Source organism: Gymnoscopelus braueri (assembly GCF_963280865.1).
Source record: "Gymnoscopelus braueri genome assembly, chromosome: 24".
Taxonomy (NCBI): domain Eukaryota; kingdom Metazoa; phylum Chordata; class Actinopteri; order Myctophiformes; family Myctophidae; genus Gymnoscopelus; species Gymnoscopelus braueri.
The window spans coordinates 7005716-7149894 of record NC_137626.1 but is presented as its reverse complement, the minus strand read 5'-3'; the positions used below and the strand labels follow the sequence as shown (position 1 = coordinate 7149894).

The following is a 144179-nucleotide window of genomic DNA, read 5'->3' as shown; positions in this document are numbered from 1 at the left end:
AACATGGTTAGAATGGAGTTTGAAGTTACAATGGGTTTGTATAGGAGGGGGGGGGGTGTCTGATAAAATGAATATCAAATATCTAAATACTTAATCAAGCAACTTCAAAACTGTCCGGGTTGCTCCCAAAAGCTTGGGTAGACGATAAAATGACAATTTTTTAAAAAGTGAAAGACTGCTTTAATACATTGTACTTGTGGAATTCAAAATCAGGTGTTTACAAAAATAATTAAAACAAACAAAAATCCTAGAGAGAATTAGTTTTAGTCTTTGTCAATATCCAACATTGTTCTTACAAAATATTGTTAAAAAAAAGCTGATATACAAACCCGCTACGACGCATTGTGAGTTTGTAGGGCTATTTTCAAAACATTTCTGTGCTTTCTGAATCGCCCCTGACAAGCGATACAAAACTAAAAAGAACACTACAACTAATAAACTAAAATATATGGTAAAGAAAGTTCAAATGTCTTTTGTAAGTCCATAAATGAGATACAGTACTTTATAGGTTGTATCAGCCAAAGGCATATTAACATGGTGAGGAGAAAGTTGTTGAAATAACCCTGTCACACCAACAGGCCCCTGGACACAAAGACTGACTGACTGACTGACTGACTGACTGACTGACTGACTGACTGACTGACTGACTGACTGACTGACTGACTGACTGACACCCAGAGACAGTAGCAACCATCACTGTGACTTCCACTCTTCCACAAATGACATGGACTGGAACAGCAGGGAGCACAGAAGCACCAATAATACACAATACAATCATCAGTGAGAGGGAAAGGAAATGTAAAATGACTGTTTTACATGACTAATGCAAAGCTCACTTTAAAACAAAGTATTGGCTGAGGCAATTACAACAGCTCACACACTTTGAACAAGGAAGAGACACATTCATATGTCGTGTGTAAATTCAGGTACAGTAAGTGGTACAGTATTTAGGGGGGGGGGGGGGTTGGTCAGGTACATGCTAGCAAAGCGAGTAAACAGATAATAATCTCTGTGGTGGCCACTGAGAGTTGTCCAGTGCCTTATAGCCTGGAGCTGTTGGTCTGTGAATGTCTCCACTGAATGTCTGACTATAAATTAGTGTTCATCATTTGTTAACAGCTCATGCACGTCTGTTATATATATGGTCACTGTCGGGTGGAAACCTTTTATGTCCAATACTGTTCAGTTACAGCACTTTAACCATATATAGGGAGAACGGGGTAAGCCATGTTTCACTAAAGTTGTCCTTGACGCAACATGAGATAGCAGTTAAATCTAAACATCTACCCTTATTTCAGGATGTGAAATCATATGTAAGCATCTATGACAAGGGGCCATTAAAATATGACTTCTTAAAAAAAAGAAAGTGGTCCTGTGGCTCAAATTGCCCCAGGTTAGGTGTAAGTTGTTCTAAGTCAAGGAGTTTTTCAAGTTTAAATTTTAAGAAATGATGTAGTCACTTATCAAACATACATTTCACCCTCTTGCTAATCTTCTTAATGGTGATTTAAACAATACAAAACCAACCAAATAAGGTTTGTTATTCTGAACCTTTTAATATTTGCAACTGGGAAAACTGAGAGAACTTCTCTTAACCCATTAAGACCTGAGGCTGATTCTACAAATGTCTTCTAAAATCAGTGGTTCTCAAACTTTTTCGTGCCAAGGACCGACAAAAAAATATATTTATATGGTCACGGACCCCCATAATGAAAATGTTTTGTAACAGGAACCAGTTAAAAAACTTTCAAAATCTCTCAAATGTTCAAAAATAGCAGATGTACAAGCTCCTAGATCTGAGCTTGTAGATCTGCTATTTTTTTAATAGCCAGCCCTAAAATCTAAAATGACCCAGATGCTTTCCTGGTTTTAATGGGTGGCTTCAGTATCATTTGACCAAAACATTTGAAAGTGTTGATAATATAGACAAGAAATACATTTTAGATTTTATCTAAATAGATTTTTCTGACTCACCAGCAAAATAGAGTGACATGCTAGTTCACACACACACACACACACACACACACACACACACACACACACACACACACACACACACACACACACACACACACACACACACACACACACACACACACACACACACACACACACACACACACATTCTCTAGCTGGTTGAGGCATGTCACCACTGGTGGTGCAGAGAAATCAGAAGTCTAACTGTGACCCAAACTAGTGAAAATATCAGATCTACAAGCTCACAAGGTGTCGCTTCGCACCGCGTTGCGAGCTTGCAGATCTGCTATTTTCTTAAACATTCGTTTTCTGATTTAGGGATATTCTTTGATATTATTGTTTTATTTTATTCATGAAATAGTTTTTGAAAAATGTGTTTTTCAACTCATGAAAATGTGTGACTTTTTGTGGAAATCTTTAGAAAATCTTTTAAAATTATAATAATTAATGACAAAATTTAGGGGGAAAAAATTAAGGGATATTCACTCAGTCTAGACCCACGAAAATAGACCGCGACCCCCAAATGGGTCCCGACCCACTGTTTGGGAAACGTTGCTGTAGACTGTCATGCTGGGGTCCTTTAAGTTACTGACACATTAAAGAGATATTTCACTTCACTTCATTTTATCGTCTCATGCTTTTGTGATCCCCCCCGGACGTTTTTTAAGTTGCTTGATTCAGTATTTAGATATTATTTTTTTATCAGACACGCCCCCTTCCTATAAAACCCATTGTAACTTCAAACTCCATTTTTAACATGTTAGATTCATCAAAAACACCCGTCCTTGGTTCTGGTGACTCACCCTGCCCTCCTACTACGTGAAGGGCCTGTGTTTTTTGATTACCTTTTTCATTTATTATTTTATTTTATTGTATTGTATTTAATGTTTATCTTTTTCCAAAATTATTAAAAATAAATGAAAAAAGTAATTGAAAAAACACGGTCTCCTCACATATTGGAAGGACAATGTCAGTCACTAGAACCAAGGACGAGTGTTTCTGATGAATCTAACATGGTTAGAATGGAGTTTGAAGTTACAATGGGTTTGTATAGGAGGGGGGGGGGGGTGTCTGATAAAATGAATATCAAATATCTAAATACTTAATCAAGCAACTTCAAAACTGTCCGGGTTGCTCCCAAAAGCTTGGGTAGACGATAAAATGACAATTTTTTAAAAAGTGAAAGACTGCTTTAATACATTGTACTTGTGGAATTCAAAATCAGGTGTTTACAAAAATAATTAAAACAAACAAAAATCCTAGAGAGAATTAGTTTTAGTCTTTGTCAATATCCAACATTGTTCTTACAAAATATTGTTAAAAAAAAGCTGATATACAAACCCGCTACGACGCATTGTGAGTTTGTAGGGCTATTTTCAAAACATTTCTGTGCTTTCTGAATCGCCCCTGACAAGAAATACAAAACTAAAAAGAACACTACAACTAATAAACTAAAATATATGGTAAAGAAAGTTCAAATGTCTTTTGTAAGTCCATAAATGAGATACAGTACTTTATAGGTTGTATCAGCCAAAGGCATATTAACATGGTGAGGAGAAAGTTGTTGAAATAACCCTGTCACACCAACAGGCCCCTGGACACAAAGACTGACTGACTGACTGCAGTGGCGTCAGTTCAGTAAAAGCTAGGGTATGGCAGGGTTAACTATCTGGGGCGCGCGGCGAAGCCGCACGGCCCCTTTTTCGGCCGCACGGCGAAGCCGTGCGGCCGAAAAAAAATTTGGGGGGCCCTTTTTTGGGGGGGCCCTTTTTCGGCCGCACGGCTTGTCTGCTGCGGGGGTTGCTGTGTCAGTCTTTTTACCAAAAAATGCATGCAGAGAGGTCTGCTTCCTTTTCATTTTAACTCACTGTTCACAAGTAAATAAAACAGCCTGTCTGCTATTGAAAAAACGCGCCTCTGCTGCTTGCTAATTAACAATAATGCATTGCACCTGTGTTGAACCTGGGATTCCCAGGCTGGGCCTGGGAATATACCATTTGACAAGATAGGGGAGAGAATAGGGGAGATACAAGCAGTTGTGAAGAATGAAATACCCTGTGAAAGCAATCATTTTGCATTGGTAGTTATTTTACTGAAATTTAATAACAGAATAATCAACGCAGATAGACATTCATGGATTTATTTTTTATTAAAAAAAAAAAAAAAAAAAAAAAATATATAATTTTCTTTTTTTTTTTTTTTTTTTCCTGGAGCCAGGGTATGGCAGCTGCCATAGCCTGCCATACCCAATTGACGCCTCTGACTGACTGACTGACTGACTGACTGACTGACTGACTGACTGACTGACTGACTGACACCCAGAGACAGTAGCAACCATCACTGTGACTTCCACTCTTCCACAAATGACATGGACTGGAACAGCAGGGAGCACAGAAGCACCAATAATACACAATACAATCATCAGTGAGAGGGAAAGGAAATGTAAAATGACTGTTTTACATGACTAATGCAAAGCTCACTTTAAAACAAAGTATTGGCTGAGGCAATTACAACAGCTCACACACTTTGAACAAGGAAGAGACACATTCATATGTCATGTGTAAATTCAGGTAAGTGGTACAGTATTTAGGCGGGGGGGGTTGGTCAGGTACATGCTAGCAAAGCGAGTAAACAGATAATATTCTCTGTGGTGGCCACTGAGAGTTGTCCAGTGCCTTATAGCCTGGAGCTGTTGGTCTGTGAATGTCTCCACTGAATGTCTGACTATAAATTAGTGTTCATCATTTGTTAACAGCTCATGCACGTCTGTTATATATATGGTCACTGTCGGGTGGAAACCTTTTATGTCCAATACTGTTCAGTTACACCACTTTAACCATATATAGGGAGAACGGGGTAAGCCATGTTTCACTTAAGTTATCCTTGACATAAGGCAACATGAGATAGAAGTACAATCTAAACATCTACCCTTATTTCAGGATGTGAAATCATGTGTATAAGTATCTATGACGAGGGGCCATTAAAATATGACTTCTTAAAAAAAATGTTGATCAAGGTCGAGGGGTTTTTCAAGTTTAAACTTAAAGAAATGATGTAGTCACTTATCAAACATACATTTCACCCTTTTGCTAATCTTCTTAATGGTGATTTAAACTATACAAAACCAACCAAATAAGGTTTGTTATTCTGAGCCTTTTAATATTTGCAACTGGTAAAACTGCAGGGAAATCATCTCTTAGCCCCAAAAAAAACAGTGGTTCTCAAACTTTTTCGTGCCAAGGACCCCCAAATTAATATATTTATATGGTCGTGAACCCCCATAATGAAAATGTTTTGTGCCAGGGACCCCCCCCCAGTAAAAACAATTTCAAAATCTCTAAAAAAAAAATAGCAGATGTACAAGCTCGTAGATCTGAGCTTGTAGATCTGCTATTTTTTGAATAGCCAGCCCTAAAATCTAAAATGACACAGATCCTTTCCCGGTTTTAATGGGTGTTAAGGTGGCTTCAGTATCATTTGACAAAAACATTTGAAAATGTTGATAATATAGACAAGAAATACATTTTAGATTTTAGAGATGGCTATTAAAAAAAACGTCAGATCTACAAGCTCACAGATCTGCAAGCTTGTACATCTGCTATTTTTTTGTTCGAAAAACGTTGAATCATTTAGAATTTTTAAACACCTCTTCTCTTGTGGGGGGGGGGGGGGGGGGTCGCTGGCACAAAACATTTTCCGTGGCCAAATACATATCATGTTGGGGGTCCTTTGCACAAAATAGTCTGAGAACTGCTGATTTAGAAGGCATTTGTTGTAGAATTGGCCTCAGGTCTTAATTGGTTAAATGAGTGTTTTCTGACTTACATGAGTGTAAAACCTCACTCACACACACACACACACACACACACACACACACACACACACACACACACACACACACACACACACACACACACACACACACACACACACAGCAGTTTTAATTACTGCCTGCCTCAACATAATGGACGACCCACATTCTCTAGCAGCTTGTTGAGTCATGTCACCACTCCCCCCCCCCCCCCCCCCCGCCAGAACAGAGAATTCTTATCATTCAACCCATCTATGGTTCAGATGATGAATGCCTCCAAGATGCTCCCACATGAACTGAAAGCAGCCAGAAAGTCCACAAAGTAACTAATAATACTAACAAACTGTTTTCATGTCATTTATCCGCAGACCCCCATCTGAAAACATGTTGTGCCCTTTTGCCGGTCAAAATAACAGTTTGTCAGGTATAATGACTGTTATATGAACGCTAACTCATTTAGGTCTAAAAATACTATCATACATGTTGGTGATTTGCCAATGAATAAGACAATGTGAACAGTTATAATTAAGTATTATTTTAGCCAATTTGACTGTGGGGCATAATGAACCAAATACTCTGGGTTATATTGAGCCATTTATCCAAATACGAATCACTGTATGTTTTATTATTTATTTCCTACTCAAATTATGCTGTATGACCTTTAATTTGGATGAATGACAGTTCTTTACCAACTGTCACCAAAACGCAGGACTTTATTTTGGTGATGACATACTGGAGGCACACATGGTTCTATAATCCATTGGAACTTTTTCTGTCATCCTTATAGCAGAGTTTATTTGACTGTACTGCTGTACTGTTAACATGTGAATAACGGATTCAATCAATCAATCAATCAGTCAATCAATCAATCGACCGATCAATCAATCAATGGTTCATAACAGGTCACATTCAGTGCCACACATTAAATTATCAGTAGACTATGCATATCACTCAAGTGTCTTGCATTCTGATGATCCGAGCTAATCATTGGTCACTCATACTGCCCAGGACTAGTGGTGGACAAAGTACTGAACTCTACTAGTCAACCTATAGGTACTCCTGGTCCAATAGTACTCCACTATCTGCTCCACTACAAGTGGAAGTTGCATTCAAAGTATTCAATATGCTTTAAGAGGCATTAAACCCTAGGCTGATTTTGTAGTTTATTTTCCAGTTCAGGTTAGAAACTACAGCAGATTAAAAACATGACTGTAAGCAACACAGCTTCCCCAAACACATTAATGAGTGTGTTAGATATTCATAGGTGTGTCCATAGAGCCACGGGCATGCCAATGTGTAAGCATGATAAAAACTAAAGAAAGGAAGCGCTGCCTGGGTTCAATCACAGTGGCTCAAAACAGGTGTTCTTCAGTGGAACAGCTATAGGCATAAAAGCAAAGGAACCCAGAGTTCTGCTTTTGGTGAGGCAGACTATAGGGAAAGAATACTGAGGCACTACGTCTTCAGGTGAAAACATGTAATCATTTATTTTACTGATGAGCAGCTGACCGACATGTTTCAACACTTGGGTCTTCAACGGGGTCTAACAATCACAGAGATTAGTCACTCTTAAGTAAAGGCTGTGGGTGACAATCAAGTGATTCTGACCAACATCACACATCAGAGGATGCCTTAGCATCCACAGCTGACTGCATCGTATGCAGATAAATAAATACATAATACATAATGCGCACCATAAGTGACAAAACCAACACCAATACAAACAGTTAACTGGGGAGTTAACTGTTTGTAGTCAGTTTTTTTTTATATATCACCACCTCTAATGTCTTTAGTCTTAGGGCCGTTTCACACTGGATCCGTTTTCATTCAAAACGTTTCCCAGATCGAATGCTGGCCTGCATTCACATTGGCCAAGATCCAATCGCACCAGAGAACACATGCATATATACCCCCGATCCTACAGGTGGCGGCATGCACATAGTGTTTCCCCTGTGGACACAGACGTCATCAACTATGCGACAATGTTTTTGCTGGTCGCGCATAAATATAGGGTTGCGGCTGGAGAGCTATGCTGGGGAGGGGAGGCGATCTATGTAAGTGCACGGTCTTTGGGGAGCCTCGCCCCGAAGCGGGGAGAACGCACTGAGCGCTCAACGCAGTGTTGTTGACGGACAATGGATGTACGCTTATGAGAAACAACACAAATAAAACCTGGTGAAACACTTGTGTGCATTAGCGCAAGATGAGGATACAGGAAACATTCAGTATAAATGTCCAGTTTGCTAACCTTCACAACTACTACTACTTTTGCATTTGAAACTTTACATTTCTCTAAATATTATAAACTTTCACGACAGCTTAAGTACAAAAAAATATCATTTATGAAAAGGCAACTATAGTAGCCTATACAGTGAAGTCGGACTGAATGATATATATATATATATATATATATATATATATATATATATATATATATATATATATATATATGCGCCCTGTGCTCTCCTTTTTCTCTATGAAGAAAAGTACAAGTACAGTTGACACAAACGCATTCCGCAACGCTGCCTGTCTGTTGTTTAATCTGCGCATCCGCGCATTACGTGCAGATCTCATCCTCTGGACTGCAAAGCCATAGCTGGTCATGTAGGAAGGTGTGCGATAGGATCGCGCTTGCCATAGTCTCCAAAGTAATAATAATAATAAGAGAAAGTTCACTTTTGGTTATTTAAAAAGAGTCTCCTTATTTTATGTATTAATTTATGATTTGTAGGTCCAGCACTGTGTGTAAAAAAGAACTGTGGGGACGTGCATCTCCTGCCTTTTTTTTCATATTTAAAATAAAAATGTTATTTTCCAATGCAAGATCTGTGTGGTTATCTGCTCTATATTGTAATATAAAAAATAGCAGATCAACAAGCTCAATGTGTCGCATTGCACCGCATTTTCAGCTTGTAGCTTGGCTATTTTTGCTACTTTTGTGTGACACTGTATGACAATAGGGCATTCATTTATGATGAAAAAGCATTAAAAGTTGCAATATGGGATACAGGGTTTCTTCCTAACAGCAAAGATATGTAGTAGAGATGCGCGGATGGCCTCTCATGGTCATCTGAATCCGCATGTACAAATTAATTATCCACCCGTTATCCAACCGCAATAATTATTTTATCCAATTTAAATATCCGCACCAACCGTTTCTCCCGTATGTCAAAATATTATTATTTTCTGGTATTCCCCGTTAGTTTTAGTAGGCTATTAGTTGTGCGATGCGATCACAAAATGCATTGATTTAGCCTATGGAATGTCGGTGTGTCTTTTTTCTTTTTTTCAAACCGGTGCTGCGCTGACAGACGGCATCCAACATACAGGCGTCCAACACATGCAGCATCCAACGGTTGGATGCCGCAACGGTTGGATTCCAGCCTACAGAGAGCACTGCTCTGCTGTGCTACTGCTTGGTGTGGATATGTTACGGCCATGGTTGAACCCCTGTGGATTGATCTGCGACGTGTTTTTGTTGGCTGTTTTTGTCGAGTTTATATACCGTCACCTATTCCAAATAGCGGGCCACTTCCGTCTAATGGTACGCTTGCTTTCACATTGCAGCGTACCGTACCCGAAAACGCATGATCCGGATCCGAAACTGCCTCCGGAGGTGGTTTCGGGAACGGAACGGTTACCCGTTTCGGGGGACGATTCGCAAAATTCACACTAGCCAAGCGGTCTGGAGTGCGCACCCGGGACCCGAGTGTGAAACGGCTCTTAGAAGTCATCTCTAATGACATTAAAGGTGGTGATACATTTGGCTTTAAATGATCCAAAGGGAGACTTCTTGGATTGTCACTCTACAAGCTACATTTCCAGGCCTTAATGATGAGGTTGACTTGTTGCCGTTCTTATAGCTGATTCTCTGATATTGTGATGATTGGTCATTTTTTATTGGTGTTGGTTTTGTCACTTATGGTGTGCATTATGTATCGTGTATTAATTGATCTGCATACGATGCAGTCAGCTGTGGATGATGTGTGATGTTGGTCAGGATCACTTGATTGTCACCCACAGCCTTTACTTAAGAGTGACTAATCACCTGATTGTTAGACCCTGTTGAAGACCCAAGTGTTGAAAAATGTCGGTCAGCTGTTGCCTTGCTCATCTGTAAAATAAATTATTAAATGTTTTCACCTGAAGACGGAGTGCCTCAGTATTGTTTCCCTACAGTCTGCCTCACCACAAGCAGAACTTTGGCTTCCTTTGCTTCTGTGCAAGCATGATAGTCAGTATTGACAGACCTATATTCTAACACATGCCATGTTTTTCCCCTGCAGTATTTTTTAAGTGGAAAACAAACTACAAGCTACAAAATCAGAAATGCCCCCTTAAACAGCAAAAAGAACACTAAAACTATACTAAACTAAAATATATGAGATACAGTACTTTATAGGTTGTATCAGCCAAAGGCATTTTAACATGTTGAGGAGAAAGTTGTTGAAATAACCCTGTCACACCAACAGGCCCCTGGACACACTGACTGACTGACTGACTGACTGACTGACTGACTGACTGACTGACTGACTGACACCCAGAGACAGTAGCAACCATCACTGTGCCTTCCACTCTGGACTTTACAAATGACATGGACAGGAACAGCAGGGAGCACAGAAGCACCAATAATACACATTACAATCATACAATCATCAGTGAGAGGGAAAGGAAATGTAAAATGACTGTTTTACATGACTAATGCAAATTATTGCACTTTTCAAAAGCAAAGCTTTTTAAAAAATAAAGTATTGGCTGAGGCAATTACAACAGCTCACACACTTTGAACAAGGAATAGACACATTCACATGTCATGTGTAAATTCTGGTAATTGGTACAGTATTTAGGGAGGGGGGGGTCAGGTACATGCTAGCAAAGCGAGTAAACAGATAATAATCTCTGTGGTGGCCACTGAGAGTTGTCCAGTGCCTTATAGCCTTGAGCTGTTGGTCTGTGAATGTCTCCACTGAATGTCTGACTATAAATTAGTGTTCATCATTTGTTAACAGCTCATGCACGTCTGTTATATATATGGTCACTGTCGGGTGGAAACCTTTTATGTCCAATACTGTTCAGTTACACCACTTTAACCATATATAGGGAGAACGGGGTAAGCCATGTTTCACTTCAGTTGTCCTTGACGTAAGGCAACATGAGATAGAAGTAAAATCTAAACATCTACCCTTATTTCAGGATGTGAAATCATGTGTATAAGCATCTATGACAAGGGTCCATAAAAATATCACTTCTTTAAAAAAAAAGTTCATCAAGGTCGAGGGCTTTTTCAAGTTTAAACTTAAAGAAATGATGTAGTCACTTATCAAACATACATTTCACCCTTTTGCTAATCTTCTTAATGGTGATTTAAACAATACAAAACCAACCAAATAAGGTTTGTTATTCTGAACCTTTTAATTTAATATTTGCGATTGGTAAAACTGCAGGGAAAACTTCTCTCAGACCTGAGGCTGATTCTACAAATGTCTTCTAAAATCAGTGGTTCTCAAACTTTTTCGTGCCAAGGACCCCCAAATTAACATATTTATATGGTCGCGCACCCCCATAATGAAATGTTTTTGTGCCAGGGACCCCCCCCCCCCCTCCTCTCAAAAAGATTCAAAAATAGCAGATGTACAAGCTCGTACATCGGAGCTTGTAGATCTGCTATTTTTGGAATAGCCAATAAAAAAATCAGTGGCTGGAGCAATTGATCTGAATTTGCACACAGACATTGACCATTACCATGTGCACGGAACTGCGACGCACGTTTTTCGATTTCCAAATCTCAGCTGTTTATTAGCGTTTTTGTGTAAAAGAATGTCGCCATGGTTATGGCTGCCCAGCTGTGGGATGGCCCCGCGAGCTATGGGATGAACTGCCTCCCGGGTTGCCAGATCATGTGCGCATCTCCCCCCAGAGGTATGGACTAGTAGGCATAGAAGCAAAGGAACCCAGAGTTCTGCTTGTGGTGAGGCAGACTGTAGGGAAAGAATACTGAGGCACTCCATCTTCAGCTGAAAACATGTTGTAATGTATTCTACAGATGAGCAAGGCAACAGCTGACAAACGCGTTTCGACACTTGGGTTTTCAACAGGGTCTAACAATCAGGGAGATTAGTCACTCTTAAGTAAAGGCTGTGGGTGGCAATCAAGTGATTCTGACCAACAGCATGTGCTGGTCACTAATAAACATGTGCATTATGTATTATGTATTAATTGATCTGCATACGATGACATCAGCTGTGGATGCTCTGATGTGTGATGTTGGTCAGAATAACTTGATTGCCACCCACAGCCTTTACTTAAGAGTGACTAATCACCCTGATTGTTAAACCCTGTTGAAGACCCAAGTGTCGAAACGTGTCGGTCAGCTGTTGCCTTGCTCATCAGTAAAATAAATTATGAAAACATTTCACCTGAAGACGGAGTGCCTCAGTATTGTTTCCCTACAGTCTGCCTCACCACAAGCAGAACTTTGGCTTCCTTTGCTTCTGTGTAATCATGATAGTCAGTATTGACACACCTACATTCTAACACATGCCATGTTTTTCCCCTGCAGTATTTTTTAAGTGGAAACCAAACTACAAAATCAGTCATGCCCCTTATGTATTCAAAGTATTCAACAACAGCAAAAACTGTTTGAAACAATCTGGCACAAAATATGTTCAAATGGGGGTCCACGGCCAAATAGATATTAATTTGGGGGTCCCTGACATGAAAAGGTTTGAGAACCTCTGCTGTAGACCAGTGGTGCCCGGGACCCAAACTAGTGAAAATAGCAGATCTACAAGCTCACAAGTTGTCGCGTTGCAAGCTTGCAGATCTGCTATTTTCTTAAACATTGGTTTTCAGATTTAGGGATATTCTTTGCTTATTGTTTTATTTTATTAATTAAATTTTTTTTTTTTTAATGTTTGAATTTGTTTTCAACTCAAGAAAATGTGACTTTTTGTGGAAATCCCTAGAAAATCTTTTAAAATTATAACAACTAATGAAAACATTTAGGGGAAAAATGAAGGGATATTCACTCAGTCTAGAGTCGACCCACGAAAATAGACCCGCGACCCCCAAATGGGTCCCGACCCACTGTTTGGGAAACGGTGCTGTAGACTGTCATGCTGGGGTCCTTTAAGTTACTGACACATTAAAGGGATATTTCACTTCATTTTATCGTCTCATGCTTTTGTGATCCCCCCGGACGGTTTTTAAGTTGCTTGATTCAGTATTTAGATCTTAATTTTATCAGACACGCCCCCTTCCTATAAAACCCATTGTCCTTGGTTCTGGTGACTCACCCTGCCCTCCTAATACGTGAGGGGCCTGTGTTTTTTGATTAATTTTTTCATTTATTTAATTTTATTTTATTGTATTGTATTTAATGTTTATCTTTTTCCAAAATAATTATCAAAAATAAATGAAAAAAGTAATTGAAAAAACACGGTCTCCTCACGTATTAGAAGGACAATGTCAGTCACTAGAACCAAGGACGGGTGTTTCTGATGAATCTAACATGGTTAGAATGGAGTTTGAAGTTACAATGGGTTTGTATAGGAGGGGGGGGTGTCTGATAAAATGAATATCAAATATCTAAATACTGAACTCAACCTAACAACCTCAAAGTTGTTCTTTCATCAGAAGGGATGAAACCCATCACCTAAATTCTATCCTCCTTTTAAAATGGTAAAGAAAGTTCACATGTCTTTTGTAAGTCCATTAATGAGATACACCATTCTGTTCCAAGAACATCAAGGGCCTACCTGTTGTTGTTCTGTAGCTGCTGTCTAAGAAGTCGTGGATCAGCGCAGGTTGGCAGGTTTGAACTGGACCAAATGGAGCCTCTTTATAGACAGCCGGTGGCGTGGTGTAGTAGTAACTGTTGGTGGAGTGTAGAGAGGTTCAGAGTGTGTGACTCAAAAGATGTGGAATAATGCATTGTACTTGTGGAATTCAAAATCAGGTTTATTATAGTTAACTAAAAACTAACAAAACAAACGAAAACTAGAATTGGAAAAACATTTTAATTAACTGAAATGACAATAAAATGTGGCTTTACAAAAAAATATATATACTGGAGCTGAAACTGTATTTTGTGTTTACAAAACTAATTAAAACAAAACTAAAATCATAGGGAGAATCACTGAATCGCCCCTGACAAGCGATACAAAACTAAAAAGAACACTAAAACTAAAAAACTAAATGATATGGTTAAGAAAGTTCACATGTTTTTTGTAAGTCCATTAATGAGATACAGTACTTTATAGGTTGTATCAGCCAAAGGCATATTAACATTGTGAGGAGAAAGTTGTTGAACTAACTCTGTCACACCAACAGGCCCCTGGACACAAACGCAGACTGACTGACTGACTGACTGACTGACTGACTGACTGACTGACTGACTGACTGACATCATGTAAAATGACTGTTTTACATGACTAATGCACAAAGTATTGGCTGAGGCAATTATAACAGCTCACACACTTTGAACAAGGAATAGACACATTCATATGTTATGTGTAAATTCAGGTCATTTGTACAGTATTTAGGGGGGGGGGGGGGTCAGGTACATGCTAGCAAAGCGAGTAAACAGATAATATTCTCTTTGGTGGCCACTGAGAGTTGTCCAGTGCCTTATAGCCTTGAGCTGTTGGTCTGTGAACGTCTCCACTGAATGTGTGACTATAAATGAGTGTTCATCATTTGTTAACAGCTCATGCACGTCTGTTATATATATGGTCACTGTCGGGTGGAAACCTTTTATGTCCAATACTGTTCAGTTACACCACTTTAACCATATATAGGGAGAACGGGGTAAGCCATGTTTCACTTAAGTTGTCCTTGACGTAAGGCAACATGAAATAGAAGTACAATCTAAACATCTACCCTTATTTCAGGATGTGAAATCATATGTAAGCATCTATGACAAGGGGCCATTAAAATATGACTTCTTAAAAAAAAAAAAGTGGTCCTGTGGCTCAAATTGCCCCAGGTTAGGTGTAAGTCGTTCTAAGTCAAGGAGTTTTTTTTTTTTTTTTTTTTAAGTTAACATTTTAAGAAATGATGTAGTCACTTATCAAACATACATTTCACCCTTTTGCTAATCTTCTTAATGGTGATTTAAACAATATAAAACCAACCAAATAAGGTTTGTTATTCTGAACCTTTTAATATTTGCAACTGGGAAAACTGGAGAACTTCTCTTAACCCATTAAGACCTGAGGCATTCTACAAATGTCTTCTAAAATCAGTGGTTCTCAAACTTTTTCGTGCCAAGGACCCCCAAATTAATATATTTATATGGTCGAGGACCCCCATAATGAAATTGTTTTGTGCCAGGAACCAGTTAAAACACTTTCAAAATCTCTCAAAAATGTTCAAAAATAGCAGATGTACAAGATCGTAGATCTGAGCTTGTAGATCTGCTATTTTTTGAATAGCCAGCCCTAAAATCTAAAATGACACAGATGCTTTCCCGGTTTTAATGGGTGTTAAGGTGGCTTCAGTATCATTTGACCAAAACATTTGAAAATGTTGATAATATAGACAAGAAATACATTTTAGAGATGGCTATTAAAAAAAACATCAGATCTACAAGCTCACAGATCTGCAAGCTTGTACATCTGCTATTTTTGTGTTCGAAAAACGTTGAATCATTTAGAAATTTTAAACACCTCTTCACTTGTGGGGGGGGGGGTCGCTGACACAAAACATTTTCAGATGGGGGTCCGTGGCCAAATACATATTATGGGTCCTTGGCACAAAATAGTCTGAGAACTGCTGATTTAGAAGGCATTTGTTGTAGAATTGGCCTCAGGTCTTAATGGGTTAAATGAGTGTTTTCTGACTCACCAGCAAAATAGAGTGACATGCTAGTACACACACCCCCACCCACACCCACCCACCCACCCCCACACACACACACACACACACACACACACACACACACACACACACACACACACACACACACACACACACACACACACACACACACACACACACACACACACACACACACACACACACACACACACACATTCTCTAGCTGGTTGAGGCATGTCACCACTGGTGGTTCAGAGAAATCAGATGTCTGCCTGGGACCCAAACTAGTGAAAATATCAGATCTACAAGCTCACAAGGTGTCGCTTCGCACCGCGTTGCGAGCTTGCAGATCTGCTATTTTCTTAAACATTCGTTTTCTGATTTAGGGATATTCTTTGATATTATTGTTTTATTTTATTCATGAAATAGTTTTTGAAAAATGTGTTTTTCAACTCATGAAAATGTGTGACTTTTTGTGGAAATCTTTAGAAAATTATAATAACTAATGACAAAATTTAGGGGGAAAAAATAAAGGGATATTCACTCAGTCTAGACCCACGAAAATAGACAGCGACCCCCAAATGGGTCCCGACCCACTGTTTGGGAAACGGTGCTGTAGACTGTCATGCTGGGGTCCTTTAAGTCAGTGGTTTTCAACCTTTTTCATGCCAAGGACCCCTAAATTGATATACATTTGGCCGCGGACCCCCATTGGAAAATGTTTTGTGCCAGGGACTGCCAGAAGCAAAGATATCAGTTAATTCTCGCTTTAAAAAAATATAAATATTCAAAGATATGTACACTTTTTCAAGGTTTTTCAAAAATAACAGATCTACAAGCTCATAGCGCGGCATTCGGTGCCGCGCTATGAGCTTGTATATCTGCTATTTTTGAATAGCCAAAGCTAAGTGGTTAAAAATGATTGTGACGCTATGTTAACTCATTTAGCTGGGGACCCCCTGGTACCCCCCCAAGGACCACTGGTGGTCCCCGGACCACTGGTTGAAAACCACTGCTTTAAGTTACTGACACATGAAAGGGATATTTCACTTCACTTCATTTTATCGTCTCATGCTTTTGTGATCCTCCCCCGGACGGTTTTTAAGTTGCTTGATTCAGTATTTAGATATTATTTTTTTATCAGACACGCCCCCTTCCTATAAAACCCATTGTAACTTCAAACTCCATTTTTAACATGTGAGATTCATCAAAAACACCCGTCCTTGGTTCTGGTGACTCAACCTGCCCTCCTAATACGTGAGGGGCCCGTGTTTTTTGATTACTTTTTTCATTTATTATTTTATTTTATTGTATTGTATTTAATGTTTATATTTTTCCAAAATTATTAAAAATAAATGAAAAAAGTAATTGAAAAAACACGGTCTCCTCACGTATTAGAAGGACAATGTCAGTCACTAGAACCAAGGACGAGTGTTTCTGATGAATCTAACATGATTAGAATGGAGTTTGAAGTTACAATGGGTTTGTATAGGAGGGGGGGTGTCTGATAAAATGAATATCAAATATCTAAATACTGAATCAAGCAACTTCAAAACTGTCCGGGTTGCTCCCAAAAGCTTGGGTAGACGATAAAATGACCATTTTTTAAAAAGTGAAAGCCTGTTTAATACATTGTACTTGTGGAATTCAAAATCAGGTGTTTACAAAAATAATTAAAACAAACAAAAATCCTAGAGAGAATTAGTTTTAGTCTTTGTCAATATCCAACATTGTTCTTACAAAATATTGTTAAAAAAAAGCTGATATACACACCCGCTACGACGCATTGTGAGTTTGTAGGGCTATTTTCAAAACATTTCTGTGCTTTCTGAATCGCCCCTGACAAGCGATACAAAACTAAAAAGAACACTACAACTAATAAACTAAAATATATGGTAAAGAAAGTTCAAATGTCTTTTGTAAGTCCATAAATGAGATACAGTACTTTATAGGTTGTATCAGCCAAAGGCATATTAACATGGTGAGGAGAAAGTTGTTGAAATAACCCTGTCACACCAACAGGCCCCTGGACACAAAGACTGACTGACTGACTGACTGACTGACTGACTGACTGACACCCAGAGACAGTAGCAACCATCACTGTGACTTCCACTCTGGACTTTACAAATGACATGGACAGGAACAGCAGGGAGCACAGAAGCACCAATAATACAAATTACAATCATACAATCATCAGTGAGAGAGGGAAAGGAAAAGTAAAATGACTGTTTTACATGACTAATGCAAATTATTGCACTTTTCAAAAGCAAAGCTCACTTTAAAACAAAGTTTTGGCTGAGGCAATTACAACAGCTCACACACTTTGAACAAGGAATAGACACATTCATATGTCATGTGTAAATTCAGGTAATTGGTACAGTATTTAGGGAGGGGGGGGTCAGGTACATGATGCTAGCAAAGAGAGTAAACAGATAATATTCTCTGTGGTGGCCACTGAGAGTTGTCCAGTGCCTTATAGCCTTGAGCTGTTGGTCTGTGAATGTCTCCACTGAATGTCTGACTATAAATTAGTGTTCATCATTTGTTAACAGCTCATGCACGTCTGTTATATATATGGTCACTGTCGGGTGGAAACCTTTTATGTCCAATACTGTTCAGTTACAGCACTTTAACCATATATAGGGAGAAGGGGGTAAGCCATGTTTCACTTCAGTTGTCCTTGACCCTTATTTCAGGATGTGAAATCATAGGTAAGCATCTATGACAAGGGGCCATAAAAATATGACTTCTTAAAACAACTAAAAATTAGTCCTGTGGCTCAAATTGCCCCAGGTTAGGGGTAAGTTTATCCAAGTCAAGGGTTTTTTCAAGTTTAAACTTAAAGAAATGATGTAGTCACTTATCAAACATACATTTCACCCGTTGGCTAATTTTCTTAATGGTGATTTAAACAATCCGAAAGCAACCAAATAAGGTTTGTTATTCTGAACCTTTTAATATTTGCAATTGGGAAAACTGGGAAAACTTCTCTTAACCCATTAAGACCTGAAGCTGATTGTACAAATGCCTTCTAAAATCAGTGGTTCTCAAAAATCAAAAAAAAAAAGTTCAAATATAGCAGATGTACAAGCTCGTAGATCTGAGCTTGTAGATCTGCTATTTTTTGAATAGCCAGCCCTAAAATCTAAAATGACCCAGATGCTTTCCCGGTGTTAAGGTGGCTTCAGTATCATTTGACAAAAACAATTGAAAATGTTGATAATATAGACAAGAAATTCATTTTAGATTTTAGAGTTGGCTATTCAAAAAACATCAGATCTACAAGCTCACAGATCTGCAAGCTTGTACATCTGCTATGTTTCAAAGCTGATCTAGAAGCTCACAATGCATCACAATGCAACGTGTTAATAGCCTACTTTGTCTTACAGTGTGACACAAAAACAACAAAAGTAGCCGATCTATAAGCTCAAAGTGTGTCTCTCTGCTGTGACTGTGACACATTATAGTTATGTTTTAAACCTGCACCTGAACCCACTTTGGGGTGGATGTACTGAACACACCAGTTTACCTTTTTCTCTATGTCTCAGTACCACTGAAGACTGACCACTAGATGCTCTGTGCTCATCACCAGTGGCCAAGCAAAGAGGAACCTTATTATGTTGTTTGACTCAAGGACAAGCTGCAAAAAGCTGAAGCCATTGTTGCCATAGTTCCTCACAGCCTCTTTAGAAATCAAATGAGGAAGAAACATTGACACTTTCACCTTCTTCACACACAAACACACAGTTTCCATTCTTTGCACTTGTGATGAGGGAATTGCATTACTTAAAAAGTATAAATGTAGATTATGTAGAATTTCCATGTCTGATGTAAAACACAGTTTGCGGTTGACTGGAGACAGTTCTGAACCCTTTGTGTGGACATCATTTTTAACATGAAGAAATTGCAGCATTTTCTTTATACTCTGCATCACTTAACATATTTATGAGAGTAGAACATTAGAAATGGTTTGTTACATAATGTGTTCTATAATGCATGGCCAGTATCCAGTCTATTCTGACATTTTGGTACAACTTATGAACATAGTGTGTTATAATGGATGGTGGTGGTTAATGAGCAGAGAAGGAATAATGTGTGTTGGTGAGAGCCCTGAGCCCCTGCCCTCCAACCCTCAGTGTAACCGCCTTAACCCTATACATCGCCTATTTGAAAATAGCCAATCTACAAGCTCACAACGTGTCACAATGTGATACGTTGTGAGCTTGTAGATCTGCTATTTTCACTATATTTGATATAGGGCTTAAGGGTACGGACACACCAAACTTTGTGTCTGCCTATGAGGCCGTCTTTTTGCAATGGTTTTCAATGGGAACGGAGCGCTTTGTTGCCATTGCGTGGCTTTCCGTGTGAAAGCGCTCCGTTCCCATTGAAAACCATTGCAAAAAAACGGCCACATAGGCAGACACAAAGTTTGGTGTGTCCGTACTCTAAGTGGTTAATTTATAATGTACTTTTTCCCTTCCTAAAAAATGCAGGGGAGTCAAAAGAACAATATTTGTCTCTGAAAAGTTTAGGCAGAAACATTGACACTTTCTTCACACACTTGTTTTAGTGACATTAAGCTGAAGTCAGTGAAGGTCCTCCAATTTTGATATTTCAACAATGATTTCCAACTCCATGTCTGATGTAAAACACAGTTTGTGGTTGACTGGAGACAGTTCTGAGCCCTTTGTGTGGACATCTTTTTTTTTTACATGAAGAAATTGTGGCATTGTCTTTATACTCTGCACCACTTAACATATTTATGAGAGTAGAACATTAGAAATGGTTTGTTACAATGTATGTGGAGTCATGTTCTATAATGCATGGCCAGTATGATTATAATAAAACTCTATTCAGACATGTTGGTACAATATGAACACACTGTGTGTTGTAATGGATGTTGGTGGGATGAGCAGAGTAGGAATACAGTATTTATTCATTAATTAATGCATCTATTTCTTTTTTGCTTGAGCACCTGCCCCCCAACACACCAGTACACGGCACAGTAGACCAGTGGTTCTGAAAGTCGGGTCCGGGGACCCCCAGGAGTCCTTGAGGGGGTTCCAGGGGTCCCGGGCCCAGCCAAATAAGTGAATAAAGCAGTATATCATTATAGCCACTTTAACACTCTATGCATCGGCTATTTAAAAATAACCGATCTACAAGCTCACGACGCATTGTGATGCGATGCGTTCTGAGCTTGTAGCTCTGCTATTTTCAACAGCAACAAAAACTGTGAAATCCTTTGAATATTTTTCAAACAATCTACAGTAGCCACAAAAATCTTGTATGGGATCTCTGGCACAAAATATGTTCAGATGGGGGTCCATGGCCAAATAGATATTAATTTGGGGGTCCCTGACATGAAAAGGTTTGAGAACCTCTGCTGTAGACCAGTGGTTCAGAGAAATCAGATGTCTGCCCGGAACCTAAACTAGTGAAAATATCAGATCTACAAGCTCACAAGGTGTCGCTTTGCACCGCGTTGCGAGCTTGCAGATCTGCTATTTTCTTAAACATTCGTTTTCTGATTTAGGGATATTCTTTGATATTATTGTTTTATTTAAAAAATAAAGGGATAATCACTCTAGACCCACGAAAATGGATCCGCGACCCACACATGGGTCCCGACCCACTGTTTGGGAAACAGTGCTGTAGACTGCCATGCTGGGGTCCTTTAGTTTGTATTGATTTGACTGACTGATAAGCTGCTCGTCTTTTACTACTTTATTATTTTTATATATAACAGATTTGTTGATTTTCTGATTTGTTTCTAGTCAACCCGTGTACATTCATGTGTTCTGCTCTGTACTTTGTAATTCATCCACTTTTCTCAATTTGCACAGATGGGGCTCACCGGTGTAGGACCTCAGCAATGCATGTGATAACACATTACTGACACATTAAAGGGATATTTCACTTCACTTCATTTTATCGTCTCAGGCTTTTGTGAGCCCCCCGGACGGTTTTTAAGTTGCTTGATTCAGTATTTAGATATTAATTTTATCAGACACGCCCCCTTCCTATACAAACCCATTGTAACTTGTATTATTTTATTTTATTTTATTGTATTTAATGTTTATCTTTTTCCAAAATAATTATTAAAAATAAATGAAAAAAGTGATTTAAAAAACATGGTCTCCTCACTTATTAGAAGGACAATGTCAGTCAACAGAACCAAGGACGGTGTTTCTGATGAATCTAACATGGTTAAAATGGAGTTTGAAGTTACAATGGGTTTGTATAGGAAGGGGGTGTGTCTGATAAAATGAATATCAAATATCTAAATACTGAATCAAGCAACTTAAAAACTGTCCAGGTTTTGGGTAGACAATAAAATTATCAATTTTGTTTTAAAGTGAAATATCCCTTTAATACAGTAACAATATCAACAATATCATCAAATATATCAATCAACATTAAATATATCAACCTATTAGGTAAGCCATTGTATTATCCACAGTATGTGACATATATACAATATCAAATCAGGTGTTTACAAAACTAATTAGAACAAACTAAAATCATAGATAGAATTACTTTTAGTCTTTGTCAATATCCAACATTGTTCTTACAAAATATTGTAAAAAAAAAAAGCTGATATACAAGCCCACTACAAGCTCACTTGTCACATCAAGACGCATTGTGAGTTTCTATGGCCAAAATTTTCTGAGCTTTCTGAATCACTAAATCGCCCCTGACAAGTGATACAAAACTAAACAAAACACTAAGACTAATAAATTAAATAAAATGGTAAAGAAAGTTCACATGTCTTTTTTAAGTCCATTAATGAGATATAGTACTGTAGGTTGTATCAGCCAATTGCATTTTAACATGGTGAGGAGAAAGTTGTTGAAACAACCCTGTCACACCAACAGAACGCACGCATGCACGCACGCACACACGCACGCACGCAAACACACACGCACGCACGCACGCGACAGACAGACAGACAGACAGACAGACAGACAGCTGAATGTTTTACTCCCTAATATCGGTATACTGTAGTTGGTATATCAAATATCAGAATGTTTTAATCTAGATCAAAGTAACACCCAGAGACAATAGCAACCCTAACTGTGACTTCCACTCTGGACTTTACAAATGACATGGACAGGAACAGCAGGGAGCACAGAAGCACCAATGATACACAATACTATCATAAAATCATCAGTGAGAGGGAAAGTAAATTTAAAATGACTGTTTTACATGACTAATGCAAATTACTGCACTTTTTAAAAGCAAAGCTCACTTTAAAACAAAGTATTGGCTGAGGCAATTACAACAGCTCACACACTTTGAACAAGGAATAGACACATTCATATGTCATGTGTAAATGCAGGTAATTTGTACAGTATTTAGGGAGGGGGGGTCAGGTACATGCTAGCGAAGCCAGTAAACAGATAATAATCTCTGTGGTGGCCACTGAGAGTTGTCCAGTGCCTTATAGCCTTGAGCTGTTGTCTGTGAATGTCTCCACTGAATGTCTGACTATAAATGAGTGTTCATCATTTGTTAACAGCTCATGCACGTCTGTTATATATATGGTCACTGTCGGGTGGAAACCTTTTATGTCCAATACTGTTCAGTTACACCACTTTAACCATATATAGGGAGAACGGGGTAAGCCATGTTTCACTTAAGTTGTCCTTGACGTAAGTCAACATGAGATAGAAGTACAATCTAAACATCTACCCTTATTTCAGGATGTGAAATCATGTGTATAAGTATCTATGACAAGGGGCCATTAAAATATGAGTGTAAAACCTCACACACACACACACACACACACACACACACACACACACACACACACACACACACACACACACACACACACACACACACACACACACACACACACACACACACACACACACACACACACACACACAAACAGCTGTAATTACTGCCTGCCTCAATGTTATGGATGACCCACATTCTCCAGCTGGTTGAGGCATGTCACCATCCCCCCCCCCCCCCCCAGCCAGAAAGTCCACAAAGTAACTAATAATACTAACAAACTGTTTTCATGTCATTTATCCTCAGACCCCCATCTGAAAATATGTTGTGCCCTTTTGCCGGTCAAAATAACAGTTTGTCAGGTATAATGACTGTTATATGAAAGCTAATTAATTTAGGTCTAAAAATACATATCATACATGTTGGTGATTTGCCAATGAATAAGACAATGTGAACAATTATAATTAAGTATTATTTTAGCCAATTTGACTGTGGGGCATAATGAACCAAATACTCTGGGTTAAAATGAGCTATTTATCCAAATACGAATCACTGTATGTTTTATTATTTATTTCCTACTCAAATTATGCTGAATGACCTTTAATTTGGATGAATGACAGTTCTTTACCAACTGTCACCAAAACGCAGGACTTTATTTTGGTGATGACATACTGGAGGCAATTGGTTCTATAATCCATTGGAACTTTTTCTGTCATCCAGCAGAGTTTATTTGACTGTACTGCTGTACTGTTAACAAACATGTTAATAACAGATTAAATTAATCAATCAATTAATCAACCAATTAATCAACCAACGTGACTGTAAGCAACACAGCTGCCCCAAACACATTAATGAGTGTGTTAGATGTTCATAGGTGTGTCCATAGAGCCACGGACATACCAATGTGTAAGCATGATACAAGCTAAAGAAAGGAAGCGCTGCCTATGGGTTCAATCACAGTGGCTCAAAACAGGTGTTCTTCAGTGGAACAGGTATAGACATAGAAGCAAAGGAACCCAGAGTTCTGCTTGTGGTGAGGCATACTGTAGGGAAAGAAAACTGAGGCACTACGTCTTCATGCGAAAACATGTAATAATTTATTTTACTGATGAGCAAGGCAACAGCTGACCGACACGTTTCAACACTTGGGTCTTCAACAGGGTCTAACCAAGTGATAAGTCACTCTTAAGTAAAGGCTGTGGGTGGCAATCAAGTGATTCTGACCAACATCACACATCAGAGGATGCCTTAGCATCCACAGCTGACTGCATCGTATGCAGATCAATTAATACATAATACATAATGCGCACCATAAGTGACAAAACCAACACCAATACAAACAGTTAACTGGGGAGACAAAAAAATGCACAATCATCACAATATCATTCAGAAATCAGCTATAAGAACGTCAAAAAGTCAACATCATCATTTAGGCCTGCATGTAGTAGCTTGTAGAGTGACAATCCAGAAAGTCTCCCTTTGGAGCAGTTTTTAAAAAAAAGTATCACCACCTCTAATGTCATTAGTCTTAGAAGTCATCTCAAATGACATTAGAGGTGGTGATACAAAAAAACAGCTTTTGTCACTCTACAAGCTACATTTCCAGGCCTGTGCATTATGTATTATGTATTTATTTATCTGCATACGATGCAGTCAGCTGTGGATGCTAAGGCATCCTCTGATGTGTGATGTTGGTCAGAATCACTTGATTGCCACCCACAGCCTTTACTTAAGAGTGACTAATCACCCTGATTGTTAGACCCTGTTGAAGACCCAAGTGTTGAAACGTGTCGGTCAGCTGTTGCCTTGCTCATCTGTAAAATAAATTATTAAATGTTTTCACCTGAAGACGGAGTGCCTCAGTATTGTTTCCCTACAGTCTGCCTCACCACAAGCAGAACTTTGGCTTCCTTTGCTTCTGTGCAAGCATGATAGTCAGTATGGACACACACCTACATTCTAACACATGCCATGTTTTTCCTGTGCAGTATATTCTAAGTGTAAAACAAACTACAAAATCAGAAATTCCCCTTTAAGTATTCAAAGTATTCAACAACAACAAAAACTGTTTGAAACAATCTAACCAGACAAATCTTGTATGGGATCTCTGGCACAAGATCTGCGACCCACACATGGGTCCCGACCCACTGTTTGGGAAACAGTGCTGTAGACTGCCATGCTGGGGTCCTTTAGTTTGTATTGATTTGACTGACTGATCAGCTGCTCGTCTTTTACTACTTTATTATTTTTATATATAACTGATTTGTTGATTTTCTGATTTGTTTCTAGTCAACCCGTGTACATTCATGTGTTCTGCTCTGTACTTTGTAATTCATCCACTTTTCTCAATTTGCACAGATGGGGCTCACCGGTGTAGGACCTCAGCAATGCATGTGATAACACATTACTGACACATTAAAGGGATAGTTCACTTCATTTTATCGTCTCAGGCTTTTTTGAGCCCCCCGGACGTTTTTTAAGTTGCTTTTTCAGTATTTAGATATTCATTTTATCAGACACGCCCCCTTCCTATAAAACCCATTGTAAATTCAAACTCAAAAATCAAAAATCAATAAATCAAAAACACCCGTCCTTGGTTCTGGTGACTCACCCTGCCCTCCTAATACGTGAGGGGCCCGTGTTTTTTGATAACATTTTTCATTTATTATTTTATTTTATTGTATTATTAAGATATATATTTAATGTTTATCTTTTTCCAAAATAATTATTAAAAATAAATGATGAAAACACGGTCTCTTCACGTATTAGAAGGACAATGTCAGTCACTAGAACCAAGGACGGGTGTTTCTGATGAATTTAACATGGTTAGAATGGAGTTTGAAGTTCCAATGGGTTTGTATAGGAGGGGGGGGGTGTCTGATAAAATGAATATCAAATATCTAAATACTGAATCAAGCTACTTCAAAACTGTCCGGGTTGCTCCCAAAAGCTTGGGTAGACGATAAAATGACATTTTTTTTAAAAGTGAAAGACTTTAATACACTGACTTGAGGAATTCAAAATCAGGTGTTTACAAAAAGAATTAAAACAAACAAAAATCCTAGAGAGAATTAGTTTTAGTCTTTGTCAATATCCAACATTGTTCTACAAAATATTGTTAAAAAAAGGCTGATATACTGTTCATTTTTATGGCATATCGTACTCCTGCTTTGTGCAGTGAAGCTACGGTTTACCAAACCCATGAAAAAGGGGGTCAAAAGAAGAAGGTGTTTTAAGCTAATCACTCAAACTTGTGTCTTTTAGATGGTTTTATTACTAATCACACATAATACATAAATCTAATACATTTAAGTCACAGTTAGTCACAGTTAGGTTATTAAACCTGAAAGAAAACAAAACACATAGAACAACAATATTAAATGACATGAATATTCACCCCATTTTGAATACATCAGAAATATCATCGTTACAGCGTTAATTCTTACTCACTTTAGCCCATTCCTCTTTCGCCATGATGTTAGCAAGTGGTGCCAGCTCCCATACTCTGGCCCTCTTCAATCGAATCTGAGTCTCTGTTCTGAGACCTTCCTAATTTATAAACTTCTCATACAAGGCCCGCCTTCAGCAAACAGGAAGTTCTGATTACCCACAAGCCTTGCGATTCCTTGCCATTTCCTGTCACAGTGGAGCAGGCCCCCTGGTAGGGGCTTGCTACTTCTATCTAGTTATCTAGAACCCGACCCCCGCCGGTATGCGTGACCTCTTTGTTTAGAACCCCCAACTGGTAGTGGGGGTAGGAATTTATGACCTACAGAGACAGTGGCCTGCAACAGTCTACTTGGTTCCATCTAGACTTGACTTAAATAGAACATTTCGGTAACTTCCTGCAGGAACAATAACAGCACCTTATTTTAGCACCAATAATAATACACAGTTATCTTTCATAATCATGGATTATTCCACATATACAAGCCCGCTACGACGCATTGTGAGTTTGTATGGCTATTTTCAAAACATTTCTGAGCTTTCTGAATCGCCCCTGACAAGCGATACAAAACTAAAAAGAACACTACAACTAATAAACTAAAATATATGGTCAAGAAAGTCCATAAATGAGATACAGTACTTTAAGTTGTATCAGCCAAAGGCATATTAACATGGTGAGGAGAAAGTTGTTGAAATAACCCTGTCACACCAACAGGCCCCTGGACACAAAGACTGACTGACTGACTGACTGACTGACACCCAGAGACAGTAGCAACCATCACTGTGACTTCCACTCTTCCACAAATGACATGGACTGGAACAGCAGGGAGCACAGAAGCACCAATAATACACAATACAATCATACAATCATCAGTGAGAGAGGGAAAGGAAATGTAAAATGACTGTTTTACATGACTAATGAAAATTATTGCACTTTTCAAAAGCATGAAAGCTCACTTTAAAACAAAGTATTGGCTGAGGCAATTACAACAGCTCACACACTTTGAACAAGGAATAGACACATTCATATGTCATGTGTAAATTCAGGTAATTTGTACAGTATTTAGGGGGGGGGGGGTCAGGTACATGTTAGTGAAGCGAGTAAACAGATAATAATCTCTGTGGTAGCCACTGAGAGTTGTCCAGTGCCTTATAGCCTTGAGCCGTTGGTCTGTGAATGTCTCCACTGAATGTCTGACTATAAATGAGTGTTCATCATTTGTTAACAGCTCATGCACGTCTGTTATATATATCGTCACTGTCGGGTGGAAACCTTTTATGTCCAATACTGTTCAGTTACACCACTTTAACCATATATAGGGAGAACGGGGTAAGCCATGTTTCACTTCAGTTATCCTTGACGTAAGGCAACATGAGATAGAAGTAAAATCTAAACATCTACCCTTATTTCAGGATGTGAAATCATGTGTATAAGCATCTATGACAAGGGGCCATAAAAATATGACTTTTTAAAAAAAAATGTTGATCAAGGTCGATTATTTTATTTTATTGTATTGTATTTAATGTTAATCTTTTTCCAAAATAATTATTAAAAATAAATGAAAAAAGTAATTGAAAAAACACGATCTCCTAGATCGTAGATCTGAGCTTGTAGATCTGCTATTTTTTGAATAGCCAGCCCTAAAATCTAAAATGACACAGATGCTTTCCCGGTTTTAATGGGTGTTAAGGTGGCTTCAGCATCATTTGACCAAAACATTTGAAAATGTTGATAATATAGACAAGAAATACATTTTAGGTTTTAGAGATGGCTATTAAAAAAGACATCAGATCTACAAGCTCACAGATCTGCAAGCTTGTACATCTGCTATTTTTGTGTTCGAAAAACGTTGAATCATTTAGAATTTTTAAACACATCTTCTCTTGTAGGAGGGGGGGGGGGGTCGCTGGCACAAAACATTTTCATATGTTATAAATATATATAAATATATGTTTTAAACCTGCACCTGAATCCACTTTGGGGTGGATGTACTGAACACACCAGTTCACCTTTGTCTCTATGTCTCAGTACCACTGAAGACTGACCACTAGATGCTCTGTGCTCATCACCAGTGGCCAAGCAAAGAGGAACCTTATTATGTTGTTTGACTCAAGGACAAGCTGCAAAAAGCTGAAGTCATTGTTGCCATAGTTCCTCATATTTCAACAGAGCCTCTTTAGAAATCAAATGAGGAAGAAACATTGACACTTTCACCTTCTTCACACACAAACACACAGTTTCCATTCTTTGCACTCGTGATGAGGGAATTGCATTACTTAAAAAGTATAAATGTAGAGTATATAGAATTTCCATCTCCATGTCTGATCTGAACACAGTTTGTGGTTGACTGGAGACAGTTCTGAACCCTTTGTGTGGACATCATTTTTAACACATTACAGTAGTTCTATATAATATATACTCTGCATCACTTAACATATTTATGAGAGTAGAACATTAGAAATGGTTTGTTACATAATGTGTTCTATAATGCATGGCCATTATCCAGTCTATTCTGACATTTTGGTACACCTTATGTACTTGTATACACAAATCTTATAAGGGGTCTCTAGCACGAAATATGTTCAGATGGGGGTCCACGGCCAAATAAATGTTACTTAGGGGTCCCTGACTTGAAAAAGTTTGAGAACCCCTACTGTCCTTTAGTTTGTATTGATTTGACTGACCGATCAGCTGTTATGTTATTTTTACTACTGACTAAGCAACTCATTAAAATAGGCATGTATGGATACAACTTGTGTAGATGTCCTATGGATCATTATATAACAATAAAAATAAAACATATATCTGTCTCAGTATGTATTGCACAGTATTGGAACAATACATCAATTTGTTTATACCTGAGATGCTGATGCATATTACCCAAGTTAATAACCTCAACTCAAACCTCATATATAAAACACATTGATAAAGATCAAAGGTCGACCAAAGTGCTAGACAAAGTGAAAATAAAGAACAAGACAGACATAGGAAAAAAACACTAAAGTCCCCCACATTCACTCCACATATGTTGTTCCAAGGATATCGGGGCTTACCTGTTGTTGTTCTGTAGCTGCTGTTTAAGAGGTCTGTTGTGTGTCAGTGCAGGGTTTGAACTGGACCAATGAGCCTCTTTATAGGCAGAACTTGAAACAGAACCTGTATTCTCAGTTGAGATTCTGGTTGGTTGGTTTGTTTGTGACATACAATAAGATGTAGTCTAAAGCCTTAGGGGGAGGGGAGGAGTCGTGTTGTAGTTGTAACTGATAGTGGAGTGAAGAGAAGAGAAGAAGAACTAAAACCAGAAAATGTGCTTAGTTTTAGTCTTTGTCAAATAAAACCGTTCTACAAGCTCGTAACGTGAGCATGTAGATCTTTTGCTTTTGCTATTTTTCTGACCTTGTTGAATCTTGCCCTTGTCTAAAACATATTACAAATAAAAAAAAATTATTTTTAAAACTAAAACTAACACTACAACTACTAAACATGGAACAAAAACTAAGCCAACTAGAAAATCTACTTTCAAAACCAATCAAAACTAAACTCTAAACGAAATAAAACATTAAAACCAATTACAAATGCTAAACTATAATAGTGTGTGTTTAGTTAATAGTTTCTACTCCCTCATGTTATGACTGACTGACAGTGTGGCTGAGTGATTGATTGATTGATTGATTGATTGATTGATTGATTGATTGATTGATTGATTGATTGATTGATTGATTGATTGATTGATTGATTGATTGATGTACTTTATTTAGTAAGACATGAGAACATCAGTACATGGAAGTACAAATTCACAATACAAGGTCTACTAAACTGGAAGACTCATTAAGCACTGAGCTTAATTGTTTAAGATGAGATCCCCATGCACACAAATCATGATGACATATAAGAGACAGATATACACACCACTATACAGAATGTCATACAATCAGCTTACAGGTTACTGGTATGAAGAGTGAAAAATATGTACAAGAGAAGAAAAAATAATTAAAAAAAATTATAATAATAATACTAATCTTGTTGTCCTAGTCTAGTCTTCTTTGTCTTGTCATATGTTTTTCTCTTTCTTTCTCTTCCTCCGGACTGGATGGGGGGTACACTACAAATACCAGACCTATAAACCTATAATAACCTTGTTCAGAGCTTTATCTCATCACCAACATGTCTGTCAAATTTCTCCCAAAAGGATTCCACTTTATTGGGAAGAAGCAGGGGTGTACACACACAATCATTTGCAATAATATAACAGCAAGAATAGGAATACCATGATAACGCAATGGTGACTATGAACCACGTACCCAAACCCGTTGGAGGCTGCTTTTCCCAAGCTGAAATCTGCACTTAAACTGGAAGGCTGCATGGCTGTGTTGTTGAACACATACACAGCTTAACGTCAGGAAAGTTACACGACTCACTCGCCCAGGTGGTGTCAATAATAGGCTACTAATCACCGTAATCGTAACAAAATACACAGCGCTGCCTGTTTCGGATTCCGCACGTTAAAGTATATTAATTCATTTGTTCGTCTATTTATTAACTGCTACTGCAGTATTACCCTGCGGTACATGAAAACTCCTGTTACAGTCATGGATCAACTTCAACCTGGTGTTTGCACTTTCTCCATTTACGTCCGTACATCTATATAAACGTTCAGATTTCAAATATAAAGTGCTTACCCCATGGCCACGGATGTTACAATTATGCACGGGACTCTCAAAGGTACCTGTATATTCTGTATTGTTCAATAAAAAGCATTTTAATCCGATCAGTGTCCATTTTCTCATAATGTATCAGAGTGCAATACACCTACCAACCGATAGGGTCACACAGTTGAAAGCATAAGGAGAAAATGGCCACCGATCAGATTAAAATGCTTTTTATTGAACAATAGGGATGATACGGGTACTTCTGAGAGCCCTTACATAAATTTAACATCCGTGGCCATGGGATAAGCACTTTATATTTAAAATATGAACGTTTATGTAGATGTACGGGCCATAAATGGAGAAAGTGCAAACACCAGGTTGAAGTTCATCCATGACGGTCGTGACAGTCGACCGTCGTGTATCCATGGCTATTACTCCCTCTAACATCTTCCATGTTTTTAGTTACTGTGTGTGTGTGTGTGTGTGTGTGTGTGTGTGTGTGTGTGTGTGTGTGTGTGTGTGTGTGTGTGTGTGTGTGTGTGTGTGTGTGTGTGTGTGTGTGTGTGTGTGTGTGTGTGTGTGTGTGTGTGTTTAGGGAGGTATGAAGGGGTATAGTATTGTAGTAATTGTATTGAAATGAATCTCCAGTTGACATCAATGTTATGAACACTCAGTGACCGTCTTCCCTGATACTTTCATTGAGATTGACAGGTCAATCAGCAGAATCAATTCAGCCAGCAGCTCCAGTATGCATTTCCTGGCTGATATGGCAAAATATTATATCACAATATATTTTTCCCCATATTGATCGATATCACTATTTATCATGATATATACTGCAATTACATAATACTGCCAGTTTGAAGAGTATCCTGGTAATTATTACTAAAACCTGGAGAAACCAGGGAGTTCTTTAGTTGAACGACGATCAATGAGAAGGGTCCTTCAGGGGGTTTCAGGGGATTCCCAGTTAAATGATTGATAATTGGGAACAAAATGGACCCCTATGGGTCTGTAACTCTGAGAGCGTACAAGTGGAACACAATGGACCCCTAATGGTTAATTTGGGTCCCATGTGCATGTACACTCTCAGAGTTATATAAACACTGAAGAGTACACAACGTATGATACGGGTGAATAAAAATCATATGAAATGGGGGTCTGTGGCCTAATATAATGCATGTCAAACTAGGGGTCCTAGAAAAGCACTGAGGAAAAAAAACTGAGAATCACTGAGTTAAGCTATAGAATATAGTTATTAAAGGAGTAGTTCACCCAAAACATGACTTATTTTCTATCAATTACAAACCCCATGAAGCCTTGAATTCATGGGGCCAATAATTTGATGACCGGGTCATCGGTCAGACTCAGGAGGAGTGAAGAGAAGAGGAGACTCAGTAGGAGAGACTCATTGGGTCTCCTACCAGAGACTCCGCCAGTCATCAAATCTTCATGAATTCAAGGCTTCATGCATGTGTAATTGATAAAAAATAAGTCATTTTTGGGATGAACTTCTCCTTTAAAATAAAAATGACAATTACCTTATGTAAACATTGACAGTGCAAACATGGCTTGGTTTAGAATACATTTTTGCATTCAAATAAAATATGAATGTGAACATTATCTTCACAAGGCTAGAAGTGGACTGGTGAGGGAGATAATGCTCTCTCCCTCGTTGTGGGACATTGCAGGAGATTGTTACAGTCAACTGAAAGACAATGTTAATGTCCAGCTTTCCAGCTTTTCTCTTCATTAAGAAGGATATGAATATGTCATCAGTCAGTTTGCACCCACTGATGCCATATTCCGCAGACTGTTTTACCATGCTGCATCACTTATGAGAAATCCAAACCACTTCAATACAACAGACATTGTGTAACCTTTTTTGTCAACTGTTTCCTCACCTTTGGAGGATAATGCAATTTCCCTTTCACTCTCATTTCATGTCCATCGACCCCCCCCCCTTTCTACTGATAGCTAAATGTAAACAAAGGGTCTCAGTAAGAAATGAATGTGTATTTTGACATGCATTATTCACTGATGCTGTGAGTAAAACTGGGAAACTAGATTTGTTTGTATCCGTGTGTATTGATCATTCCCAAACTATTCAAAAGGATGTGGAATTAGGATCGATCAACTAGGTCTCTAGGTAATTTTATAGCAAATACCTCCTCTTCTCTCTCTCTCTCTCTTTCTCTCTCTCTCTGTCAGCTATAGGAATGTAGTATCGCCCCCTCTCTCTCTCTCTCTCTCTCTCTCTCTCTCTCTCTCTCTCTCTCTCTCTCTCTCTCTCTCTCTCTACCCATCCTCCCCCCTCCCTCACTGTCTCTCTACCCTCCCTTCTTCCCTCCAGCTAGAGTTGTCACCTTCTATGTGGAGAAATAAGGGAACTGAATGATTCCACTCTGATCTTCAGCTGCAATGCACAGAAAACAATTTTTTTTATCTGCAAAAAATAGTCAATACAATATTAATTTGATCTGAGCTTTATTTTTATTTTTTATTCATTAGTATTGAAGAATGTAGTTTTCCAGATTGGTTGTGCACGTTGTTATATGAACAGATGTTCTTCACGTGGGTAGTATATATATTGTAGCTCTTAAATGCATGTTTATTTCAATGAATTTGACTGTAAAACATCAACATTAATAAACAAATCACATCTGAAGTCTACTGAGGAGGCTTTGCCAACCTGCAGGGAGACAGATTTATAGGACAGGTAGCAAGCACTGACATCTAAATGATTTGCTTGTAAATAAATACACAACCAATCTAATGGATCCGAACAAGATCCATGATTCCATTATCCCTACCGTGTCAGCCCAGGAGGATGCTTGGGATATAAAGAGCTGTGACACTGCTGTGTTCTCTGATGTCTGACAGTCCACCATGTGCCACAGAAAACACTAGCCAACACGTAGCCAACATGCAGTCTGGTTTATACTCATTCTGATCCTTTCAGCCCAAATGTATAGGACTGTACCTCGTGCTGTTTACATTTACAGGCTGTAATATACCTGATATCATGGGGAGAAGTACAATAACACTCAGGAAGGTGGTACGGTTGGATAAAAACATCCATAATAACAATATAATATGATTCTACCACGATTCTTCCTCAGCACTCATGCCTGTGTACGTGTGCATGTGTTTTATCCAGTGGTGGAAAAAGTACTCAAATGTTTTACTTAAGTAAAGGTATCAATACGGCATTGTAGAAATACTCTGTTACAATTAAAAGTCTGGAATTCAAAATTTACTTGAGTAAAAGTACAATAGTATTGGTATGAAAATATACTTAAAACTACTCATTATGCAGAATGTCCCATTTCACAAGTTTTCAAATGTATAAAAATCTTTTGAAAATAGCAGATCTACAAGCTTACAATGCGTCGCAATGTGAGCTTGTAGATTGGTTATTTTCAAATGGCCGAAATGTATATATAGGGCTGAAGCGGTTAATGCATGTTTTATAATAATAATCAAAATCTACAAAGTAACTAAAGTTTTCGAATAATTGTAGTAAAAGTACAATATTTGCCTCTGAGATGTAGTGGAGTAGAAGTAAAAGTATTGAAAATTGGAAATACTCAAGTAAAGTAAAAAATGCCTCAAAATTGTACTTAAGTACAGTACTTTGGTAAATGTACTTAGTTACTTTCCACCACTGGTCTTCTCTTAGGTTGCAGACGGTGGAGTTATGGCTACTAGACATTCTCAAATGCCCGAGAGCACAGCAGGCGAGCTGTGCGCCGCGCAGCTGCAGGTGAAGTTGTTTGTAGATCAGCAGGTCACATACATGTCTGTAGGCCCTTCTGTTGCTCAACCATAAGCCTTCACAATGCACTCACTGGGTTCAAGGTTCAGAGGTCAACCTTTGCTCTCCAAGCAGGAGCCATGCATCATCGTCAGACTGACAGGACGGTCCAAACCTTTCACATCATCAAATGTGAATGTGGAATGCCCTGCCAAAAGGAGTGAAGGAGTGTTAAACTCTACTCACTTTCAAAACTGCCCTATAGAAACACCCTCAGGAGGCTGCAATTCCAAACTGGCCCCTGTCAAAGTCTTAACCTTTCCCACTCTGCTTCAGCATGTATTATTTTGTGGAGTAGAAATGTACTCCATTAGCGTTGTTTAAGAATATCACCCCAAAATTACTTGTTTTCTATTAATTACTCAACCTATGTAGCCTTGAATACATGGAGATTTGTTTTTGTCGCATTCCTGAGACAATAATCCAACATTAGCAGTAATGAAATCAGTAAGCCTCTCAGTGATTGATAACACAGTGAGAGTTGTTTTGGAGTTTATTTTTATTATTTCATATAGTTTTGCATTGGTCTCCTACCATAGCAGCGTCAGCCTATATTGGGTTATTGGCTCAGGAATGCGACGAAAACTAAAACAAAAACAAAACTTGAAAAAGTGCTCCTCGGAGCACAGGTCTCCGCCAGGTCAGGTACATTATTCTGGCCTCCTGGTGGCGCTATAATAGGCCAATGTGAAAAGGGTGCCAACCGTATAATTTATTCTTGCATTGACACTGCATTCATGATTTGAGGCATTTTGTTCCAAAAATGTGTTTTGCTAAATTAGACCTGCTGGTGGCGCTATAACAGGCCAATGTGAGAAGGGTGGCATTTCTTCCTCGGCTTAGTGGGAATGTGCGTGTGAAATTTCACGGAAATCGCAAGCTGTGTGTATACTTTGAGGCATTTTGTTAAAAACGGACCAATCCTGCAAACTTTGGAAGCCAACCTTAGGCAATGAGGATAGAATATGGGAAATTGGACAGATCCGTGTTGATCACATGACTATAGTGATACTGTGTACTGATTTGCATGACGTTTGGATAAAATTTGTAGGAGTAATATAAAAAAATGGGTTTTGCACAAATCGGCCTCCTGGTGGCGCTATAACAGGCCCATGTGAAAGAAGTTCTGTATTGGCATCCAGGGAGTGTGTGTGCACAGTTTCGGAGCGACCGGGCCAACGGTGCCGGAGATTAGCTGGTGACAGACGGACACACACACACACACACACACACACACGTACACACGGACGGACGGACAAAAATAACCTTCATGAATTCAAGGCTTCATGGGGTGAGTAATAATGATAGAAACAAAAATGGGTGAAGTATTCCTTTAAAGAGCTGTAGTTACTTTGCACTTGAGTCTTAAACATATGAGCATCTTATAATGGTGATGCATTGTTATCATCCTAACACATTATACAGCATGTGGCTCTGCTTCAAGCGTCTGCAACATGAACATACTGCTTACAGAATAACAATGGGTCAATTACTGTCATTTTATGTGCCTGAGTTGTGGATGGAATTTGCAACCCAACTGGATATTCTGGTCTTACGTTGTTGTCGTCCGTCCGTCCATCCGTGTCCCCCCCCCCCCCCCCCCCCCCCTTTGTACAGAATAACAACGTTACTTCCTGGGGACATTACTGTCATTTTCTGTGCCTGAGCAGTGGGTGGAATTTGCAACCCAACTGGACATTCTGGTCTTATGTTGTCGCAATAATCTATCATGGCATTTCTGTCATTCTGCCCTGAGGCAGACATCCAAATAGACAGGAGACAGACTGTCAACGGACACTCAGTACAGCTGATATATGGACAGATACAACCCCTCCCCAACTACTTCTTAACACATTGAATGCCAAAAACGGTCCGGACCGTTTCTGAGGGTCCAAACGAGAAGTGCCGAAAACGGTCCGGACCGTTTTTGACCCAATTCTATTTTTATACGAGTGGCCCACGTGGGGCGCTAAAACGAAACTTTGACATCACCCAAGGAGTTTCTGAGAAGAAGAGGCTGGATGAGGCTCCATGTCAAAAATCCTTCCGGTCGGCGTTTTCAATGTTATCTCCTTGACTAAAAGCTTAATATCTCCATTTCTTTTTAACGTGGTGGAAACGAGCCGTTTTCGATCGGCGATCACGCTGCAATGGAGGGTCGCGTTGGAAATATTATTGTTCCAGGCGTTAGTCGGGACCCTCCGCCGTCTCGCACGCACGCTTTGTTTACATGCACTTCCGCGTCGGGGCTTCTCACAGCACGAAACGTATAACGCAAGTGGATGGAAGAAATGCAGGCACTCAACGTATAATATTTTAATAAACCTCTGGCACCCAATGTGTTAAAATGACCCTGTTATGGCTCTGACATAATAGTCTATGAATTGAATACCAAGGCCCTCATTGGAAACAAGACCACAAGGACTTTCATGAACGGACCTGTTAGACAAAGTATTTTAAATGTAATTGTGCTGTTTTACATTTTTTTGCCTAATAAAATATTCAATCAATCAATCAATCTGTGAGTCTCCATAGCTCATCTGTGTGTCCTCCTGTGTGTCATCCGGTCTTCACTGTCCTAAATCCCAACGTAGGACTGAGGAAACACAAACATGCACCGAAGGAGTTTTGCTACTAAATAAGCAACAAGAAAAGAAATATATATATATATATTTTCTATTTTGACTTGGACTAGGCTATTCGTTTTTGTATCCACATAAACAAGCAGCGTCAATTTTCACTTTCATATCGAACATTGAAATAAGTAATGTTCTAAAATTGCACTATGGGAATTCTTTGACAAAAAACATTCCATTTGAGTTGGAGGCTGTTGCCCTGGACGTGTCTCATCATGTTGCTGATGGTTATGTTGTCTGTTGATGTTGATGTAAAAAAAGATGCTGTGTGTATCATCATATATTATCTACCTTTATTTGTATCGGGCTAACTCTACTCTTCTAACACTGCTGAGTCATCCTGCCTTATTGCCTATGTTCTCAGCTTATCAGAATGCTTGTTACATTCAAAAATCATTTCTGCCAAGTCAAAAAGTTGACTGAAAATGTGTCAAAAAAATGTACATTCCAAGTCATTTTGGAATGTAACAAGCATTCTGATTGGCTGAGGACATAGGCAATAAGGCACAATGAAGCAGCAGTGTTAAGAGAGTAGAGTTAGGCAGAAATGTCAATTTGTCCCCAAAAAATACTTGGGTAATTGTGCTATGAGGCTAACAATATGGCCTTAAAAAATACAGTTATGTACCTGGACAGTAAAATAATGTCACTATAAGAACGCAGTAATTAACATAATGTCACTATAAGAACATACAGTAATTGACCTTGCACCACCAGAAAGTAATCCGACGGATCCGGGGACGCATCTCTGTCATTTTACATTTCTTTGGCTATTAAAAAATAGCAGATCTACAAGCTCATAACGCGGCACCGAGTGCCGCGTTATGAGCTTGTAGATCTGCTATTTTAGAACATTTGTGAAAATGTGTGCAAATCTTTGAATATATATATTTTTTAAAGTGAGCATTTGTAACTCAAATCTTTGCTTCTGGGGGTCCCTGGAACAACATATTTTACAAACGTTCGGTTTAAAAAATATACATTTAAAGATTTGCACAAATTGTCACGATTTTTCAAAGAAATAGCAGATCTACAAGCTCATAGCACGGCACTCGTCCAAAACTGTTACTTTTCAGGATTCAAGTTAATAAATAGCAGAAGCAAAAGTAGCAGATCTACAAGCTCGAAACGTGTCGCTGTGCGCCGTGTTTAGAGCTTGTAGATCTGCTACTTTTGATGCTTTGGTGTGACACTGTAGTGTGATCAAGTAGGGGTTAATTTACAAAAAAAACACAACAAGTTAGAATATGGAGATAAGAGGTTTCTGACTGACAGCAAGTATTACTGATGAATTGAGTACAATGGACCACAATGGAAACAAGCTCCCTGGGGCTTTTTGTGTTATCCTTTTAGCATAACCTTTGACTGTACTTGTACTTGTACTGTTACTGCTAATAAAGTATTAATTCAATCAATCAATCAATCAATCAATTAATCATCAATCAATCAATCAATCAATCAATCAATCAATCAATCAATTGTGTGTGGTCCTTATTATTTCAGCCTTGCTTGATACACTATTGCGGCTCAGTTGCAGCCAGGAGCTTTTACCGTCAATGTTCCTGCATGCATGGATCTACTGACATCTAGTGGCACTCAGCGGTACACAATTGAATTGAAAACAATCTCTAATAAATTATTCAACTCAAGACCTCTGGTTGGTTGCAACGCGTCCGTTGTTTCTGTCCGTGAGAGGCACATAAAACCATGTGAAAAGGACATTCAATGTGTGCTGGCTATTTCCTCACTTTCATGACATTATTGAGCTGTGCACCTTGAGCCTTTTTTTCCTTCTTTTTTTTCACGATTTCCCAGTGCCAATTGCTTTAGCTGTACTAGCGCTACTCTCCAGCTGCCAGCCAAAACTCTCCCTCTGACCCCCAAAATTATATGTATTTGGCCGCGGACCCCCATGTCGAAATATTTTGTTCCAGCCCCCCCACCAGAAGCAAAGATCTGAGTTGCAAATGTTCGCAAAAAAATATATATATTCAAAGATTTGCACAAATTTTGTTCTGCTATTTTGGAATAGCCAAAGCATAAAAGTTTAAAAGTGGTTGAAATTATTGTGATGTTATATTAACGCATTTTGCTGGGGACCCCCTGGGGGTCCCCGGACCCCACTTTGAGAACCTATGCCTCAAGCCTTTTACTTTATCTATTTTTTAAACTACAACTGTGAATATTTATGCCTGCCTCCACCACATCACTTGAAATGCCTCATTATTAAAATGTATAAAGTTGGCCTGGTATACTGCAGAGCAGACAGAACCGCGGGCAACGGAAGTGTCCCATTTATAGTGTCCGTAGGTAAGACAACTTCCCCAGTCCGTTTAGATATACTATATACCAGGGGTCTTCAACAGGGGGTCCGGGACTCCTAAGGGGTCCTCAGAGCTACTGTAGGGGGTCCGTGCAGATAGAAACAACTTTCAACCAACATATTCACAATACAATTCATACAAAGCAAAATCCATTGCACACATGTGAGTCCTTGAATACATATAACAAAAAAACATCACATGGATGCACCTGGGAGGCTGGGACGTATCATCAGTGTTGTAGCCTGGGGTCAACAGGTGTGTCGGGTCTCGCAACATACACCCTCACCCAGGTGACCCAGCCAGGGTTCATCAAGCCCCGACTTACGTCCCAGGTAGCTACCCACGGTCAGTCCTTTTAGGGCAAGACAGTGCCACTCAATCCGCTTGTCCGGAACTACTCTGCCGGGACTGCAGGGAGAGGAGAGGCTCTGGCACCTGGAAGGGCTAGGCTCTGTGGATGGCCTCCTGGCCAGGCTCCTCCTCCGTATCGCCAGGTCTAGGACCTGAGCGTTGCACAGGACTCCCCCGCTCCAAACATTTCATTCTGGCGTGATGGTTTCTTGGGCCGTGGTGGTACTGCAGGCTCCCCTTGCGTCTTGCTTGAATGGCCCTCCTTAAAGGCCTCACCGTGGATTTGTTGGGCTTCTTCCTCACGGAAGACACAGGCTGGGGCACCAACCCATACTGCTCCCGGATGCCGTCTATATTCCGGCTGTCACCCGCCTCTCCGGTGGTCACCAAACTATTCCTGGTTGTCACGTAGTCTATTCCTATGAGCCACTATATGTTAAGGGGTTGGAAGATGGAAAGACCAAAATATGTAGATTGGTGAAAATCTACAGGGGGGAGTCCAGGCAAGCGAGTTGCCTCCTGGAGTAAGGAGCTGGAAAGCTTATAATCAAAGTTGTTCGGTAGAACAACTAAAGGGTTATAAGAAAGTTAGCTGAATAGACTTTAATAAACTCTTAGTAATCTTTTATTATCATTATCAATAGAATAACTATAACAAAAAAACATCACATGGATGCACCTGGGACGTATCATCAGTGTTGTAGCTCATGTTCATCAGTGTTGTAGCTCATAACGCGGCACCGAGTGCCGCGTTATGAGCTTGTAGATCTGCTATTTTAGAACATTTGTGAAAATGTGTGCAAATCTTTGAATATATATATTATTTTTTAAAGTGAGCATTTGTAACTCAAATCTTTGCTTCTGGGGGTCCCTGGAACAACATATTTTACAAACGTTCGGTTTAAAAAATATACATTTAAAGATTTGCACAAATTGTCACGATTTTTCAAAGAAATAGCAGATCTACAAGCTCATAGCACGGCACTCGTCCAAAACTGTCACTTTTCAGGATTCAAGTTAATAAATAGCAGAAGCAAAAGTAGCAGATCTACAAGCTCGAAACGTGTCGCTGTGCGCCGTGTTTAGAGCTTGTAGATCTGCTACTTTTGATGCTTTGGTGTGACACTGTAGTGTGATCAAGTAGGGGTTAATTTACAAAAAAAACACAACAAGTTAGAATATGGAGATAAGAGGTTTCTGACTGACAGCAAGTATTACTGATGAATTGAGTACAATGGACCACAATGGAAACAAGCTCCCTGGGGCTTTTTGTGTTATCCTTTTAGCATAACCTTTGACTGTACTTGTACTTGTACTGTTACTGCTAATAAAGTATTAATTCAATCAATCAATCAATCAATCAATTAATCATCAATCAATCAATCAATCAATCAATCAATCAATCAATCAATCAATCAATCAATCAATCAATCAATTGTGTGTGGTCCTTATTATTTCAGCCTTGCTTGATACACTATTGCGGCTCAGTTGCAGCCAGGAGCTTTTACCGTCAATGTTCCTGCATGCATGGATCTACTGACATCTAGTGGCACTCAGCGGTACACAATTGAATTGAAAACAATCTCTAATAAATTATTCAACTCAAGACCTCTGGTTGGTTGCAACGCGTCCGTTGTTTCTGTCCGTGAGAGGCACATAAAACCATGTGAAAAGGACATTCAATGTGTGCTGGCTATTTCCTCACTTTCATGACATTATTGAGCTGTGCACCTTGAGCCTTTTTTTCCTTCTTTTTTTTCACGATTTCCCAGTGCCAATTGCTTTAGCTGTACTAGCGCTACTCTCCAGCTGCCAGCCAAAACTCTCCCTCTGACCCCCAAAATTATATGTATTTGGCCGCGGACCCCCATGTCGAAATATTTTGTTCCAGCCCCCCCACCAGAAGCAAAGATCTGAGTTGCAAATGTTCGCAAAAAAATATATATATTCAAAGATTTGCACAAATTTTGTTCTGCTATTTTGGAATAGCCAAAGCATAAAAGTTTAAAAGTGGTTGAAATTATTGTGATGTTATATTAACGCATTTTGCTGGGGACCCCCTGGGGGTCCCCGGACCCCACTTTGAGAACCTATGCCTCAAGCCTTTTACTTTATCTATTTTTTAAACTACAACTGTGAATATTTATGCCTGCCTCCACCACATCACTTGAAATGCCTCATTATTAAAATGTATAAAGTTGGCCTGGTATACTGCAGAGCAGACAGAACCGCAGGCAACGGAAGTGTCCCATTTATAGTGTCCGTAGGTAAGACAACTTCCCCAGTCCGTTTAGATATACTATATACCAGGGGTCTTCAACAGGGGGTCCGGGACTCCTAAGGGGTCCTCAGAGCTACTGTAGGGGGTCCGTGCAGATAGAAACAACTTTCAACCAACATATTCACAATACAATTCATACAAAGCAAAATCCATTGCACACATGTGAGTCCTTGAATACATATAACAAAAAAACATCACATGGATGCACCTGGGAGGCTGGGACGTATCATCAGTGTTGTAGCCTGGGGTCAACAGGTGTGTCGGGTCTCGCAACATACACCCTCACCCAGGTGACCCAGCCAGGGTTCATCAAGCCCCGACTTACGTCCCAGGTAGCTACCCACGGTCAGTCCTTTTAGGGCAAGACAGTGCCACTCAATCCGCTTGTCCGGAACTACTCTGCCGGGACTGCAGGGAGAGGAGAGGCTCTGGCACCTGGAAGGGCTAGGCTCTGTGGATGGCCTCCTGGCCAGGCTCCTCCTCCGTATCGCCAGGTCTAGGACCTGAGCGTTGCACAGGACTCCCCCGCTCCAAACATTTCATTCTGGCGTGATGGTTTCTTGGGCCGTGGTGGTACTGCAGGCTCCCCTTGCGTCTTGCTTGAATGGCCCTCCTTAAAGGCCTCACCGTGGATTTGTTGGGCTTCTTCCTCACGGAAGACACAGGCTGGGGCGCCAACCCATACTGCTCCCGGATGCCGTCTATATCCCGGCTGTCACCTGCCTCTCCGGTGGTCACCAAACTATTCCTGGTTGTCACGTAGTCTATTCCTATGAGCCACTATATGTTAAGGGGTTGGAAGATGGAAAGACCAAAATATGTAGATTGGTGAAAATCTACAGGGGGGAGTCCAGGCAAGCGAGTTGCCTCCTGGAGTAAGGAGCTGGAAAGCTTATAATCAAAGTTGTTCGGTAGAACAACTAAAGGGTTATAAGAAAGTCAGCTGAATAGACTTTAAGAAACTCTTTGTAATCTTTTATTATCATTATCAATAGAATAACTATAACAAAAAAACATCACATGGATGCACCTGGGACGTATCATCAGTGTTGTAGCCTGGGGTCAACAGGTGTTTCGGGTCTCGCAACATACACCCTCCCCCAGGTGACCCAGCCGGGGTTGATCAAACCCCGACTTACGTCCCAGGTAGCTACCCACGTCAGTCCTCTTAGGGCAAGACAGTGCCACTCAATCCGCTTGTCCGGAACTACTCTGCCGGGACTGGGGGAGAAGAGAGGCTCTGGCACGTGGAGGGGCTAGGCTCTGTGGATGGCCTCCTGGCCAGGCTCCTCCTCCGTCTCACCAGGTCTAGGACCTGAGCGTTGCACCAGACTCCCCCGCTCCAAACATATAAACTTAATCTAATCTGAGTTTGTTCTAATATAGGGGTACAGGTTTGTCTTCGTCCGTGGAGCAGTAGTACCCATAATGACCACAAGATGGAGCGCTAGTCCTGTGTTCTGTGAACTGGACAGAAGTGGAATGTCCTGCTGAAAAAAATACTTATACTTATTATTATTATAATTATTACTTGATGAAATGGTGCACAGACTAGTTGTCAAGGCATTCTCATCATATGCTCACCCACCTACATTCCATAACTTTGCCTGTTCTATTAAAGGAGTAGTTCACCCAGAAAATAACTTATTTCCTATCAGTTACACAACCCATGAAGCATTGAATTCTACCAGTCTTTATTATTATAATCAAATTATTGGCTTAGGAATGTGACAAAAAAAAAAAAAAAAACGAATTCAATGCTTCATGGGGTGTGTAATTGATAGGAAATATGTACATTTTTGGGTGAACTACTCCTTTAAAGCCCCCTGGCACTGGTCAATGACTGACAGACAAATATGGGTCACAAAGATAAGACGGTGTAGTGTGTGTGTGTGTGTGTGTGTGTGTGTGTGTGTGTGTGTGTGTGTGTGTGTGTGTGTGTGTGCGTGTGCGTGTGCGTGTGCGCGTGCGCGTGTGTGTGTGTGTGTGTGTGTGCACTACAGAAGTGTACATGTAACAAACACACAGCTACAGTGTGTCAGTAGGGCATAGTGTGTATCTTTAAATAGTGATTGTGTGGGAACAGACGTGAATGTGGTCGCTTCACACAAACTTATAAAGAATACATTTCCCATAATTCAAGCATCACAGGCGTTCTGGTTTAACAATAGTTAAAGCACAGTTCAACGTTGGTAGAGGCCTGGGTTGTGTTAGTTACCTCGCCATGATGTAACTCCAAGTATGTGAGTTATCTTGGATAGTTTCCTCTGTAGATTAAATATCCAACGATATTGAGGGTGGCCATACTGTACCTATTTAGGTAGAGAGGTCGTCTGTGAAACAGAAGGTTTCCGGTTCGTGTCCCCGGCCCCTGCTATGTGTTGCAGTGTCCCTGAGCAAGACACTTAAAGGGATAGTTCACCCCCAAAATAACTTTTTTTCTATCGATTAGTCACCCTGCATGGAGACTTGAATTCATGGATATTTTTTTGTTTTTGTCGCATTACTAAGCCAATAGTTTGATTTAAATCCAATAATAGCCAATAATTTGACACAAAGGAGACTCTTTGTGTCTCCTACCAGAACCGCTGCCTACCGGTCCGCTGGTCATCAAATTGTTGGCTTAGGATTTAGGAATGCGACAAAAACAAAACATTATCCATGAATGTCTCCATGGGGTGACCAATCGATAGGATCCCCTAAATGATGTTAACATCTTTAGCATAGAAATGAATCTGAACAAAGTGGACTCTGCCAGTGAATACAATGTATAACATTAAAGCTACTATCTCACTTCTTTCATGCACAATAGTGAACATCAAATATGATGTCACTCTTTCTTGCCCAAATATGGAGTTTCCACACAGCTCCAGACTGGCCTGCCGTGTTCTCTGTTAATGGGTACTACACTAAGTCACAGTGACCTTCACCTTTGACCTTTGGCCATGCAGTTCCTCTTTGAGTCCGTGTGGACGTTCGTGCAAAATCTGAAGAGATTCCCTCTCGGCATTCCTGAGATATCGTGTTCACGATGTTGGGATGCAGACAGATGGCCAGATGCCCCGAGTATAATGCCACCGAGTTTTGTCAATTTATACATGCTTAATCTGCTTTGTTCGCGTCCGTTTGTCTGCTAAAAGTGTGACTCTGAAACCTGTTTTCCAGTAGCTCTTAGGATTTAGAACAGTGGTTCTCAAAAATAGCAGATATACAAGCTCACAGCGCGTCCCTTTGTGCCTTGAGCTTGTACCTACTATTTTTGAACATTTTTGAAATATCTTGAAAGTGTCGGACATTTTTTGAATAATTTTCAATGTTTTGACACAAATCTTCTCTTCTGGGGGGTCCCTGGCACAAAACATTTTCAGATGGGGCGGTTCGCGGCCAAATACATATCATTTAGGCTTGGGCGGGTCTTTGACGTGAACAAGTTTGAGCACCACTGATATAGTAACATATGTTTTTATCAGAAATGGATTTAGAAGACATTTGTAGAATGGGCCTCAGGTTTTAATGGGTTAAGTCAGGGGTCTTCAACGTTTTCAGGCCAAGGACCCCCTAGCTGAGAGAGAGATGAAGCAGGGACCCCCTCTGTATTGCATAAAATTGTGTTTCAAATACATTTTTGCTCCTCTTTTTTCCCTCTATAGTCTACTCTACACCTATAACTCTTTGCCAAAAATAGCCGATCTACAAGCTCACCTGCGAGGCGTTGTGAGTTTGTAGATCTGCTATTTTTGGCTAAAGTTCTCCTCAGAAAAGGGATGCTAGGGTTGAAGTGGTTAATGTAAAAAGAATATATATCATATCATACAAAGATTTGGCGGACCCCCTGTGGTAACTCTGAGGACCCCCTAGGGGTCCCGGACCCCCTGTTGAAGAGCCCTGGGTTAAGTGGTTAAATATGACATGCATTCATTTTGGTTAACAATTACAATGTAGGCCTGAGGAGAAGCCTGAGGTGAATTTTGCCCTTGTTTTGGATAGGCCTGCAAACCGTGATTCTGACCAGTGGTGGAAGAAGTACTACATGTTGTTGTTACTCAAGTACAAGTATCAATACCACAATGAAGAAATACTCTGCTGCAAGTAAAAGTCTGGTATTCAGAATTTACTTGAGTAAAAGTACAAAAGTATTGGCATCAGTATCAAAAGTAAAAGTACTGATTATGCAGAATGTCCCATGTCAAGTTTTCAAAATGTATAAAAAATCTTTTGAAAATAGCAGATCTACAAGCTCACAACGCGTCGCATCGCAACGTGTTGAATCGCGAAGCGCTCAAATGGCCGAAATATATATAGAGCTTATGTGGTTAATGTATGTTTTGTAATAATAATCCAAATCTACAAAGTAACTAGTAACTAAAGTTTTCAAATAATTGTTGTGGAGTGAAAGTACAATATCTTCCTCAGAGATGTGGTGGAGTAGCAGTAAAAGTATTGAAAATTGGAAATACTCCACTAAAGTAAAACAATACCTCAAAATTGTACTTAAGTACAGTGCTTGAGTAAATGTACTTAGTTACTTTACACCACTGATTCTGACAGGAGCAGGTCGAGGCTAGCCTGGGACCAGACGAATCTGCGAGTGCAAAAAAAAATTGCACTCTGGGATTTGGGTCTGGCACCGCTCCATAGAGAATCCATTTCCTGCTCCAGAAGACGTGGGTAACCAATCAGGGCCCAGTATTCGAATATGGGAGACTGTAATTGGTAGTTGGTTTGTAGGTCTAACCAATAGACCACCGAAGTCCTGACGACACTCGTTCATCCCCAGGTTTGCGGAAGTAATTTCTCTATGGAGAATAACATTGGGTCATCTTAGAATCGTCTCATATAAGAATTGTGGTCCAAAAATAAACACAGTGGCCCTCATTTATCAACGTGGTGCAGCCCAAATAATGGGCGTAGGGCGAGATCACCGCACCTTTCGGCATTTATCAATATATCCTGACGTGGGCTTCATCCTACCATACGCTGAGATCTCACGTCTGGTCGAGACCAGTTGTTGACGTTGGCTGCACCCGTTTATTCCATTCTAGACCTGCGGAGCAGCATTGTCTGACTGTCTGACAGGCATCTGGACACATAATCCACTCCTAAATGTATATCTACACTAATAAATAATCCCTGTGAAAATATAACAGTAATTTAAACAAACTGCTTTAACAGTCATTCAGTTGCATTGGCTATTTTAAAATAGCAGATCTGCAAGCTCAAAAACGGGTCGCATCGCGACGCGTTGTGAGCTTGTAGATCTGCTATTTTCAAAATATACGAGCGCTTTTGCGTCGGGACTCGGGAGTCCCGCGGTCGGGACTGCCGACGATCTTTTCATGGACAGTGAGGTGTACAAACTTACAGTAGCTTGTCCTATGTTATGGAGTTATGTCATAGAGAGTTTTGAAGAGTACAACCTGGATGGGTTAAGGATATAAACCCGACGCTCCAATCTCTTATTAACGGGACGGACCGAAACCACTGCCGTCTCACGGGGAATATCCTACATGACTGCTTGTGCACTGCTCGGTATGGGTTAAATAAATTAATATACAAACGTATTCCATTCATGGCGATGTGATTGGTATCATAATATGTCATTCATGTAGGCTACAAGCCTACGTGACAAAGATTGTACCGCTACGGTACGGATTACAATACATGAAAAACACAGCTGGGCGGGCGTGTGTGTGTGTGTGTGTGTGTGTGTGTGTGTGTGTGTGTGAGAGAGAGAGAGAGAGAGAGAGAGAGAGAGAGAGAGAGAGGGGGCGTGTGCGTGTGTGGCGAGGCAGGCGGGGGAAACTCTTTCTCATTGGCTTTTGATGTCTTTGGTCGTATTCTGGTCCTTCTTCATGTCGTAAAATCGGGGCGTTTTGAGAATATTTAAGGGCGTGTTATTTAAATGACGCTAGGTTCCAGCCGTGACATTTATCAAGCTGGGACCAAATGTACGCTCGGATCAGCTGTGTAGGATTCGTTGATAAATGTGACTTCGACGTTGGTGTACGGCCGAATATATGGAAAAATATAAGCCGGTTTATAAGCTGCGTTGATAAATGAGGGCCACTGTCCCGGCGTTATTGTCAGAGAGGAGGTTCTGTATCGTTTATGATAGTCAGTCACTTATATTTGATACAGTCTGTTCCTGGCGAAAATGTAACTAATTCGGCGGAAGTAACATTATCGTTTTCTCACCGTCAGTTGATGCTTCATATCCATAAGAGTCAAACCGCCGGGGTCATTTGTTTATTTTTGGAACACAGTTCTTATTTGACGCGATATTAAATACGTCTATGGGATTCAGAACGGGGGTGGAAAACTGCGAACCAGGTAGACAAACAAAGGATGTGTAAATGACGTCAGACTTCGGCGGTCTATTGCGTCTAGAGTCATTGTTTTGATCCCGCCCCCTTGGAAAAAAAACGTCCTCATAGAAGCACCAGACTCATATCCACGCAGTGATATAGTCTGGCTACGCCAGGCTAGGTCGAGGCTGCAGCCAAAAATCAGACATTCAGAAGTAGCAGCTAGGCTCAAAGCTGAATAACATGACCTGTGGAGCTTTAACCTCTGACCCCCAAGGGTCACAGACCCTGACCTATCACCTTCTGCCAATCATTCCTCAGTCCTTCTGACTCCTCCCTCTTTCTGCTGGACGAGAGAGAGAGAGAGAGAGAGAAGCATTTTAAGTTATGTTTTTTATTTGTATTTTCTGCATTATTTGTATTTTCTGCATTATATATTTGATTACAAAGTTGCACTGTAAGTTACACAGCTCTGTTTACACGTGTTTATTCTATGTCTTCTTTTTTGATTGTGTTCAATTCACACTTTCTTTGACGACGTAAACATACAGAATGTCTACTTTATGCCATTAAAGCCCCTGTGAATTGAATTGAAAGAGAGCAGGTCAGGAGAAGGAGAGAGAAAGAGAGCGAGAGAGAGACTGACTGACTCTCTATTTTATTTTATTTGTATTATGATTGTATTCTTTATTGAGTGAATAAGTCCAAGGTACAACATGTGTTGACTATTCACTGAACCATAGGCATAGTCATCATCAAACAATAAAAGATGAAGGAGGGACAAGGGTTTGGTTTCTTCATACGATGCACATTTATATTTTAGCGTTGACGTTGTGACTCCACCCACCTCGAGTTTTTTGAGACTGACTCTCAAGTGAACTTTGGCCCCGTGGCGTGCCCTGCCCCAGCGGGGCTGTGTAAATGACTGAGGCCCTCGCTGCTGTCACCTGTTCCCCCGCCACACACACACACGCACACACACTCGTGCACGCGCACAACTGTAGGAGTTGAGGCAATACATTTTGCTTGACTCGGTTCCACAGATAAATATTGTGAAAACAGCCGATCTACAAGCTCATTTTGAAAACAGCAGATCTACAAGCTCACAACGCCTCGCAAGCGAGGCGTTGTGAGCTTGTAGATCTGCTGTTTTCAAAATGCCTATTTCTTATATTATTTGACGATTTGGCCAATGTTTGACCAGTATTTATAGTGTAGTTTGCTGATTACTTTTGATGCAGTAATGGTATTTTTTTAGGTGTTAAAAGGGTCTTAAAAGTCCTTAAATTGTCACTTCACTGTCACCTGGGGACCCCCCCCCAAACAAAATCATGTGGGGACCCCCCTGAGAGTCCCGACCCACAGGTTGAGAACCATTGCTCTCCACAATGCACTGGGGGAGAGGGAGGAAGTATACTGACACTAGATCACCAGATGTTCAGTCTTATAAAGTCCAGGTTACGGCCATGACGAACTCCATGTTAAAGGGATAGTTCACCCCCAAAATAACTTTACCCATGGAGACTTTAATTCATGGATATTTTTTAGTTTTTGTTGCATTCCTAAGCCACTAATTTGATGACCGGCAGCGGTTCCGGTAGACAACAAAGAGTCTCCTTTGTATCTCCTACCGGAACCGCTGCCTACCGGTCCGCTGGTCATCAAATTATTGGCTTATGCAACAAAAACAAAAACCATATCCATGAATTCAAGTCTCCATGGGGTGACTAATCGATAGGGGAAAAAATGATTTTTTTTTTGGGTGAACTATCCCTTTAAGTTGTGTGCGTGATTCAGTGTAAAAGGTTCACCTCAACACCAAGATAATGGGTCGTTGGGTTTGAGACACAGCACCTCAGACATAAAAGTCAGTGTCTCTCTCTCCTCCCTCTAATTATATGCATTAAAATGCATTAATAACCACTTAAACTCTATATTGTTGCCGTCTGGCAGAAACCTCTTATCTCCATAGTTTATTGTTGTGTTTTTTTTTAGTAAATTAACGCCCTACTTGATCAACCACAGCGTCACACAAAAGCTTCAAAAGTAGCAACAAGCTCGAAACGTTGTTTTGTTTTGAGCTTGTAGATCTGCTACTTTTGATGTTTTGAGACATAAGGTTTCTCTCTCTAACTGTCATCTCCTCGTTGTAGATTCCGGCACTAAATATAAAAACAACAATATTCTCTTATGGCATGGGGGTCCCTGGTACAACATCTTTACACATGGATTGGGGGTCCTTGTGGGTTCTTGACATGAAAATGTTTGGGAACCACTAGATTGGCCACTGGTTCTCAACATGGGGTCTGAGGACCCCCAGGGGTGAGGGGTCCTTGATGGGGTTCCAGGGGGCCCCCAGCTAACCAAATGGACCCTTACAAAGGTCTGTAGACTAGAGGACCAAAAGGACCCTTACAGGTCTGTAGTGAACCAAATGGATCCTTACTGGTCTGTAAGTGTAACTCTGAGAGTGTACACATGGAACCAAATGGACCCGGTCTGTAACTCTGAGAGTAGCCTATACAAATGGAACCAAATGGACCCTTACGGGTCTGAACTCTGAGAGTGTACAAAATGGAACCACATGGACCCATACTGGTCTGTAACTCTGAGAGTAGCCTATACACATGGAACCAAATGGACCCTTACTGGTCTGAACTCTGAGAGTGTACAAAATGGAACCTAATGAACCCTGGTCTGTAACTCTCAGAGTAGCCTATACACATGGAACCAAATGGACCCTTACTGGTCTGTAACTCTGAGAGCTCCTATACACATGGAACCAAATGGACCCTTATTGGTCTGTAACTCCAAGAGTGTACAAATGGAACCAAATGGACCCATAAGGGTCCATTTGGTTCCATTTGTACACTCTAAAGAGTTAAATGAACACAGGACTTTAAAGTGTAGATTGGAGTCCCAGAGATTTAAAACAAACAACAAATAAATATATATTAAGTGGGGGTCCGTGGCCTAATCAATGCATATAAAAAAAAGGGGTCCTTGAAAAAAAATAACTAAAGTATAGGAACCAAATGGACCCTTATAGGGTCTGTAGCAGTCAGTCAGGGTTTACAGTGGGGTCCCATAGATCATTCTTGGCCATAAATGCATTATTTATTTATTCAACCTGGTAGTAGAGGATCATGCTCCTTCAATCCCCCACCACCTCCCCCCCCCCAAAACCTCTTCCAAACCCTAAACTAACTTCCGGGGCAGGCTGGCACTCTACTCCACTACTCTGACTCCCCCACTGCTCTCTCTCTCTCTCTCTCTCTCTCTCTCTCTCTCTCTCTCTCTCTCATTTCCACAGATCCAGATCAAACCATTCAGTCAGTATGAATCGTAGCGTCTCTCGGGTCGGAGGCTCACATCGGATCGTCTCTGTTCGCAGCAGGAGGCTCATCTAAAAAAGCACTGCTTCATTGGACCCGCACACACGCGCACACACACTCTCACACACACACACACACACAGACTTTAACGCCGGGTGGACTGGACGCCGTGTGTGTGTGTTGCGTTTGGAAGGATTGTCCGACACAGAGAGAGAGAGAGAGCGGACTTCATTCACCCTACACATACCTCTCTCTCTCTTTATCATATAAAGGGCAGAAAAAGGAGGGAGATACATCTCATCTCAGGAGAGATTTACACACACGCTGGATTTAAGAAGAGCAGACATGAAGATGGATCATGTCCTGTGTACGTTGCTGCTGGGCTTCATAACCATCGGTAAGCGGGTTGTGTGTTTTTTTGGGTTAGGGTTTGGTGTTTGACTGATTTACTTGACGATAAAGGAGAAGGAGGGGGATATAGTTGCGTTTACGCGCCCCGGTGTCGCGCGAAAATCAGGCATAATATAAGAGCAGATATATGTGTATATATAAGGACCGACACACACACACACACACACACACACACACACACACACACACACACACACACACACACACACACACACACACACACACACACACACACACACACACACACACACCGTACCATCTGTCTGTAGCCTTTGGATCACACAGGCTGTCATTAGATTTATCTGATCGATCCTGACATGATCAGAATCGATCGAATAAATCTAGTGACAGTCTGTGATCCAAAAGGCTGTAGAGGTCTGCTGCCGATCCTATAGTATTCTCTGATCCACACAGCCTATGTTCGCGTGAGAGACACACTACTACTAGTGTATCTAGCCCTGTTTGGAACCTCACTCAACACGATAGCTCCGAGATGAGGTCCCGCTGTACCGGCTACCGGCAGAGGTAGAGTCCGTCCACACGTAGAGAAGATCACCTTTTTAGCCACATCGTATCCAAAAAGTAAAGGTGGTCCCAGACACCTACAGATGTTTGAGGCTTTTCCGGAAAGTAAGCGTTGTAGGACGGGGTTGAGAAAACCGTTTAAATGGTTTATTTAGTCAGCCTGTGCCATGTTTTCCCATTCAACCCGGAAAGAACCCCCGACGGCAGGTGCCAGTACTGCTCCCGCTCTCTGCTACAATGGGAAAACATGGCACAGGCTGACTAAATAAGAGATTTAAACAGTTTTTTCAACCCCGTCCTAAAAATGTTACTTTCCGGAAAAGCCTCAAACATCTGTAGGTGTCTGGGACTACCTTTACTTTTTGGATACGATGTGGCGAAAAAGGTGATCCAGACACCGTTTGGGCGGACCCTACCTCTACCGGTACCCGCTACAGTGGGACCTCATCCAGGAGCTACACAGCGGAGGGAGAGGTTCCAAACGGGAATACTGCCGATACTATAGTATCCACTGATCCACATAGCCTATGTTAGCGTGACACACACTATAGTGTCTCTCACACTAAACATCAGCTAATGTGGATACTATAGTATCCACATAGTAGCCTATGTTATGTGAGAGAGAGAGATATCCCGCTGTGAATGTGTCTGTTTCTGGTCCGTTAGGGATTCAAACTGTGTTGTTCTGTGGTCGGGTTTTTCACACACGAATCAATGAGTATCATGAGGCTTACTATAGGCTGCTGTCTGCCGCCCGGTGCTTATTTATGTCCAGAGGAATGGTCGTATATCTGTGAAACGTGACTGTCTAACAGTCACTACACTATGCTGCTGGCTGCTTAGTGTGTGTGTGTGTGTGTGTGTGTGTGTGTGTTTGTGTGACTGTCTGTCTGTGAATGTCCGACTGACACGTTGTAGAGTTGAAGCTTCGTCAGGTATATAGGAGCTGAGCTGGCTCACACGCCCAAGATCGTAGCTTCCTCTACCTTGCCCAGGTGACGTGTGTGTGTGTGTGTGTGTGTGTGTGTGTGTGTGTGTGAAGCAACTAAGTTCATTTACTCAAACTACTGTACCTAAGTACAATTTTGAGGTACTTTTACTTTACCAGAGTATTTTCAGTACTTTTACTTCTACATCTCAGAGGCAAATATTGTACTTTTGACTCCACTAAAAGATTCAAAAGATTTTTACACATAGGCCTACATACATCACACTTGTGAAATGGGACATCCTGCATAATGAGTACTTTTACCTTTGTACTTTGACTCAAGTCAATTTTGAATTCCGGACTTTTACTCGTAACAGAGCATTTCTACATTGCAGTATTGATACTCTTTTACTTAAGTAAAACAATTAGTACTTTTCACACCAACTGGTGAATCATAAAACATGGCAGAGCAGAGGAGGGCAGGCTACAACAGATGGGACATTACATGAGAGAATCAGAGACATGAGAAGTGCATGGCTATGGTGGGTGGGTGGGTGGGGCTGATGGAAGTGATATGATGGTGTCAAACTAGCCAGGGGGTCCTTGAGGGGGGAGGGGGGGCACCGTTTAATTTAGAGCTATTATTTCCAGTGGTGCAAATTCTTTACTTAAGTAAAAGTACCAATACTGCAATATAAATATACTCTGTTACAAGTAAAAGTCCAGAATTCAAAATTTACTTGAGTGAAAGTACAAAAGTATTGGCATCAAAATGTACTTAAAGTACCAAAAGTAAAAGTACTAAATATTTGAAAATAGCAGATCTACAAGCTCACAACGCGTCGCAGCTTGTAGATCGGCTATTTTCAAATAGCCTAGGTATAAAATAGGGTTAAAGTGGTTAATCTATGTTTCATTATATCATAATTTATATCTGAAAAGTAACTAAAGTTTTCAAATAAATGTAGTGGAGTAAAAGTACAATATTTGCCTCCGAGATGTAGTGGAGTAGAAGTAAAAGTATTGGAAATTGGAGATACTCAAGTGAAGTACAAATACCTCAACATTTTACTTAAGTACAGTACTTGAGTAAATGCACTTAGTTACTTTCCACCACTGATTATTTCACTGACTAGAACAGATGATGTGTGAGAAGAATGACTTCAGATCACCTAACAACTAAAGTCTTCTCTTATGGGGGTCCCGTCCTCCTTGGCACAACAGCGTTTCAAATGGGGGTCCACCACGGCATGTATGGATTTGGGGGTCCTTCCTTGACATAAAAAATGTTTGGGAACCACTGCCTTTGGCCTGCGTTGGTTCTCAACATGGGGTCCTTAGTTGAGGGGCATTCCAGGGGGTCCCCAGCTAAAATAACTGATAAGCAGTTAAACCAAATGGGCCCCAGAGGGTCTGTATACCTCCAAGAGTAATACATACTGTGTTGGGTGTCATTATGTGTCATATTATAACATTATGTTAGACCACTGTATCGTCTTAACATATGGGAGCTACACACTGGGAAATATAACTTTATTTAAAGGAGCATTTCACCCATTTTCAACCTTGATATCTTTCATATAATTGGTCCTCACTAAAAGCTCATTGTAAGATATGGCACAGTTTCCATCTTCTCACTCCATGCCAGTTAGTCCATTAAGACCGGGAAAAGCATCTGTGTGTCATTTTTAGATTTCTTTGGCTATTGAAAAATAGCAGATCTACAAGCTCATACAAGCTTGTAGCATACAAGCTTGTAGATCTGCTATTTTTGAAAAATCTTGAACATTTGTGCAAACCTTTGAATATATATATTTTAAAGCGAACATTTGTAACTCAAATCTTTGCTTCATGGGGGTCCCTGGAACTAAACATTTTCTCAAAATATGTTGTTCCAGGGACCCCCCCCCCCCCCCCCCCCCCAGAAGCATAGATAGGAGTTAAAAATGTTCGCTTTAAAACATGGGGGGTTTCCAAGCTAATAGAAACTACAGCACTTCCCTTCCTGGAAATAGGAGCCACTGCTCTTGCGTCAATTTAAAAGAAAACAAAAATAAATGCGTTCGATATCTTGTGTGAAACGACCACTGATGATGTCATTGGTAGGCAGGTTTCTGAAGTGTCCACAGCCCTCCTATATTACTATTACCAAATATCATATCCGTCTTTTATTTGCTTTACCTCTGTCATTCAAAAGTCACAAGAATGACCTCTGTCATTCATACGTTTAAAAAAAAAAACTTTTCTTTATTGACTGGAAATGTGGTGAGAGAGTAGGGTGATGACATTGAGCAAAATGGTCTGGCCCTGATGGGAATCGAACCGGAGACTCACTCATCCCGGAGGCCATCGCTGATCATTTGCGACCAGTGCTAGAGAACAGGGGTTCTCGTGCACCCCATAACCACTCAAAAATCAGCCTCATAAGTCTTATTTTCATTGAAAAACAACGATACTATCTGAACATTTCATCATACGTAGCACTTTTTGAGGTCGAGTTGGCGAGCAGCCAAACACAAACGGTCAAGTTTACTAAAGTCATCATCGTCAGTTTTAGTATCTCCTCTAGTTAAAGCCCGATTTCTGCTTCGTCGCGCGACAGTGTTGCGCGACAAAAATAGCCGATCTGCAAGCTCACAACGCTTGCAGATCGGCTATTTTGTGAGCTTGCAGATCGTCTATTTTCGGCACGCGGCACCGCCATGCGACGAAGCAGAAATCGGGGGCATTAGCCCAGAATGGACTAATGAGCGGCGCAAAGCCACACTTTAGTTCCAACCGGACAAACAGATGATGTATCATGAGCTGATCAGCGCTGACAAGCTCCCATTAGATGGCCTGCCTCCACACAGGGACAGCCGTGCTAATCACACACACACCCAGTGTCACTGGTGGTGGAAAGTGCATTTACTGAGGTACTTAAAGCTGTAACTTTCCTCTTCTACCCCGGATTTGAACCCGGTTTCTGGCGCAAGAGCTGGCATTTTTATTGAGCTGAATCTGATAGAGCCTGCCTGCTTGCTCAGGGGATAATACATTTTATTCATTAACCCATTAAGACCTGAGGCCAAATGTTTTCTAAATCCTAACAGTTTTTGGGAAAAAAATAAATAATAGCTCTTAGCTCATAGCGCGGCACTGTACCGCGCTATGAGCTTGTATATCTGCTATTTTTGAATAGCCAAAGAAATCTAAAGTGACACAGATGCGTTCCAGGTATTAATCGGTTAAAAAAAGTTACATATTAGTGCTACTTCAAGTAAAATTTTGAGGTACTCTTACTTTGCATTTTCAATACTTTACATACTTAAATTCCACTGCATCTCAGAGACAAATATTGTACTTTTTTTACTCCAGTACAATAATAACTTTAGTTTATATGGTACTTGCAGATTCATATTATTTGTTTTAAAAACCTACATTAACCACAAGCCCTGTTGTCTATTCATAGATCAGCTATTGCTTGGTGATAACCGACCTATTGTTCAGCTATTGTGATTGACCGGCTATATTTTGAAAGATTTTACTTTTGGTACTTTAAAGATATGTTGATACCAGTACCTTTGTCCTTTTGCTGAAGTAAAACGTTTAATGCATTACCTTTTCTTCTAACAAAGTATTTCTACATTGTGGTATTGCTACTTCTACTAAAGTAAAACTGTGTGTGTGTGTGTGTGTGTGTGTGTGTGTGTGTGTGTGTGTGTGTGTGTGTGTGTGTGTGTGTGTGTGTGTGTGTGTGTGTGTGTGTGTGTGTGTGTGTGTGTGTGTGTGTGTGTGTGTGTGTGTGTGTGTGGGTTAAAGTGGGTTAGCAGCATCACATACCTGCCTACATGTCATACGTGTGTGTCTATACTTGTGAGGACCCCACACAAGTATAGTAGAATTTGAGAAATAGACATTTCCCTGGTCCCCCACAAGAGAAATGGCTGTTTCATCATAAATAAACACATATATATATTTGTAGAAGTATACATTTACAATTTTATAAAGAGATTCTGGTTGGGGTTAGGTGAATCAGTCAGTGAATGTTAGGATGAGTACATTTAGAGGTTTAGGTTTTTAAGGGTTGGATATTAGGAGTTAAACATGATTCACATACTCAGGTGCGCGGCAGTGATGTGCACCGAAAAATAACCGATCTACAAGCTTGTAGATCGGCTGTTCTTTCGGTTTTAGGCTTACGGTAAAAAAAAGAAGGCAAAAAAATGTATTAAAAATAGCATTTATAAAATTGCAGTCCGACTCCTAAAATGTTGATGTCCTCACAAGTATAGTAATACACACCTCTGTGTGTGTGTGTGAGTGAGTGAATGACTGGTCTTAAATTAGTGCAGCGCTAGATGATCAAATGACCGTACAGTGAACAGCATGTTGTCAACATGTCTGCCGTCTTCCTGTTTGAAGACTGGAGACTGGGCTTTGCCATTTTATCTTTATCGCTCTATCTGTCTCTCTCGTTCCCCCTGTTTCTGCCTTCACTCTCTCTCTCTCCTGTGTGTCCTACAGTATGCTCTCTCTCCAGTCTCCAGGGAGCGTATGGGGTTTTTAGTCTAAACAATGCACGTACAGCTTCCCTAAACACGGCCCTGGTGTTTTGTGGACATGCTTTTGGCCCGTAAACTTCCCTCACTCACAAAGCAGCCCCGCTTGTCAAACAAACATTACAAGATTTGGCACGTGGTATACGTTATTTGCGGTTATCTTATGTTGTGTAGCGTGTGCGCGCACACACACACACACACACACACACACACACACACACACACACACACACACACACACACACACACAGTCACACAGTCACACAGCCTATATAGTATATGATTTTCCAATGAATTCCTCAGAGGAGTATCCAGCTAGCAGTGATTTCTTTCTTGGACAGTCAAATGTGCAGTTTGGTCTTTCGGAGGGCTAGAGCAGTGGTTCTCGAAGTGGGGTCCGGGGACCCCCAGGGAGGGGTACTTGAGGGGGTCCCAGGCCAGGGGTCCGCAAAATGTGTTAATAGCGCATTAAAAGAAGCAACCAATTTAACCCAAATGTATACTATAAAAAAAAATGCCGATCTACAGCTCGCAACGTGTCGAATCACACTGTTGTGAGCTTATAGATCAGCTATTTTCTAAAGGACTTGTGAAAGATTTTGAATAAATTGCAGATGGGGGTTTCTGAGCCCAAATGTGTATCAATTGGGTCCCAAACATGAGAATGTTTGAGAGACACTGGGCTACATTGAGCAGTCTAGCTTTACAAAAACAGGTTTAATTTAATTTACATCTTTCATTACGTTTCCATGGCTTCAATCAGGTTTTCTGCCTCATTCATTGTTAGGATTGTGTTGTCACCTTGTACGTTTAACGTTGTTAGGAAAGTGGAGAGGGAGACAGACAGTGTATCAGAGACGGACTCTCTCTTTCCCAGGTGTTTCACCCAGGTGGGCATGGTTTTGAGGTTAGGTTATAAGGCAGTGGTTCCCAAACAGTGGGTTGACCCATTTGTGGGTCGCTACTCGCAAGTAAACATCCCCCTTTTTTTTTTACTTCTTATTTAGAAAAAATATATATATTTCGAAATATATATATTTTTCACAATTATCCATTAAAAAGTACATAAAAAAAACATTAGAAGTAGAGAAAATAGCAGATCTACGAGCTTGTAGATCAGCTATTTTCACTAGTGTGGGTCCCGGTAAGACACCAAATTTCTCTTTTGGTTCGCGACCAAAAAGGAACCCCCGGGTTAAGGCATACTTTCTGTGAGGTTAGGGTTATAGGCATACAACCACCCCCACCTGACACCAAAGAACGAGGGAGTCCCGTGTCAGAGACACAGGGGTGTGATGGGAAGGTGCTTGGAGAGGCAGAGAGACATGAAGCACAGACTCCTAACCATCAGCGCTCACAGTTACTGTGTGTGTGTGTGTGTGGGGGGCTGAGGAAGAGACGGCTCACCGTGAAATGAATGCTGGATGTCAGCAGGGGGGTGGGGGGGGGCAATGAGTCATGTTTCCTCAATTCCTGAAGAACACATTCCTACTGTGACCTTATTGTGTCGACTTTATGGGACAGGACTGTACGGGACAGGACCGTACGGGACAGGACCGTACGGGACAGGACTGTACGGGACAGGACTGTACCGGACAGGACTGTACAGGACAGGGACAGGTCATAGCAGAGCGGCTCGGTCTCTGGACGAGGTGGATACCGTTACTGTCTGGGCAGAAACCTCTTATCTCCAACTTTTTTGTGTTTTACAACTTTTTTGTGTTTTAATGAATGCCCTCCCCCCCCCCCCCACACTTGATCATCATACTACGGCGTCCACACACAAAACTAGCAGATCCACAACCTCAAAACATGGCGTGAAGCGACGAGTTTTGAGCTTGTAGATCTGCTACTTTTTGAAGCTTTTGAATTTGAATCCTGAAAAGTAACATTTTTGGACATAATGGGGTTTCCCACCCGACAGAGACGGTATAATATAGCGGTGGTTCTCAAACTTTTTCATGTCAAGGACCCCCAAAATAATTATGTATTTAAAGGAGTAATTCACCCCAAAAATCAATTACCCACCCCATGTTTTTGGCACATTCCTAAGCCAATCATTTTATGACTGGCGGAGACTCAACTCACCTGCAATGAGTCTCCGCTGGTGTAATTGATAGCAAATATATATCCTTTTTGGATAAACTACTCCTTTAAGGCCAGGGGGAGGTTATTCCACAATGGGGGGGGGGGGGGGGTGAGCGTTAGCGCCAAGGCTCGTCACCTTTGGTCTTTAGCTTTGTGAGGGGAACAACCAGCAGGCCCTGGGCTGAGGATCTCACTGACCTTCTGGGAACATATGGATGGAGGAGGGTGCATATGTATTCATGCAGGCCGTTGACTGTGGAGAGCTCTGCATGTGATTACAAGAATCTTAACCCATTAAGACCGGGTAGGCATCTGTGTCATTTTAGATTTTGTTGGCTATTGAAAAATAGCAGATCTACAAGCTCATAGCGCAGCCACGCTAGGAGATTGTAGATCTGCTATTTTGTGAAAAATGGTGAAAATGTGTGCAAATCCTTCTGGGGGTCCCTGGAACGAAACATTTTGAGGTGGGGGGGGGGGGGGGGGTCGCTGCCAAATACATTTGATGATGATCATATAAAAATGGTCGCCACTGCTATGCTCTATTGAGGTAGGTGAAAACATAGGTATAGAAACCTAGATGCCTCATTGGTCGCTGCAGTTCATCGTAGCGACCTGTATCCGCGGCCGCCATATTCGGGAAGGCACGCTGCCACTCAAAGTGACTACTGGCCAATAACAGCACGTCTTTTCCCGGGACGTGTCAGAATCTAGCTGTATGAAAATATCCCGTTATTTTTTTTTACACAACTAGATTCTGCCAAGGCCCGGAAAAGACACGCTTTGATTGGCCTTTAGTCACTTTGATAGGCAGTTTGCCTTAGCAAAAATAGAGCCCGCTGATATGGACGCCCCCAGAGTCGAAGGAGGCGTCTACCTTTATATGTCTATGGGTGAAAAGTGAGTTACAGTAGTCCAGGGCCTTGTGTGCGTCGTGTCTAGTCTGTTTGCATGTCCTCATTGGTAGAAAGTGTTACATAGCACAGCACACTGGCACTGCCAAACAAGACGGAAATCAGTCATTTTTGGGGCGTTTGGGTTATTGATGCGTTTCAGCGTTGACATTTATGAGACATTTGTCCAGATGGAAGGCATGTGGAATACAAAAAATAAAAATGGCATGGCTCTGTGTAGGAGGCTAGTCGTCTACTCTAAAAGAGGGTCTCTCTGTGTATATTGTATGTCTGTCTGTGTGTTTGTCCAGAGACAATCTGGGAACCCATTCTGTAGTAATTTTTACCCTCCTTTGATTTTGCCTCTGGGGCAGTGGTTTTCAACCAGTGGTCCGGGGACCACCAGGGGTCCTTGGGGGGGGGGGGGGGGGGGGGTACCAGGGGGTACCAGGGGGTCCCCCACAATCATTTTAACCACTTAGCTTTGGCTATTCAAAAATAGTGCTATGAGTCTCTGCTATTTTTGAAAAATCTTGAAAATGTGTGCAAATCTTCGTACATATATATTTTTTTAAAGCAAACATTTTTAACTCAAATCTTTGCTTCTGGGGGTCCCTGGCACAAAAGAAATTCAGATGCGGGTCCACGACTAAATGTATATCAATTTAGGGGTCCTTGTCATGAAAATGGTTGAAAACCACTGCTCTGGGGGCGTCACCTCCTTTTTTGTGTATTTTTTGTGGAACTTTATTTTTATGATGGAATCAAAATTCGGGGCTCAGATCGGGCTGAAACCATGCCCACATTTGAAGTCATACAACATATCTTTTACCTTATGCAAAGGTTCATTTGTTGACCATGTTATCCTAGTTTCTATAGTTTCAATGTACAGATACTTGTCAAGGACCCCTAAACTAATGTGTATTTGGCCGCGGACCCCCTGTCTGAAAAGATGTTGTGCCACGGACCCCCCCATACAAGATTTGTGGTGTGAACATTTTCAAAAAGATTCAGACATTTTCAAAGAATGTCAAGATGTTCTGAAAATGGCTGAACTATAATGTATTTGAATGTGTCTTTTACTTACACTTATCTATCAGTATTGGAAGATATCAATGAAATTATATTTGCATAATCTTCTCAAGTCACTTCGGGAATATACACGTTTCACCGCTGTGTCGTCATCATCACCAGGTTAGAGCCGTGTGTGGCCATGCAGTATGGGTACAGGGACTAGAGAGAGAGAGAGAGAGGGCTCAGAACGCAGCCCTGGGGGGCTCCTGTGTTGAGGCAGTGGTTCTCTACCATTACCCCCCCCCCCAAAATAATCATATTTGAACCAGGGACCCTGGTAAGCACTTGGAATGTAGGAGTTGAGGCATTCCATTCCATTTAGTTTGACTCGGTTCCACAGATAAATATTGTGAAAATAGCAGATCTACAACAATCTAGCAAGGCGTTGTGAGCTTGTAGATCGACGTTTTTCAATATTCTTGCTTCTTTAATTTGGCCAATGTTTGACCAGTTTTTATAGTATAGTTTGTTGATTACTTTTGATGCAGTAATGGTCTTTATATTTTTGAGGTCTTAAAGGTAGGGTAAGTGATTTTCTTTGGTTAAAATAAGTGTTAAATAGCTCTATATTCTGATAGTACTCATTGCTATAGAGTGTTTGTTCAGTAAAAGGAGTCTCCTTGTCTCTCCAGCTCTTTATAAAGCAGAAAATGCATTTTCGTTTCAGTTTCATTTCCAATTTTATCCAATCAGGATAGAGAACTCAATCAGGATATAGATTAAACAAGTGAAATTGGAAGTGATGACACTAAGAAATGAGCAGGCAAAATTGGAACTGGAACACTATAAAAAATGAAGCTAAAAAATGGGTACTTTCTCCTGATTGGCTGAGATTTTGACACCTACCGGAAAATGTATTTTCTGTTTATTAAAGAGCTGGAGAGACGGGGAGACTCCTGTTACTGAACAAACACTCTATAGCAATGATTACTATCAGAATATAGTGCTTTAACCTTTTAACAAAATACTTTTTGTTTTAACCCAAAAATATCACTTACTTACTTAGTTAAAAGTCCTTATTGTCACTTCACTGTCATCTTGGGGGGGACCCCCTCAAAAACATGTGGGGACCCCCCTGGGTGTCCCGAACCCACAGGTTGAGAACCTAAGGGACAAGGGGGCCAACAGGTGTTGGAGCCGATCCCCACCGCCTGGCACCCTGGGGGTAGCATTAGCATTAGCATATCACAAGCTTTGGTTCCCCCCCCCCTTTCCTCTGGCTAGAGTAGACCGTTCATGTGCCTGATTGTCCGAGAGAAGAAGCCATAAATAGAGATCTACTGACAGTGGTCCAGAAGCAACAACCCGAAGGCTTTTAAGACCTGAGGTCGATTCTAACAAAGCCTTCTAAATCAGTAGTTCTCAAACTCCCTCATCTGAAAATGTTTTGCGCCAGGGAGCCCCAGAAGAGAAGATTTGTGTTAACTCATTCACTGCCAGAGTTCAAACATCGGCCTATTGCAGCCCTTGCCAGCGTTTTCGAGCGTTTTTTTTTTTTTACTAACCTTTCAAGACCCACAGAATGTTTCGCTCCATGACGATGTGCACAGCGAGGGTCTCAAAGGAAAGACTAGAATCTCTACTTTCTTCTGAGAAAAAAAAAGTTTGTCTGCGCGATGTTCTATTCTTTAGTTATTGCCAGTTGAATATAGCTTGTTTTCACCAAAAAAACGCTGTTTTTGGAACAGAAAGGAGAGACATGTATTTTTATAAATCCTATAATATTAAACTAAACCGGCTTGATTTTGTCAAGCGAAGCGACGCGTTGTGAGCAGTGGTGGAAAAAGTACTCAAATTCTTTACTTAAGTAAAAGTATCAATACTGCAATATAGAAATACTCTGTTACAAGTAAAAGTCCAGAATTACAAATGTACTTGATTAAAAGTACAAAAGTATTGGAATCAAAATGTACTTAAAGTACCAAAAGTAAAAGTATTAAAATGTTTGAAAATAGCAGATCTACAAGCTCACAGCTTGTAGATCTGCTTTTTTCAAATAGCCTACATATAAAAGAGGGCCCGGCTGAAGTGGTTAATGTATGTTTTATAATGTCATGTCATGTCAATGTACTTCGTTACTTTCCACCACTGGTTGTGAGCTTGTAAAATGTGCTATTATTTTCACTAGTTTGGGTCCCGGCTCTGGGCAAACCGTTCTTTTGGGTGTTGAGCTAAAGACGTTTGGGAGCCACTAGTTCTAGGCCAGAGAAGCCACCTGGGCTGATGTAACGTCCGTGACATGGCGGGCGGCTCACTTTGTTAGTTTTCACAGCGAGAGGGTTCCTGTGGGTTGTTCGAACCCCCGACTGGGGGCCTCGTCGTCAGCCTGGAGTCTGCATGTTCTCTCCCCAATGGTCACATCACCATCGTGGCTTTTTCCTCCATGCATGCTAGAGACATAAATACTGGGACTCCTGCCCAGTGTCCTTGACCATGGGTTCTGTCCTTGGAGCTGCTGCTCACCGTGGCTAGTAGTTATAGGATGGCTTCGATGCAGAGGACGGGGTTTGTGCAAAATGTACGGTACCTGGCAAATTCACAAAACAAACACGTAGTTTCCAAATTTGAACATGAAAAAAATATAGTAATAGTATAATTATGTTTTTAACCACTTAAAGGGATAGTTCACCCACAAACTGACTTTTTCTATCAATTAGTCACCCCATGGAGACTTGAATTCATGGATATTTTTGGGGTTTTGGGCACAAAGATTCTCCTTTGTGTCTCCTACCGGAACCTCTGCCTACGGGTCTGCTGGTCAATTTTGGCTTAGGAATGTGACAAAACCAAAAAATATCCATTAATTCAAGTCTCCATGGGGTGACTAATCGATGAAAATGTGTTTTTTTTTTGGGGTGAACTATCCCTTTGTGTTGCGGGGCGCAAGTAGCTGATCTACAAGCTCAAATGTCAAAACGCGTCCCAATGTGAAAATGTGTGGAATAGAAAGCCTGCCGTTTCTATTAGCTTGGATTCCCCATTGATGATGTCACTGGTAGGCTGGGTTTCTGAACTGTCCACAGCCCTCCTCTGAGACACAGAGTGATTAGACAAAAAAGGTACCATATTATTATAATGAGCATTAGTGAGGACCAATTATATATAGATAGGTTGAAAATGGGTGAAGTCTCCTTTAACGTGAAAAAAGTTTGAGAACCAGTCTATGTACTACTGGAGGGAGGGAGGGCGGGGGGGTGCATGTGCCTGTGCATGCTGGGGCTGCACTATGTACGCTGTACGGTATGGGACAACATTTCATAACTCAATATTTATGCCAAATATCTCAACAGCGATAATGATGGCTCAGCTCCAGTGCATGCTGTCCCGTGTGAACGAAGGTATAGGGCGTGTGACTAGGGCTGTCACGATTGTGACACTTTACCTGACGATTAATTGTCACACAAACCCTCCTATAATTCGACAAAGCTCTGTGCGTTGAGCCCAAAATCTCTTCTGCCCGGTTCTCCTCTGTGGCTGGAGCAATTGCTCTGCGTTTGCACACAGCCGTTGACCATTACCATGTGCACGGAACACCGAAGCCCGTTTTTCCCCAAATGTTATTAGCGTTTTTGTGTTCGCTGGCTCCCGGTTTGCCAAATCATGTGCATGAAACAAGCGCCGGTGTTAAACAAGCGGACCATGACGCACTTTGTGTGCTCATATCCCCCGACGAGTTGCACAAGGGCAGAAATGACAAAAACGTCCAAAATACGCCATATTTTAATATATTGTAGGCTACTGATAATTTTGTTACAAGATGGAAATGGCTGATCTACAAGCTCACAACACGTCGCATCATGGTGACATGTTGAGAAAAAACAAATTGTGAAAATGTGTGCAAATCTTTGAATATATATATACCGTACATGTTTTACTTGAATCCTTGCTTCTAGCGGTGGGCTCCGTGGACTAATACATATCATTTTTGGGTGGTCCCTGACATGAAAAAGTTTGAGAACCACGTGATATTATTATGGCAACTTAAGTTTTTTCCAAAAAAGAATCCCCAGAAGCAAAGATTTGAGTTAAAAACCTTCAAAGATTTGCACAAATATACTCACAATTTTTCCAAAAGAATTCGCAGATCTACAAGCTCATTGCGCGGCGCTCGGTGCCACGCTATGAGCTTGTATATCTGCTACAGTATTTTTGAATAGCCCAAAGTATAAAATAATGGTTATAGCATTTTTTTTTTAAATGACACAGTTATGCGTTCCCAGATTGAATGGGTTAAAATAAAACTCCTCTCTCTCACACTTATGCCAGTGTGCCAGTGATCACCCTCCTGTTAGGTTGCCTACCCCCCCCCCTGGCCTAGACTGAGCTGCTCTCCTGGAATCCCTGGTATGCATACAAGTTGCATGATTAAACATTAGCAAACCATTGAGCTAATGGAGCCGGCCTGCTTTGCATCGGGGGATAAATTGGATCTTGGCCGTCAGGTCAAAATTCGTGTCAGATCCTGTGTCTAAGGTGAGACATGACCTTTGACATGATCTAAATGTGTCAATAGAAGAGCAGGGAGACTAAATACAACCGTCCCAATTGTACGAGTTATGTATTGTATTACAAAATGTTACATAGTGCCGCTTTAAAGTGACACACAAAAGGTTGAAAGAAGTTAAACCACCTCACATATTCTGGTTGTGTAATGTGCGGGTGGTTTTGAATAATCGTCACTTTGCTGCCCTATATATCTGCTGTTGTCGAACCTTTTTGTGCGGGCCTTCCCTTTAATGAGAGAGAATAACAGCCGACTGCTATTCTAGAACGCGAGAGTGTCTTTTCCCGGTGGTTCGCCCAGGCGGACAGGGTCTTGAGGTTGGGCTTAGGCATAGTGTTTGTGGGGTTAGGGTTAGGTTTTGCCATAGTGTTTGTGGGGTTAGGGTTAGATTTTGGCATAGTGTTTGTGAGGTTAGGGTAGGCATAGTGTTTGTGAGGTTAGGGTTAGGCATAGTGTTTGTGAGGTTAGGGTTAGGTTTTGGCATAGTGTTTGTGAGGTTAGGGTTAGGCATAGTGTTTGTGAGGTTAGGGTTAGGCATAGTGTTTGTGAGGTTAGGGTTAGGTTTTGGCATAGTGTTTGTGAGGTTAGGGTTAGGTTTTGGCATAGTGTTTGTGAGGTTAGGGTTAGGTTTTGGCATAGTGTTTGTGAGGTCAGGGTTAGGCATAGTGTTTATGAGGTTAGGGTTAGGTTTTGGCATAGTGTTTGTGAGGTTAGGGTTAGGTTTTGGCATAGTTTTTGTGAGGTTAGGGTTAGGTTTTGGCATCGTGTTTGTGAGGTTAGGGTTAGGTTTTGGCATAGTGTTTGTGGAGTTAGGGTTAGGTTTTGGCATAGTGTTTGTGAGGTTAGGGTTAGGCATAGTGTTTATGAGGTTAGGGTTAGGTTTTGGCATAGTGTTTGTGAGGTTAGGGTTAGGTTTTGGCATAGTGTTTATGAGGTTAGGTTATGGCATAGTGTTTGTGAGGTTAGGGTTAGGTTTTGGCATAGTGTTTGTGAGGTTAGGGTTAGGCATAGTGTTTGTGAGGTTAGGGTTAGGCATAGTGTTTGTGAGGTTAGGGTTAGGCATAGTGTTTGTGAGGTTAGGGTTAGGCATAGTGTTTGTGAGGTTAGGGTTAGGCATAGTGTTTGTGAGGTTAGGGTTAGGCATAGTGTTTGTGAGGTTAGGGTTAGGTTTTGGCATAGTGTTTGTGAGGTTAGGGTTAGGTTTTGGCATAGTGTTTGTGAGGTTAGGGTTAGGTTTTGGCATAGTGTTTATGAGGTTAGGTTATGGCATAGTGTTTGTGAGGTTAGGGTTAGGTTTTGGCATAGTGTTTGTGAGGTTAGGGTTAGTCATAGTGTTTGTGAGGTTAGGGTTAGGTTTAGTGTTTGTGAGGTTAGGGTTAGTCATAGTGTTTGTGAGGTTAGGGTTAGTCATAGTGTTTGTGAGGTTAGGGTTAGGTTTTGGCATAGTGTTTGTGAGGTTAGGGTTAGTCATAGTGTTTGTGAGGTTAGGGTTAGTCATAGTGTTTGTGAGGTTAGGGTTAGTCATAGTGTTTGTGAGGTTAGGGTTAGGTTTAGTGTTTGTGAGGTTAGGGTTAGTCATAGTGTTTGTGAGGTTAGGGTTAGGCATAGTGTTTGTGAGGTTAGGGTTAGGTTTTGGCATAGTGTTTGTGAGGTTAGGGTTAGGTTTTGGCATAGTGTTTATGAGGTTAGGTTATGGCATAGTGTTTGTGAGGTTAGGGTTAGGTTTTGGCATAGTGTTTGTGAGGTTAGGGTTAGTCATAGTGTTTGTGAGGTTAGGGTTAGGTTTAGTGTTTGTGAGGTTAGGGTTAGTCATAGTGTTTGTGAGGTTAGGGTTAGTCATAGTGTTTGTGAGGTTAGGGTTAGTCATAGTGTTTGTGAGGTTAGGGTTAGGTTTAGTGTTTGTGAGGTTAGGGTTAGTCATAGTGTTTGTGAGGTTAGGGTTAGGCATAGTGTTTGTGAGGTTAGGGTTAGTCATAGTGTTTGTGAGGTTAGGGTTAGGTTTAGGCATAGTTTTAGTGAAGTTAAATGTTAGGGAAACTTTAGACGCAATCAAGGCGAAACACCAAAGAAAGAGGGGGGTCCCATTCTAGAACCCTCTCTCTGCCCTTTTGTTGTCTGAACATTATAGAAGGAGTTGGATTACACACACATACGAGCGTTCAATCCCCTTTAACACTTTTAGTGCTATATTATTAGTCCTTTAGTGCTGAATAACCACTGAACAGTGTTTCTTTGGCTCGTAATCTTAATCTTAATTGCCGCTATACTGAGTCTATCTTTTAAGGTGCTATATGTAACACCTTTGTCAAATGGTGCTATATAGCAGACGGTGGTTCTCACAGTGGAGGCCAGGGTGGGAATTGTTTATTTTTGGAGCACAGTTCTTATATGACGCGATCTAAGATCCGCCTATGGGAATTCCAATACAGAAGAATAACGCCGTGACCCAGGGGTAATGGGAGTGACGTCAGGAATTCGGTACTCTATAGCCGATCTATAATAATCCCACTACGCGTCGCGTTGTGAGCTTGTAGATTGACTATTTTCACTATTAAATAGTGTTTTAACGTGGTTAATTCATAATGTATTATTTTTGCAAGTTTGGGTCCCGGGTTTTCACGCTACAAAGTGTGGGAACCCGTGCTACGCAACAGACACCTTCAACCAACCCTGAAGAACCGATGTGTCTCTGTGTGATCTTAATCGTGTGGGCCGTGATGGAATACCACCGTCAAATATTTGTGTAGTCAGCCTGTGACTGGGCATGCATGGAGTGTCCCTCTTAGGTATGTGGCCTGCAGGCGCTGTAATAGCTAGCTAGAAGTCTGCAGATGATAGGGCTGGTGGGGGGGGGGGATATGCCTCTGTCACGCAGGAAAACAGTGTTTAGTTAAGGATGGGGCTAGGATAAAGCATGTGCGTTTATGAGGCAATATCTTCTCCTGTCAAACTCACAGAAGTACCTCCACGGAGGGCTGAGAACTACATGAAATACACCCAACCTGGAGTTCTTTTTTTTGCCAGACCCAAGGGGTCGGGCTTACATGAGGCTTTGTACCTGTTTCGTCCATACATGGGCATGGTCACTTTGTCCTCCGGCCCCAGCCAAAAAAAAATCTGGCCCCCAAAAAAGTTAGTCCATACATGGGCATAGAAGGGACACACGTCGTGTGTCCCTTCTTTTCGTCCATACATGGGCATAGACACAGGCTGACACGTCATGGGAAGTCTGGGTCTGGCAGAACCAGGTCTCCTGGTCTTGTTAAGAGACATTACGGGACGTCCAGAAAAAGATACACATCTCACTCTACAGTATAGTACAGTTTTATACATGCATGTTCTTGGGGGGAACATTAGCCAGAAATCTACAAATAAGATCTACAAGCTCACAACGTGTCGCATTGCGACACGTTGTGAGCTTGTAGATCGGCTGTTTTTTAGTAGTAGTCTGACAGGAAATGGGGAAAGACATGGGGAGTGACATGCAGCAAAGGCCGTCGGGATCGAGACTCGAACCCGCGACGCGCTGTCAGGCTACTTCGGTGCCTGGACCGCTATGACAGGCCATAGATCGGCTATTTTTGGCAAAGAGATTTGACGTAGACAGAAAAAAACATGTCTAAGTACAGGGACAACTCGGGTCCAGGTTACTAAGTCTAGAGAGGGTTTACTGTAAGTTGTTAACAACCTGTATTATTGTATATTATGTACTGTATATGAGCTGTTTGAACTTGTAAGATGTGTCACTGATTGATTCCCCAAAAATAAGGTCACAAAGTGTGTCCTTTATCAGTTCAGTAAGGGACGCGTCTTTCAGTTTCCACATAAGGCACAATTCTGTATTTTAAGTGACGGTTGGCGATGTTGTCCCTCCCTTCCTTACATAGTTTTAGTCTGATCCTGATAGTAATTATTGCCACTGGCACTTTGAATTAAAGCTAATTCTAAGTCACTCCGAGTTCAAAAGGTTTCTATTGTTGAGGTGAGAATAGGAAAAGCATCAGGCATAGATAGAGATGGTATTCGAGTACCTTCGCTGTCGGGTAGAGACCTTTTTGTTATGTGCAAAAAACAAACGTTACTTTTAATGAAATGGGGGGAAAGAAAATAGCCTGTGTGTTCCAATGGGTCCAATGTAGTTATTATTTAGTCACACGCTCTACTCATTCACTGCCAGAACTTTTTTTTTTTTGCGTTTGCCCACTGCCAGAGATTTTTCATTGAAAAGAAAAAGGTATTCAGGAGCCGAGATACAAAATGTTTAAGTTTTAAGTTAACAAGGAAGTGGATGGGAGTCTAGATCTTCAAAAAAGTCTAGAGTCTAGATCTTAAAAAAAAAAATCTCCTTGGTCTTTGGGTTAAAAAAAAATAAAAAATGAATAAGAAAAAATAAAATAAAATTAAAAGTCGTTTTAGTCGTTCTTGGCAGAGGGGGTTAAAGGACAAAAGTCGTTTTAGTCGTTCTAGGCAGGGAATGAGTTAACCCACAGACAGGCTTTAGGCCCTGTTTCGTCTATTTCTGTCATGATGACACTGTGGTAATCGTATGACAAAGTATAAAATAGGGCGGGGTGGAAACCCCGAAACTGGAAGTCCAAAACTGTTAATTCTAAAAGCTTTCAGCTTGTAGATCTGCTATTTTTGCTATTTTTGCTACTTTTGCGTGACACTGTAGTATGACAAAGTAGGGCATTAATTTACCAAATTTCTGCACTGATATAATTTACCAAATTTCTGCACTGATATGAAATACAGAGATACGAGGTTTTTGCCCAACAGGCGACTAATTGAGTTGAAAAAGTTTTCTATTGAGGCAAGAGATAGTGGGGAAGAAAGCATTGTCAGGGATAGCAATGACGTTAGCATTTCCACATAGCTAAGCGGCCCCCGGCTATACTGTAGGTATTACTGGTCTGGGCCAATCCCTGACTAGACGAGTCATCAGCTCTGTAAGCGGTCTGTTCAGAGCAGTGTTGCCAGGTCTGCCTTTTATAAGCGACTTTGGGCTTGTTTTTCTGTAAAGTTGCTTGTAAATATATGGTAGTTGTGGTTTTTTGGGCTCGTTTCTAAAGTTTGCTTATTTGGGCTTGCTTCCTAAATGTTAGAACCAGTGGTTCTCAAACAATTTGGACCCCCAAATTAATTTGTCCACAGCCCCCCATCTGAAAATATTTTGTGCCGGCGACCCCCATACAAGATGTGTATATTTAAAATGTTTCAAAAATATTACAAATGTATTAAAAACATTTTTTTTCCTTTAATAGCAGATCTACAAGCTCACAACACGTCGCGTTCGGAGCCTGTAGATGGGCTATTTTCAAATAGCTGTGTGTGTGCCCTCATATGGCCTATAGTCGCTTCTTTTGGGCTTTTTTTCATAGACCTGGTTGCTGGTTGCTCTCACAAAATCTGGCAACACTGGTTCAGATCACTTTCTCTCCTGCTGTGCTTGCTCATGCTTCAGTCAGCGTTGCCAGATGTTTGTGAGAGAAACGAGCAGACAGGACGCGTGATAGCACGGACGCACGCACGCACGCACACACACACACACACACACACACGGGTCACCAGCAGAATGAGTTAACGTAGCATCAAAATCAGTTTTACTGCTTGAGCCCTATATAAATCGTCTATTTATTTATTTATTTATTATTTTAACACATTGGGTGCCAGCATTTTTTCATAACAACTTACGTTGGGTGCCAGCATTCTCCCCATTGACTGCGCTTTGCTGTTTAAAGCTCTAGACTCCACGAGGAGCAAATCCATGTAAAAAAAAACATCCATTCATGTTGCGCGATGACCCTGGCTACAGCCTGGAACGATAACATTTCACAAGCGAGTTACAATGGGGGGGGATCGCGCATCGCGCATGACCGGTTTTCCCCACCGGAAACAGATTCGGAGATATAGGTGTTTTAAAGAAGGAAATAGACAGGAAGTGGATGGCAGCCATGTTTTTGTTTTTCCGGTGATCTATCTGGCCTATCCTTCTCAAGATCACAATGGGTACTCCCAGAGCTGCTCTAGCCCCGCCCGTGTGGAGAAAAACGAAAAAAACAAAAAGACATATTTCACGGTCTGGACCGTGTTCGGCACCGGACCGCTACTCTGCGCAAACACGGTTCAGACCGTGTTTGGCACCCGAGGTGTTAACAACACAAATCTTACATGGGGGTCCCTGGAACGAAATATCTTCAAACAGGGGAGTACGCCGACGAATGCATATACGTTTTGCTGGGTCCTTGACATGATAATGGAAGCTCCAAATAAGCAGCCAGCTACACTTCCAAAACAAGTCCAAAACACCACAATTACCAATATTTACAAGAGCAACTTCACAACTTCACTTATAATAAGCAGACATGGCAACACTGGCTTTAGTCAGGTAGTCACACTGTGTGTGTGTGTGTGTGTGTGTGTGTGTGTGTGTGTGTGTGGGGGGGGTGTGCATGCGTGTGGAGAGAGCTTTGATTTCTGTGAGATGAACTGGAATGAAACATTTCAATACTGGCAAATCATATTGCGATCGCCTACCATCATGTACCATCCACTGTGCCTGTGTGTGAAGCAGCAGAGGACAGAGGAGGGCCCCTACTCTCTCTCCTTTGCTTACACACGCACATGCAATATGCTGTACAACCAATGCCAAATGGGAAAGCGAGATTGAGAGAGAGTGTTTGTGTGTGTGTGTGTGTGAGAGAGAGAGAGAAATTGTGTTGGCTCACGACTTACAAGAATAAATGAACGAGAATCTCGACATTCTCGCCAAAGCATGCACACACCGCGCTGCCTTGGAGACATGTTGCAACGTGTGTGTGTGTGTGTGTGTGTGTGTGTGTGTGTGTGTGTGTGTGTGTGTGTGTGTGTGTGTGTGTCAGCGTGTCAGCCATTCCTTGCTGCTCGTCGTAACAAGCCCTAAAGAGACATGCTGTCAGTTTCTACTGTTTCCTTCCTTCCCTTTGGTTGGATGAAAAACAGCACATCGTGTGTGTATATACTGTAGCGCACCGAGTGCGCTATGAGCTTGTAGATCTGCTGTTTTTGAAAAACCTTGAAAAAGTGTGCATATCTTTTGAATATTTATATATTTTTTAAGCGAAAATTAACTGACATCTTTGCTTCTCGGGGGGTCCCTGGCACAAAACATTTTTAAATGGGGGTCCGCGGCCAAATGTATATCAATTTAGGGGTCCTTCATGAAAAAGGTTGAAAACCACTGCTCTCTAGACAATGATGCTGTAAGCATTGACACATACGTGATCCAGCCAAGATGGTGTATGAGAGCCTGTGTGCTTTACTGCTGTATATAGTATGCATGGATTACAGTTGTTCTCAGTCACCATCCATGACTGATTTCAGTCATTCCACAGAGGCCTGCATGGCTTTCCCTGGTCTTTTTTACCAATGTTGCCAGGCCTGCTTATTATAAGCGACTTTGGGCTTGTTTTCCATAAAGGTCGTTTGTAAATATTGGTAGTTACAGGTTTGCAGTTTTTTTGGGGGGTCTTGTTGCTAAAGTATAGTTTAGCTTATTTGGGCTTGTTTCCTAAATGTTGTTTAAACCAGTGGTTCTCAAATAATTACATGTCAAGGAGCCCCCCAAATAAATGTCCATGGACACAACATCTAAACATATTTTGTGCCAGGGACCCCCGTGCCAGATTTGGGTTGTTAAAAAATAGCAGAACTACAAGGTTGTGAGCTTGTAGATCGTCTATTTTCAAATATTTCCAAATATCCGATGCGTACAGGTTTTAAAGTGCTCATGTGGCCTATTAGTTGCTTCTTTTGGCCTTGTTTTCATAGTCCTGGTTGCTTATTTCTCTCACGAAACCTGGCCCCGTACAGTAATGCTACATATTTTATTTTAAGAACTGTTTGAATTGGTCAAACAAGCAAACATAGATTTAGATTAAGCATCTTCAATAAAACCCTTAACCTAATGTTGTAGCTGTAGTTACTGAGGGTTTGTGGGAAAGGACTGTATAATCTACATTGCTGCTGGGTTCAGATTCTGCTTGCTTCGCCTCAGGGGTACCCGTAAAAGTACAGGGCCTTTCTAACAGTAGCGTCACAGTCATTTTAACCACTTAAAGTTTAAGTGGTGACTTAAACCCATTATTTTATACTTTGGCTATTCAAAAATAGCAGATATATATATATGAACAATCTTGAAAATGTGTGCAAATGTTTGAATGTATATCATTTTTTAACTCAAATCTGTGTGTGTGTGTGTGTGTGTGTGTGTGTGTGTGTGTGTGTGTGTGTGTGTGTGTGTGTGTGTGTGTGTGTGTGTGTGTGTGTGTGTGTGTGTGTGTGTGTGTGTGTGTGTGTGTGTGTGTGTGTGTGTGTGTGTGTGTGTGTGTGTGTGTGTGTTCCAATTATCTTTCTCTGAGATTTGGTGTAGAGGGGGGGGGGGGGGGGATGAACGGACCAAGTACAGAGCCAACTCGGGTGTGGCTTACTAAATATGGAGAAGTTAAAAGTGGTTAATCCCATGGTTAGGGTACATATAACTGGAGGGCGTCTCGCCTCGCCCCAGTAAGCATATCTATAGTCTCTGTCGGGTGGAAACCTCATGTCCAAAACCATATCAAAAATAGCAGATCTACATTTTATTTTGGGTCTTGAGCTGAAACGATTGGGAACCACTGGTCTGGGTCGGTTGGAAACCTCATATGTCCAAAACTGTTACTTTTCAGGATTCAAATTCAAAAGTATAGCAGATCGACAAGCTCCAAAAAAACGCATCACTTTGCGCCGCGTTTCTGTAACTTTTTGATGCTTTCACGTGGAGCTGTAGTATGATCAAGCGGGGCGTTACTTAACACATTCGGTGCCAGAGTTTGATTAAAACGGTGTACGTTTAGTGCCAGCGATCTTACCGTTTGTAACGCTGCGCTGTTTAGAGCTGTAGACTCCCCGACGAGCACCCGGATGTAAACAATGGATGCGTGTACGACGGTGGATGGTCCAGGCTAACGCCTGGAACAATATAACATCTCTCACGCGAGCCGCCATTTGCGGAGTGATCGCGCACCGAAAATGGCTCGTTTTCACCACTGTAAAAAGTTATAAAGGAGACCCGGAGGTTTTTTATCAAGGAGATAGAATGGGAGCGGACGGAAGCCAGGTTTTTTGGCACGGTGATCCATCTGTCCCTTCCATTTAAGAGGCACCGTGGGTGATTCCAAAGTTGCGCTAGCCCCTCCCCCCTTTGCGGAAAAAAACGAGAAATCCCGGTTTAGCACCCAATGTGTTAATTTACGCAAACAAGTGTAAAATAGTATGGAGATAAGAGGTTTCTCCGCCACGACGACGGCCGACGATACGAGCAATAAATACATGGCCTCAATAAGTTGGTAGCCAGCGGAACGCGGAGGTTGTGCGGGTCACCTCCCAGGTGCTGCTGGGTACAGTAACTGTGTGAAGGCCTTCAGCGCATGAGTAATGGTGTGGATTACAAGGTCAAAGACACTCTGTCTTCCTCCAGAGAAGAACCAACACTTTATGTGGGCTAAACTTAAAAAAATATTCCCCAAGCCGTCGCCAGTGGTGGGAAGTAACTAAGTACATTTACTCAAGTACTGTACTTACTTCTCAAAACGCCTTTAAAGGGCAAGACCACTTTGGTAGAGGTTTGGGTTGTGTAGTTACCTTGCCATGATGTAACTCCAAAGGTGGACAAGAAATCAAAAATAATTGCTCCATTGATTATAAATTGATGATTCATATAAACAAACGTAAACAAAGCTGATTCAGACAATATAGAACATCACAAAACCCGGCCAGTACCGTTTATTTTTTTAATAAAAATGTAAACTTTTTTATTATTTGAAGATCCGGATCCACCGATCCAGTCTGGGGTTTCTTCCTTATAAAAATAGGAAGTTAACATTTTTATATTAAAAAAAACAGTACTGGGTTTTGTAATGTTCTGTATTGTCTGAATCAGCTTTGTTTGCTAAAAGAGTGACTTTGAGAGTCAATGAGGAGTATATTTAGAATTATCAATTTCTAATTAATGGAGCAATATTTTTTTATTTCTTGTCCACCTTTGGAGTTACATCATGGCAAAGTAACTACACAACCCAAACCTCTACTAAAGTGGTCTTTAGTAGAGGTTTTTCAACTCTCTGTCTGTGACCGGATAAAAAAACACCACACGCAAAGCAGAATATAGTCGCTCAGCGCCTCGTCACGCTGGCAGTTCAAGCATATTCATTCTTCATTTTAACCACTTTATCCATTTATGCGTTGGCTATTCAAAAAAATAGCAGATGTACAAGCTCACAGCGTGTCACTTTCGTGCGCTCGTGCTGCGAGCTAGCACATCTGCTATCAGTGCGTCAGCGCAAGGCCGCTGAGCTGGTGGGGGTGTGGAGAGATAACGGCTGGACAATGTTTTCTCATTTTTAGCTGGGAACCCCCTAAGGACCCCCTGGAGGGGTCCTTGGAGAACCGCTGTCCGACGGTATCCCAACAAGGTTGTGTCATTGAGTTTAAACTCTGTGTGTCTGTCTCTCTCTAGGCGTGTGTTCAGCCAGGGTGGTGAAGGTGTCCCCAGGACCTCTGATCAGAGTGCAGGGCCAGTCTGTGTCCATCAGATGTGATGTCGGCGAATACGAGGGCCCTCGGGAGCAGGTACAGTAAAGGCATTGGTTCTCAAAGTGGGGTCCGGGGACCCCCCAGGTGGGGTCCTAGTTTTTGTCCCCAGCAAAACTAGTTAATATGGCGCCACTATCATTTGAACCACTTTAAGCATGTTTTATACTTTGGCTATTCAAAAAATAGCAGATATACAAGCTCATAGCGTGGCACCGAGTGCCACGCTATGAGCTTGTAGATCTGCTATTTTTGAAAAATCCTGGCAACAGAATTGTTTTTGAGACAGGGGGTCCGCAGCCAAAAAAAAAACATCATTTTGGGCGTCCTTGACATGAAAAAGTTTGAGAACCACTGCAGTAAAGAGCACGACATGGTGTATAACCAAGTATAAATCAAGTCGAACACCCTCCAAAGGTTTCCTGCACTCTTAACTTTGAAGCGGTATAAAGCTCTGTTGGTTTTGAAGTTTGGCGATATGGAGATGTGTTGTCTGCAGTCCAGATGATCCAGACCAATGCTAGTTTTCTACCCTACCAGGTATTGCAGTGTTTCCCAAACAATGGGCCGTGACCCATTATTAGGTCTAGGACCCATTTTTATGGGTCACAAGTTAATATAAACAAATAATAAAAAAAAAAAAAATCATGTTTCTTACATTCAGTGCCACTGGACGTCTAAAACGTCAAAAAAAAAAAGAAAATGTTCTGCTCCATTCACTTCTTGTTTAACTTCTTACTGAAAAAGGCTGTATCTCGGCTCCTAAGCACTTTTTTTTTACAATGAATTTTGGCTGTTGCACTGAATGGCACTTTTTTTTTTACAATGAATTTTGGCCAGTGGCACTGAATGAGTTAAAAAAAAAAACATTAAAAAAATCATAACATTCAGAATTTAAGACATACAATTATATTTCTCCCGATGAGCAGGTTGGTGCCTTGCATGGTTTCCTCCGCCATCCTTGTATGAATGTGTGTGTGAATGGGTGAATGTAATGTAACAATCTATGTAAAGTGCTTTGGATAAAAGCGCTATATATATGCACCATTTACCATTTATTTACCATATTGTTTTTAAACAGGGATGTACTTTATAATATGTATGTATCTTATGTATTTGTGTAAGTTTGGCTCCCCAGCAGAAAAGGTTTGGGAACTCTTGAGGTAGTTAGTGTACGGCAGGTATTATAGTTTTCACCTGGTGTGCTACTGCTATACCAGTGGTTCTCGACCTTTTACATGTCAAGGACCCCCAAATTGACACTTATTAGCCCGCGGACCCCCATTTCAAAAGATATGCCAAGGACCCCCATAAGAGAAGATTTCTTTACGGCTCTAGCAGTGATTCTCAACCATTTTAATTTCAAGGACCCCCCAGTTTGGCATGCATTAGGGCTACGGACCCCCATTTAATGGCATTTCTATCTCTGGGACCCCAATTTATATTGTAAAATCAATGTTAATTTAACTCTGAGAGTGTACAAATCGGGTCCATTTGGTTCCATTTGTACACTCTCAGAGTTACAGACCCACAAGGTTCAATTTGGTTCCTAACTATCCATCATTTAGCTGGGGACCCCCTGGATCTCCCCCAAGGACCCCTGGGGGTCCCCGGACCCCACGTTGAGAACCAACGTGCTATAGACGAATCCACAGACGCGCTGCCTGTAGCTGCCTGTAGGCGGCCATTGCTGCGGTGTCGCGTCCGCGGAGCGTTGACGCCGCAGCAATGGCTGCGCGCAGGGCAGCGCTCCGTGGATTTGTGTATACAGTAGGTTTAAATAACAGCAGGTATTATAGTTTTCACCTGGTGAGCTATAGGTTTAACCCATTAAGACCTGAAGCCGATTCTACAAATGTCTTCTAAATCCCAACAGTATTCTGAAAAAAACCTATGTTTCTATATCAGTGGTGCTCAAACTTTTTCATGTCAAGGACCCCCAAAATTATGAATTTGGTCGCCGACCCCCATCTCAAAATATGTTGTTCCAGGGACCCCTTTTTTTTTCAGAAAACTGTTTGGATTTAGAAAACATTCTTAAGAATCACCTTAGGTCATAATGGGTTAATGGGTTAAATGAGTCCTTTGCTAGATGTGTAGAATGAGATGGCAGCGGTACCCTGGTGTACCCTGGAGCACACGGGGAGAGTTGTCAGTGATTGAAATGTGCATGTGGGACGTCTGGAAATGGAACCGTAATAATGAGGCCGAATGAGCTACATTAAGCTCATTGACTTTGATGATTTTTCCTTCTCATTCGCTTTTTTTTCGTCCCATGTATTATTTCCTGTTCCGTTGACCTCTTCTAACTAGTAGATTTTTCTGTTTTTGATTTTAAACTTCAATAACCTTAAATGTGTTTGTTTTATTTGTCAGTGAATTATTGTGTTTTAAATACAGTGTGTACATAGTATACACATACATGTGCTCACTGCACAGTTAGAGAGGGAGCATATATTGCTGGTGGAACCTTGCAAGTCCAAAACGGTTACTATTTTATTGTTATTTTTAAACCTTTAAAAACTATGAAAATAGCCGTTCTACAAGCACACATTGAATCTTCTGCTAACTCACGATTCGATTCCGATTCTTGGGGTCACAATTCTATTTTTTCCGTTTTTTCCCCCCAAAACAAACGATTCTCGATTTTTTTCTCTCTCAAAATCCTTTTTTTTTTTGAGAATCGATTCTGAATCGTCCAACATGAGAATTGCAATTCGTATTTGAATCGATTTTTTCCCCACACCCCTAATTGCGACACATTGTGAGCATGTAGATCGGCTATTTTCGCTGCTTTTGTACGACAGTCTTGTATGATGAAGTTGGGCATTAATTTACAAAAAAAAAAAATATGAAATATGGAGATACAAGGTTTCTGCCCGACAGCAGCCATATTCTGCTCCCCGGGGGAGGGGCACTTGTGTTTACTGCTTCACCCAGCAGATGTCTGCTCAGATGGCTCTGATAATGGGGGGGGGGGGGGCGAGGGGGGGTTTGAGCCTGTTGCCAGGGACCCCCCCCCAGAAAAGAAGATGAATGTAAAAAGAAAAGCAAAATTATTCGACAACACTTTCAAGTTTCAAAAATAATTCTTGGTGCCGTGCCGTGAGCTTGTACATCTGCTATTTTTGAGAACCACCGTTCTAAATCCTAAGAGTTTTCTGAAAAAAAAAAACTTGCTGTAGCTAAAATCTAAAATGACACGTATGCCAATCCCGGGTTTTAATGGGCTAACCCCATCCTCTCTCCCGCCAGGACTTCGATTGGACGATGAAGAGGGAGGGCCTGCCCTCGCTGAACGTCATCTCCACCTTCGACAGCCGGTTCGCCGACGCGTCCCTGAGGGCCCGCGTGGACGCCGGACACATCTCCTACGAGAGGATCGCTGACGACGCGGTGGAGCTGAGGATCCAGGAGGTCAAGGCGGCGGACGGAGGCGTGTACCAGTGCAAGACGCCCAGCACCGACGCCGCCATCAGGGGGAACTACGAGGCCGACGTCCTGCTCACTGGTAAGAGGAACGGATACAAGAACGCTCGCCCCCAAAAATAGCAGATCTACAAGCTCACAACGCCTCGCAGTGCGAGGCGTTGTGAGCTTGTAGATTTGCTATTTTTGGCAAAGAGGTTTGGTGTAGAGGGGGGAAAAAAGACTAAATATTGACGGTTCAAGTGGTTAAATGTCTGAAAATACACATTAATCGAACATACACGGGTGATAGTGCTGTCAAAGTCTATGAAGCTGTCTGAGAAATCTATTAAAATGTTTAATTTACAACACAATGTTATACATTATGTAGTGGGGGTCCCTGCTTCTTCTCTCTCTCAGCCAAGGGGTCCTATATGTAAAACAAATACTAGAAAAGATGGGGCCGAGTGTGTTTTGGGGCATATTGGCATGCCCATATATGGGCATTAGGGATGGGTATTGGCAACAATCTCACGATACGATACGTATCACGATACTTGGGTCACGATACGATTATATTGCGATACGCATCACGATACTTGGGTCGTATCACGATATTGGGATATATTGCAATATATTGCAATATATTGTGATATATTGCGATATATTGCGATATATTGCGATATATACATATATCACAACTACATATTGTTTATATATACACTACATATTGAGTAGCTGCAGATCTGTGATAGGTTCTTTGAATGTTTTTCATAAAGCCTGTATATTTTAATCGCGATACAGTATACAGTATCGCGAAATAAAATATCGCGATATATCGTGATATCGATAATATTGCCCATCCCTAATGGGCATATCGGTTGGATCGGGGGTTCTGGACAACTGTAGATTCATATATGCCAATGTATGGACATTAGGGGTGGTACTTTCTCCCGCGATAAATAATCGACATACTGCCGAAAAATATCTATATATTTTTTTTTTTTTAAGTTTGTGATACATTGTTTTCCCTACTCTGTATTTGTGTAATGATGATTTTGAACCGTTTGTTGCTATTTTATGTGTTTTTGAATTGAATACAAGGACTATCGTGATATATCGTTGGTGAATTTTCATGCAATATATCGTGATATCGCAATATATCGATATTTTCAGATATCGTGATATATCGTTGGTGAAATTTCTTGCAATATATATCGAATATCGTGATATCGCAATATATCGAACATCGTCGAATATCGTGATATATATTGTTAGCGTGGGCCTAATATCGTGATATATATCGTATCGTGAGGTACCCATATCGTCCCACCCCTAATGGACATGCCGGTCAGATCGCCAGTTCTGGACAACCGTATCAGGTTTGTTTATGGTCATGTCTGAGTCAGAGTGACGTGGCCGTGGTCCTGCCTATATATGAGCGTATCGTGCTTGTTTGCCGTTATCCCTGAGTGAGAGTGACGTGGCCGTGGTGGGCGGCAGTGGAATCGGAAGGTTGACCGGTTCGATCCCTGGCTCCCCCTTGGGTTAGTGTCAAAGTGCAAGTGGTGCTGCACGCACATCCCAAAAATGTGCGACTGGTGCTGGATAAAATAGAGACACAAAATTATCCTCATGACCTTCGTCATGAGCTCCCAAAACATGTTTTTAGAGACAACACAACGTTTCTACCTACACGACGTCTTCGTCAGTGCACCCGTAGTGTCGAAGTGTCCTTGTTGAGCGAGACACTGAACCCCTAACTGCTCCCGATGAGCAGGTTGGTGCCTTGTTGTTGCGTGTGTGAATCAGTGAATGTAATGCACGTTGTCAAGCGCATTAGATGAAGGCGCTATATAACCATTTATTAATCGATAATTGGTTTGGTAATGGATCGTGTAGAAAGATTAAAGGGTAACGTCACAGATTTTCAGCCTAAATCCCATTGTACTGATGAGATCAGTAATATGTTGTGGCAAAAAAAAAAAATCACTATGCCTTCTGTGTATTTCATCGCAACATGGTGATCAATTGGGCATACATTTACATATAGAATAAATATTAAAAAAATATGCCTAATACTAGTACACCAAATGTGAACGCCTCCATCCGTGTGCGCATGTCTTGTGCAATTTCACAATTCTTCGTTTTGTCCGATGAGCATTTAACCCATTGAGGCCTGAGGTTCCGATTCTGCAAAAAACGGTTTTCTGAAAAACGTATGTTTCTATGTCGGTGGTTTTCTAACCTTTTCATGTCAAGGGCCCCCAAAAATGATATGAATTTGGCCGTGGACCCCCATCTCAAAATATGTTGTTCCAGGGACGCCCAGTAGCAAAGATTTGAGTTAATGTTTGCTTTAAAAGAATATATATATTCAAAGATTTGCACACATTTTCACGATTTTTCAAAAATAGCAGACCTACAAGCTCGTAGCGCGGCACTCGGTGCCGCGCAATGAGCTTGTAGATCTGCTATTTTTGAATAGCCAAAGTGTAAAATATGCTTTTTAGCTCAAATGAAAAAGTGACACAGATGTGTTCTAGGTCTAAGGACGTCGTTTTGTTAACTGAAGCCGCTGTTTGTGTTCAAATGATGACTTTTATAACGGGTGTTATAACGGGTGTCCAGTGAGAGCCTATACGGCCTACACAGAATGCAATGATGTCATGAACAAATGTCAAGTATCCCATGAAAATACTCACAAAATCAATACATTTCACCCAACAGCAGGTGCCAGGAATATACCACTGACCTAGCCTTGCTGCACGCACGTGTCTGTCTCTGTGTGTGTGTGTGTGTGTGTGACTGTGGTTGCTCGTTTTCAGTCAGTGCGGTCCATTGAATGCCACCCCCATATATTATTAACACCTGACCGGTTGCGTATATCCTCCCACGCACACACACACACACACACTCACACACACACACACACACGCACACACGCACGCACGCACGCACGCACGCACGCACGCACGCACGCACGCACGCACGCACGCACAAACAAGGCATCATAACAACACCCCAAGTCGCACTCTCCCTTAGGCTTACGCCATTACTGGCTAATAGGATAGTTTTCTCTCTCTGACACACACACACACACACACACACACACACACACACACACACACACACACACACACACACACACACACACACACACACACAGCACCCACTCATGCTGGATAGCAGATGTCAGGTAGGTGTAGTTGGCTCGTGTCAAGTGGGGCCACGCACAATAAGAGAGAGAGAGAGAGAGATACAGAATGGAGCCATCTCCAACCACTCTCCACTCATTCATGTCACATGACATGGCCGATGGGTAAGGCTGCGTTGGTCAGCAAAAAAAAATCTGTATTTTCAACCAAAACACAATTATGTGGAGAATCCGATTTCTTAACTACTTAAGGCTCCATATAGTTTGTTGTACAATGAATAGAGACACAACACATTGCAATTTGATACTTGCGATGCGTTTAATGTATTACTTTGTAATTACTTTGAAACATTTTTTGAAAATAATTACTTTATTATTATTATTTTGTTTGTGTAGAAGAGTTGTGTAGAAGAGAAGAGTGCCCAACCTATGGACAAAGTGAGTGGAAAGTGGCTCCAATAAGTCTCATATTTAGTCATTTCACAGAGCCTTCTGTCAAAAACCACCATAGTTTTAGACAAGGTTGTAAGCAGAGCATGCTGAATATACACACACACACGCACGCACGCACGCACGCACGCACGCACGCACGCACGCACGCACGCACGCACACACGCACACACGCACACACACACACACACTTGTCAGCCGTCACACTATGAGGGGAGAGTTGTCTGTGTTGACACATCAAACAGGTGACATTGGCCATGTTGTCATTGTCAGGACTTCCTCATTATACAGAACTCACTGCCGCTTAATGAGAGCGCTTGGAGCCAGCCAGTTGGTTTTAACCAACAATGTTGTGATTTGATGTTGACGAGTTGTTATTTTGTGCACGCTCGCACGCACGCTCGCACGCACACAAATTGACTCACACACTCACACACACACACACTCACACTCACACTCGCACACGCGAGTGTGAGTGTGTGCGAGAAAGAGAAGATTTGTCTACATTTGTCAACATTCTTCGAAAAAACACCAGCTCACAATGCGTCACAAGCTTGTAGATTGGCTGTTTTCAAACGGCTGAAAAATAAAGTAGGGTGTCTCTCTTTTTTAAATGTTCTCTCATTTTGCTGGGGTCCCCCTCGGAAACCCCTCAAGGACCCCTTGGAGGTACCTGGGCCCCACTTTGAGAAGCAGCCGTAAACTGTCCCCAGCGATAAATCAGTGGTTCTCTACCATTCTGAGAGTTGTAGGCATTACATTTAGTTTGCCTCTGGCTGCGAGGCGTTGTGAGCTTGTGGATCGGCTATTTTCAATATTTTTTTAAAAGTTTGACCAGTTTGACCAGTTTTTGATGCAGTAATGCTCTTTTTCATTTCCTTTAATTTTTTTTAGGTATCAAAAAAGAGTCATTAAAGGAGTAGTTGGACTTATTTTCTATCAATTACACACGCCATGAAGCCTTGAATGCATGGAGATTTTTATAGTTTTTGTCGCATTCCTGAGCCAATGATTCGATAACCGGTCCTCCTTGAGTCTCCCTACCGGAGAATCCGCTGGTCATCACATTATTGGCTCTGGAATGTGACAAAAACTACAAAAATCGACGTTGGCACGGTGGAGGGTTGCCTTGATTGATAAGAAAATAAGTACTTTTTGGGTTGAACTACTCCTTTTTAAATTGTCCCTACCGTCATCTGGGGACCGCCCCAAAATCATGTGGGGACCCGCCGACCTGGGGGTTCCGACCCACACGTTGAGAACCACAGCGATAAAGCACCTGTCCTTGGAGTTGTATCGCTCTGCTCCTTGCTTTCTCTCTATGCATCTATCTCTCCATTGTACCAACTCACCCTCTATGTAGCTCTCCATTGTACCAACTCACCCTCTATGTAGCTCTCCATTGTACCAGCTCACCCTCTATGTAGCTCTCCATTGTACCAGCTCACCAAGCAGAAATGCCTCTGAAACTGTTTTGTTTTGTTTTTTTAAAGCAGATTGAATAATGCAGGCCGTTTTGAAATAAATCCCACATCTATACCAGAGGTCTGCCCTATCTATAACAGCGGAGCGAGGGCTGTTGTGTTCTCTGCCTCTGTGCCGCGTGATCATTCATGTTTTTATTTATTCATTTAGTTTGGATCGCCCCTGGACTGCCCACTGCATGTCAGCTTAAAAATAAAGTAGCTATAAATACAAATGAGACGACGGAAAATATGTTTTGTACTTCGTTTGTGTCGAGTTGCACTCCACCTCCTGAAAAGGACGCTTTGATCTCCCCTGCGTTTTGCTGTCCTTTCAGTCAACGCGCTGTCATTTTTTAAAAAACGCTTTCAACCTGATGTTTCTATTTTTGGGGGTTGTCATTGGCACCAACATCCTACTATAAATATCAGTGGTGGAAAGTAACTACGTACATTTACCTAAGTACTGTACTTAAGTACAATTTAGAGGTATAGGGTGCACAATGTGTCGCGATGCGACGCATTGTGAGCTTGTAGATCTGCTATTTTCAAAAGATTTTTATACATTTGAAAACTTGAAATAGGACATTCTGCCTAATGAGTACTTTTACTTTTGGTACTTTAAGTACATATTGATACCAATACTTTTGTACTTTTACTCAAGTAAATTTTGAATTCCGGACTTTTACTTGTAACAGAGTATTTCTACATTGCAGTATTGATACTTTTACCTAAGTAAAGCATTTGAGTACTTTTTCCACCACTGATAAATTATGCAAAATGGCGGCGTGTGCGTGCGGCGTCTGTCTGCGCGTCTGTAGTCCACGTGTCTCGAAAACCGTGCGACCGATCGACTTCCAAGTCGAGGCTGAGGACTGAGATAGGTCAGCAGTTGTCCCGAACCGCCAAACAGGCCAATGTGCCCATAATATACTGTATATCCCAATAAGTGTTCCCCGTATATGGAGCACCCTGATGTCACCCTGATGTCATCAATATGATTTCATAGAACTGGTCTGGACTCCATATTTGGGCATGCCTAACACGGAACTCCATTCACCATATTCACACGGCGGCCATTTTGCTATTAAGTTAATGAAATAATGCGGCATTTCTTCCCAACCCGCAAATATGATGTGAGAGCAAAATGGCCACACTGTGAATATAGTCAATTGGCACAAAAGGGACACAGTCAGACAGACAGGGTACAACGTATATAAGCGGTATTTCATAACTGGGTGGGGCACGCATTTCCAACTTTCTGACCTAGCCAACGGGAACCGGTCTAGTTTTCCAAAATTCGCAAAAAATAGTGAAAATAGGCCATCTGCAACGTACGAGGAATGAGTTTGGGGTTGAGCTCTGATGGCAATATGTGTCTGCTTTCAGGTACAAAACGGAGACGGATGCAAAACCGGTACAAACTCGGGTACAAGTGTGTTTCAAAACAAGACATCAAATAATCCTTCCGCTGCATGAGATGTCAGCGCTACACCTCCTTGTTGACAGTGCAGCAAAGCGCTAGAAAGTACCTACTGTACTTCCCACAAATCGTCTCTGTCGAGTGGAAACCTCATATGTCCAAAACTGTTACCGGTACTTTTCAGGATTCAAATTCAAAAGTAGCAGATCCGCAAGCTCAAAACGCGTCGAGCTCGCGTAGCTGCTACTTTTGATGCTTTTGTGTGACGCTGTAGTGCAGCGCTACTCAACCCGCGGCCCGCATGCGGCCCGATCACAGCATCTTGGCGGCCCCCTCATGGTAAAAAAATATATATATATGGGTTGCTAAAACATTTTTCAAAAACAAACAGACAGACATACATACCGGTGCGTCAATTGTTACAGGTATAATGCATAGTTTTCTATGCATTTCGGGTTTTGGGGGGGGTTTGACCCCCAAATTTTTCCGGCCGCGCGGCTTTGCCGCGCGCCCAGGATAGGTGTCTGCCACTGGACATACACACAACACAAAATAAACTGGTACAGTGAAAAGAATATGATGTCAAAATGTACATTTTCTTGTGTGTTACAAAATCAAAAAATCCAAAATAGGACCGTCATTTTTATGGCGGCCCCTTGGACTTTTGGTATTTTGCTGAGTGGCCCCTGAGCCATCTTAAGTTGAGTAGCCCTGCTGTAGTGTGATCAAATAGGCCGTTAATTTATGAAGAAAAAACACAAAAACTTAAAGTATGGAGATGGGAGGTTTCCGCCCGACGACGACGAACTAAAGAAAAGCGCTAACATTAGCTTGGCGACGGCGGGTTTGTACAGTGGGAGCTACTGTACCGCGTGACAGCGTGAAGCTAGTTAGCCTCATAATGCATCATCATGTTCACTCTCTCTGCCGCTCCGCACAACTCCCCCGACACCTTGTTAAATTTAGCCCTGAATTAACTAGGCAGCTCACTGTGTGTGTGTGTGTGTGTGTGTGTGTGTGTGTGTGTGTGTGTGTATGTGGGTACTTGTATTACTATACTTGTGCGGACCAAACGTACCCACAAGTACAGTGTTTTACCCATTAAAAACGGAAAAACATCTTTTTCGATTTTAGAGTTGGAGATTAAAAAAATTGCAGATGTACAAGCTCACAGAGCGTCACTACGTGCTGTGCTGTGAGCTTGCACATCTGCATAAGTGTATTTTTTTGTTTTACACAAATCATCTCTTCTGGGGGTCCCTGGCAAATACATATATCAGTTTGGGGGTCCTTGGCACAGAAGTTTGAGAACTAACTGATTTAGGAGGCATTTGTATAATGGGCCTCAGTTTTTATGGGTAAAATTTGAGAATTTAGAATTTTATATTGTGAGAGCAAAGAGAATTTTAGAGGTTTACATTTAGGAAAAGGTTCAGGTTAGGATTAGACATTTAAAGGTTAGGTTAGAGGCCTAAGGTTTGCAGTTATGCCCGGTTGCGTGTGGGTCTTTATTTTGGCTTTATTTATAAGCGTTAAAAATGAAATTGTAGAAATGCATTTCATAACATTGCTGTGCTGCATTGTTGATGTCCTCACGAGTATAGTAAAATGAAAGTGTGTGTGTGTGTGTGTGTGTGTGTGTGTGTGTGTGTGTGTACATGTACCGGTACTTGGAGATCTTGTTGTAATGTTGAACATCAGTGTAGTGCGGCACAGATGGAATGTTAGAGAATGTTTGTGTGCGTTTGAGACAGATTTTACATGCGTGTGAACAGACTATTGCATTATGCAGAGCCGTTGTGTGTGTGTGTGTGCGCAGTGTGTTTAGTGCTGAATATGGATTGTTTGAGAGAGAATGAGAGAGTGTGTATTGTTTGATCGAGAAATACATTTTTTTTTACTGGTGATTTCTAGTTCAGACATGCTAGCTTCGCTGAACGGATCCACGCACACACACGCACGCACGCACGCACGCACACACAGCGTTTGCGTCGCCCCAGCGGTGAAGATGTTTGGCGCTGTGAGGTTTCGCTCGTAAAAGATTTAAAAACTCACTCACGGCACAATTTGCATAATATATATATATTTCATCTCCTCGGTGACAGAAAGGATGGCTCCATAGTAATATCGGGATAATTTCGCGCACGATATTCTATCAACTCACTGAATTCATGCTCCCCCCTTTCAAAATTATTCCCTGGTTCTAAACGTGGGGTCCGGGGGCCCCCAGGGGTCCTTGAGGGGGGTTCCAGGGGGGGGGGGGGGGGATCCCCAGATAAATGATTGATAGTTAGCAGTCACAGGGACCACCTGGTCCGCGGACCACCGGTTGAAAACCCATATCGTCTCTGTCGGATGGACAGAGACGTCGCTTTGCGCCGCATATGGAGCTTGTAGATTTGCTATTTTTTTATGCTTTTGTGTGACGCTGTAGTGTGATAAAGTAGGGGCATTAATTTACCAAAAAACACAAAAGGTTAAAGTATGAAGATAATAGGTTTCTGCCCGACAGCAACAATATTATACTGGGGGGGGGGGGGGGGGGTAGATCTGCTATTTTTGAAAAACCGAGAAAATGTGTGCAAATTAATATATTTATATTGTTTTAAAGCGAACATTTTTAACTCGAATCTTTGCTTCTGGGGGTCCCTGGAACAAAGTATTTTGAGATGGGGGTCCGCGGCCATATACGTATCATTTTGGGGGTCCTTGACATGAAAAGGTTTGAGCACCACTGATGTAGAAACATTATGTTGTTCAGAAAACTGTTAGGATTTAGAAGACATTTGTAGAATCGGTTTCAGGTCTTAATGGGTAAATGGACTAAGCACGCCAGTCAGATCACACACTGCTAATGTTCAGCTTGAAAGTCAGTGGAGTTCCTCTGGTATTGGTTATGTTCTGTGTCGTCTGATATGGATGTTTCAAGGCCGATACAGATACACATTCTAGCATTTCTGGAGAACAGGAATGCTGAGGTTTTGGCTGACTTGGTTGCTTCTAGCAGTCGGCGAGATTGGCTGTGTGAGCACGGAGACACACAGGCAGACGCACAGACCCTCCTCTAGATGGCTCGCCTCTATAGGAGCCAGTGTTGATTTTGTCGACTACCTTTTTTTTCACAGACGAAAACTAAATAAAAACTGAGCTATTATGACTAAAACTAAGACTAAATATATCGACAATTTCGTCCTAAATAAAAACTAGACTAAAACGTTAGTGAGGGACTAGTGGAGAAGAGATCCAGTAGAACTAAAAGACAAGGCATTTTATGTTTGGTTGCGCTCGGGTGTTGCGCTCTGAAAATAGCAGATCTACAAGCTCACAACGCGTCGCGTTGTGAGCTTGATGTGAGCTTGTGAGCTTGATGTCAGCCATCAAGGCACCGCCAACATACATTTTAGTCTACTATAATCTTAGGATATTTAGTCGACTAAAACTAGGCAAAAACTAAAACATTTCAGAATGACTAAAATATGACTAAAACTAAATGGAATTTTATTCAATAGACTATGACTAAAACTGAATCAAAATTTGTTGTCAAAATCAACACTATTAGGAGCCATGGCGTAAGAAATCTGCCATACTTATGACCTCATCAGTCATGAGTTTTTTTTCCTGTTTTATACATTTTACTGCCTCAAATGAAATGAAACTCATCTTTTTTTCTGAGAGCAAATCTCAAAACGACGAGTAATCTAATGCCAGTACTTAGCATCCCACGGTGTCAAGGTTTTCATTGTTATTTTGAAGGTTGCTTGCAGTGAAGTAGGTCTAATCAGAGATGGCTCAATGACACACAGACTACAAGCTCATGCGATGTATGGGCTTGTAGATCTTAACGCTTAAGTGGTTATCAGACTTATCGATTTAGTCAATTATAATTATTATTAATTTAGTGTCAATTCACTGAAAGATTATTCGATTGACCTACTGTGCATAAGCAGGATTAAGACGGTTACATGGGAACGATGCAAAGTTTGTCTATAGTTTGAAGTGTGTCGGACGGTTCCACACATTTATAGGTAGGATGTCGGTTTTGATCAGTGGTGTAAAGTAACTAAGTACATTTACTCAAGTACTGTACTTATTTTTATTATTTCCAATTGCCTATACTTTTACTTCTACTCCACTACATCTCTGAGGCAAATACTTTTACTCCACTACAATTATTTGAAAACTTTAGTTACTTTGCAAATATAAATTATTATGTTACAAAACATACATTAACCACTTTAGCCTTATTTTATACCTAGCCTATTTGAAAATAGCCGATCTACACGCTTTGTGAGCTTGTAGATCTGTATTTTCAAACATTTTAGTACTTTTACTTTTGGTACTTTAAGTACATTTTTATACCAATACTTTTGTTCTTTTACTCAAATAACATTTTGAATTCCGGACTTTTACTTGTAACCAAGTATTTCTACATTGCAGTATTGATGCTTTTACTTAGATAAAACATTTGAGTACTTTTTTCCACCACTGGTTTTGATGCATTTTCAGTTAAATGCCCCGCCCTAATTTGAAGGCTGCCTTTCAGTCAAGTAGGTCTAATCAGCGCTGGGTCAAAGACACATTCCAGCCACGCTGATAGAGCCCCATGATGCTTAATAAAACCACACGGTACTTAATGCTGGTCCTTGTACACAAGGAACAAGATTAGAGACGCCTTTTGACGAGGCTAATCGGCTGAATTTACTCAAGAGCAGGAATTTGATAAGCGAAACACATTGAGATAGTGATGTTATGAACCGTAGATGATTACATTAATACTCTGTGAAGTGGAATGCACGTGTGTGTGTGTTTCTGTTTTAACAACGTCTTTTATTTGACCTTCTCAGACACGGCACAGACCTCCCTACACTGTAAAATCTCTGTTTGTCTGACATCTATCTATGTGTCTGTCTGTCCTTAACTCCCCCTCTCTTTCTCTGCTCCCTATATCTCTATTTCTATCGGTGTGTGTGTGTCTGTCTGTCTGTCTGTCTGTCTGTCTGTCTGTCTGTCTGTCTGTCTGTCTGTCTGTCTGTCTGTCTGTCTGTCTGTCTGTCTGTCTGTCTGTCTGTCTGTCTCTCCATCTCTTGTCTGTCTCTCCATCTCTGTCTGTCTCTCCATCTCTGTCTGTCTCTCCATCTCTGTCTGTCTGTCTCTATCTCTTTTTCTTTCTCTCTCTCTCCATCTCTGTCTGTCTCTTTATCTCTCTCTCTCTCTCTCTTTCTTTCTCTCTCTCTCTCTCTCCACCTCTCTCTCTCCATCTCTGTCTGTCTGTCTGTCTGTCTCAAACAGAGGTATCCAACAGCAGCAGTGTGTAATACTGTATGTTTGTTACATGCAGACCCCAGCCTCCCTCCCCTCCTCCCCATCCAGACAGTGTATTCAGTCCAGAGCCTGTGGTCAGGGCCCTACCTGGAGGAAGTAGGTTAATGGTATCAGTAGTACAACTATATTCCTTCCAACCAGCCGGTGGAGGTCAGAACCGTTGAGGTTTGACTGTCTGGAGCACAGTGTTCATTTCCGTCGAATAAAAACTCTGACGAAAAATGTTCGTGGACTACCTTTTCACAGACGGAGACTAACTTAAAAACTACTGCATACTGCCGTATCCTACCCTGATAATGACCAGTGGTGTAAAGTAACTTAAGTACATTTACTCAAGTACTGTACTTAAGCACAATTTTGAGGTATTTTTTACTTTAGAGGAGTATGTCCAATTTGCAATACTTTTACTTCTACTCCGCTACATCTCAGAGGCAAATGTTGTGCTTTTACTCCACTACAGTTATTCGAAAACTGTAGTTACTAGTTACTTTGCAGATTTTCATTATTATTACAAAAAGCAAACAAAAAGCGCGGTGGCGCAGTCGCCTCACAGCTAGAAGGTCCTGGGTTTGATTCCCGCAGGGGACGCTGTGTTCAGTGGGGGGCGTCTTCGCTCCTCCACGTCATCAGTGCCCATACCCTAGGTGGGGTTGGCGAAAGGGCCTTTCTGTGTGGAGTTTGCATGTTCTCCCCGTGTCTCCTAGGGTAGGTACCCTCACAAAAACATGCAGTAATCCTGGTCACTATACTGCCTCCCCCTGGCCAGCCGGGGCGCCTGATGGAGGGGAAAGGAACTGGTTGGAATAACGTGTTGTTTCCACGCGCTACGTCCAACCAGGGAAACTCTCCCCTGTCAGGTTACAAGAAGGTCAGTTGGCTCTCATGCATTGAAGGAGGCATGAGCTCGGCCCTGGCCTCCCTACTGTAGGTTGGCAGAGGGAAGGTAGTGCCCAGGATTACATAGACAATTGGCACTGGGTGTAAAAAATGGGGTTACACAATCGTGGGATAAAAATTTTAGATTAAAAAAACAAAACAAAAAACATACATTACCCAATTCAGCCCTATATACATTTCGGCCATTTGAAAATAGCCGTTCTACAAGCTCACAATGCGTCGCAAATGCGTATACAATTTATACATTTGAAAACTTCTGAAATGGAAATTCTGCGTAATGAGTACTTTCTACTTTTGGTACTTTAAGTACATTTTGATACCAATACATTTGTACTTTTACTCAAGTCAATTTTGAATTCCGGACTTTTACCTGTAACAAAGTATTTCTACATTGCAGTATTGATACTTTTACTTAACCCATTAAGACCTGGAACGCATCTGTGTCACTTTTTCATTTGAGCTAAAAAAAGCATTATTTTACACTTTGGCTATTCAAAAATAGCAGATCTACAAGCTCGTAGCGCCGCGCTATGAGCTTGTAGATCTGCTATTTTTGAAAAAATCGTGAAAATGTGTGCAAATCTTTGAATATATATTGTTTAAAGCCAACATTTTTAATTCTTATTCTTTGCTTCTGGGGTGTCCGTGGAACAACACATTTTGAGATGGGGGTCAGCGGCCAAATACATTAAATTTTTTAGGGTCCTTGACATGAAACAGTTTGAGAACCACTGATAATGGCAACATACGTTTTTTCAGAATGGTTTATCCCATTAACTCTTAGACTGCCAGAGTTTCTCTACAACAGTCTGTAGCCTCTGCCAGTCTTTTCTAAGCTAGTACTTAGATTTTTTTTTGTTTTGTTTTTTTTTCGTTTATTTTTTAACATTGAAGTGAACGGAGCAGCAACTTTTTGGAAAATGTTATCTCCTGGTTCTTTTTTTTTTGGAAAATGGCAATAGCTAAATTCTCAAAAACATTTATAAACAGAAAATGAGTTAAGACCTGGAACACATCTGTGTCACTTTAGATTTAATTGATTAAAAGTACAAAAGTATTGGCATCAAAATGTACTTAAAGTACCAAAAGTAAAAGTACTCATGGTGCAGAATGTCCCATTTCATAGGTTCGTGATGTATAAAAAAATCTTTTGAAAATACAGATCTACAAGCTCACAATGCGACGCATTGTGAGCTTGTAGATCGGCTATTTTCAAATGGCCGAAATGTACTGTATATAGGGCTGCAAAGCAACCAGTAACTAAAGTTTTCCAATAATAGTAAAAGTACAATATTTGCCTCTGAGGTGTAGTGGAGTAAAAGTACTGAACTTAGGAAACAGTCCAGTAAAGCAAAAATACCTCAAAATTGTACTTAAGTACAGTACTCGAGTATATGCACTTACTTTTACACCACTGACAGCAGCCATAATTGGAAACAAAATGGGCCTCTGCCTTACTTCCTTCATAGGTGTTACCAATGATACCAATCGAAGGCTCTGTTCCATTTATTGTAGCACAGTGGTTCTCCCTGGATCCCCATAACTCTGAGAGAGAGCAAATGGAACCTTACGGGTCCATTTGGTTCCATTTGTACTCTCACACAGAACCACTGATCTCTAGTGTGTGTGTCACTGAACACCTCAAAGTCACATAGAGTGTGAGTGTGTGTGTGTGTGTGTGTGTGTGTGTGTGTGTGTGTGTGTGTGTGTGTGTGTGTGTGTGTGTGTGTGTGTGTGTGTGTGTGTGTGTGTGTGTGTGTGTGTGTGTGTGTGTGTGTGTGTGTGTGTGTGTGTGTGTGTGTGTGTGTGTGTGTGTGTGTGTGTGTGTGTGTGTGGGGAAAGTGCTGTGGGCAGTGGTGGAAAGTAACTAAGTACATTTACTTAAGTACTGTACTTAAGTACAATTTTGAGGTATTTGTACTTTACTTGAGTATATCCAATTTCCAATACTTTTACTTCTACTCCACTACACCTCAGAGGCAAATATTGTACTTTTACTCCACTACAATTATTTGAAAACTTTAGTTACTAGTTACTTTACAGATATAAATTATTACATTATGAAACATGCATTAACCACTTTAGCCCTATTTTAAACCTAGGCTATTTGAAAATAGCCGATCTACAAGCTCACAACGCGTCGCGATGCGACGCGTTGTGAGCTTGTAGATCTGCTATTTTTCAAACATTTTAGTACTTTTACTTGTGGTACTTTAAGTACATTTTGATGCCAATACTTTGGTACTTTTACTCAAGTACATTTTTAATTCCAGACTTTTACTAGCAGAGTATTTCTACATTGCAGTATTGGTACTTTTACTTAAGTAAAACATTTGAGTACTTTTTCCACCACTGGCTGTGGGTGTGTATTTACAGTATGTGATATATGGGTCTGTATCTTTCACTCTGTCGATGTTTCAATCGATGACATTATACTACAATACTCTACTATAATATGCTATACTTTATGTGTATATACAGATGAGAGACGCAGACCAAAAAGGTGTGTGTGTGTGTGTGCGCGTGTGTGTGCGTGCGTGTGTGTTCGGGCGTGGCGGTTATGCATGCCCCACCTTTCTATGCCGGCAAGGCTTTGTGAGGCCACTCCTTTGGGGTTTGACTCACACACACACACACACACACACAAAAACACACACACACACACACACACACACACACACACACACACACACACACACACACACACACACACACACACACACACACACACACACACACACACACACACACACACACACCACCATGCTTGCCTGCACGCACATGCGGAACATTTCGTATTATTGTGTTTGTTTTTCATTTATCTTCTCTTCAAAAGGAAATGACCTTGACATGAACACACACACACACACACACACACACACACACACACACACACACACACACACACACACACACACACACACACACACTTGCAGCCAATTATAATACCACACGTGTTCTCTCTCTCTCTCTGTCGTTGCTTTATTCTCTCTCGTCCTCAGAAACGCCCCCATCATGCCTTTCACTGTCTGCACACCTGAATGTCACATGACACACACACACACACACACACACACACACACACACACACACACACACACACACACACACACACACACACACACACACACACACACACACACGCATTACTATACTTGTGGGGACATGAAAATGTGAAGCCTGCAGTTTTATGAATTACTTTTATTTTTGCTGCTTTTCATCGCAAAATAAAAATCATCAACTTGTATCAATGAGTCATCGCCAAATCAGTAGTTTGATGTGAAATGATAATATTCACGATGCGTTTCTCGGGTGGTTTATTATCCGTCACCCTCCTGGCGTAAAACAACGACCATGTTTGTCTTTTGAGCACCAGACAGACAGACAGACAGACAGACAGACAGACAGACAGACAGACAGACAGACAGACAGACAGACAGACAGACAGACAGACAGACACGTGTCACTGGGCTGTATCATAAGCCAGGTGTTATGATCAGGGCTGTAAGTTGATATCATCAGTCGCGCGTGATTGACAGCCTGCGATCGCTGCTCCACTCTCACTGTTTCACACACGCGCACACACACACACACACACTGGTCTAACAGGTTGGTGAAAGGTAGATCATGTTTTGACGGAGGTTTACTTGGCCGTTGTCCATACAGTGCTGAGTTATGCACACTCTAAACCCCTCAGTGTTTATGTAACCCTGACGGTGTACAGATGAACCTGTAAGGGTCTCACAGTTAAACACACACTGAGGACTTTACCTGTGTGTAGGTTATGGGTGATGTGATGTCACTCTGCCATCCCTGTCTCCAAGATTCACCTCCTCTCCTCTCCTCTCCTCTCCTCTCCTCTCCTCTCCTCTCCTCTCCTCTCCTCCTCTCACCTCCTATTTTCCTATTATCTCACTCTCCTCTCCTCTCCATCAAAATGAGTTGACATTTCGATTGTCTAAATGGCAGGCAGTGGCTTCACTCGTCTCCGTCTCTGTCTCTCTCTGTCTCTCTCTGTTTCTCTCTGTTTCTCTCTGTCTCTTTCTGTGTCTCTCTCTGTCTCTCTGTCTCTATGTCTCTCTGTTTCACTCTCTGCCTCTCTCTCTCTCTCTCTCTCTCTCTCTCTCTCTCTCTCTCTCTCTCTCTCTCTCGTCTCTATGTCTCTCTGTTTCACTCTCTGCCTCTCTCTCTCTCTCTCTCTCTCTGTCTCTATGTCTCTCTGTTTCACTCTCTGCCTCTCTCTCTCTCTCTCTCTCTCTCTCTCTCTCTCTGTCTCTCTGTCTCTCTCTGACATTCAGTGGTAGAGTTGATGCTACCCATTAGTTCCAGTGGCATCAGCCATGCATCTTATATGGATTAATAGACTCATTGTTATATCATCTAATGTTGAAGTGGACAGACGTGTGTGTGTGTGTGTGTGTGTGTGTGTGTGTGTGTGTGTGTGTGTGTGTGTGTGTGTGTGTGTGTGTGTGTGTGTGTGTGTGTGTGTGTGTGTGTGTGTGTGTGTGTGTGTGTGTGTGTGTGTGTGTGTGTGTGTGTGTGTGTGTGTGTGTGTGTGTGTGTGTCCAAATAAAACCGTCCCAACCCTTGTGCAGGTCAGTGGTATATGGACACCAGTCAGAGTATAGGTTAAGCATGAGTGATACTAGTTCTACCAGTCTTCACAAGTACAGCCTGTAGTTGTAACATTATTAATTAAAATACGTTTTTTTTGTCATCAACGTTTGCCTGTTATCTCTCCTATGGTACCAACATCAGTACAGCATGGATGGAATTGTGGACAAAATGTTATCCAACGATAACAAAATATTCTAAGTTTGGGGGTTCTGAGAGGCTAAATCTCATCAAAAGGTGGTTAAATGCCGAATAAATAATGGACCTTTGATATGAAAAGGGTTGAAAACCACTGACCTAGATGATGATGATGATGCAAGATTCACTCTAGGGCACGGGGAACAATTGGCTGCCCTTTCATTGGCTCATAAAAATGAAACGCTTCATATGAGGGGGAAGTGATTGTGCAAATACTATTGTACAGTAAATGACTTGAAGGCAGTGGCCTTCAGGGGGTTCGAGCAGAGACGCCTTGGGAATGGGTTTGACCGCCGGCTCCTCCTGGCCGCGTGTCAAAGTGTCCTTGAGCAAGGCACCGAACCCCTGACCGCTGATGATTCTTGCATGGTTTCCTTCACCGGTCGGTGTGTTTATGTAAAGACACTTTGGAGAAAGGTGCTATATAACACCCCAAAATAATCATATTTCAACTGGGGACTCCTCAAAAGAATCATATTTGAACCTTGGACCCCCCACCCTGACAAGCACTTGGAATTGTAGGAGTTGAGACATAGTATTTTGTTCGACTCGGTTCTACAGATAAATATTGTGAAAATAGCAGATCTACAAGCTTACAACGCTGTGTGTGTTTGTGCGTTCAACACGCCACCCTAACTCTCTCTCTCTCTCTCTCTCCCCACAGTCATCCCCGACACCCTCGCCGTCTCGCCGCAGGCCCCGCCCCCCGTGGTCCCGGAGGGAAGTGACATCACGCTGTCCTGCAACGTCACCCGCCAGCTGGCCCACCCCACCTACCTGTCCGTCACGTGGTCGCTGCAGAAGGGCTCCGCCCCCCAGGTATAGATGGGCATTTTTGGACATTTTACTAGACGACTTATTGTCGCTCAGATAATTGCGATTAACGATTTAATTGTGTTTCTGTCATTGAACCTTATTGGAACATTTATTAATAAAGAATATATACATTTCTGTTCAGGCTTTTTACAGCCGATCTACTGTACACCAGACTTTTCAAAGCAACACGCACACGCGCGCATATACGCACACTTTTAGATCCAGTCCTAACGCATCTGTGTCACTTTAGATGTCTTTGGCTATTCAAAAATAGCAGATATACAAGCTCATAGCGCGGCACCGAGTGCCGCGCTATGAGCTTGTAGATCTGCTATTTTTGAAAAATCGTGAAAAAAAAAAAGTTTAGATTTTTTTCCAAAAACTGTTAGGATTTAGATTTTTTTTAAAGAATTGCCTCGGGTCTTAATGGGTTAAAGCGTATCCGCGTGCCTGGCGTAGCCGGCATCATTGACATCAATTGGATCTTTCCAAACGCACTGTACGCGCGCGGCAAATTCCGCGCATATTACGCGCGCTTTGAAAAGTCTGGTGTAGATCGGCCGTTAGGCTTCGCGAACGAAAGGTGCACAGGGCCAGGTATGACAAATAACTAGCGTAATTTGGTAACTTTATACTTAACTCATTGAGTGCCAATGACGTCTTTTGACGGCCGTTTTCAGTGTGCCATTAGTGCCAATGACGTCTTTTGACGTCACCTAAGAAAAAAAAAAAATCAAAATATATATATATTTTTTGTATATATATTTTATCTCAAAGGAACTAGGAGAAAACGATTTTCAAAAAGTTAATGCTCCATCCACTTCAATGTTAAAATGTAAACGGAGAAAAAAATCTAATTTTTCCATTTTTCCTGCCTGTGGCACAGGGATCAACAAGCTTGAAATAAGCCTGGCAGTGAATGAGTTAAAAAAAGAAAAAACTTGAATAGTGGAAATAGCCGATCTACAAGCTCAAAACGTGTCACATCTTGACAGCTTGTAGAGCTGAGCTTGTAGATCGTCTATTTCCGCTATTTTTTTAAATGTTTAGAAATATACGAACGTTTTCCAACGTTTTCATGATCGATTATATCGATCATGAAAAAAAAAATATATATATATATATTTCTATAATAAATGCGATTAGACGAATATGTAATAATCCTCCCCCCCCTCCCCACCACAGGACGACATCCTCACGTTCGGGCCCCAGGGGGGCGTGGTCACGGGCCACAAGTACGCGCGGCGCTACGCCGACGGAGGCGTCCGCCTGGTGCCCGGGCAGAGCGGCAGCGGAGTGTTCGGCCTGGTGGTGTCGGGGGCGTCGGCGGCCGACGAGGGCACGTACGCGTGCACGGGCCAGGAGTGGACGCACGAGGACGGCGGCCAGTGGAGGAGCATCGTGAAGAAGAGGACGGACATGGGCTCCGTCGCCGTCACGCCCACTGGTAAATGAGGAACGCTTTATTTAGCCCAACAGTTTTCTGAAAAACGTACGTTTCTACATCAGTGGCGCTCAATCTTTTTCGTGTCAAGGACCCCCAAAATGATATGTATTTGGCCGCGGACCCCCATCTCACAAAATTATGTTCCATGGACCCCCAGAAGCAAAGATTTGAGTTAAAAATGTTCGCTTTAAAAAATGTATATATTCAAAGATTTGCACACATTTTCACGATTTTTCAGAAATAGCCAAAGTGTAAAATAATGCTTTTTAGCTCAAATCTAAAAACGACACAGATGCGTTCCAGGTCTTAATGGGTTAAACTGAATATTCTGTACATCTTTTTCTATACAGTAGCATTGTTTTCCCAAACATAGGGAGGATGGGTCACAGTCCCGTTTTTATATGCCAAGTAAAGCTAAAGGTAGGGTAAGTGATTTTCTTTGGTTAACATATACGTGTTAAATAGCTCTATATTGTGATGGTACTCATTGCTATAGAGTGTTTGTTCAGTAACAGGAGTCTCCATGTCTCTCCAGCTCTTTGATAAACAGAAAATGCATTTTCAGGTCAGGATACCAATTGTATCCAATCAGGATAGAGAACTCAGTCAGGATATAGATTAAACGAGTGAAATTGGAAGTGATGACACAAAGAAATGAGCAGACACACAATTGGAACTGGAACACTGTAAAAATGAAGCTGATAAATGGGTACTCTCTCTTGATTGGCTGACATTTTTTTCACCTACCTGAAAGTTTATTTTATGTTTAATAAAGAGCTGGAGAGACATGGAGACTCCTGTTACTGAACAAACACTCTATAGCAATGATTACTATCACAATATAGAGCTATAACCTTTTAACCAAATAGTTTCAACTTGGGGCGTTTGGAAGCAGTTTTTTTTAGGCGAGCGTTTTGCTGTTTTCAGCGTTTTGGTGTTTTCAGCGTTTTGGTGTTTTCAGCGTTTTGGTGTTTTCAGCGTTTTGGCGTTTTCAGCCAGGGGGAAAAAAAGCCCCTCACAGTTAAATGAAACACTCAGGATTTCACAGTGTGGTCTCTCTTTTCTTTACCCCCCCCCCCCCCCCCCCCCCAGCGGGCTCTTGACCTTCACTCTGTCTCACTCAGACATCTTTGTGCCCCCTACACACACACACACACACACACACACACACACACACACACACACACACACACACACACACACACACACATTGACTGTGGTTGCTGTGGCCACCATATCGTGGATCTATCTGGGCTAACGCGCCATGTCCTCTTAAACCGTCCGAAACACTCAGCAGAGGTTTATAATGAAACCAGACACACACACACACACACACACACACACACACACACACACACACACACACACACACACACACACACACACACACACACACACACACACACACACCGTGGCAGCAGACAATCTCATCTGGTATCCCAGGATGTTCATATATTGACTTAAAGGACTAAAGCAAAGAGGATGAGAAGAAGACAAACAGAGCGAGAGCGACCTTCCTTTTGGGCTTTTTTTTAGTTTTTTTGTCCTCTCAGAGACACCGTAGCAACAGAGCTGCTGCTTATTGTATTGAATTCTTCCTTCAGCAGGGGGTCCAAACACCCCCCCCTCCCCCCCCACCACTCTAGACTACAATCACTTTATCCCCACGAGCAAAGCAGTGCTTTTATTGTGTAGCACATTTTCATAGACAAAGGCACAGTGGTGAAAAAAGTACTCAAATGTACTTACTTAACCCATTAAGACCTGAGGCGATTCTTAAAAAAAATCTAAATCCAGTTTAGACAGTTAAAAAAAATAAAAATAAAAATGTTTTCAAGATTTAAAAAAAATAGCTGATCTACAAGCTCATAGCGCGGCACTCGGTGCGTGCCGCGCTATGAGCTTGTATATCTGCTATTTTTGAATAGCCAAAGAAATCTAAAGTGACACAGATGCGTTCCAGGTCATTTACTTGAGTAAAAGTACAAAAGTATTGGTATCAAAATGTGCCTAAAGTACAAAAGTAGAAAGTACTCATTTTGCAGAATGTCTCATTTCACAAGTTTTCAAATGTATAAAAAATCTTTTGAAAATGGCTGATCTACAAGCTCACAATGCATTGGGAAGGAAATATATGTACAGTATATACATATGTGTGTGTCTAATAAATAATACACACACATGCATACTCATGTGTATTATCTATCTAGATAATGGCATCCATCTATCTACTGTATCTATCTAGCTAGCTAGCTATCTATCTAGCTATGTAGCTATCTATCTATCTATCTACAAAGTTGCTATTTTATGTGTCATATTGTCTTTATAAATAATTCATAAACTCATAAACATCCTTTTCGGAGTCGACCCCTCCCCCGCAGGCCTTTGCGTTGCACCCCTCTGTTTTTAATCTAGATTTTATTAGCTTTCTACTTTCTTTTGATCCCTTGCTCTTCTCTGTTCTGTTTTTTTTCCTATTCTGTTCTTTTTCACTACTTTTCCCCAGCTTGGGGGGGGGGGAGGGGGGGGGGCTCTTGTATACGTGCGTCCCACTGTGTGGGAATAGTCTATACCATTGGTTCTCAAAGTGGGGTCCTTGGGGGGGGGTACCAGGGGGGTCCCCAGCAAAATTAGTTAATATAGCGTCGCAATAATTTTTAACGACTTTAACCATATGTCTATATACTTAAAAAAAATATAGCAGATCTACAAGCTCATAGCGTGTCACTTTGTGCCACGCTATGAGCTTGTAGATCTGCTATTTTTTTTTTTTAATCGTGAAAATCTTCTAATACATAATGTTTAAGCAAATATTGTTTTAATATATATATACAGCAACCACAGTCAATGTTCTGCATCCACTAACGGAACATCCAGCTCTACCCAGCCCACAGTTCCATATACTGTACATACATCCACTAACAACACATCCAGCTTGAAGATTCCAAAAAGTATTGGGAGGGGAAACCACCGTTGTGGTGGATGTGGCGTCCTGAATGCTAGCTGTGGCAGCTAGCGTTCCGCTGACAGCGTGCAAGTCTGACTGTAATGACGGCCATATCTAACCGGCAAACTGATATCACCAAATAATACCTACTTAATTTGTAGAGCAAAACTAAAAACTAAAATGCATGACGTAATGAAACTTCTGGTGGTGAGTTCAGTTGTCCCTTTTCGTTAAGCTTTTGTCCGTTAGTTGGTGTTAGCGCTAGCTGTACCGGTACTGCTGCTGTGTGTCAAAAACGTGCGAACCACTTTGCGTTTTAGTTTCCTGAGAAAATCCATGCAGAACCGCTCTCGAAACCGCTAGTCCTCGACGTGCGGTCCGGGGACCCCCAGGGGTCCTTGAGTGGGTTCCAGGGGGGGTCCCACGCAGCTAAAGGATTGAGAGTTGGGAACCGATGGACCCTTATGGGTCTGTAGTTCTGAGAGCGTACAAATGGAACCAAATGGACCCTCAAAACATTTTGTTCCAGGGACCCCCAGATGCAAAGATTTTAGTTAAAAAATGTTGGCTTTAAAAATGTATACATATTTATTCAAAGATTTGCGCATATTTTCATGAGTTTTTCAAAAATAGCAGATCTACAAGCTCATAGCCACGCTATGAGCTTGTAGATCTGCTATTTTTGAATAGCCCAAAGTATACAATAATGGTTAACCCATTAAGACCTGGATGCATCTGTGTCACTTTAGATTTCTTTGGCTATTCAAAAATAGCAGATATACAAGCTCATAGTGCGGCACAGAGTGCTATTTTTGAAAAATCTTGAACCTTTTTTTTTGTTTTTTTTTCAAAAAAACTTTAGGATTTAGAAAACATTTTTAAGAATGGCCTCGGGTCTTAATGGGTTAAAGTGGTTAAGATGATTGTGACACTATATTAACTTATTTAGCTGAGGACCCCCCTGGCACCCCGCCAAGGACCCCTGGACCCCCACCTTGAGAACCAATGAGCTAAGGGGTCTTTGGCCTGAAAAACGTTGGAAGACCCCCTGGCCTCAATACACATCAAACTCCTTCAAATAAAAGAAGGTTGGGGAATCTCTGGTCTAACCATCTCTCTCTCTCTCTCTCTCTCTCCAGGCCAGTCTCTGAGCGTCATGGCGTCCTCCTCGTCCTCGCCCCTCCTGTCCCCCGGGGACCCCCTGTCCCTGCTGTGCTCGGTGGACGTGGCGGACGCCCCCCCCCCCTCCTCCCTGGCCCTGGAGGTGGCCTGGCTGCTGGACGGGCGCCACCTGGTGACCATGGACCGGCTGGGCGTGGTGCTCGCCAACGGCTCCTCCTCCTCCTCCTCTCAGGCGGGGGGAGGAGGATGGGGCGTGGCCCTGGAGAGGACGGGCGCCGGCGCCTTCCGGCTGGCGGCGGCGGCGGTGGCGGCGGCCGACGGCGGCGAGTACGCCTGCCGCGTGCGCGCCTTCGTGGAGCGAGGCCGCGGCGTGGGCCGCTGGCACATGGCGGCCGAGAAGACGTCGCAAGGCGTGGCGGTGAAGGTGACGCGCGTCGGTGAGTTCGGCTGGCGTGTGCGTGTGTGCGTGTTTTTTAATTTTGGGGTCTTTTTCTGCCTTTTTATTTAGTGGTGTAAAGTAACTAGGTACATTTACTCAAGTACTGTACTTAAAGTACGATTTTGAGGTACTTTTGCTTTCCTGGAGCATTTTCAATGTTCAATACTTTTACTTTTACTCCACTACATGTCTGAGGAAAATATTGTACTTTTACTCCACTACAATTATTTGAAAACTATATTATAAAACATACATTATCCACTTTAGCCCTATTGTATACATAGGCTATTTGAAAATAGCAGATCTACAAGCTCACTTGTAGATCTGCTATTTTCAAAAATGTTAGTACTTTTACGTACTTTAAGTATACCTTGATGCCGATACTTTTACTCAAGTAACATTTTGAACACAGACCTTTTGCTTGTAACAGTGTATTTCTTCATTGCAGTATTGATACTTTTACTTAAGTAAAACATTTGAGTACTTTTCCCACCACTGCTGAAACGTGACACTTTGTCTAGGTAATGATTGATTGATTGATTGATTGATTGATTGATTGAATGGATTAATGAACTTTGAATCCATCCTCGGAATGAGGAATCAACGTAAGTGAACATTAGTGGTTTTATTGGACAAACAGCGGTGGTGGTTGTCCTCATTTTGTGAGTTTCACGAATACCAAAGTCAGGGTCTTTTGTCTTGTTTAGTTCTATATATAGCCCAGTCGTACAGGGGACTATAATATTGTAGACAACAGTATTAACCCATTCAATTCTGTTTAAGATGTCTTTGGGCTATTCAAAAATAGCAGATATACAAGCTCATAGCTTGTAGATCTGCTATTTATTGAAAAATCGTGAAAATGTGTGCAAATCTTTGAATAAATATTAAATTTTAACTCAAATCTTTGCTTCTGGGGGTCCCTGGAACAAAATATTTTGAGATGGGGGGGACTGTGGCCAAATACATATCATTTTGGGTGGTCCACTGATATTGTTTTTGGGAACCACTGATATATAGCAACATCTTGCCCCCAAAAAAACTGTTAGGATTTAGAAGACATTTGTAGAATCCCCAGAAGCAAAGATTTGAGTTAAAAAATATTCACTTAAAAAAAAAATATATATATATATATATATATATTCAAGATTTGCAAAAAAAAAACGAAAAAAACAAAAAAAAAATCTACAAGCTCATAGATCATAGCTATGAGCTTGTATATCTGCTATTATTTTTAATAGCCAAAGAAATCTTGGAATGACACAGATGCCTTCCCGGTTTGAATGGGTTTTAAAGCATGTTTCTGTTGAATGTTTTCTTGTCTATCCGAGTGCCTCAGTCCACTAGCTGCTCCGCCGCTTGTTAACATTACTGTCGGTTGACCTAAATTGCTTTGGTGTGTGTGGGCCACTGGCGCCAAACATAATGGAGGAACATTGGAGAGATTTCAGTGGTTCTGGACTGACGGGGGCTTAATCCATTTGGACCTGGAACGCAGCTGTGCGTCATTTCTAAGATTTATTTTGGGTTATTAAAAAAATAGCAGATGTACAAGCTCATAGCGCGGCACCGAGTGCCGCGCTATGAGCTTGTACATCTGCTATTTTTTGAAAAATCGTTGCAAATCTTTGTTTCTGGGGATCTTTGGAACAACATATTTTGTGATGTTTTTGTTTTTTTAATCTTTAAATGTTTAATATTTATTTTATATATTTTTTACATTTTTTATATATATTTTTTACATTTTTTTAATGTTTAAAATAAAAAAGGATTCAGAAAACATTTTTAGAATCGGCCTCAGGTCTTAATGGGTTAATTTAATTTTAATTCGGTGAATATTGTGGGCCCATGCCATGATATGCGGTCCAAAAAAGCTTCAAGGGACTTCCTCTCTCTCTCTGTCTGTCTGTCTGTCTGTCTGTCTGTCTCTCTCTCTCTCTCTCTCTCTCCCCCCCTGCTAAAAATAAAATGCAACCCTGTCTTAGCAGGAGAGGAAAAAAAGATCAATCCAAAAGGCTTTAACATCTTGTCTCATAGCTGAAATATCAAGATGAACTCTTTGTTGCCTTGATTTGAAAGTCAGTGAAGTCTGGAAGCTATCTCTCTGTGTTGTTTGTCTTCCTTTTGGCACAACATGTCATATGGTGTCCATGACAGCCCCATATGCTGGCTGAGAAATGTGCAAAGTGTGCTACAACAAAAACAAAGCAATCCTTTCACCCTTTCCGCTTTCAATTTCCAGTGTGTTAAACTTGTGATACTGGCTCATGGTGAATTATTTATTACACTTGTCGTTATTTGTTAACTTATACATGCCTTTTGTCAATGGGAACTGAACTGAACTGAACTTATTACGCCCCGCCCCTTTGGTTCAGGGCATGTTTTGGGTACTTTTGGGGCTTTCTGTGCTATCGGTACCGTACTACTGTGTTGTTTTGGGTACTTTTGTGTGCTTGTGGTGCTATCGGTACTGTGTTGTTTTGGGTACTTTTGTGTACTTGTGGTGCTATCGGTACTGTGTTGTTTTGGGTACTTTTGTGTACTTTTGGTGCTATCGGTACTGTACTACTGTGTTGTTTTGGGTACTTTAGTGTACTTTCCCCCTCTTTTATACTTTAGCTACTCGAAAGTAGCCGATCTACAAGCTCACAATGCGTCGCACCGCAACGCATTGTGAGCTTGTAAGATCTGCATTTTTTTTGGACACATTTTTAGAATTTTGAATAGATTTGAAAGCATTGTTCTCCTAAGGCTGGTCCCTGGCAGAAAAAAGTTTTTTTTTAAGAAGGGTGTTCAGGGTCAAATCCATATATCATCGTGGGGGTCTTTGACATCATGTAAATGTATTAGAACCACTTCTGTATGGTAGACACTTTATTCTTATTGTGTTGTTGTGATGCTTGCTATATTTAACCCATTAACACCTGAGGCCGACTCTACAAATACCTAAATCAGCAGTTCTCAAACTTTTTTTTTCGTATCAAGGACCCCTAAATTGATATGCATTTAGCCGCGGACCCCCATCTGAAAATTAGTTTTGCCCCCCCCTATTTTTGGAAGATTTGTGTAAAAATAAGAGAAGGAAAATTATCAATACATTACAATAACATTTTCATTTTCAATCACTTTCATGATTTTTCAAAAATGTTCAAAAATAAGCAGATATACAAGCTCGCAGCGTGGCACAAAGTGACACGCTGCGAGCTTGTATATCTGCTATTTTTTTTAAAGCCACTGTTCTAAGAGGTTTTTGAAAAACATATAGATATGTATAGCTATAAAATGACACCGATGCTTTCCCGGTTCTAATGGGTTAAATCAGCTGAGTGGAAATCCAAATAGCTAGCGTTGCATTATGGTGGGGGGGGGGGGGGGGGGGGGTAGTAATGTCTCAGTCATAACAACACGCAACGCATCAAAAATGGAATCAAAATTTACAAAACAACACTTGCCGTTACATGATGTCTATTTATGGCGGCCCGCTCCGCCGCAAATAGACATTCTAATTCTCTCTGTCAGCCTTTTCTGCTCCCGCTGTGAGGAGACCAGTGGTTTATTAGCTCCGCCTTCCACCGCTGTGTGTGTGTGTGTGTGTGTGTGTGTGTGTGTGTGTGTGTGTGCAATCCCCACAAGTATAGTAGAATATGATAAATAGACGTTGTGAGGACAAGAAAGAAAATGCTCTTTTATGTTTTCAAATAGATTTTTAGGGATTCGTTTACGGTTAGGAATAGATTCAGGTTGGGTTTAGGATTAGACATTTAGACTTAGAGGCTAGGTATAGGGATTGGAATTAGAGAGTTAAACATGATTCATACTTAGTTTTGTGCCAGTGGCGTGCACCACAAAAAATTGCAGATCTACAAGCTCACAACGCGTTGCAGCGCAACTCGTTGTGAACTTGTAGATCTGCTATTTTTCGGCTCTAGGCTTACTGTTAAAAAATTGAAGTATAGTAGTAGAGACCTGTGTTTACACTTGTATTAATATACTTGTGAGGGCCCTTATGTCCTAGCAAGTAGTAGGAGAGTTCCAGGTCCTCTCAAAGAGAAATGGTTGTTTTTGTGGTTAAAACTTTTTTATTTTATTTATTTGTTAGACTTACAATTTGGAAAGAGATTCCGATCGGGGTTAGAGGTTAGGTTTAGGGGTTTAGGAGCCTGATTTATACGTATAGTTGCACGCCGAATTATAGTCCATACAAGCTCACAACGCATCACGGGGTTAGGGTTAGAAATGGACATTTGTTTTAAATGGCATTGATACAATTGCCATCTTAAGATGGTGAGTTGTCCTCACAAGTACCGTATAACACAAACTTTAGTGTGTGTGTGTGTGTGTGTGAGTGAGAGAGAAAGAGAGAGCGGGGGGGAGAGAGAGAGAGAGAGAGAAAAGGAAGTGGTGTCAAACACACTTGACACACCAATCAATTACTGTCACAGTGGGTGGGCTGTGTGTGTGTGTGGTGGTGTGGTGTATACATTACAGTCACCATGAGACGACTGATGTGATCAAACGTAACCCCTTGACACCCCCCAGCATCCATATTCTAGGAAGGACGTTAGCCAAAAAAAAATGGCGATCTACAAGCTCACAACCTGTCGCAAATGCAACAGGTTGTGAGCGCGTAGGCCGGCTTAAAAAAGCTTGTAGGTCGGTTTAAAAAGGAGCGCTCTTAGGATAGAGCCCTGGGGGACTCCAGTGAACTACGTTAGCCTCTCGGTACCCCGGCTTTAAAAAAAAACAAAAAATAAGGATATACGAGAGACAGTTTTACACTTTGTTGTAAACAGAGCACATTCGTATACTATTCAATAATGAATCGCATCCCTGCATGTAATAGAGTAGATTAGAAATAGATTAGTGTAGAATAATAAACCAAAGCTCAACAAGTCGAATTGTATTAACCCATTAAGACCTGAAGCCGATTCTAAATCCCAACATTTTTCCTAAAAAGCTTATGTTTCTTTATCAGTGGTTCTCAAACTTTTTCCTAACTGTCAAGGACCACCAAAATGTGTTTGGCCTCGGACCCCCCCCATCTCAAAATGTTTTGTTCCAGGGACCCCCCAGAAGCAAAGATTTGAGTTAAAAATGTTCGCTTTAAAAGAATACACATATATTCAAAGATTTGCACACATTTTCACAATAAAAAAAAAATAGCAGATCTACAAGCTCGTAGCGCGGCACTCGGTGCCGCGCTATGAGCTTGTATATCTGCTATTTTTGAATAGCCAATGTTTTTTTTTTTTTGTTGCTCAAAGTGACACAGATGCGTCCCAGGTCTTAATGGGTTAACCCATTTTGGGGCGGGAACCCCTTTTTTTGTAACTATACCTTTCAGGGCGGGAACCCCTTTTGGGGCTCTTGTTGCTATGTACAGTATATAGCAACATACATTTGTTGAAATTTTTTTGAATAAATATTTGGAAGTTTCTTCAGAAAAACTTAGGTCAGGATTTAGAAGGCGTTTTTAGAATGGGCCTCGGGTCTGAATGGGTTCAATTGAGTTAGAGTTGTGAGAGCCATTGGCAGACATGTGGCTTAATTCAATGTGCAGAGTGCCGCGCTATGAGCTTGTAGATCTGCTGTTTTTGAAAAAATCGTGAAAAGGTGTGCAAATCTTTGAATATATATATTTTTTAAAGCGAACATTTGTAACTCAGATCTTTGCTTCTGGGGGGATTCTACAAATGTCTTCTAAATCCTAACAGTTTCTTGAAAATGTTATAATATCAGTGGTTCGTAAAAATGTTATGTATTTGGCCGTGGCCCCCCCCCCCCCCCCCCCCCCATCTCAAAATATCTAGTTCCAGGGACCACCGGAAGTTGTAAAAATGTTCGCTTTAAAAAATATGTATGTTCAAAGACAAACGATTTTCCAAAGATAGCAGCTCTACAAGCGCTATGAGCTTGTAGAGCTGCTATCTTTTTTTGAATAGCCAAAGAAATCTTAAACTGACACAGATGCGTTCCCGGTCTTAATGGGTTAAAACAACACACGTTGCTGCACTGTCTGCTTACATACATACATACAGTACCGTACAGTATACGCACACCCTTTGTTCAGAGACGCACACAAGATGACAATCATTCTTCACTGCTGATTTCACCGCCTTCCTTTCACTGTGTGTGTGTGTGTGTGTGTGTGTGTGTGTGTGTGTGTGTGTGTGTGTGTGTGTGTGTGTGTGTGTGTGTGTGTGTGTGTGTGTGTGTGTGTGTGTGTGTGTGTGTGTGTGTGTGTGTGTGTGTGTGTGTGTGTGTGTGTGTGTGTGTGTGTGTGTGTGTGTGTGTGTGTGTGTGTGTGTGTGTGTGTGTTTTACGAGGCGAAGACGAGAGCGAGGCTTTCCTGTTTCCAACCATACCATCAATCACTGGAGTCATCTAACAGGAGAGAGAGGAGAGGCAGAGAGAGAGAGAGTTTGGCAGGGAAGCGGGAGAGATGAGGAAGAGAGAGAGAGGGAGAGATGGACAGACAGACACAGAGAGAGAGAGAGAATATACGAGAGAGAGACAACGAGAGAGAACATAAGAAGGAGAGAGAGAAAGAGAGCGAGATGGAGAGGATTATTTGTGAATCTAGCTGACACCAGAGGAGGCCCTCAGGGTTGAGCGTGAGGTCGCTGTGTGTGTGGGGGGGGGGGGGTTGGGGGATACCATCTGTTGGGAACCCCTCACGGTCCCCAGCCTGGCTAACTCATTCAGCAGAGCATGACACTCTTAATCTGCGGGGCCGCGGGTTCGAGCCCCACGTCGAGCCACAGCTTTCTAACTTGTGGTTGGTTTACGAGAGAGAGAGACATGGGCTATGTTTGACATGTGCATCAACAACTCAGGCCCTGTTTTATACTCGGCAGTATGCAGGGGTGGAAAGTAACTAAGTACATTTACTTAAGTACAATTTTGAGGTATTTGTACTTTACTTGAGTATTTCCAATTTCCAATACTTTCTCTTCTACTCCACTACATCTCAGAGGCAAATATTGTTCTTTTACTCCACTACAATTATTTGAAAACTTTATAGTTACTTTTCAGATATAAATTATGATATTATTAAACATACATCAACCACTTTAGTCCTATTTTATACCTAGGCTATTTGAAAATAGCCTATCTACAAGCTCACAACGCGTCGCATCGCGACACGTTGTGAGCTTGTAGATCTGCTATTTTCAAACATTTTAGTACTTTTACTTTTGGTACTTTAAGTACATTTTGAAGCCAATACTTTTGTACTTTTAATCAAGTACATTTTGAAATCTGGACTTTTACTTGTAACAGAGTATTTCTATATTGCAGTATTGATACTTTTACTTAAGTAAAGAATTTGAGTACTTTTTCCACCACTGGCAGCCTGACTGCGCCGCATGGGAAACGGAGGAAAGAGCCAATCTACAGGCCCAGAGCTTGTAGAGCATGTTCCGTTATTTCTATATCGTTACCGCCTCCATTATTTTAACTCTTTGTGTTTCTTCGTAAATTAACGACGCTCCCTACTTGATCATACTACAGCGTCACACACAAGTAGCAGATCCACAAGCTGGAAACATATTTTTTTATTCCCATTTCTGCTAAGCAGCTAGCTATACATCTCTATGCTTCCACTCATTTGATTTATAGTAGTTTACGCGACTGCAAAGACAAAGAAAAAACTGAAGCGGGGATCACTCCCAGATCATTTTAAGAGCTTCCTTTTACATGGACTGACTGACTGACTGACTGACAGTAGCTTGTAGATCTGCTATTTTCAAATGGCCAAAAGGTATATAGGGCTGAAGTAGGTAATGCATTTTTTTGTAATAATAATCTAAATCTACTAAGTAACTAGTAACTAAAATTTTCAAATAATTTTTGTGGAGTAAAAGTATAATATTTGCCTCTGAGATGTAGTGGAGTAGAGACAGACAGACAGACATACAGACACACAGAGAGAGAGAGAGGGGGAGGGAGAGACAGACAGAAAAACAGACAGACAGACAGACAGACAGACAGACAGACAGTCTGGCTTGAGAGACTCTTGGCAAACAGACGTGGCGTTAGCGTCACATCCTTGGAAGTATTTTCAGGTCTAGGTTGAAGACCTTTAAAAGTGAATGACTACTGTATACAACACATAATTAATTCAACTGTAATGAGTAACATTTTTCCCAAAATGATGTGTATTTGGCCGCAGACCCCCATCTCAAAATATGTTGCTCCAGGGACCCTGCAGAAGCAAAGATTTGAGTTACAAATGTTAGGTTTAAAAAATGTATATATCTATATATATATATATATTCAAAGATGCACAACTTTTTTTGCACAAAACGAGTCATTTTAGATTTTATATATATATATCATTTATGGGTGGGCCGTGTGTGTGTGTGTGTGTGTGTGCGGTGGTGTGGTGTACATTACAGTCACCATGACAGGTAGGATGTGTAAATTACGTCAGACTTCGGTGCTCTATAGGGCACCCTGTGTCCATCCTGTGTTGTTGACTACAACTCCCATGGTGCATTGCGAGGTCGGGCAACCGGCCAGGCGAGCTCCATATGGTCTGTAGCTGCAGCAGACTACATCCACCTGACTCACACTTTCTGAAGGAAAGATGCTATTTTTAAAGACGCTGAACGAGGACAATGTCACGGCCTTTAAAAACAGGATGTGAGGGTAGTAGGTTTCTTACATTCAAGGACTTTACCGGAGTGCAGTGTTGGAAAAAGTACTCACATTTGGTACTTAAGTAAAAGTATCAATGCTGCAATGTAGAAATATTCTGTTGGAAGTAAAAGTACAAAGTTTGTAAAAAAAAAGTACAAAAGTATTGGTATAACAATTTACTTAAAGTACCAGCAGAATGTCCCATTTCACAAGTTTTCAAATGTATACAACTAGAAGTTCTGCCCGCTACGCGGGCAGAATTCTAGTCCCCCCCCCCCCCCCCCTAACCCCGTCAAAGAAAATGTCGTTTTGGGGTACAAAATCATGGGATAAAAAAAAAAACAGAGGATCCCCCCTACCCCCCCCCCCCCCCCCCCTACCCCCCCCCCCCCCCCCCCCCTTAGGGGTCCCTGGAGACCCTGGGGTCTCCAGGCCGTGACCTACAGACACGGCGAAGGAAAACTGTGAACACAGCCACGCATGCAAGATGTTGCACATGAACTCAGCAGCCGCACTGAGGCGCTCCAACACAAACACTCTGACATTAAGCTTCACACAACAAACATCAGCAGCAAACATTCACCACAATGACAAAGAAATTACGTCCGCGCAAAAATAAGCGAGGGCTCGCTTATTTTGTCTTTCCCTCCCTCCCTCTCTTCCTCTCTCTCTCTCTCCCTCTCTGTCTCTCTGTCTGTGACTGTCCGTCAGCGCAAATTATCTCTCGCTGTTTGGCTGACTATTCTCTCTCTCCCACCCTCCCTCTCTCTCCCTGTGTGTGTGCGTGTGTGTGTGTGTGTGTGTGTGTGTGTGTGTGTGGTGGGGCGGGGGGGACAGCCATGACGCAGCGGGACTTTTGAGATGGCTATTGGCAAAATAGGTTGACTTATTCGGATACATGCGTGTGACTGTTCAACCCTGCCGGTTCTCTGAATTTGTATTTTTAAATAGGCTCTGTCATGATTAATTGACCACACATATGAAGTGAAACAACTGAATTCTATCCAAACGATATGTTATAAGTGAATTCCTTGCCTCAAAGAAGAAGTTTGAGAGCGTTTAATAAGCGAAAATAAGAAGTGAAGGCACTCCCACCCTGACTCGCACAACCAACAATGGCTGCCGTTCATCTTTTTTCAGGCTGCGAACTCGCCACCTGATTGGCCAACTTTTGCTGTCAATAACAGAACGATGAGCGACGTTGCCATGTCCAGGAGTTGTAAGCGTGAAGTGGGTGTAAATTGGTTAGAGAAAGTGCGTTTAATAATATATAACATGTATATGTAGAATATATTGAAAGGTCCATAGGCATAGGTATGTTATTTATATAGATCCAGCGTGTCTGTCCCCATCTGTGGTGTTTTTGGCATGAAGCTGGTGGCTTGTTGCTGGCCTTTTGTCTTCCGGAGGAAAATTCACGGAGCGGATTGCGTATTACTGGCGCGCAACCTGGCAACGTCTTTGAGGCTCCTAAAAGGTCTCACCTTCCGGTGTGTCGGTAATGTGTGGGGAATTTTGTGTTGGACGGATTTAATTATGGTGTGAGGGGGCAAATGTGTGTTGAGCAATGAAAAGTGGACGAATAACTGCGTGAATGAATTGCGCACGTTGTGACTGGTGTTGTAGTGACATGTGAGATGTTATTGTCGTTATTTCGGCGAAACAAATGATTAAAAATGAAGTGCCTTCAGTCGCACCACCGGAAGTGAGACGATCTCTCAATTGTAATAATAGATGTAAACAAATCTTTTGAAAATAGCAGATCTACAAGCTCACAATGTGTCGCATTAGCTTGTAGATCGGCTATTTTCAAATGGCAGAAAATATAGGGCTGAAGTAGGTAATGTATGTTTCGTAATAATAATCACAATCTACTAAGTAACTAGTAACTACAGTTTTCAAATAATTGTAGTGGAGTGAAAGTATAATATTTGCCTCTGAGATGTAGTGGAGTAGAAGTAAAAGTATTGAAAATTGGAAATATTCAAATAAAGTAAAAATGCCTCAAAATTGTACCTCAAGTACAGTATTTGAATAAATGTACTTAGTTACTTTACACCCGTGCCGGAGTGACATCATCACTGACGTAAACATCTGAGCAAAACGTTGGCAGCGTTTCAGAGACTCACAGACTGCTCGATATGATGTCTGTTAAAGGAGCATTAGCCTCGAAATAAATACCATAGAGCTAATGTTTAGAGCCAGACTGATGCCAGGTTCTTCGGCCCGATTTTGGAGAGTCCGAACCTTGTCGACCCATGTGTGTTGGTCAGTTTAGAAGTTTCTACTTGGGAACATTTAACTTATGAGCAAACGCCTGAATGAAAATAAACACTGATAACGTTTTGATACAAAAAGTATATCATACTTCAATATATGAAACAAACATTTATTTCTAATTATACAATGAACAAGCAAACAATAAATATAAAACGTGCTCATAAAGTGAACTTTATTTGACTTGAGCCAAAAAAAGGAAAATAAAAAATGCGATGTTTTTGCAATGTGTAGGTTCAGATTGTGTTAATTAACTTGCACATAAAGGCAACTTGCACTGCAATTAAAAGGAACCCAGAGCAAAGCATTATGTGTATGCACGTGCACACTCGCAGAATGTCAATATTTAATGTTCAGTTAATATTGAATGGAGCCCATGACACATTGGGGACATTTTGACACATTTTACAGACAAACGCAGCTGTGAAGGAACCACACCTTTCACCATCCCATCGTCTGTGTGAGGAATGATGGTGGATTTCTGATTTATTAGTTTTGACCCTGTGATCTGTCATATCGTTGCTGTCGGGTGGAAACCTTGTATGTCCAAAACGGTTCCTTTTTTATATATGTATATTTTTTAAAGGAGTAGTTCACCAAAAAAAATGCTTATTTTCTATCAATTAGTCACCCCATGAAGCCTTGAATTCATGGAGATTTTTTAGTTTTTGTCGCATTCCTAAGCCAATAATTTGATGACTGGCAGAGTCTCCAGTAGGAGACTAGAAGAGTCTCCTTTGTGTCTCCTACCGAATACATAAGCATCTTTATTATTTATTAAACATTTTAAAATAGCAAAAATAGCCGATCTACGAGTTCACAACACGTCGCGGCTGTTTTCACTCCTTTTGTGTGAGACTCTTGTTTGAGGAAGTAAGACGTTAATCTGCGGGGAAAAAACATAAAACGTTGATATATATGGAGATACAAGGTATCTCTGTATATTTGCATATACAGTGAAATGTGGCATGTGGGCGCTAAAAATTACACTGTAATGACAACATTTACAAGCAAAAATAAAACGATTTAAAGAACCAATACAATATACACATTCACACACATCCCAAAGACAAAAACAACAATTATCCGAAATGACGAAAACAGGAATTAGAGTAGGCTATGACTAAGTACATACAAAATCAAGATTAATTTTTTGTGCGTGTATCAATGTAGCAACGATAACCACAAACAACACACTTAACTGAATTTAAACAAAAATAAGTAAACGGAAAATAAATGAAACGGGCACAACTCATGACGAATATAATAAACTGACAAACATTAGACACAATCCAAAACGATCTGTTTGTCATGGTGGCCACAGGGCCGGACATATAAACACATGTACCATCCGATTGGCAGTGTGAGTATAAACAATAGCACCCATTGACTATGTAAATATGCTCTTTAACCCTTTAAGACCTGGAACGCAAATGTGTCACTTTTTCATTTGAGCTAAAAAGCATTATTTTACACTTTGTCTATTCAAAAATAGCAGATCTACAAGCTCGTAGCGCGGCACCGAGTGCCGTGCTACGAGCTTGTAGATCTGCAAAAAAAAATTAAATCGTGAAAATGTGTGCAAATCTTTGAATATGTATTTTTTTTAAAGCGAACATTTTTAACTCAAGTCTTCTGAGGGGGTCCCTGGAACAAAATATTTTGAGATGGGGTTCCGTGGCCAAATACATATCATTTTGGGGGTCCTTGACATGAAAAACGTTTGAGAACCACTGATTATTTAAAAAAAACTGTTTAAAATATATATATGTGCAAAGATTTTCAGGAATTTTCTCGATTTTTCTAAAAAAATTGTCGGTTGTAGATCTGCTATTTTTGAATAGCCCAAAAAAATCTTAAAATGACACACGGATGCGTTCCAGGTCTTAATGGGTTAAGAAAATAAAGTCAAAATTGATGTAATTACAACCCAAGGCCCTCAAAACTGGGGTGCAGCCAGTAACAGCCTGGCAAATCACAAGCAAATCCGGTTGTGTTTACAAATGTGTCGAGATTTGTGTCGAGGCGTAGAAGGAGGAATTGGGTTTTGGCGGGTTGTGCACAAGGTCAGGGGGCCCCGGATTTGTGGTGGTGGTGGTGGGGGGGAGCCAGCAAATGTGACGGGAGCCCCACATTTTTGTGGAGAAACATGAATCCACAGCAGCTTTTGGCGTGTTGTGTTTTCTAAGCCCGTCTCTAGTCTCTGGAATGGAAGTTGTCCTGGATGGGAAATATGACTGACTCGGTAACACTATACAACTCCAGGCTTATTGCATGGTATCTGTGTCTTCCAATTAACCTACATAATAGTCTTGTTTTAGGTGCAGATGATGGGGGGGGACATTGTTTGTCCCAAATAACAAATCTATTCATCACTGAGCAGGGATTGACACTAACACCTGCCCGCCTGCCCGGGGCAGGTAAATAAAATGGTAGGGCATGTGAAGTTTGCTATCTGGTTGCCCCACGGGCAGGTGCATAATGCACATGTTGTCTCTCCAGCTCTTTTTATTAAACAGAAAATGCCTTTTCGAGTCAGGATACCAATTTTATCGAATCAGGACAGAGAACTCAGACAGGATACAGACTAAACAAGTGAAATTGGAAGTGATGACTCAAAGAAATGAGCTGGAACATTGGAACTGGAACATTATAAAAATGAAGCTGATAAATGGGTACTCTCTCCTGATTGGCTGAAATGGTGTCACCTAACTGGAAATGTATTTTCTGTCTATCAAAGAGCTGGAGAGACAGAGAGACCCCTGTTACTGAACAAACACTCTAAAGCAATGAGTACTATCAGAATATAGAGCTTTAACCCATAACAAACCCTTTTTGTTTAAACCAAAAAATATCACTTACCCTACCTTCAACCCATAGACATATTCATAGCTATTTAGATATTTGGCATACATATTGAGGTATGAAATTTTTTAACGTGCAGCCCCATAATTCGCAAGTAGAAAGTAAAAAAATAAGTGTTTAATTGAATGGTAATTCAAATTTAACCTATCATTTTATAAAGGACGATTTACTTTTTGGGCAAGTGGGCAAGACCTGTGGGCAAGTAGAAAATGACCTGTACTTGCCCGACGGGCAAGTGCCTCTGAGACCTTAGTGTCAACCCCTGCTGAGCAAAATGTATTATTACAGCATCAACAATCATTTTAAAGGTAGGGTAAGTGATATTTTTTGGTTAAAACAAAAAGTATTTTGTTAAAAGGTTAAAATACTATATTCTGATAGTACTCATTGCTATAGAGTGTTTTTTCAGTAACAGATGTATCCCTGTCTCTCCAGCTCTTTAATAAACAGAAAACATTTTTCGGTAGGTGTCAAAATCTCAGCCAATCAGGAGAAGGTACCAATTTTTAAGCTTAATTTGTATAGTGTTCCAGTTCAAATTTTGTCTGCTCATTTCTTAGTGTCATCACTTCCAATTTCACTTGTTTAATTTGTATCCTGATTGAGTTCTCTGTCCTGGTTGGATAAAATTGGAAATGAAACTGAAACTGAAACGAAAATGCATTTTCTGTTTAATAAAGAGGTGGAGAGACAAGGAGACTCCTAATACTGAACAAACACTCTATAGCAATGAGTACTATCAGAATATAGAGCTATTTAACAATTATTTTAACCAACGCAAATCACTTACCCTACCTTTAATGGCCACATTTTAAGTTCTAAGCAACCCCACCTACTTGTACTATCTGCTTTTTTAAATGTATTTATTTTAATACATGTTTTCGGTTATTATTTTAAGCGTTTGCAGTGGTCAATCGAGCAATATGTTAAGAAGCATTTTCCATCAAATAGTTCACCTGGTTGGCTGTATGTAAGAACAGCAGGAACACTATTACTGAAACATCATAATTTTACATTTTTTGTTTATGAATCAGCGCTAGTGTGTGTGTGTGTGTGTGTGTGTGTGTGTGTGTGTGGGGGGGGGGGGGGGGGGCTTGCCTCTAATCTCTGATAGATGGTTGGATAGAAGGTTCTGTAAGACCTGAGGAGCTGAGTTAACATTTAGATAGATAATGCCAAGCAGATCCTCTGGACACGACAACACACACACACACACCCCCACACACACACACACACACACACACACACACACACACACACACACACACACACACACACACACACACCAAGAAGTGCTGTTAGTGAGATAAATGTCATTCATGTTTCCAAGTGTCCTGTAAGTAGAGTAGTGGAGTGTGTGGCGGTTTGTGTTACTTAGAGAGTTGTGTGTGTGTATGTGTGCGTATGTGTTTGTCCGTGTGTGTGTCCGTGTCCGCTGGGCATGGTTCCAGTGAGTGTAAGAGAGAAACTGGGTCTGTTGTAGGCTCTTGAGACCGAACGCACATACTGTACTTGCACACACACGCACGCACACGCTCACCCACACACACACACACACACATCAAAAGCTTTCTGTGTGTGTGTGTGTGTACCTCACCCCCACATAGCGGCTCCTACATTGGCCTGGGGCGATACATTCCTTCATAGTACGACCACTCTCTCACACACACACACACACACACACACACACACACACACACACACACACACACACACACACAAGGATGAGAGACAGTTTTATAAACGTCTCTGTGCGCCACACATTTCCTCTACTCTGTGCCTCACTGTGGCATTGTTTGGCACACAACGTGTGTGTGTGTGTGTGTGTGTGTGTGTGTGTGTGTGTGTGTGTGTGTGTGTGTGTGTGTGTGTGTGTGTGTGTGTGTGTGTGTGTGTTTTAACTGTCGGTTCCTTTCCCATTGATGCGAGGCCTTGAGTGTGCCCTCTCTTCCCACGATGCATTGCTGCGGGCATTGCCTGTCAGGAAGCGCAAAACGTAGTAGAGAGGACGTGTTTAGAAAGTCCCAAATGAACGGACACACACACACACACACACACACACACACACACACACACACACACACACACACACACACACACACAGAGTGGGTGTTATTCCTACATACATGTATGTGTGTTGGCGGTCTGTGTGGGTGTCTATAAAAATAGCTTAGGAATTTGACACTTTTACAAGAAAACATAATTTCGCTTAAAAAGAGAGTTTAAATATCGCTGCTGTCAGTGTCAGGTGAAAACCTCATGCGTTACTGCGGTTGATTTTTGATGATTTTTCTTTATTTAAGTGTCATGCTTCCAAGGAAGCCCAGCCCATATGGACTTACAGGACACTTTTGCGTTTCATTTGACAAACAATGAACCGACATAATAATTTGCAAACAATTAACAAACAAATAACAAACTAAAACACTCAAGCTTCATACTGCACATGGCAGATTGCATAAATACAACTTAAAATACAGCATTGGGTCTGTTACCTCTCATCTTAACAGAAGACCGGACATGAACATACTGTATATTTGAAGAGATGAGATTGTCTGCTACTCCAGGCGCAAGAGACATACTACTTTGTTACTTTTCAAGATTCCAATTCCAAAAAATAGCAAAAATAGCAGATCTACAAGCTCAAACGTTGGACTCTGCTTGTAGTGCAAAAAAGAAAAATGCAACCCGCAACTACCATGATGTATTATGGAAAAACAAGCCCAAAGTCGCCTATAATAAGCAGACATGGCAACACTGACCCTATAGCTTTGATTTCCTGTTTCACGGCAAGGAAATCACAGGAAGAGACGCGCTGGAATCGGTTCAGGAATATAAAAGAAGACATATCGCAGGTTGTTTTGTGACTGTTTTTTACGATGTGCACAGTAGGTAGTTTTATTGAGGCATCTAAACAGCGGCAGGTATCGTTTCAGTCTCGGAGGTATCGCGATATTTGGTTGTCAGACTGGCAATGATGGACAGACTCGCGATACTTTGGCACGTTCATAAACTTGCTTAAAGGTATAGTTCACCCCCAAAATTACTTATTTTCTATTGATTAGTCACCCCATGGAGACTTGAATTCATTTTTAGTTTTTGTCGCATTCCTAAGCCAAAGAGTCTCCTTTGTGTCTCCTACCGGAACCGCCTACAGGTCCACTGGTCATCAAATTATTGGGTTAGGAATGCCACAAAAACAAAAAAATATCCATGAATTCAAGTCTCCATGGGGTGACTAATCGATAGGAAAACAACATATTTTTGGGTGAACTATCCCTTTAATGCTCTTTAAATAACCTCTATAAAAGTATACAGTGTACACATCGAAAAGCAACACAGCAGAAAACAATGTGTGATGTGTCTTCTTTTACTTTTTAATATATAGTATTATATAGTACCCCCATTGAAGTCCCGGCTGCATTTTGCCACCCAGTGCGGCGCATCTGGCGGCTGGAGTTGCTGCATAAAGAAAATGACGTCGGCGTCCTTTCCTTTTAATTTAGCTTTCCTTGTTTCACGGTTGTTAGGTTACATGTGACGACAATAACGACAACACATGTTCTGAAGCTTCTCCCAGGCTTCTCCCGCTCATCACGAAACATTCCCAAGATATTCCCAAAGCTACCGTTCGACAGCAGCGGCCAAACGCAACCAGCGTTAGTCCAAGGACTCTCGTAACTTTGCTGCCGGGTGGAACAGTGGTTCTCAAACTTGACCCGCGGACCCCCATTTGAAAAGATAAGCCAGGGACCCCCATAAGAGAAGATTTTTACGGCTCTAGCAGTGTGATTCACAATCATTGTAATTTAAGGACCCCCCCCCCAGTTTGACATGTATTAGGCTACGGACCCCCATTTAATGGCATTTTTATCTCTGGGACCCCAATTCATATTGTAAAATCAATGTTAATTTGGGTCCATTTGGTTCCATTTGTACACTCTCAGAGTTACAGACCCATAAGGGTCCATTTGGTTCCTATAAATCATTTAGCTGGGGACCCCCTGGTATCCCCTCAAGTACCCCTGGGGGTCCCCGGATCCCACTTTGAGAACCAATGCTCTAGGAAACCCCTTTGTTGGTTGTTGTGTTTGCTAAATGGCGGTGACCTCACAACAGAAGTTGAGGACAAACATGCTACTGGAGACCAGAGTAATCTGACTACGGTAGATGTAATTGGATGCTAAACTTGTTCTACCACTTTCTTCTCTAATCCTATACTTTAATACCGTCACCTACCCCCCGTATCCTTCTTTTATCTTTCTAGGATCAAAGAATATTTATTTATTTGACCCTTATCGTACCAGGAACTACCTTTTTGAGATCGAACCTATCCTACCTTACATTTGGGAGTGGCGCGCGTGCGCGGCCGACCACCGTGCACTAACACGGTTAGCGTGGCGCTGCCGTGTCTGTGTCGTTCATCCGGGTCCTCCGAGGCAAGTGCCGGCGACTACAGCCGAGCGAAAACGAAGTGGCGGCCATTGAAATGTGTCCGTTAATCGGTTTGATTTCGCTTTGCGTCTCGAAACAAACACCGCTGTTGCTTTCGCTTTTGGTTTGCGTGTCGGAGCGTCGACAGCCTACTACACGAGAGCCTCGCGCCAGCGACTAGAGGTGCGGGTCGCGTAGCGACCCGCACCTCTAGTCTTTTACAATCGACTTACAAAAGACTTACAAAAGAGACTTACAAAATCACAAATGCAACATGACATACCGAAAAATCCGCAACAACTGCAACAGCTATTCAAACATCACATCACATCATGATCCATCACCACAATATTTTTTTCCCCCCCCAAATAAATTAAGCAAAAGCATATTATCGTCATTCTACAATTTATATTGTCCCATATCCCGATATTGGGGTATTTGGTCAGAAATGATCGGATTCGGATGTTGTCCCGTATCGCTACCAGCCCTACTTACAGTAAAAAAAAAGGGTTCCGCTTCCATGGCAACGTAAACGAGGCAGAACAGCAGCGGGATGTTATTCATAAACAACAGAGGGGTGTCCAGGAGAGTCGGTGGGACTTGTAATGAGCCCCACCGACTTCAGGGCCGGACGAACGGAATGAATGGCTTTTAATGATCATGATCGTCTCTGTCGGGTGGAAACCTCATGTGTCCAAAACTGTTACTTTTCAGGATTCAAATGGAGAAAAAAAACATCTAAAGTAGCAGATCCACAAGCGTGAAACGCGTCGCTTCGCGCCGCGTTTCGCGCTTGTGGATCTGCTACTTTAGATGTTTTTTTTTTGTGACACTGTAGTATGATTAAGTAGGGCGTTCATTTACGAAAAAACACAGAAAGTGAAAATATGGAGATAAGAGGTTTCTTATAGGTTTTTGCAACGATATAAGATCTCGGTGGCTGATCGGGGGGTTGAGAGAGGTCAGCGAAATGGACAAAATGTTTGTCAGCGGGGGGATGGGGGACGGGACGGGGGGGACGGTAATGAAGTAATGTGTTTTGTTTTTTTTTAGATTACAAAATGGTTCGCTGCTGTTGTAATCAGAGCAACACACCCCTACTAATCCTGTGTGGGTCCATCTGGTCTGTCTGTCTCTTTCTCAGTCTGTATGTCTTTCTTTCTCTGTCTGTCTTTCTCTTTCTCTGTCTGTGTCTCTCTCTCTCTCTCTCTCTCTCTCTCTCTCTCTCTCTCTCTCTCTCTCTCTCTCTCTCTCTCTCTCTCTCCCCCCCCCCCCCCCCCCCCCTCCCCCCTCTCTCTCTCCTGGGTTGTGGTAGAGGGAGGTCAGCATTCTGGGAAGCGACAGAGATGGAGAGGTGTGAGAGAGGTGGAGGGATGGGTGGAAGTGTTGACAGAGTTGGGGGAACATGGCCGGTGGATCCCCCAACACACACACACACACACACACACACACACACACACACACACACACACACACACAGGGTACTGTCCCCTGTTCATATCTGATTCTACTTTGCAGACACGCTTGCACACACACACACACACACACACACACACACACACACACACACACACACACACGCCTGCACACTCCGGCGAAACCAGAGCCTCTCAAACGCCTTTGGCTGTTTTTGGCAGAACACAACATTCTCTCTCTCTCTCTCTCTCTCTCTCTCTCTCTCTCGCTCGCTCTCTTCATCTTTCTCCCTATTCATTTCTCTTTACCTCTCTCTCTCTCTCTCTCTCTCTCTCTCTCTCTCTCTCTCTGGAACACCTGTTTTGCTGTTGAAACGATCAGCAAGTTCCCCATTGGAATTCTTCTAACACTGCGCTTCAGGGCGTGTGTGTGTGTGTGTGTGTGTGTGTGTGTGTGTATGGGTGTGCGACCACATTTTCTTCCCTGAGATAAGGATCCACTGAATGTTGTAAATACATTCTGAAGTCTGAAGAGTTATTATCCCACCCTACTCACGTGTATGTATGTATGTATACTCACATCTCTACCTGAAACCTTCTGTTCCAAACCATTCAGATTCGGTTCTCGCACCGGATCCGCCTCGCCGGTGCGGATCCAACGGGCCACCCCTCGTCCCGTTTCGACCCACCGTTGGGGCGCTATCGCCTTTTTTAAGCCGTACATCTAAAATCGTAGATCGACAAGCACCGGCCAGCGAGAGCGGCCCGTGTCCGCTCTGAGGAGTGCTGTGAGCGGCTACTGTGGGCAGAGTAGCTCTCTAACAGCGTTGGAGATCCAGAACGCGGGATCTGTGACCGCCCCTCCAGAGCATGGGAAAGCAATAGTGGACGAGCGTAAATACATCGCATCTGGGTTACGAAAAGACCCGCCCCCGCCTGCCTCTGATTGGCCAGCTCGTTGCTGGCAGCGCCCCCCTTTTTGTGATGCAAGTGGAACTGCCTCTCACATGAGCGGACCACCTTAAATGGCTCCCAAAACCCTGCAATACTAGACGTCTCCGTGGCGTGCACCGTTAAGCATTAGATGGGAAAAGAAGCCTGTCATTCAACCATTTGAACCAATGGTCAAAAAAAAAGTGACGGGAACGCCCCCAATTATCATTCAAACCAATCAAAACATCACGGGCACTCCCCCTTTTCGACGTGTGTTTCTAGATCAGCTTGCTGTACACGCTGGTGAAAATGTACATCCAATGATTGATTGATTGATTGATTGAATACTTTATTAACAGTTTGCAAACAGTACAGCAAGTACAATTATGCAAGCAATGCAAAAAAGCAGTATGACAGGTCCTATAGCAGTATGACTTTAACTCAGAGAATGTGCAAATGTAACCTTTGTACATTATCTGAGTTGGTTACAAATGTATGAATTAACACACAGGATTAGACGATGATACATTCTTTAATGTTTATCTTTTAGCAGGTGAGGGTCTGTCAGTCCGTGTGCGTCCGTCTGTCTGTCTGTCTGTCTGTCTGTCTGTCTGTCTGTCTGTCTGTCTGTCTGTCTGTCTGTCTGTCTGTCTGTCTGTCTGTCTGTCTGTCTCTCTGCCTGTCTGTCTGTCTGTCTGTCTGTCTGTCTGTCTGTCTGTCTCTCTGCCTGTCTCTCTGTCTGTCGGGTTCTTTCTGTCAGTTGGTCTCAGATGCTATCAACGTGGCCCGCTGCCAAATCCCGCGCTGGAAATGGGAAAGAGCACATACACACACACACACGCTCAGAAAATTCCGACCAGTTACCATACGTCGCGCCCTATTACCTCCCATAGAAACGTTGACACGGACGCTTGAAGTTCCTCCATACTGGGCAAAGTGTGTGTGTGTGTGTGTGTGTGTGTGTGTGTGTGTGTGTGTGTGTGTGTGTGTGTGTGTGTGTGTGTGTGTGTGTGTGTGTGTGTGTGTGTGTGTGTGTGTGTGTGTGTGTGTGTGTGTGTGTGTGTGTGTGTGTGTGTGTGTGTGTGTGTGTGTTCAAGACACAATTTATGTCCCTTATAAAGTAACACACCTGTTATACAGTTGAAATGTGTGTGTGTGTCCTCGTGGTGGTGACTGACAAGCGTGTCACAGCCAAACACTTCCCCGGGGAACCACAAGTGCATTAGACCTCGGGTTCCTCCTTTGTGTGGCTGTAGGTCAGTGGCATTCACATGTTTTCTCTCGCGGGTTGAAGACTTTTACAGTTATACCCCCTCCACCCAAAACCACTGAGCTACGCCATTGTTCAGTTTGAACCCATTAAGACATGAGGCCCATTCTACCAATGCCTTCTAAATGAGTAGCTCTCAAACCTTTTCCTGCCAAGGACCCGCAAAATGATAGATATTTGGCCGCGCAGAACCCCATCTATTTCTTTTTTTTTGCCAGGACCCCCAAAGAGAAGATTTGTGTTAAAAAAATGCAAAAAGAAGTGTGTGTGTGTGTGTGTGTGTGTGTGTGTGTGTGTGTGTGTGTGTGTGTGTGTGTGTGTGTGTGTGTGTGTGTGTGTGTGTGTGTGTGTGTGTGTGTGTGTGTGTGTGTGTGTGTGTGTGTGTGTGTGTGTGTGTGTGTGTGTGTGTGTGTGTGGAGCTAAAATGACACAATCTAAAATGACAGATGTTTTCTCGGGTTTCATAGGTTAAAAGGATGTGACATGTGGGTCCTTTTCACTCTTTTGTCTGTTATCTGGAACAACTCTTAAGTCACACAAAACCTACCTTCATCAAAATGCTATTATTCTGAGGATGTTGTTCTCTTGTAAGTTTTTTTGCGATTTGGAGGCGTCTAAAAATATGTTTTTTAGAGGCATCAGACTTCAATAACAATCCATATCTCAGTAACAGATATATATATGTATATATATACCCACACACGCACGCACGCACACACACATAATTTTTTTTAACAGTTTTGAAGAAGGAAGTTCTATCAAAATAAGCTTGACAAAATCTAAACGGCTGATATGATCCTTTCAAGAAAGAAAGATGGATGGATGGATAGATAGAAAGAGAGAAAATGAACTGCACAAACTACTAGTGCACCACATCTAAAGTAGGTGTAGGTTCTTTCTCAAATATGGTTTGGCTCAGAGGTGGTTGAATAGATGGGAGGTCAGCCTCAAACCCACGGTGTCAGGAGGGAGGAGAGAGAGAGAGAGAGAGATGGAGGGAGAGAGAGACACAGGCGGCCAGGGAACGAGAGACAGGGCGAGGGAGGGAGGGTGGAGTGAGAGAGAGAGAGAGAGAGAGTGTGAAAACAAAACGTGTCGGAACAGCTGAAAAACTTGAGCAACAATGACCCGATGAGGAATGGAGATAACAGAGGGTTGAGCTTTCACTCCACTCTCAGGTTGCCCCTGAGAGAGAGAGGAGGACAAACGAAAGAGGGACGAGAGAGAGAAAGAAAGAACACAGAAAAGAGGGCGGGAGTGAGGGAAGGGCAGGAATGAAGATAAAGAAGGATTTATTATAAAGTACAGTAATGTGAAAGTACAGTAATGCCGCTTAGCTTCAGACTGTGAGCTGGGAAGGAGCGAGAGACGAGATACAGAGAGAGGGTGAGAGACACCAAGACAGATGCAGAGAGAGCGAGAAAGAGAGACAAGATACAGAGAGAGGGTGAGAGACACCAAGAGAGCGAGAGAGAGAGCGAGAGAGCGAGAGAGGGGAAGAGACATAACGAGAGAGCAAGTAAGACAGACAGTGTTGCCATGCCCGCTTATTACAAGCCACTTTGGACTTGTTTTTCTGCAAAGTCTCCTGTACATATTGGTACTGTAGTTGCAGGTTGCAGGCGGCATATTTGCTTATTTGGTCCTTGATTCCCAATGTTGTTTAAAGCAAGGGTTCCCAAACCTTTCAGGCCGTGGTCCCCCAAAATAATCATATTTGAACCGGGGACCCCCCCCTCCCCCCACCCTGACAAGCACTCGGAATTGTAGGATTTGTGGCATTACATTGAGTTTGACTCGGTTCCACAGATAAACTTTGTGAAAATAGCCGATCTACAAGCTCGTGAGCTCACAGTGTTTGCCTCTTTCTTACATAATATTGAACAATTTGGCCAATTTGGTATTAAAAAGGTCTTAAAATTCCTTAAATTGTACCCTGTATACTTAAACTGTTTGTTGTTGTTGTTGTTTGTTACTGTTAGTGTTGAGTAAGAGAACAATGTTGCACATTAAGCTAATCATCTTGGGACCCTCCAAAATTATGTGGGGACCCCCTGGGGGTCCCGACCCATATTTTCATAATTTTCATGTCAAGATCGAGAACAGCAGATCTACAAGCTCCTGTTTTCAAATAGCCTATATATGTACAGTACATAGGGGTTAAAGACGTTTGTGTGGTCATGCAGCCTATATAGTCGCTTCTTTTGGACTGGTTTTTCGTTGACCTGGCTGCTTGTTATTTTCTCTTGCAAAACCTGGCAACACTGGTGTGAGATAGAGAGAGACAGACAGACAGAAAGAGGAGAAGAGCATAAAACGTCCGGTCCAGTCTTTTTGTGAAGGAGCTCAGACTTGATCTGGGAACAGAGGAGCCTAAATAAAGACCTCAGAAGTGACAGAGACGTGAGAGAGAGAGAGAGAGAGAGAGAGAGAGACGATTACACATTTAGTCACTGGCCCAACGCTTATGTTCACAGAGACTTTGAGCCCAGTACAGCATCACAATGGGCCCCCTGCTCCCAGTACACCCACATTACAACGTAACGCGCTAGCTTTGCTCCCAGTACACTGACATTATACGTAACGCGCTAGCTTTGCTCCCAGTACACTGACATTACAACGTAACGCGCTAGCTTTGCTCCCAGTACACTGACATTACAACGTAACGCGCTAGCTTTGCTCCCAGTACACTGACATTATACGTAACGCGCTAGCTTTGCTCCCAGTACATTGACATTATACGTAACGCGCTAGCTTTGCTCCCAGTACACTGACATTATACGTAACGCTCTAGCTTTGCTCCCAGTACACTGACATTATACGTAACGCGCTAGCTTTGCTCCCAGTACACTGACATTATACGTAACGCGCTAGCTTTGCTCCCAGTACACTGACATTTTCTCGGACATAAACAACACGACATAAACATGTCGTGCAGTGCGAGGCGTTGTGAGCTTGTAGATCTGCTATTTTTTTGGCTAAAGTTCTCCTGCAGAATAGGGATGCTATAGGGTTCAAGTCACACAAACTCTGAGGACCACCTAGGGGTCCCGGGCCCCCCGTTGAAGACCCCTGGTCTAGTTACTTACCTCTTGGCTTTTAAAAACAAACCCTTAAACCCTATACTATGTCGTAAGACAAACGTAGCAAAAAAAAAATAGCCCATCTTTTGAGCTTGTAGATCGGCAATTCTTTTGCCATTTATAAACATGTATTTATTTATTGGATTTCTTGAATCATTTTTTTTTACAAAAACGTTTAAAGTTTTCGCAGGCAATAAACTGTGAAAGACGACGTCGCCTATAAATGAACGGCGTGCCCAAAATAGGGACGATGGCGGTCTTTGAAAGTGTTTAATGAAGTCATCCTATCTGTCCTGTCGGAGGGCGAAGCATTTGCATTCGCTCGCTATATAAGGTAACATCTGAAAGGAGAGAGAGAGAGAGAGAGAGAGAGAGGCGGTGTGTGGCTTTGTTCTATTTTTAAACTTACACAGAGAGAGAGAGAGAGAGAGAGATGAGGAAAGTATAGCATATCGTCTCTGTCGGGTGGAAACCTCATGTCCAAAACTGTTACTTTTCAGGGTTCAAATTCAAAAAGGCAGTTGAGAGAAGTAGGCAAAAGGTGGAAGGGAGACAGAAGTGGATATGTGTGCAATAGAACTGGGCGATATATGACTTCCAATAAATGTCACCATTTTCTAATATTATCACCCGCATTCCATAGTGGAGGAAAAAAATACGATAGCACAGGAAATGAGCGAAAGGACGCAACTTGCTAGGCATTTTCCTACTGTGTTTTCGAATATAATTGCCCCTAATGTGAAAATACCTGACGTAATGAAGAGGGAGTGAGTGTGAGGGGAGAGAGAGAGAGAGAGAGAGGATTCTCACAAGGTAAACGAGTGGTGAGAGAAAGTGGTGTCAAAGTGATGATGTCATCAAGTTATGATGATGGTGATTATAGATGAGAGAGAGAGAGAGGGGAGGTAGTGAGTGATGGAGAGAGAGAGAGAGAGAGAGAGAGAGAGAGAGAGATGGAGCCCAGAGCTAATTGGTAGAGAAGTACCAGTTTCAAAAGGAAACGAGGCACATGCTCATTAAATCACTCATTAAAGTGTGTGTGTGTGTGCGTGTGTGTGTGTGTAGCAGGAGGGTGTCATGTCATTTGGACGTCATGGAGCCCGAATCAGGCACTGTCACCATCTGCTGTGAAGTGCACGTACACACACACACACACACACACACACACACACACACACACACACACACACACACACACACACACACACACGTACACACACACGTACACACACACGTACACAAATAGATGCCTCCTAGTTTGTGGTATAAGTCGTGTGTGCGTGCGTGTGTGTACTGCTCAGTGAAGCGCAAAGGGCCAATCTGGGTGTCTTACCAAGAGCACCAGCCACACACACACACACACACACACACACACACACACACACACACACACACACACACACACACACACACACACACACACACACACACACACACACACTATATTAACACCTCACTTCACATAACATTTAACACAGCCACACTGTGGGGGTACAGCAGGATCTATACATAGTCATAGTGTCGGTGTCCCCCCACAGGAAACTGTACATTCATCATGTGGAGGACCCCCAAAAACGTGTTTGGCTGCGGAGTGTGGACCACACAATCTGAAACATGTTTTGTGCCAGGGACCTCCAGAAGCAAAGATTTGAGTCAAAAAATGTTCGCGTAAAAATAATATATAATACGTATATTCAAAGATTTCCACAAATAGCAGATATACAAGCTCTATAGATCTATAGAGGTTTTTTTTTTTTTGTCATGAAATGAGCTTGTATAATATCAGCCATTTTATTTTTGAATAGCCAAAATATAAAATAATGGTTAGAGTGGTTAACAACCCAGTAAGACCTGGAACGCATCTGTGTCACTTTAGATTTCTTTGGGCTATTCAAAAATAGCAGATCTACAAGCTCATAGCGCGGCACCGAGTGCCGCGCTACAAGCTTGTAGATCTGCTATTTTTGAAAAATGTTGAAACATTTTTTTTTAGATTTCTTTTCAAAAAACTGTTAGGATTTAGAAATGCTTTAAGAATCGCCTCAGGACTTAATGGGTTAAAAATGATTGTGACGCTATATCAACTACTTTTGCTGGTATGTCCCCCCCCCCCCCCCCCCCCCCCAAGGACCCCTGGGGGTCCCCAGACCCCATTTTGAGAACCAATGATCTGCAAGTTCACAATGCTTCTCTCAGTGTGTTTAGTGGGTGTGCGCACAACCCAGTAAACCTCAGGCTTATTCCTGGAGAGTGCCGCTTGGCACATGCAGCATGAGTCCCCCGCCCACACACACACACACACACACACACACACACACACACACACACACACACACACACACACACACACACGCACACACAGGACCGGTAAAAGACTAAATGCCACCTACTTTACACCATGTCACGTCTCTGCCTTCCGCTGGCAGGATTTCACTGACGCTGAGTTTAGCGACACGCGGGAGAGGAGAGAGAGGCGTGGCGCTATAGTCTGTGACATCATCATCTAGAGACGTCAACGGCACGTAGCTTGTAGATCTGCTATTTTGCGGAAACATTTTGAAAGTGAGAGTGAAAGCGGTTACTATACTGTCTGTGGGGTTTGTTTATACATATCTGAAAAAGATTACACACCGATGAATTCAGGGATTGACCAATCAGAATCAAGCATTCAACCAAGCCGTGCATTTGATAATAATCTCTCTCTCTCCCCCTTTCTCTCTCTCCCTCTCTCTCCCTCTCTCTCTCCCCCTCCCTCTCTCTCTCTCTCCCTCCCTGTAGATCCTAGCTTCTCATTGGCTCTGGCCTCGGTGGTGAGTCCCACGGTGACGGCTGAGCCCACGGAGCTGTCGTGTCACGTGACCAACGTTACCCACCTGCCCCCGGGGGGGAGGCTGGGCGTGGCCTGGGAGCACACCTCACTTCCTGGTGAGGAAGTTATGTTTATCGCCCTACACTTAATTATCTTCGCTGAAAATGGCGAAGGTAATTAGTGTGTGTGTTTAGTTTGTTCGTTCATTCTTTCTTTCACTCTTTTTCTTTTGTTAATTCATTCACTCTTTAATTTACTCACTCATTCACCCACCATTTTTTTTATTCTCTCTCTCTCCTTCTCTCTCTCTCTCTCTGTCTCTCTCTCTCTCTCTCTCTCTCTCTCTCTCTGTCTCTCTCTCTCTCGCTCTCGCTCTCGCTCTCGCTCTCTCTCTCTCTCTCTCTCTCTCTCTCTCTCTCTCTCTCTCTCTCTCTAGGGGGCGGGGACCCTCAGACCCCTCATCCCATTGGCTCCCTGGACGCCAACGGTAACCTGGTGCCGGGGCCGCTGTACTCTGATAGGCTGAAGAGCGGGGTGATGTCACTGACCAGGGTGGAGCCCAACACCTTCAAACTGCGCTTCCTTCAAACACAGGTACGTTATGTGACAAACGCGCACAATAGCAGATCTACAAGCTCACACAACGCGTCATGGTGTGATATGCTGTATTAATGCCATGGTGTGACGTCGTACAGAATGACAAACAGTTGGTTATTCGCCCAAAGAGGTCTCTTCAACGGCCCTCAGGGGTCCTTGAAGAGGTTCCAGGGGGTCCTCAACTAAATGTGTTAATATACCGTAGCATCACAATCTGTTTTTTAACCAATTTAACCCTATGTTTTATGTCGGGTAGGAAAATAGTGGATCTACAAGCCCACAATGTGACGTGGTGTGGGCTTGAGATCTACTGTTTTTTGAAAATTGTGGAACAAATACGTGTTAATGTTAAAGGTAGGGTAAGTGATTTTCTTTGGTTAACATAAGTGTTAAATAGCTCTATATTCTGATAGTACTCATTGCTATAGAGTGTTTGTTCAGTAACAGGAGTCTCCATGTCTCTCCAGCTCTTTATTAAACAGAACATGCCTTTTCAGCTCAGGATACCAATTTTATCCAATCAGGATAGAGAACTCAGACAGGATACAGATTAAACAAGTGAAAATGGAAATAATGACGCAAAGAAATTAGAACTGGAACACTATAAAACATGAAGATGATAAATTGGTAATCTGTCCTGATTGGCTGAAATTTTCATCTTCCTGAACATTTTCTTTCTGTTTATTAAAGAGCTGGAGAGACATGGAGACTCCTGTTACTGAACAAACACTCTATAGCAATGATTACTATCACAATATAGCTCTATTTAACACTGTTGCTGAACAAACCCTCTATAGCAATCATTACTATCACAATATACAGCTTTAACCTTTTAACAAAAACCTTTTTGTTTTAATACAAAAATATATCACTTACCCTACTTTTTAAAGGTAATGTTAAGATGGACAATATTATGGGGGACAGAGCATTCTGGATGCATCTGCACGTGGGCATCGCTCACTGTCTCTCCCTGTGTGTGTGTGTGTGTGTGTGTGTGTGTGTGTGTTAGGAGGTGGACATGGGCCAGTACGTGTGCAGTGTGAGCTCCTGGAGCCCCAACAAGCTGGGCGACATGGTGAAGACGGCCGAGTACCAGAGCACAGACCTCACTGTCCGCTGGGAGCCCAAACGTAAGAGTCCTCTGTTGTGTACTGTAGTACAGTGGACCCCCTCCCCAGGGTTCCAGGGGGTCCCCAGCAAAACGTGTTAATACAGCATCACAATCATTTGAACCACTTTATCCATTTATAAAAATAGAATTTTTTGAGTGTTTGAAAAATGTTGAATAATTTAGATTCTGGGGGTCCCTGGGACAAAAGATTTTCAGATGGGGGGGGGGTCCGCGGCCAAAAACATATTCATTTGGGGGTCCTTGGCACGAAAACGCGCCACCAGACCGGTTGAATCGGACAGGGTTCTGCGCTGTAGTAGAATGTGCCAAAACGCCCCCACCGTCCCCTCTGGGGGCGGAGTTCTAGTTTTCTATTTTTTGCATTCAGCCAATCGCACGGCAGGCAGGGTGGGGCTTGTTAGAATTTAGTTACCATTTAATAATACGCTGCTCAGATTATATGCCCCTAAAATGTCTATCCAATCAGGAAGCCCCTAAGATGTCTATCCAATCAGGAAGCCCCTAAGATGTATTTCCAGTCAGGAACCCCAGACAGAAGAGGGGGGGGGGGTGGGGGCGTACTTACCTACCGTCAATCATAGATGTAACTGCGGGCCAAACTCATTAAAACATATGAAAAAAAAGGTTTCATGTTTCATGCGTTACGCCCCGCTCCAGCAATGAACACTTCTCTGTTATCATACAAGCCTCCACAGAGTAGGAAACAAAACAGATAAATAGTCTCCCGGCTGCTGTCATTTCCCAGAGCGACCTGGGAGAGATCAGTGGATGTAGACTCCTATCACACTCCCAGTGTAGCAGTTTGTAGCAGCCGAGAGACTGTACAGCGATGCTGTCTGTCTGTCTGTCTGTCTGTCTGACAGGCTGCTGTTGTTTTATTTCCTTCTGCCCGTCATCCTGTCTCTACAGACAGACAGACAGACAGACAGACAGACAGACACCACTCCTGGGAACGAACGTCAGCCTTTGAACCTGTTCTTTTCTGGCGCCTGTTGTGGGAAAAACACTTTACTGCATGTCAATGTCTGTCTTTCTCCCTCTCTCTCTCTCTCTGCCTTTCTATCCCTTTCTCTGTCTCTGCCACTCTCTGTCTCTGTCTCCTCTCCGACTCTCTCCTCTCTCTGTCTCTGTCACTCCCTGTCTCTGTCTCTCTCTCTCTCCTCTAGCTCCTCTGTCTGTCTCTATGTCTCTCTCTCTCTCTCTCTCCTCTGACTCTCTCTCCTCTCTCTCTGTCTGTCTCTGTTGTTTAGGTGGTTAAGCGCCATTCAAGGCTGGAACATGTCTCTAGTTGTCAGTTGTAGTGGCACCGCGTTTGTTGCCATAGTTTGTCGTCGCGAAGAACGACAAATGCCAATTGTTCGGCTATTAGAATTGTGACGCCATTAGTGCTAGCAGACGTGCGTGTGTTGATGTGTCAGACGCACGCACACACACACACACACACACGCACACACACACACACGTGGCAAACTTGAGCTGAAATTGAGCGATATGCTGCTCTGCATGATGAGTAATATACTGTATGCTCCGTCGTACCACTAGTGTCACGCGCCGAAAATAGCTGATCTACAAGCTCACAGCACGTGTGATCCGATCTGATTGACGCGCTGTGTGTGAGCTTATAGTTCAGCTATTGTCGGTGTGAAACGCCGTCATACGAAGAAGCATGGATCTGGCTTAACGCTGCATGAGTCACTCTGTCTCTCTCTGTCCGGCCCTGTCTCTCTCCCAACACCTCTGTCTGTCTGTCTGTCTGTCTCCTCTGTGTGTCCCCTTCCTGTCTGTCTGGTCCCTGTCTGTCTGTCTGTCTGTCTCCTCTGTGTCCCCATCCTGTCTCTCTGGTGTCTGTCTGTCTCTATGAATGAATGTCTCTCTAGTCCCTGTCTGTCCCTCTGGTGTCTGTATGTCTCCTGTGTGTGTGTCCATCCTGTCTGTCTGTCTGTCTGTCTGTCTGTCTGTCTGTCTGTCTGTCTGTCTGTCTGTCTGTCTGTCTGTCTGTCTGTCTGTCTGTCTGTCTGTGTGTCTGTCTGTCTGTCTGTCTGTGTGTCTGTCTGTGTGTGTGACCCAGACAGCCCTGGGTCATGGGTAGAGATATATATGACTGACAGCAGGAAGTCATAGTTTTGCCGGAGTGGAGTTGAGTATAAATGAATGTCATTGTTCTAAGACTTTATGATGAGCGCCACTCCCCCCCCCCCCCCCCCCCCCCCCCCCGCATGGCAGTAGGATCACTTATCTCTCTCTCTCTCTGTCTGTCTGTCTCTCTCTCCCTCTCTCTCTCTCTGTCTCTGTGTCGGAGAATATATGACACTCTGAACCTTCTGCCCTCAATCTAGTCAATTGCCTGATGATGTAACAGTGTCTCTATATGTGTGTGTGTGTGTGTGTGTGTGTGTGTGTGTGTGTGTGTGTGTGTGTGTGTGTGTGTGTGTGTGTGTGTGTGTGTGTGTGTGTGTGTGTGTGTGTGTGTGTGTGTGTGTGTGTGTGTGTGTGTGTGTGTGTGTGTGTGTGTGTGTGTGTGTGTGTGTGTGTGTGTGTGTGTGTGTGTGTGTGGGGAGTCCTTGGCAGTAGGAAGTGGCTGCTTTAAAAAAAACGGTTGGTGAAGTGCTTTTCTCTTCCTGTTTGGTCACTGAATGGGAATCCCCTCTGGACACACACACACACACACACACACACACACACACACACACACACACGGTCCAGTGGTCTCTGTCCAGTGTGTTTGCAGCGCTGGGATATTTTCAGTGTGTTTATCTGTTGTTTTGATTGTGTAATCCTCCTGATGACATGGTCTTTAGTCTGACTCGCACCCGCTGACAGAGAGAGGCTTTAGGACGCCCTTTGATCTCCTCCGTGACGCTATCGCGTGGTTGATGTGTGTGTGTGCCTTATCAACACCTGTTATTAGGAGGAATTCAGTGTGTGGAACTATACAGTAGTGTTTGGAACTATACAGTAGTGTGTGGAACTATACAGTAATGTTTGGAACTATAAATCAGTGGTTCTCACACTTTTTCATGTATTTGGCCGCGGACCCCCATCTCAAAATATGTTGTTCCAGGGGCCCCCCAAAAGAAGCAAATTTGAGTTACAAATGTTCGCTTAAAGAATATATATATATTCAAAGGTTTGCACAAAGTTTCCCGATTTTTCAAAAATAGCAGATCTACAAGCTCATAGTGCGGCACTCGGTGCCGCACTATGAGCTTGAATATCTGCTATTTTTGAATAGCCCAAAGTATAAAAGGTAAAAATTATTGTGATGCTATATTAACACATTTTGCTGGGGACCCCCTGGCTGGAATCCCCCCCCCCCCCCAAGGACCCCTGGGGGACCCCGGACCCCCACCGATCAGACCGATTTATTGATCGACTGATATGATTGGTTCCCCAGGTCCCACTCTGAGCACGGTGGCCCGCGCGCGTCCGCGAGGCCTCGGTGGGCGGGGCCACGTTCGAGATGAGCTGCACGGTGACCACGGCCCACCTGGCCGAGGCGGGCTACTCCGTTCTCGTCCAATCGCAGGAGGGCCTGGAGGGCGCCGCCCGGACCACCGTGAGCCTCAGTCCGGATAACGTCCTGCAGCTGGGAGACGCCACGGACCCCAACAGGAGGTACGCACGCGACTCGCACGCATGCACGCGCGCACAAACACACGCACACAAACAAACACAAACATGGGTGGACAGACACACACACACACACACACACACACACACACACACACAAACACACGCACACAAACAAACACAAACACACGCACACGGACATGCACGCACGCACACACATGCACACACACACCAATGTTACTTTTGACAGCAAATTTTGATGTAGTTGTGAATGTTGAAAGAACATGGTGAATTATTTTGAATTAAATTCCATTTAGTTTTAGTCATATTTTAGTCATCTGCCATGTTTTATTTATTTTTTTGTTTAGTTTTAGTCGACTAAATATACATACGATTTTGGTCGACTAAATCATACAGTTGATTTAGTCGACTGACGTTCATTTTGGCGGGCTTTGATGGCATCGTAATGCCTGATTTATTCATACTAGCTTGTGAGCTTGTAGATCGGCTATTTTCGGGGCGTGACACAACCAACCCAAACAAGCATAAAATGACTCGTCTTAGTTCTACTGGATCTCTTCTCCACTCGTCCCTACCTGACGTTTTCATCATAGCTTATAGTTTTTGTTAGTTTTTCGTCAGTGAAAAAAGGTGGTCGAGGAACATCTTCCGTCATAGTTTCAGTCGACAAAATGAACACTGATACACATGAGGACGTCAGCATTTTAGCATGTGAGTGTGAGTGCTGTTTCTTCAATTATTGTAATTAATTATGACTTGCCGAAAATAGCTTATGGATCTTGTAGAGCTGCTATTTTCGGTTCACGACATCGACACGCACAACAAAACATAAATCAGGCTAAACTCCAAACCCTTAAACCGAACTCTAAATGACTGATATTAAAGGTAGGGTACGTGATTGTCTTTGGTTAACATACGTGTTAAACAGCTCTATATATTCTGATAGTACTCATTGCTATAGAGTGTTTGTTCAGTAACAGGAGTCTCCATGTCTCTCCAGCTCTTTATTTAACCGAACATTCAGTTTTCAGGTCGGGATACCAATTTAATCCAATCAGGATAGAGAACTCAGTCAGGATACAGATTAAACGAGTGACATTGGAAGTGATGACACAAAGAAATGAGCAGACAAGATTGGAACTGGAACACTATGGAAATTAAGCTGATAAATGGGTACTCTCTCGTGATGGGCTGACATTGTGTCACCTACCTGAAAATGTATTTTCTGTTTATTAAAGAGCTGGAGAGACGTGGAGACTCCTGTTACTGAACAAACACTCTATAGCAATGAGTACTATCATATAAAGAAAAACATCACATGGATGCACCTGGGACGTAGCATCAGTGTTGTAGCCTGGGGTCATCGGGTGTTTCGGGTCTCGCGACATACAACATACACCCGCGCCCAGGTGACCCAGCCGGGGTTGATCAAGCCCCGACTTGCTACCCACGGTCAGTCCTAATAGGGAAAGACGGGGCCACTCAGTCCGCTTCTCCGGAACTACTCTGCCGGGGCTGGGGAGAGGAGAGGCTCTGGCACGTGGAGGGACTAGGCTCTGTGGGTGGCCTCCTGGCCGGGCTCCTCCTTCGTCTTTCCAGGACCTGAGCGTTGCACCAGACTCCCCCCATTCCAAACATTTCCTTCTGGCGTGATGGTTTCTTGGGCCGTGGTGGTACCGCAGGCTCCACTTGTGGCTTGCTTGAATGGCCCTCCTAAAGGCCTCACCGTGGGTTTGTTGGGCTTCTTCCTCACGGAAGACACAGGCTGGGGCGCCAACCCATACTGCTCCCAGATCACAAAAAGTTTTTTTTTTTAAAGGTTAAAGCACTTTAACCTTTAAAAAAAAAAACTTGTTTCAACCAAAAAATATCACAATACCCTACCTTTAACCCTAAACCCAACATGAAACTTTTCCTAATCGTACGCCTAAATTGAAAAAAACAACCATTGCTCTTGCGAGGACCAGGAAAATGGACCTCACTTCTGCTACACTTGTGGGGATCTTACGCACGCACGCACGCACGCACGCACGCACGCGCGCGCACACGTGCACACACGCACACACGCACACACGCACACACACAAACACAATGGTATCACTACGATTGTGGTGACTTTTCAGTTCTCACAAGCAAGTTATTTATCTTTCTATACCCTTACCTAACCCAGGGGTTCCCTAAATAGGACCCCCCCCTCCCCCCCATTGTGAAATGGCTTTAAAAAAAAGAGGGAAAGAGAGAAAAGGGGACGTCCAGCTTTATTAGACAGGAAGGTATAGAAGCACAGGAAAGGGGAAGAGGGTCCGGCTGTGACCGTGAGATTCTATTTTAGTGACTACATAATGTACATCTACCAGAGAGATGTAAATACACTTACTGTACAGTAGTGTTTCTCACGGCCAAATTGTCAAATAATGCAACAAAGAAAATGAATAGCCGATATACAAGCTCTGTGAGCTTGTGAGCTTTTAGACCGGTGTGAGCTTGTAGATCTACAAGTCTATGCCCCTACAGATCCTAGAATTCCAAGCGGCAGCCACACACACACACACACACACACACACACACACACACACCAGTTGTGTAAACTGTCCTTAAAGGACGACTTAACAGATTTTCAACCTATCTTCATATAATTGGTCCTCACTAATACTCATGATAAAATGGTAAAAAAAAAATCCTACTTGGTCTGTGTCTCATAGGAGGGCTGTGGACAGTCCAGAAACCCGTCTACCAGTGACATCATCGTTAGGCATGATTTCACATTTCTTATTTAGATTTTTATTAACACGAGAACAATGGCTTCTTTTATTGCATCGCAACTTTCCAGGAATAGAAAGCCTGCAGTTTCTATTAGCTTGGATTCCCCATTGATGATGTCACTGGTAGACGGGACTCTGAACTGTCCACAGGCCTCCTATGAGACACAGACCAAGTAGAAAAAGATTGTACCATTTTATCATGAGTATTAGTGAGGACCAATTATATGAAGATAGGTTGAAAATCGGTGAAGTCGTCCTTTAAGTACAGTTTTGAGGCCTGTTTACTTCACTGGAGTATTTCCAATTTTCAATACTTCTACTTCTACTCCACTACATCTGAGAGGCAAATATTGTACTTTTACTCCACTATAATTATATGAAAACTTTAGTTACTTTGCAGATATACATTATTATATTATGAAACATACATTAACTACTTTAGCCCTATTTTATACCTAGACTATTTGGAAATAGCAGATCTACAAGCTCACAACGCGTCGCATCGCGACGCGTTGTGAGCTTATAGATCTGCTATTTTCAAACATTTTAGTAGTATATTGATGCCAATACTTTTTGTACTTTTACTCAAGTAACATTTTGAACACAGGCCTTTTACTTGTAATGGAGTACCTCTACAGTACATTGTGGTATTGATACTTTTACTTAAGTAAAACATTTCAGTACTTTTTCCACCACCGACGTGCACACACACACACACACACACACACACACACACACACACACACACACACACACACACACACACACAGATATGGATGACATTGTGTGGTTGCCATGTCCTCTCCAGAGACAGCCTGGTTCTGAGTAAATCGGGTCCCATGGAGTTCCGCTTCCGGCTGGCCGGGGTGCAGCTCTCTGACCGCGGCTTCTACTGGTGTGACATCACAGCCTGGACCAAACAGCAGCCGGGCCAGGCCTGGACCAAGGCCACCAGCGCCCAGTCCAACAAGATCCAGATAGACTTCCAGGAGAACGGTGAGTTCTACCCGGCAACAACACGTACTTAACCCATTAAGACCTGAAGCCCATTCTACATGTCTCCTGAATCCCAACAGTGTTCTGAAAAACCTTAAAGTTTCTATATCAGTGGTGCTCAATCTTTTTCATGTCAAGGACCCCCAAAATGATATTTATTTGGCCGCGGACCCCCATCTCAAAACATTTTGTTCCAGGGGGTCCCAGAAGCAATGATTTTAGTTACAAATGTTCGCTTTTTTTGGGGCGGCCATAGCTGAGTGGTTAGTGAGCCCGCCTAGGGAACCAGAGGCCCTGGTTGCCCCAGGTTCGATTCCAGGCTATCCCAGCATATGTGCCGATGATATGAAATTTGTCCCTGAGCAAGACTCTTAACCCCAATTGCTCACAGGTTCTCATTGGAAACAAGACCGCAAGGACTTTCATGAACGACCTGTTAAAAGGAATTATCCTTATCCTTAAAAATATATATATTCAAAGATTTGCACACATTTTCACGATTTTTCAAAAATAGCAGATATACAAGCTCATAGCGCGGCACTCGGTGCCGCGCTATGAGCTTGTAGATCTGCTATTTTTGAATAGCCCAAAGTGTAAAATAATGCTTTTTAGCTCAAATCTATAAATGTGCCAAGGACCCCCAAAATATATGTGATGGACCCCTCCATCTGAAAATGTTTTGTGCCAGGGACCCCCAGAAGAGAAGATTTTGTGTCAAAACCTTTCAAACACTTTTTTTGGGGGTTTGTTTTTAATGTTCAAAAATAGCAGATGTACAAGCTCGCAGCGTGGCACGTATATTTCTGAAAGGCTGTTTTTAGCTCTCTTTTATACTGCAGTTTGCTCACTTTTTTTCCTTCTTGTTTTAATCTATTCTTCTGTTCTTGTTTGTTAGAGTTTTTGAGGTGTGTGTGTGTGTGTGTGTGTGTGTGCGCGCGCGTGTGTGTGTGTGTGTGTGAGAGAGAGAGAGAGAGAGAGAGAGGGAGGGAGAGAGAGACAGATCTCACTCATTAAAAGTCATGACTGATGTGTGTGGTATTTATAGATAGAGTCTGGATAGACATGGTTGTAAACTGCAACTGGCTGGCGGAGGCACACATCCACAATTGTACATGATGCATGTCTAGTTATTGATTGCCCATACAGTAGGTTCATAGGTTCACATTTTCGCTAAAGTGACACAGATGCGTTCCCGGTCTTAATCGCTTAAACAAAAAAACAAATGGATTGTTTAGATTGCAGCAATGCGTCTCCGTTCTCCTGATGAGATCGGGCTTGTTGTATAAATCACAGCTTTATTAAAATGAGGCTATAGAATAAATATGAATCATTCATTTGATCTCGCAAGAGGGTGCACGTTTATCAGCACCAACCGGTGCATGTAGAGAAAGAACGAGACTTTACCTGTGTTTGAATTCAGTTTTATACTGCATTCAACATGTTACATTAAAAAATAATATGCATTTGTAAATCGATAGATAGGTTCAAAAGGATGGAACCCACGTGGTGTTTGAAACTTTTGGCCAATTCTGACAGCTGTAGTGTGCACGACCGCACGTACCATACGCCCACACAGTGTTCTAATAACGGAACACACA

At 42.0% G+C, this 144179-nt stretch overlaps 1 protein-coding gene across 1 annotated transcript; it reads left to right on the top strand.

Moving 5' to 3' along the window:
• The first annotated feature begins 52488 nt into the window (after positions 1-52488).
• Positions 52489-142524, top strand: LOC308080423 (prostaglandin F2 receptor negative regulator-like). Its single transcript, XM_080422287.1, has 11 exons — positions 52489-52896; positions 77998-78110; positions 81327-81582; positions 99668-99822; positions 101005-101266; positions 105353-105772; positions 133473-133619; positions 133940-134097; positions 135110-135230; positions 138627-138847; positions 142394-142524. The coding sequence occupies exons 1-10, from the start codon at positions 52845-52847 to the stop codon at positions 138806-138808; spliced, it is 1866 nt and encodes a 621-aa protein (XP_080278413.1). The 5' UTR covers positions 52489-52844; the 3' UTR covers positions 138809-138847; positions 142394-142524.
• The last annotated feature ends 1655 nt before the right edge of the window (positions 142525-144179 follow it).

Excerpts from the sequence above, each read along its gene's own strand:
- LOC308080423 (XM_080422287.1), top strand. The coding sequence starts at position 52,845 with ATGAAGATGGATCATGTCCTGTGTACGTTGCTGCTGGGCTTCATAACC. Across the intron at positions 101,267-105,352 it reads CGTCGCCGTCACGCCCACTG|GCCAGTCTCTGAGCGTCATG; the intron begins GTAAATGAGGAA and ends CTCTCTCTCCAG. Across the intron at positions 135,231-138,626 it reads TGTCCGCTGGGAGCCCAAAC|GTCCCACTCTGAGCACGGTG; the intron begins GTAAGAGTCCTC and ends TTGGTTCCCCAG.